We start from the raw sequence: 144,179 nt of genomic DNA, 5'->3' as shown, positions 1-144,179 counted from the left end.
GGAAAATGGCTTGCGGTCCCTAACTCTAGGAGGTATTTCCCTACCTCAACCAAAACTAAGAGTCTGTCCTGTGTCAAGATGTCCAAATCAAAATATCCTGTGTCTGACATCCTATCCTGTGTCAGACATCCTATCCTGTGTCAGACATCCTATCCTAGCCCGCGCATTCTAAAAGTAACTCTATGGTGTTAAGGGTATTGTTTTTGTCCTTCAAAGTGCACAAAAGTGCAAGTTCAAAAGAAAGGTATGAAGCCAACAAAAGTTCCAAAATAGGTAATGTTCACAGTTCCAGGGAATAGCTCCCTTCCCCAGGTTTCTCTCCACCAAAACAAATGTTCAAAAGAATAGCCCAGTTCATTTTGGTCCAAGAGGATAACTCCCTCCTCTCTGTGTTGTACTACTCCAGGGAAAACCTCTCCTTTCCCCAGGTATTTTCTCACATTCAATACAATTCGAAATCCTAAGGGCATAGGTCTTCCTTGGGATGTCTCTTTTCAAGATACCACAACGTGAACACCTGGTATATTCCCATTCCATGTTAAAACACCTGGTATACTCCCCTGCCAGGTTCTCTCATATATATATTCAATGGAACATCCTAAGGGCATGGTGTCTTCCTTGGGATGTCTCTTTCACAGTTTCTTATGGGTGCGATACCCAAATCTGCACTTCACCTGGTATACTCTCCTGCCAGGACTTTCACATACAGCTTCTTCAATTTGGGTGCGGGTGCAAGATTCACACAGTTGATCAGGCCTCAGTCTTTTTCATTTTCCTCCCATTTAATGGGTTCACAGCCCTCTGCATGTCAGTTTGTGGCTTTACTTCCCCTCGTGAAAGCCTCTCACTCTCTCAATCAACTCCTTTATTGCTTCCCAGGCTGTGCGGCATTCGCTATGGGGGGTCCTGTCTCCCTCCGCGGGGCTCACTGGTCTGCTGTGGTCACTTCAGCGTGCCTCGTGCTTCTGGGATGCTGATGTGGTTCGCTGACGGATTAATGGAGCACCCTGCTCTCTCTTCACCGTTCGTCTGCTTCCAGGTGTCCTCCGACAGACTTGCGCTGTCTCTGGTCTTGCGTTGTCTGACCTCAGGTTCTCCGGCATACATGGAACAACGACTTCCGTAGTCCTCCTCGTTCGGACAGCACATCTCTGGCTTCCCACTCTCCAACTGGTCTTGCATGCAGAAGAGCTCTTCTCGGGCCTTTGCACCTCCCGACGTGAGCCATCTGCTCCTGTCAGCTTCTCTTTCATTTCCTTCAGCTGTCAGGTTTTTAAACATCCCAGCACTGCTCGCTTCTTTACTACGACTAGAGCGCAGCGTTGGCTTCCGTGCTCTAGTGATCCTCATAACTCCATTCATCTTCCTCGTCCCAGTATTTTCAAAGGATTTACATACATGGCTGAGAGACAGGCATGGTATCAAGAGAGATACAGACTCAAAAGTAACCATTTGAAAACCTTTACTTAATAAAAGCTCAGGGGTTGGTGTAATACCTAACTGGCCCTAACTCCAATGGGATTGTTCCCTCAACTGATGTTTCTAAGGGCCATCAATGTCTACAAGGCCAAAACAAACATCCGCTTGTGTTTAAACCTATGCTTGCTCCCACTCCTTGACAAAATGTGGTGGAAGTCTTCTTAAAAGAAAATAGTGGTTCCAAAAAGAAATATAAACCAAGGCTGGTTTTAGGTGGTTTTCCTACCAGGTGTAGTCCTCCCAATGTCTGTGAAACCTTATCCACTGGGTCCTTGCAATATTTCCTACCAACTTTTAAGGTCTTGGGTTCCTTGGGATTCCCTTCTCCAAGCTTTAATTCTTTCAAGCTTCAAACAGAATACAACACAGTTCCTCATGGGCTTCTCAGGGTTCCCTTCCCCAAGATTATGGGCCTCATTACACGGTAGGCGGTAAGGGTTTACCGGTACCAGTATTTTACCGGTATCGGTAAATCCTTACCGCCTTACTACGAGGTCCCTTTGCGGGTTGGGGAATTTAACGCCTGCTTTTTGCAGGCGTTAAAAACCAACCCACAAAGGGACCAGTGGTACCGTAATTAGCGCCTTCCCCATTCCCATAGAGCCCTATGGGGCAAAAATGGGAATGGGGAAGGGCAATGGTGGAAGGGGGAATTACCGCCCCGCCAACCTTGGAATGGGGCGGTAATTCCGTTTTCCACCAAGGCGGTGCCGGTATTTTACCGGCATGAACCATGGCACTAATAGCGCCTTGGTTCACCGCCTTCCGTGTAATGAGGCCCTATGTCTCTTTGCTTCATCACACAAATGTTCAGCTTCCAATAACTCAGTAGGCCTCTCAGGGTTCGCTTCCCCAAGCTTAGGCCCTCTTTTATGTAACTTAAAAGTTCCATGTGTCAGGATAAAGTTTCATTAATCACAGTTCTTACGGGCAGTATCAAAGATTTTCAAGAACACCAGGCTCTTTGCTCCTCCTTAGTGCGACCACTCTGATGAATAAACCCTCTCCTTTTCTGTTACTTTCACAGGTATCTTAACTTTGTTGTGTTGGAGTTTCCTACCCTCCTTTTTACACCTGTCATATGTTCTTCCTGGTTTAATGTGCTACTTTGCACACTTACACCAATTTCTAGCTCCTTTTCACTTTACTGTGCCTCTTGCACACGCTTTCCTTTTTATCATGCTCACTCGCACCCTTTTCTTGCTTTCAGGTCACTTGCACCCTTTTCTTGCTTTTAGGTCGTTTGCCTCCTCTCTTGCTTTTGGGTCACTTGCACCCTTTCCTTGCTTTCGGTCAAACTCACGGTCTCTGTGTTTCTTTCGCTTTTCTGGTCTCCGCGCCTCTAGCGCCTTTCACTTTTTAAAGTTAATTTCACCTTTTAACTCTGCACATCTGGCACATTAAAACTTGCTTCCTTTCAGTTTTATTTCCTTTCGCAACACTTGCAATATCTTTGCTTTAAACTTACTTTACTTTCAAGCCGCTTGCAACGTTTCAATTCTACTCCAGCCACCTGCACGCTACTAGGTTTCTCTCTTCCTTTCTCATGAAACTCACTGGTAAGCGCGGCGCTGGCAAGCGGTCTTCCTCCAGTTGCTTGGGTTGAGGTCAGGGTCTCAACACCTGCCCCTCTCACACTCTTGGGACCGGCACACATCCCAAGGGAACGAGCAGTTCTTTAAACACAGGCAGCAGCTTGCAGTCAGGTACCTCGCTCCTGCTCCTTAGAGACACGGCTCCCTAGCCACGCTGCACCCCCTCTGGCATACCGGGTCAGCGACTCAGCACTCCATTATTTTCCAGGTTCTCCCAGTCTTCCTCACTGCTTCCTTCTGGTGCTTGGCTCCCGTGCTCATAACAGGCTCATTTTCCATGCGCCTGTAGTTTGGCGGTGGGGACCCATTATGTGTAGACCTACATGTAGGCGGGTTCCTGTCACCAAATTTTCGTCATTTACATGTAGGCGGGTTCCTTTTACCGAATGTTCGTCATTTACAAGTGTGTACGCCTTTTGCCCTCACCTTTTCCACTTCACTTGGCTACATGAAGTAAACGCTAGAAGCGGTGTTTACAACTGAGCCCTATGATGTCTGCCTGCTTTTTGGTGGTGCATAAACCCAATAGACTCTATAGGGATTCCCAGCATTTGCACCAACATGAAAATGCATGCCGGCGCAAGAGCTGGAGCATTTGTACAGCAGTGAGGAAGGTAGCAGTGGAAATGCAAGTTGTGTTCCGCCCCTCCTCTCTGCCATAGAAATGAAAGAAAATGAGCCTTGAGGTTAATGCATGCCATTTGGATTTTGAACTGTGTTGCATGAGGAGAAAAGTTGGGACAGGGAGTAATTTCCCCGCGAGTGAATTACAACACCAAGAGGAGAGAGTTACCCTCTTGAACTACAGGAACATGGTTATTTTTTTTGTATTTTTTACTTTGGTGAAGAGAAACTTGGGGAAGGGAGCCATCCCCTTTAACTGTGAACTCTATCCATTTGAGATTTCTGTTGAATTTTCATCTTTTGTTGAACATGTGTGCACTCTTTCAAGCCAAAGACATTAACCTTAGCACCATAACGTTATGTTTAATGTGAGAGGGCATGTGTAGGATTTCGGACACAGGACATTTTTGCTTTCGACATCTTGACAACCGACAAACCCTTAGTTTTTGGTTGAGGTAGGGAAATGCCTCCTAGATTAGGGAGAGTGAGGCTGTTCTCAAACCCCATTATTATTTCAATAAAGGTTTGTCGCCACAAACATGAGTGCCTTAATTCTGATCCTCATTCCTGGTGCCTCACACTACATATACCTGAGTGCAGGAAAAGAGCAGGAGAGGAGTTGAGACTGCAAGAACACAGTAACAGAATTTGAAAGTTGGTCTTTATATGATTAATTAGCAACATATGTGTGCTCATGTAACTGGAAAGACCCTCACAACAAGCAGGGGATGCAGGCTGCAGAGATGCGCCAAAAGAAAAAGGGGCATCATTGGTGAGGCACAAGGCAGAACGATAATCGACGCAGAAAGAAATTTGAAATAAGCGCCAGTTTAGAATTCAGTGCACATAGAGATTCCGGCTGTGCAGCTTCGAGGCAGTGCTGGAAGGGAGGAAGTCCTGGGTGGAGACCTATGATTCGGCTGCACGTAAGCATTCCCAGGTGCGCTCCCAATCTCTGGGAGCGGCGCCAGCGCTGACGAATTCTGGGCGTTTCTGGATGAACAAAATCCCAGTAGCTGCCATGGCATTCTGAGTGTGGGTGTCCTTTGAAAAGTCCTTGCCTTGTTTAATAAGATTTGGGTAGACAGCGCTCTAACAGCCATGAAAGCAGCTGGTACAGTAGTTTACATGCAAGGCGTGTGCATTCCACTGACCTTGGTTGGGGCGTGAATAAGACAGGCCTTGGCTGGGGCGTGGCTTTGGAAGTGTCGAGCCTGACGCTCATGGCTCTAGTGCCTACTTTTTTTGAGGGTTCTTCGTATATGCCTTTGTCACTTCAGTCGGAAGATTTTTAACCAGACCTGAATTTATCTGGCCATGTTGGGGACGTGTGGTCCTAGATTTATTATTGGGGAAAAGCAAAACTACAAGTCCCAGAATTCCAAGGGGGAAAATGGATTGGAGGAAGTTCTCTCAGACATGATAGAGCATGTCAGAATGCTTGGAGCCTTGCCCCCCTCTGCCACCCGGATGCATTTACGGATTGTGAGGAGAAAGTCGGGATGAGGCTAAGTGACACGCTTTGTGGTTTTTGCACTGGAAGCATGTTTGTCTTAAAAACAGGCACCTTTGTCTCCTTATCTTCTCTCCATGCTCTCCCACTCACCTAATTCGGAAGCCCTGATGTGCCACCCCCTCAGGTTTCACGAATAGGACATTGCCATGTGTAAAAGGCAGCAGCGATAAACACCTATAGCGGGGTTAAACAGGGTTGCCCACTGGCTGCTATAATATTCAACCTATTCTTATCGGACATTGGAGATGCAATTGACAGCGTGCGCTCCTTCTCTCCAAAAATACATGGAGCCCCGTTAAGCTGGATGCTTTACGCCGACGACCTAATATTGCTAGACGTAACACCCATAGGCCTACAGCGAAAGATTGACGCAGTAGACCTCTACGTGAGAGCTAATGACTTACAAATCAATAAAAAAAAGTGTGAGGTGTTAACATTGCAAAACTTGAAAACAACAAAGCATAAAAAACCTAAATGGCATTTGGGAAAAGAGTGGCTAAACAACACAACAAACACAAGATACCTAGGCATGCAAATTAACTCGAGCCTGAACGACAGTCAATGGGAACAGATAGCCAAATCCAGATGTCGGCAATTTGCATGCCAAGCCAGCGTCTTACATAAGAAATACGGCAAATTTTCAATAAAACCGGTAAGGAACTTTTACTCCCAAAAGGTAGTGCCGGCCCTGATTTTTGGTGCTGAAAATGCCCTTGGATGCTCCGCGGATGTCTGGCCTACCTTAGAAAACATCTTCTGGGTAAGAGTTCTGCAACTACCAAAGGGTACATCAACTGCTTGCATCAGATACGAGCTAAACCTAATATCAATTAATGCACGAGTCAGTTGGAATCTGCTGAGCCTCTTTAGAAAGATAACCATGAAGAAAGTGGCCCTACAATTCGAAATACTACAAAATCCCAGCAAAGGAAATCCCAACTGTCTGCTATCAATGTGGTATAAACGCTGCAAGGAAATTATGGCTTTTTATGACATCAACCTAAAAATCCTACACGACAATCCGAATGCTGCAAAAACTAAGGTCTGGCGATTAGATTGGATCGTGACTGGGAACTTAAGATCAGCCAACAACTTAATGAAGGAGGTGCCGAGCGAAGCAAGAAATCTAAACACCCTACAGCCTTATATCGAACTGTCCCCAGACAACGGCAGCAGAGCTTTGTTTCTACACTTCAGATTAAATGCATTTAAAACAAGAGAGTGGACTAGAGAGCAACGCAAAATAGAAGAACCCAATGCAGCCTGCAGATTCTGCAACAAGAAGGAAGAAACTCTAAAACATTTAACACTCGAATGCAAAAGCCTACACCGGGAGAGATCATTGACATTAGGGCCCCAATTAATGAAATTTCAAACGCCAAGTGCGGACGATTGGTGGCAAGCTCTGTTCGATAGCCGGGAAAAACACCTGCATTATGCGTTAATTCGCTTTTTGAGCCTGTTGAAAAAACTACTGATATAACACCTAAAACAAGGACAAAATTGTGAGAGTGAAGCAAAGGCGAAGGATCGAAAGCGACTTACAAACTCATGATGCTAAGGTGCCATCAGACGAGAGATATCCGAACACTCAAGGAGAGAAGAATGAACTAACTGTAGTGAAACATTCATCTCCTTTCTCTTTTTAAAGGCATTTTATGCCAACAAAAATAAAAAATAAAAAAAATAAAAAAAAATTTGTTTTATCCAGTACATTGGTTCTCAATGTATCCACCGTGCAAGGATGAATAGGTTCGTTGGAGCCCCTGCGAATTAGCGGGAGAAACAGGTTGGTCCCATTTCCCAGGCGAGCGTTTAACGTGTCATGAGGCCTTCTTAAAGGTCATTAACTAAAATACTTATTTGAACGGTTGAAACAGATTTTAAGCCCATGTCCTTACATCGAATGTATTCTTTCAGCTCGCGAAAATGTATTTAAAAAAAGGGCCGTTCAGGTAAATCTCTCTTCAGATTAATTATTGTTACACTCAATGGTTTGTGAACAGCACCGAGGACCGCGGCTGCGCGCGAATCCTGTGTTGCGCGTGCCCACCTCGCCCCTCATGAGATCAATGGGAGGATAGCTCAGGGGCAATGCGCTCGCCTTGGAGGCAAGGCGGCGCAGAGCAACACAGGTTTGATCTCTGGGTCCGCCCTTAGAAACCTCTGGGTATTGAGCGAGTTATAAATAACCTATTATAATAATGCGCATGCGCTACACCTCTGCACGGGGCAGCCAAGTAAGTCTAAAAGCAATTGGGATGTTTTGGTCAGTGCTAGAGTTAGAGGTAGAGTTAAAGTGAGGTTTCAGAGTAAAATCAGTGACCTTGGGCATAGTGTTAACAGGTGCCCGGACAGGTGAATGTGTAACACTGGATTGGGTAGGAGCATGGCGACGCTGTAATCCGAGTAGTGTGACTGCTGTGGCAGGGAAAGGTATCGAGGCGTTAGGCTTGAATGACCCAGAGGTGAGTACGTCAGTGAATACAGTGGCTCTGGAATGGGTGACACGAGAATGGAGTGACAATGTTGTGATGTGAGCAGAGTAAAGCTAGGGTGTGTACGTAGTAGAGCAGGAAATTGAGCAACACTGGTTTCAGTAAAAGGACCTGTGTGTTGTGGTTTGCTTAGCCCGGGGACTACTGCATGCAGGCCTTGCCTCTCCCGTCCCTGAAAGGAAACATGGACACAGATCCTGCAGTATTGGGCTCCCGGCACGCACTGCTGTGGTGCAGGACCGCCCCCTTTATTACCAACTGCGCATGATGACTTAACGTGGCCATCAGTTTATTCACCCATTATATAGTCTTTGAATCGTGTGGGGCACCTCCTATTTTCTCGCTGGGGTATCTCCATTCGCCTGATTCCTCTGCAGCATGATCTTAGACCAAGGCTGGCATCGGCATCTCGTTTTCCCACATGCCTCCTGTTCCTGGCTCCGCACCTGAGGTTCCGGTCAGGGGTACCGCTTCATCCTGTTCTCCTATTCCCTCCTTTTCACCAACCTTTCGGAAGAGACTGGAGTTTCGAGTTACTCTCCCCTTTTGATCTACTGCGGTCACCATTGAACCTCTGACTTGGACCACCCCCATGGGGCATGGCTCGTAGGTGAGGGAAAACTTGCCCTCTGGGCATCGATTACGTACCAATACCCTATCTCCTATGGCTGTCAGGTGGCTTGAGATGCCATCAGAGGTTTTCTTCTTCGTTGAGGATCCCCCGTTGCTCACTCATCGTGGGTAAGCCCTCTATCTCTGGGATGAGCCCCTTGGGGCATCTCCGGAATAGTGCCTCCGCTGGAGCCGCACCTGTGGACCGGTGAGGCATAGATCTGTATTCCCGCAGGAATTGGTACAAGGTCCTCTTCAGCTCATTGTCTTGGCCCTGCGCTATGCAGAATACCTTGTTCAATGTCCTCATAAAATGTTCAGCCTCCCCGTTGGCCCGGGGCCAACCTGGCGTGCCTTTCCGGTGAGTGATTCCACAGTCTGTCAGGAATTCCGTGAAGCTTTCCCCTTGAAATAGGGGCCTGTTGTCCGAGCATATAATCCTGGGGAAGCTGTGTGTTGCAAACATCTTCTCCATGATCTGCGCAACTTGGTCAAAAGATGTGGACTCAACTAGCTCAACCTCTGGATACCGAGACCACTGGTCTATCACTAGGAAGTGCATCCCACAGCCCGTGGACCCAAAGTCTGCGTGAACAATATCTCACGGCTGGTCGCTGTGCGGCATGGACTCTATCCTGGGCTCTTTGTTGACTGGGGCTGCTGCTTGACACCATATACAGTTTGCGATGAACTCATCCACTCGAGTCCCGGAAACCATACCTTCAAACATAGCCTTCACTTTGTTTTGGCTGTTCCCTGATGGCTATAGTGTCCTAGCTCAATTGCTCTTCCCACCAGCACCTGTGGGATCATCAACTTGCATCCTCCTAGGACAAGCCCTTCTTCGGTTGTTGATAGCTCGTGTTGCACCTTCCACAGCTGCTCTAGGTCTTCCTGCAGTCCTCAATTCTTTCGGTGTGGGCTGTAGAGGATGTTCTTCCAGTCTCCATTGCCATGGCCGCTTTGACCACTTCAAAACATCCGCCAGTGTGATGCGTCCTCCAACTCTTGAATGGAAAGTGATACAGGTTTGGCGGTCTCCACTACCATGCGCACGTGTTCTTCGACCACCATCTGTTCAGTATCTTTCGGTCCGCCCCCGCTCTTTGGGTGATCTAATGGTCCCTCCTATGCTCTGTCCTTTATCGTTAGCAGTCTGAGGGGCTCTGAGAGGGTTGCCAAGTTTTGGATGATGCAACCGCAGTACGTCACCATCCCTAGGAAGCTCCTAAACTCGCGATGGAGAGTGAGCCTGAGGAGCTGCATCCTCTCTAGTGACTTCTCAAGCCATGCCACATGTTCTGCATACAACGTGGCATACACCAAAATGTCATCACTGAGGTTGATGACACTATTGAGACCCGCCAAATCCACATGTATCATGTTCTGGAATACTTCAGTTGCGGAAGAAATCCCAAAGCTTAAGCCTTTGTATTGATAGAGGCCTTGGTGGGTTGTGGGTTGTGAAGGTGATGATGTGACACGAGACCGGGTGGAGTTCCAGCTAATGGTACCCGGACCGCAGATCCAGTTTCAAAAATACTTGCGCACCCTGTAGTTCCCCCACCATGTCGTCAAGAGTCGGGGTAATGTGCTGTTCCCGCTTGATGGCCTAATTCGGAAGTATCATGTCGACATAAATACGTACCGACCACAGTTCCTTCGGTTTGCTCACAATGACTATGGGGTGGGTCCTTCCATCCTTTCTATGATGTCCAGTCTCACGAGGTACTGCAGTTCCAACTCCAACTGCTTTCTGAGGTGGAAAGGAATCCGACAGTGTTTCAGTGAGTTTGGGTGTACTGTTTCATCGATGTGCAGCTTGATGGGTACACCCCGCATCTTGCCAGCGCCCTTGAACAATGTTTGAACTTTTCAAGTACTTCGTTGATATCTTCAGTGTATACGCTAAATACAAAATGAACAACCCCAAGGGCCTCTGCTTCCACACAGCTCAGTAATGAGTGAGTACCTATGTTGCTGACAAAGAATTTGGCTTTAATTTCCTTCCCTTCATGGGCCACTTTGGTGATGAACACACCTTTAAGAGGTATTGGTTGGGTGCCGCCAAATGTAAAAATCTTCGCCTGAGCTTTGGAAAGTGCTGGAGGCCCTGGGAGGGCTTTGTAGTGGCAGGTCGCCATCACGCACACCGACTCTCCCGTGTCTACAAGTTCTGGCGTTTTTGCTCCCTCCAGAGACACTGTGCACATGGGTTGTATCCTTTTTCTCTTCATGGAGTCTATGCTGGAGATGAAAAGATCTCTTCTTCTTCCTCCTCCTCTTCTTCTGACAGTTCTTGATTTTGTGCCTACTGTTCGACAACTGCCACTTGCCTTTGTAGCCTCGGAGTGTCACTGGGCATCCTGCTTGGTCCTATGGGGATAGTCAGAGGTGCAGGGGCTTTGCACATCCTTGCGAAGTGACCCGCTGTTCTGCATCGTCCGCATACTCTTTCCCTTGCTGGGCATTCCCCTGCTTGCGGAAGGACGTAGCCACACTTGGGGCAGGGCATAAGGGGTTTCAGCTCTTCTCTTGTTCCACCTAGATTTTGTCTGACCAGCGCCCTGTGGTTGCCCTATTGTGAAAGCATGCTCCACTTTGTGTGATCGAATTGCAGCGTCCATTTTGGCGGCACGGCTTTCCGTGAGTTCGTACGATCTGCCCATTTCCAGTATGCAGGCCAATGTCAGACCAGGCTCACGCAGCACTTGGCGGCACAGCCTCACTGAAGCGCACCCTTGTATCAGTTCAGTTGGTTTCTTACCATGCCCTCCTCATTCTCCCATGCACACGTGGTTGCCAGATGTCGGAGCCTGCCATAGAACTGGGATTCCTCCTCCTTCTGCTTGGCGCAGCACATAAACCTCTCATAGTCCTGGTTTACTAGCAGCAGGAAGTGTTCTTTGAGGCTGTCCTTTGCCTCCTGATGGGAGTTGTTGATGGGAGTGAGGGACTTGAAGATCTTGTGAACCTCCGATCAGCGAGTAGATGAGGGTTGCAATTTTGGCCTTGTCATCAGTCTCGCTGGTTGCTCTGAAATACATGTCAAACTTCTTTATCCAAAGCTCCCATTTCAGTCCCAAACTCGAGGGGTTGTCTGAGATGTCAAATTCTGGCATCGGGCCAGTGTGCCTTGTTGGCACAGTAGTCCTCTCCCCTGAGGGGGTCTCGCAATGCCCTGTCCAGCTGCCCATTGACCTTCCTCGTCACTCATGGTCGCAGGTCTCACAGGCACCTCCTACGTGAAAGAAGGCTGTGACTTGCACCTGTTCATGCACTTTGGGGGACACGTCAATCACTGTGGTGCATCAGCTCTGTATTCTTCTTGGCTACCATGCTGTAGTGTGGGGCGAGCCAGTACCTCAGATCTAGTACTGCTACCTCTCCTGTCGACCACTCAGTGGGACTGAGAAAAGGAGAATTCTTATTTCTTTTTTTATAGGGGCCCTTGCGGCCCTGCTGACAGTCTCTTGCCTTATAGGCCTGTATTGTGGGTTCCAAAAATGTCCCACATGGCGCACGACCACTCCACATGTGGATCCGCTGCCGTTGGGATCACAAAATGACGGTGTTTGCCTTACCGCAGTTGCGAATGCATTTGACAGGCATCGGATCAGGACACCAGAGATAATATCCGCGTTGGAGCACCTTCCCCCTGCCCAGCTGCATCCTCGTCACCAATGTTGTGGTTTGCTTAGCCCGGGGACTCCCGCATGCAGGCCTTGCCCCTCCCGTCCCAGAAAGAAACACACAGACACAGATCCTGCAATATCGGGCTCCCGGCGCGCACTGCTGTGGTGCGGGACTGCCCCCTTTATTACCAACTGCGCACAATGGCTTAATGTGGCCGTCGCGCGCCATATTACCATATCACACCGGGTTGGATTAATGACAACAGAGAGAGTAGGTTCCCACAGGAGGGGGAAGGACGACACTGGGTGTCAGTGGGGTGTGCAGAGTGGGTATGAGTGACAGGGTTCAATAAGAAGAGTACAGTGACAGTGGAGACAGCAGAGTGATAGTTTAGCAACTTTGGAGTGGCTGCTATGACATTGGCACCGGAGGGGATGTGTATACTGGAGTTAGCAGAATAGCCAGGTCCGGCTTTAGGCATGGGCGGCCTGGGCAGTTGCTGGGGCGACACATTAGCCTCGCTGCCATTGCAGCTCGGGGCGAGGGGTTGGGGTCTTTCAAGGGCTCCCACGAGCTGGTGTGGTGTACGTGCCCTATTGAAATGAAATGTGCACTGCTCTTGTGCCAGGTGCTCCAGCATGGGAGCGGGGTGCTTTTGATTTCAATAGGACGCTGCTGCTAAACCAGCATGGGCTACAATGGCATCGGCACTCTATTGAAGTGATTAACTCTGCGCGCCTGCACGGAGTCAGGGTGCTATTCATTTCAATAGAGCGCTGCTACACCAGAATGGGGCAGCCTCTGAAAGGCTGCCCCATGCTGGTTTGGCAGTGGCGCTCTATTTAGCAGAGCAACCACAAATTTGGCACCCCGTCTTGACTGAAGGCGGGGGGGGAGGGGGGGGCACCAAATTCTGTTTAGTTGCCCCGGGCGCTCCAGGAGGTAAGGCCGGCCCTGGGAATAGCAGTGTAGTGACACAAAAGGGTAGGGTGATGCTGGAGCAAGTAGCTTGACCATGAGGCGAGTAGAGCGTCAATTAATTGGCACCGCTGTGAACTTAAGAATGCCACCGGAATACTCCATGTCCTGCAGAGCAGAGAGTAAGTAACAAAGGGGTTAGGATAACATAAGATTGGGATCCACTGTGGCTACTTAAAGTATGTTTCTGTAATTGATTTATTAAGCACACAGGAACGGTAAAGTCTAGACAAAACTAATCAAAGATGCTAACAAGATGTTTCCTTTTTCTATGATTGCTGCCCCCCAGTTTTATGATAGGCTCTTATTCTTCCAAGCCCTTTTCCCTATTCTTACAAGCCCTAGTCTCTGTGTAACTCAAAGTTCCAAACCCCCCTTTTCTCAATAAGTCATCAGCCCAGCAGCTTCCCTGTTAATGAAGTAAAGTTGGCAAGTTTGCCTGAAATCAAAAGTCACAAATGCCTAGTCTTTTCCAGTCTGTCACTAAGCTGCAACAGGTTCTTTCTTGGCTATTCATAGCCTGGGTCTTCCTACCCCTCTCTGCGTTTGCCTGGAGTCGTCTCGCGTGGACACCTTGGTGATGCTCTGGTTGAGTGTTTGTCATCTCTTCTTGTGACAGCGGGTTCTTCGGGCCGATGCTCAGTCTGGTACCCTCCTTACCCTCTCTGCTTTTCCACGGAGTCTCCCTGCTTGGCCACCTTTGCAATACTCCGGTTGGTGCCATCACCCTCTCTGCTCACGTGGCAGGGGCTTCCTCTGTCCGTGTCTTTTCCGCTTCTATGGCAGACACACCACAGGTTGGCTCCGCGTCTTCCGTGGGCATGCGGGGGGCATTGGGGAGTGCAAGACCCTGACTTGGCAGTCTGAGTCATATAACGCATGCGCCTGACTTGAACTCTGAGAGATTTGGGAGTGTAAGGTGTGATGGGGGAATTAGTGAATGGGTGTTGGTGGGAGGTGTATGGTATGGGTAACTGGGCAATATATGTGAACAATTAGAAATGACAATGATGAATGCAATGAGGTAGGCATGTACTTCAAACACAAAAAGTAGAGCAAACCAAACACCGCCGTGTCAGGCCTGACTCATCCGGAACTCTTTCTATTGAGTGGATAGCAGAGGCAACATACAAAAGGTGCTCTCCTGCAGCTTCCCACACACTGCCTCTTCCTCGCAGCCTCCAGTTAATAGACATGTGCTGCAAAATGGCACAAGAAGAGATTTTTGCAGCTAATTTTCCTTTTTTAGGCCAGTAAATGTTTCATTTCATGCCACAATATCCTGGGGGATATGAAGGCTCTTCCAAGTGGCCAATTTGAGTTGGGAAATCACACCATCAACTTGCACTGCCTGAAATGTAACGTACTCGTCCCCAACCCTATTGACCAAGAAGAGGTAGCCTACATGTTGGGGTGCCTTCCCATTTCCAAACATTCTACCCTCCTATCAATTATAAGAACAGAACATAGCTATTAGACTATGACCCACACAAACAGAGTACTCAAACCCATCCATCTAACCTGCCTCAGGCAGGCAGCCCCACACAGGAACATGGGTGATTTCCCAACATGCAATGTTTCTGAAAGGCCTCTTAATCGCTCTGCATTTGTCAAGTTTCCCCACAGGCATCTGCCATAGCAGCAAACTAAACTCACCTCATACTCCTCACTCCTATTCTCCAATATGCCCACACGCCAATACATTGCTTGCACTGCCATTTGCCTCTGAGTTGTTTCGTCGCATTGCATTCAATTAAAAAGCCAAAGTACTTGGCTGGAGCCGAGTAAGAAGAATCTATTCAGCCAGAGACAAACAGCTGTTTTCCAGCTGGAATTTGGCAGAATAGTTCTTCAAAGACGAAGTTCAGTGCACCTCTAGTCCATAGTGAATGCCTGTGAATGAAGTAAATGAAATACCAACCTGTGTGAACTTCTGAGCCAGCACACTTTTGTAGTGAGTGTTGTAGAGGCTCTTGTGCCAGAATAGACACTCCTCGGGACCATCCCGCGCAACTCGGTCACTTGTTCTTTCCTCAAGTTCTGCCCTAACAGCTGCCTATCACGTCGCCCCTCGTGCCACCTGACTTGCTAAATGCTGGCCGACCCCTCCCCAACACCCGGTACAGCTGTGCCCCTCTGTATGCCAGCACACGCTGCATATCTGTTCCATTGTTATCTCTGCAAAGCACTCCACTATGCATCTCTTCTGTGAACTCTGTAAAGTGCTCCGTTATGCATCTGTACTGTTGTATACCTCTATAAAGTGCTCCGTTATGCATCTGTACTGTTGTATACCTCTGCAAAGCGCTCTGCTATGCATTTGTACTGATGTTACCTCTGAAAAGCGCTCCACTATGCATCTGTACTGTTGTATACATCTAAAGCGCTCTGTTATGCACCTGTAATATTGTACACCTTTGTAAAGCGCTCTGTTATGCATCTGTATTGGCGTATACCTCTGTAAAGCACTCTGTTATGCATCTGTATTGTTGTATACCTCGGTAAAGAGCTCCGTTATGCATCTGTACTGTTGTATACCTCTGTAAAGCGCTCCGTTATGCATCTGTATTGTTGTATACTTCTGTAAAGTGCGCGTTATGCATCTGTATTGTTGTATACCTCTGCAAAGCGCTCCATTATGGATCTGTACTGTTGTATACCTCTGTAAAGCGCTCTGTTATGCATCTGTATTGTTGTATACCTCTGTAAAGCGCTCCGTTATGGATCTGTACTGTTGTATACCTCTGTAAAGAGCTCCGTTATGCATCTGTACTGTTGTATACCTCTGTAAAGCGCTCCGTTATGGATCTGTACTGTTGTATACCTCTGTAAATTTCTCTGTTATGGATCTGTACTGTTGTATACCTCTGTAGGGCGCTCTGCTATACATATGTACTGTTCTATACCTCTGTAAAGCGCTCTGTTATGGATCTGTACTGTTGTATACCTCTATAAAGCACTCGGTTATGCATATGTACTGTTGTATACCTCTGTAAAGTGCTCCGCTATGCATCTGTATTGTTGTATACCTCTGTAAATTTCTCTGTTATGGATCTGTACTGTTGTATACCTCTGTAGGGCGCTCTGCTATACATCTGTACTGTTCTATACCTCTGTAAAGCGCTCTGTTATGCATCTGTATTGTTGTATACCTCTGTAAAGCGCTCCGTTATGGATCTGTACTGTTGTATACCTCTGTAAAGAGCACCGTTATGCATCTGTACTGTTGTATACCTCTGTAAAGCGCTCCGTTATGGATCTGTACTGTTGTATACCTCTGTAAAGCGCTCCGCTATGCATTTGTACTGTTGTATACCTCTGTAAAGTGCTCCGTTATGGATCTGTATTGTTGTATACCTCTGTAAAGCGCTCTGCTATGCATCTGTACTGTTGTATACCTCTGTAAAGCGCTCCATAATGCATCTGTACAACAATGCATCTGTACTGTTGTATACCTCTGTAAAGCGCTCCGCTATGCATCTGTACTGTATTCTGTACTGTTGTATACTTCTGTAAAGCGCTCTGCTATGCATCTTTACTGTTGTATACCTCTGTAAAGTGCTCTGTTATGGATCTGTACTGTTGTATACCTCTGTTAAGTGCTCCGCTATGCATCTGTACGGTTGTATACCTCTTTAAAGCGCTCCGCTATGCATCTGTACGGTTGTATACCTCTGTAAAGCGCTCCGTTATGCATCTGTATTGTTGTATACCTCTGTAAAGCGCTCCGTTATGGATCTGTAGTGTTGTATACCTCTGTAAAGCCCTCCGCTGCTTCTCAAAGCTAGGTCCATACTCAATAACTACCATCATAATAATAAGTTATCCACCTGGGGTCATTTTGCTGGCGTTGGAATGCCAGCGGCAACAATGCCTACACCGCCATACAGTGAGATGAAGGGAATGAGCTCAGATGATCGGGGAATGGATGGTAGAGGTGGAGCCCCTTGTAAAAGTACATTAAGTGAGTCCTTTCAAATCCAGCACTTTCACATAGAACCAACTTTCCATTTGGATTACTTGTGCAATGGCTGCAGGCATTCTGTAACCTTACAAGGCACTCCAAAAACTCCCCATATGTACAGCTCACTAATTGGCAGTGATTATAATAAAATATAATGTCAATCTATGTATTAAGGTGCAGCCCCTAAACCTACAGTAGTTTAATGTCCTGTTTTATTCAGCATTATACATTAAAGGATACCTATATCACTTATTTTTAAAATCAAGGAAACATTAGAGTAATAACCATGGAAACATGTAAAATAAGTTGCGCATTTACAATACTATATACTCCCCCTAGCGATAAGAAGTGGTGCTGTATCTGGAGTGAATGCACCTTGAGTGACTGGGCCTGAGAATGCACTGTGAGTGACTGGGCCTGAGAATGCACTGTGAGTGACTGGGCCTGGGAATGCACTGTGAGTTACTGGGCCTGAGAATGCACTGTGAGTTACTGGGCCTGAGAAGGCACTGTGAGTGACTGGGCATGGGAATGCACTGTGAGTTACTGGGCCTGAGAATGCACTGGGAGTTGCTGGGCCTGGGAATGCACTGTGAGTGACTGGGCATGGGAATGCACTGTGAGTTGCTGGGCATGGGAATGCACTGTGAGTTACTGGGCATGGGAATGCACTGTGAGTTACTGGGCATGGGAATGCACTGTGAGTTACTGGGCCTGGGAAGGCACTGTGAGTTACTGGGCATGGGAATGCACTGTGAGTTACTGGGCCTGAGAATGCACTGTGAGTTACTGGGCATGGGAATGCACTGTGAGTTACTGGGCCTGAGAATGCACTGTGAGTGACTGGGCATGATAATGCACTGTGAGTTACTGGGCATGGGAATGCACTGTGAGTGACTGGGCATGGGAATGCACTGTGAGTGACTGGGCATGGGAATGCACTGTGAGTGACTGGGCATGAGAATGCACTGTGAGTGACTGGGCATGGGAATGCACTGTGAGTGACTGGGCATGATAATGCACTGAGTTACTGGGCATGGGAATGCACTGTGAGTGACTGGGCCTGAGAATGCACTGTGAGTGACTGGGCATGAGAATGCAATGTGAGTTACTGGGCATGGGAATGCACTGTGAGTTACTGGGCCTGGGAATGCACTGTGAGTTACTGGGCATGAGAATGCACTGTGAGTGACTGGGCATGGGAATGCACTGTGAGTTAATGGGCCTGAGAATGCACTGTGAGTTACTGAGCATGGGAATGCACTGTGAGTGACTGGGCCTGAGAATGCACTGTGAGTTACTGGGCATGGGAATGCACTGTGAGTGACTGGGTCTGAGAATGCACTGTGAGTTACTGGGCCTGGGAATGCACTGTGAGTGACTGGGCCTGGGAATGCACTGTGAGTGACTGGGCATGGGAATGCACTGTGAGTGACTGGGCCTGGGAATGCACTGTGAGTTACTGGGAATGGGAATGCACTGTGAGTGACTGGGCCTGAGAATGCACTGTGAGTGACTGGGCATGGGAATGCACTGTGAGTTACTGGACCTGAGAATGCACTGTGAATGACTGGGCATGAGAATGCACTGTGAGTTAAAGGGCCTGAGAATGCACTGTGAGTGACTGGGCCTGAGAATGCACTGTGAATTAAAGGGCCTGAGAATGCACTGTGAGTTACTGGGCCTGGGAATGCACTGTGAGTGACTGGGCCGGCCTGGCAATGCACTGTGAGTGACTGGGCCTGGGAATGCACTGTGAGTGACTGGGCCTGGGAATGCACTGTGAGTTACTGGGCCTGGGAATGCACTGTGAGTTACTGGGCATGGGAATGCACTGTGAGTTACTGGGCCTGAGAATGCACTGTGAGTTACTGGGCCTGAGAAGGCACTGTGAGTGACTGGGCATGGGAATGCACTGTGAGTTGCTGGGCCTGGGAATGCACTGTGAGTGACTGGGCATGGGAATGCACTGTGAGTTGCTGGGCATGGGAATGCACTGTGAGTTGCTGGGCATGGGAATGCACTGTGAGTTACTGGGCATGGGAATGCACTGTGAGTTACTGGGCATGGGAATGCACTGTGAGTTACTGGGCCTGGGAAGGCACTGTGAGTTACTGGGCATGGGAATGCACTGTGAGTTACTGGGCCTGAGAATGCACTGTGAGTTACTGGGCATGGGAATGCACTGAGAGTTACTGGGCCTGAGAATGCACTGTGAGTGACTGGGCATGATAATGCACTGTGAGTTACTGGGCATGGGAATGCACTGTGAGTGACTGGGCATGGGAATGCACTGTGAGTGACTGGGCATGAGAATGCACTGTGAGTGACTGGGCATGGGAATGCACTGTGAGTGACTGGGCATGATAATGCACTGAGTTACTGGGCATGGGAATGCACTGTGAGTGACTGGGCCTGAGAATGCACTGTGAGTGACTGGGCATGAGAATGCACTGTGAGTTACTGGGCATGGGAATGCACTGTGAGTTACTGGGCCTGGGAATGCACTGTGAGTTACTGGGCATGAGAATGCACTGTGAGTGACTGGGCATGGGAATGCACTGTGAGTTAATGGGCCTGAGAATGCACTGTGAGTTACTGAGCATGGGAATGCACTGTGAGTGACTGGGCCTGAGAATGCACTGTGAGTTACTGGGCATGGGAATGCACTGTGAGTGACTGGGTCTGAGAATGCACTGTGAGTTACTGGGCCTGGGAATGCACTGTGAGTGACTGGGCCTGGGAATGCACTGTGAGTGACTGGGCATGGGAATGCACTGTGAGTGACTGGGCCTGGGAATGCACTGTGAGTTACTGGGAATGGGAATGCACTGTGAGTGACTGGGCCTGAGAATGCACTGTGAGTGACTGGGCATGGGAATGCACTGTGAGTTACTGGACCTGAGAATGCACTGTGAATGACTGGGCATGAGAATGCACTGTGAGTTAAAGGGCCTGAGAATGCACTGTGAGTGACTGGGCCTGAGAATGCACTGTGAATTAAAGGGCCTGAGAATGCACTGTGAGTTACTGGGCCTGGGAATGCACTGTGAGTGACTGGGCCGGCCTGGCAATGCACTGTGAGTGACTGGGCCTGGGAATGCACTGTGAGTGACTGGGCCTGGGAATGCACTGTGAGTTACTGGGCCTGGGAATGCACTGTGAGTTACTGGGCATGGGAATGCACTGTGAGTTACTGGGCCTGGGAATGCACTGCGAGTTACTGGGCATGGGAATGCACTGCGAGTGACTGGGCCGGCCTGGGAATGCACTGTGAGTGACTGGGCCTGGGAATGCACTGTGAGTTACTGGGCCTGAGAATGCACTGTGAGTTACTGGGCATGGGAATGCACTGTGAATTACTGGGCCTGAGAATGCACTGTGAGTTACTGGGCCTGGGAATGCACTGTGAGTGACTGGGCCTGAGAATGCACTGTGAGTTACTGGGCATGGGAATGCACTGTGAGTTACTGGGCATGGGAATGCACTGTGAGTTACTGGGCCTGAGAATGCACTGTGAGTTACTGGGCATGGGAATGCACTGTGAGTTACTGGGCCTGAGAATGCACTGTGAGTGACTGGGCCTGAGAATGCACTGTGAGTTACTGGGCATGGGAATGCACTGTGAGTTACTGGGCCTGAGAATGCACTGTGAGTTACTGGGCATGGGAATGCACTGTGAGTTACTGGGCCTGGGAATGCACTGTGAGTTACTGGGCCTGGGAATGCACTGTGAGTTACTGGGCATGGGAAGGCACTGTGAGTTACTGGGCCTGGGAAGGCACTGTGAGTTACTGGGCATGGGAAGGCACTGTGAGTGACTGGGCCTGAGAATGCACTGTGAGTTACTGGGCATGGGAATGCACTGTGAGTTACTGGGCCTGAGAATGCACTGTGAGTGACTGGGCCTGAGAATGCACTGTGAGTTACTGGGCCTGAGAATGCACTGTGAGTGACTGGGCCTGAGAATGCACTGTGAGTGACTGGGCCTGAGAATGCACTGTGAGTGACTGGGCCTGGGAATGCACTGTGAGTGACTGGGCATGGGAATGCACTGTGAGTTACTGGGCCTGGGAATGCACTGTGAGTGACTGGGCATGAGAATGCACTGTGAGTTACTGGGCATGGGAATGCACTGTGAGTGACTGGGCATGGGAATGCACTGTGAGTTACTGGGCCTGAGAATGCACTGTGAGTTACTGGGCATGGGAATGCACTGTGAGTTACTGGGCCTGAGAATGCACTGTGAGTTACTGGGCCTGGGAATGCACTGTGAGTTACTGGGCCTGGGAATGCACTGTGAGTGACTGGGCCTGAGAATGCACTGTGAGTGACTGGGCCTGAGAATGCACTGTGAGTGACTGGGCCTGGGAATGCACTGTGAGTTACTGGGCCTGAGAATGCACTGTGAGTTACTGGGCCTGGGAAGGCACTGTGAGTGACTGGGCATGGGAATGCACTGTGAGTTACTGGGCCTGAGAATGCACTGGGAGTTGCTGGGCCTGGGAATGCACTGTGAGTGACTGGGCATGGGAATGCACTGTGAGTTGCTGGGCCTGGGAATGCACTGTGAGTGACTGGGCCTGAGAATGCACTGTGAGTTACTGGGCCTGGGAATGCACTGTGAGTTACTGAGCATGAGTGGTAAGTGATGCTGCATTAAACCCTGGCCATGTCTGTGTGTTCTGAGAGCGTCGGGATCCTGTGAGTTGGGTGAGCTGATGCCCTTTGAGCCCTGAGGTGAACTGATGTCCAAGCTTGCAACGATGGAAAATTCCCAAAGCAAACTACAACTTGACTACTATCGGTGCTGGCTCCAGCCTGGTCTCTCCTGGGTGCAGCATATGTTACACATGTGCCAGTCACTTTCAATCCCAGGAATTTCTCAACACAAAATCCATGCTCTCAACAAAAAATGGACAACAGACAGGCATGAGCCCACTCCTTGCTTCCACCCACACAGCTTCACGGATATGTTTGGACAGGTGCGGCCAGCAGAGCAGTGACACAAGAAAGAGCTCTCCACTATTATCGACTGGTCTGAAGAGGAACTTTAAGGTAAAAAGGCATCTTTTATTTTTCCTGAATTTAGCTGTACGCGACGCAGTATGGAGCACTAAAATATCTGTTTCAGAATCAAAATATATTTTGACTCACCTCAAAACGTGCTCATTGGGAATTCATGTTAATAATAATCGTTGGATCCGAACTAAGGAACTGTCAATGATTATAAGAAGCGAGTGTCTTGATTGGGATGATGTGTCTGTTTGGTATTGATGTATTTGATCATTAATTTAGGTATTTTAATATGGTTTTATCTTGAGAATTCTTGTGAAATCAATTGTTTATTAAATGTTGCACAAGGTAACTTGTTTACTAATATTACAACAATAAAAAAAAGAATAATCATCGTTAATCTCAACTAGAGCCCTGCGGTATACAGAGAAGTGTGCGAGAACCATGAACATGACGACTTGTATTCTATGCTGCCAGCACTAGATGGCAGTGTATACTAAAGGGAAATGGATCTTTTAGAAATGTCCCCCAGCTTTCTGATGCTGAGCGGTGTAGTTTCACTGCACCTATGATGTGCTCCGGCGTCCACTGCACACTGCAAGTCGTTTTCAGGAGTGGACTGACCTATAGGGAACTCTGGAGATTTCCCGGTGGGCCTCTGCACCCTGGGCCTCTTTTGTGTGGTAGTTCCAAATTGTCTCACTGGAAAAGCATTTGGATTGTTGAAAATGTGTCACATGGGGCCACTTTGAACATTATTTCCAGGGGCTCTTTTGGTCCCCAGTGATTATTTCCAGGGCCTATTTTAGTGCCCAGTCCACCCCTGGTCGTTTTAATAATATCCATATACACGGCTATTGGTCTATGCACCATTTCTTGCCGGCGTTATTCATGATGTATTTTTATTAATTTTTAATGGAGGAAAAAAGACACATGGACACTTTTTCTCTTTTTCACACGAGCAGTCGTCTTGCGTGTTAGAACTTAAATGTTCCCCCATGTTATACGGTGAGTGGGAAATGACGTGCATATAGTGCCTCTTGCACCGAGATTTCTTCTAGATGCTGAACACTTAGCTCTCCCTCCCCCTCCTATGACTCCTGTTTAAGTATGTAGCCCGAGGCTAGGCATTTGGGGAGGTGGGGGGCACGGTGCTGGTGAACAAGAATGGCGCAAACTGTAAAATCAGGAGACTGGGCACACTTGGGTCCTCCCCTGAATTCGCTCCAGGCACTCACCAAAGGGCAATGGAGCTTGTAAATAGCTAATCACTTTTAATTCAATAGTGTTCCTGGGACTCTTTGGCCTCCACCTGAGGGATTGTGGCTCCTCCTGAACCCCTATTTAAGCAATAACATCCTTAGTGGCTCACTTTACTGGCCGCTAGTGGCCCAGGCTTCCTTCTTCCTCTCCCCTGCTTATCTGTCTGCTTTGGCACTGTGCACCTGGTTACCCTCTTGTTTCGGGCCCAGATCCCTGCCCACCCAGCCACACTCCTTCACTGCCTCCTGGCAACACTCGCACTTGGGTCTGTATCTGTAACCCTACGGTCCCTTTACCTGCACTTATCAGACACCACTTGTCTGCGCTTTAAACCTTGCACTTGCCACCCTGCTGGCTGCACTACCAGTTGTTGTTTTTATCTCTTGATCAGCACTTTCCACTTCTCCCCTCTCCCTTGCACTTCCCCCTTTCCCTCTCCCCTGCACTTGGGCGTTCTCAATGTCACTGGGCCTAGTAAGATCGTTGTTTTGTCCTCCCTTGCTCCCCTCCCTTGCCTCGTCACGCTCTGAAACACTTGTGTATGAGCGCGATACAAATAAAATATCATATGTCATATACAGACCTGAGCCAAGCAAGTGCCTTCACACAGTTACCAGGCTGTTACTTGTCGGTTAAGCACCCTGTCCAGGGTATTATTGCTATTAGCACCTTGGGGCTGAGCAGGTCTGGCTGAAGATGTGTGAGAGACCATTTCAACACAATGGTTGGGGGTCCCCCTGCGTAGAATGGAAAACAGTCTGAGGCCTCTTTCGGGTGTTTTAATTATAATAGAGTCAAAGAAATACAGCCGGGGGTTACTTGCCACCGATTATGATGAAACAGCCAGCCCGCAGGAAGCTGAAACACTAAATGCCCACTGAAAAGCTATAAATCCTTCCTTGTCAGCAAGTGGCTGATGTGGAGGAACCATTTCTAAAAGGCAACAAGGTGATAACACTTCTGTATACCCTGAGGGAAGCGCACGTTTAAAGGCCCAGAACAAAAGTATTGTAGAAAGGAATACATTGCCTGGTGTGAGACAGGCATGGTATCAAGAGAGACACAGACTCAAAGATGTTAGTTTCAAAACCTTTATTTACTAATGTTCCTGGGTTGGTGTAATGCCTAACTGCCCCTAACACTAAAGGAATGGTTCCCTTAACTGATGTTTCTAAGTAACAAATCTGTCTGTGGCTAAACCTATGCTTGCCATCACTCTTTGACGAAATGTGTTAGGAAGTCTCTTAAAAGAAAAAGATAGTGGTTCAACAGAAAATATGAAACCAAGATTGGTTTTAGGTGGTCTTCTCACCAGGTCTGTGTTGATCAATTTCACAAAAATTAGATCAATGGAAACAGGGTGCTCATAAGACTTTCTCCACAAAGCCCTTGCAATACTCTCAAATACCTTCAATGTCTTTGTGTTCCTTGAGGTTCCCCTCCCCAAGTTTCAACGTGTTCAAGTTCCAAACACCACAAAATAAATATACACAGTTCCTCTTCAAGCTTCTCTGGGGTCCCTTCCCCAAGCCGTAACCTTGCTGTGGATTCTAAACACCAGTTCAACTCCGGCCTCTCAGGGTTCCCTTCCTGAGTTTAGGCTCTTCTTAATTTCAAACATAAGCTCAGTTTGAGCTTCTTAGGGTTCCCTTCCCCAAGCTCAGGTCCCTTTTAGTTTCCAACACAAATTCAGTTTTGTCAGGATGCACTTGGATTTCTTCGTTAGGCCTCTGAGGGTTCCCTTCCCCAAGCTTAGGCCACTTATAGTTTCCAAAAAGCAAGGGGGGTCCTGGGAGTCTCTCTGCCAGATATTAGTCCTGGTTACGAGAGCCTTACCCAGTTTCTTTAGCTCACTATCTTTCACAGAGAAGAAATATCCCAAACATATCAGTCTTTGTCCTGCTCTTGGGCAGTCCAGCACTGAAATGCTAGGCAATTCTCCTCTGAACAAGAGTACCAACAGCAACCCCAGACACGTGTTTCGGGGTGGTTGGATCTGATCAGTAGGGTGGAGCTGTGCCTCTCTAAGAATAGTGAGCAAGGGGTCCATGTCTGGATTCCCCCAGTAACTTAGGGTGAGACCCAAAGCTACTTCTCCTATTATCCTGTTATGGGTTTTCTTTAGTCCACGGTCGTTCTTAAGGTGAGTCGGATGAGGTGGGCCCCACGGCGGGGGGTCGCTTATGTCCTGAATTCACTTGCATCCACTCCCATGGCTTCGGCCGTCGGGAGCTCCACAGCGATCTCCTTGTGTCTGAGGTGTCCTCGTCTAGATGGAGAATTTGAAGTCCCTCCTCTAGGGTGGTGACCCTATGTTGTTTGCCTTCCCATTGAAATAGGAGCCCGAAGGGGAATGTCCATCTGCATTTAATCTACTTGTCCTGCAAGAATGTCAGGAAGGGTCCCATTTCCTATCTTTTAAGGATGGTGGAGTTGGCTAGGACTTTTCTATCCAATTGTAGAGTATGAAATCTGCTGGTCGAGCAGCCTGACGAATCGCTTCCTTCTACGGGAGTGGTTTTGACCATGTTCCATGAATACACGCATATTTAATTAATATTCTTTTGCACATTACTAGGATATATACCTATTGGTATTTTACACCTGGACATATATGTATTTTTATCCCAGTTTGGCTATTTACTGCACTTCCTGAAAAAACACATTTATTATGCGGACACCTTTCTTGTATAAATATACTCTTCAAAGCCTACCACCACTGTGTCACTGCTGTGGTGAGTTGAAGAAACTTCCCATCCTTTTTACGAGCGGGCTAAGCCACAGGGAGCCGGGTGCTCCATCCGCAGCCCAATATACGTCCCAGAGGGTGGCAGCAGTGGGATTGCCTGGGCTCTGCCTCACATCAGAGACTGTTATTTACTTATTTCATAAGGAGTCCGCTTTACCTACCAAGATGATTCAGGACTACAAGGTCCAGCATGCCCCGTGAAGAGTCGGACTTTAACAAGTAAAAAAATGTCCTTGTCAAAGCTACTTCAATCATGATAAGACATTTTTAGTAGATATTGCAGTTATCTTACAGTATCGAGGCTATCAGGCATTCTGAAGTCTCTGCGTCATTATGCCTCTTCAATAGTGATAGCACGGAAGAAGAAAGAAGACTTGTGCCTATGCATAGACTAGTGCTAACTCAACAGTAACACTGTAACTGATCTGTACACCACTTCCCGGGTGGATGAAGCCTTGAACTGTCTTATAGGAAGCAACATTGTTCTTTGTACTTGATTTGTGAAGTGGATACAATCCATCTTGAAACTCAGGAGGAAACAGACTTTGTATCCACTGGGTCCCACTCATGACCCCCAATCATGATGTGGATCCCACTTCCGCCCGACCTATCCTCTGTGGTAAGGTGCGCAGTGACCTGGCTCAGAAATTCTGGCATTGCTGGCAAAATCGGTAATGATGCTGCGCTGGTGACACAGTTCAGGCTCCCAGGGAACTTGGCACATTGTCAGGACATACTCGTTTGAAGGTTGTCGCACACAGTCTCCCACTGAATATTCTGCAGAACACCAACCAGAAGAGGTGCTGAGATGGCCAAGAGGAGCAGATTACATAACAAGGGTAAACTTTAATCCTTCTGTAACCTCTGTGTCCACCAGACATCTATAAATCAATCCTTACACAAGGCACTTCATCCGAATGCTACTTAAACCTTTCCAACCTCTCACTCTCAACAGGGAGAGTACCACGAGCATTCAAATCTGCGTACATTGATATTGATATTTTATTTCTATCGTGCTCATACACAAGTGTTTCAGAGCGCGACAAGGCAATTAAGGGGAACAGGGGAGAACAAAACAGCGATTTTACTAGGCCCAGTGACATTGAGAACGCGCAAGTGCATGGGAGAGGGGGAGGGGAAAAGTGCATGGAAGGGGGGAGAAGTGGAAAGTGCGAAGCAGAGGAGAAACAGATAAACAACAATAAATAAATAATAAAAGCAACAAACAGTGGTAGTGCAGCCAGCAATTTGCAAGTGCTAGGTTTAAGGCAGCAGACAGGGTAGGTCTGATAAGTGCAGGAAGAAAAGGGGGGGCTGTATGGGTACAGATACAGACCCCAGTGCAAGGGGTGGCCCGGAGGCAGTGTGGTGGGGTGGCAGGGTGAGCAGGTACTTGGGCCCGGAGGACAGAGGGTGGCCAGGTGCACGGTGCCAAGAGAGAACAGATCAGCAGGGGAGAGGGGGCGCGAAGGCAGAAGAAAAGAGGAAGGTCTTGAGGTGCTTCCGGAACTGGAGATGGTTCTCCTCAAGTTTAAGAGTGGCAGGGAGGCTGTTAAAGAGGGAGGCCCCAGCCGAAAGACAGAGATCCACCCCCAGATCGTTTCTTTGAAAAACGACTGACCCTGAGGGAGTTGGAGGTAGAGGAGCGAAGAGCTCGAGAGGGGAGGTATTTGCGGAGGGATAGCTAAAGGTATTTTGGACCCAGGCCCCAGAAAGCCTTGTGGACAATGCAGAGGATTTTGAATTTAATCCTTGCCCCCACTGGGAGCCAATGGAGATATTTCAGAGCTGGAGAGATACAATCCTGGGGCTTGAGGCCAAGGACAAGTCTCGCAGTCCTGTTCTGGATTAGTTGCAGAAGGCGGAGAGTAGAGGCAGGTAGATTTAGAAAGAGGCTGTTAAAATAGTCCAAACTAGAGAGAACCAGAGCTTGGGATACCATGATCTCCTGAGGGAAGGAGAGGAAAGGCAGAATCCCTCTGAGGAGGTGCAGTAGGAAATTTGACTTTTTGGAGACCTCATAGATGTGAGCGGAGAAGGAAAGGGTGGAGTCAAAGATGACCCTGAGGTTCTTAGCCTCGCAGGTGGGGGTAGGAGGAGGGCCAAAGGAGGCCGGCCAGAGAGTGAGGGGAAAGGATGGTGAAGGTGTGCCAATGAGGAGGATCTCTGTCTTGCTGGCATTCAGACAAAGATCATTGGCAGCACACCAATCTTGAATGGCAATCAGAGATGAGAGAGGGAGAGGAGGTGGCAGAGGGCAGCCTGAAAATGAGTTGAGTGTCGTCAGCGTAGCACAGGAAATTTGAGCAGAAAGTGGCAATGCAGTGGGCGAGAGTTGCCAGGTATTGGTTGAAAAGCCAGGGTGAGAAGTTAGACCCCTGGGGAACACCACAGGTAGAGAGGAAGATAGATGAAAGGAAGGACCCAAGTTCGACCTGGGAGGGTCGATCTGAGAGGAAAGAGGTCAGCCAGGCCAGAGCCTGATCAGTGATACCCAGGTTTTCACAGAGATGGTTGAGCAGGATGGTATGGTTGACCATCTTGAAGGCAGAAGAAAGATTGAGGAGGATGAGGACAGAGGGAATGTTAGAGTCAAGGTTGGAGAGCAGATCTTCACGGATGTTCAGGAGAGCAGTTTCCGTGCTTCTGGCAGCTCTGAAGCCAGACTGGTGGTCATGGAGACAGCCAATGGAATTGGAATGAAGGTTTAGCTGCGAGATGGGCAACTTTTCCAGGAGTTTGCCCAGAAAAGGAGTAATGGAAATTGGGCAATAGTTAGCTGGACAAGAAGGATCCGCTGTGAGTTTCTTCAGAAGAGAATGCACAAAGGAGTGCTTCAGAGGAGAGAGGGAAGGATCCCGAGGCAAAGGAGTGGTTGTAAAAATCAGCAAGTGAGAATTGTATGACGACTTAAAAGCTTTTTTGACAAAACCTAGTGGTATCTGAGTAAAGTTCAATAAAAAAAATGTAAAAAAACAAATCAGCAAGGGCCAGAGCGAGGGTGTCAATGTGGTCCTTGATGGTTTTAGAGGAACAGGGATTAACCTGTTTTGACGAGGCTCTCATAGATCGGACTTGTCTAGCAACCTCGCCAGGGAGAAAAGAGGAAAGGACGAGAAGGATGGTGGGGGGGTGGGGGTCGAGAGGGTGCACAGGATGTCCTGTTTTTTTTTTAATGAAGTGAGAGGCAAGGGCATTGCAAAGAGCCTGAGAGGCAACAGGAGGGGTAGAGACTGCAGCAGGTTTGGCCAGCTCCTTGCAGATTTTAAAGAGTTTGGGCGAGTTGTTAGATGCTGCAGAGACACAAGCTTGAATGTGGACTCTCTTCTTGGTGAGGACAGAGAGTCGGTATTGCCTTTGTAGCAGGCGACAGGCCAGTTTGTCAGAGGATGAACAGGAAGTCCTCCATTTCCTCTCAGCCGCCCTACACTTACGTTTAAGTGTAGCTAGGTCAGAGTCATACCAGGAATTGCACTTGGCTTTGGACTTCAAATGGATCCTCGTGACAGGGGAAAGAGCATCAAGCGTATCAGAAATTGAAGAGTAGAGCAGAGACAGGGCTGTGTCAGGATGTGAGACAGCCAAAGGTGGAGGGGGGGGGAGAGAAAGTGGCGGCAAAAGCCTCAACTGACACACGCTTCATGGGCCGGATGTCCGAGAAGGTAGGTGGCAGTGTTGGGGTAGGCTTGGTTTGGGGGGAAGAGAGGAAGAGATGAGAGGAGGGAATGATCGCTCCAGGAGAGAGGAGTGGTCAGAGGGATGGAGTGGGGGAGGTCAGAGGAGATCAAGACATCGAGTGTGTGCCCTGCAGAGTGAGTCGGGCCAGAGGGGAGGATGGACAGGGAGAGGGAGTCGCAGAGGTCACGGAAGAGTACAGAGGAGGAGCAAGGAGAGTCTAAATGTATATTGAGGTCACCGAGGAGGAAGAGTTGAGTGGTAGAGGCCCGGAAGGGAGGAGGAGAGGTCTTCCCACTCAGAGAGAAATGTGGTGATTTGACCAGGAGACCGGAAGATGGTAACCACAGTAAGAGAATGGGTAGGCGAGAGAGAAAGCCTACAGACAAGGCATTCAAACCACTACTCAAGGACACAATGGTCGATGTGGATGACCTATCAAACTACAGACCGATCTCAAACATTCCCCATCCAGAAAACCTATTAGAGATCTATGTCTACGAATAAATGCTGGAACATGTGGAAAACCACCAACTACAGGACCAGGCACAAGTCGGCTTCAAACCTATGAGTGGGACGGAGACAGCACTACTCTCTATATGGGATGACCTAAAGACCAACGCAGACTCCAACACTAACTTGACCTCTCTGCAGAGACACTGTCAGCCATAACATCCTCATGAAGAGATTGGAACAAATAGGGATCACTGATACAGCGCTGCTCTGGATGAAATCTTTCTCGTCTAAAAGAAAAGAAACACTATAGATAAAACCATTCAAATTCACACCACGGGACCGTGGTGGGGTACCACAAGGATCCTCACTATCCCTGCTCCTCTTGAACAGCTACTTGACACCACTAATCAACCTCATCAAAAGACATGGCTTCACTTGCTACAACTATGTAGATGACACCCAAATCATCTACAAAATTGGCAATTAATAAGAGGAGAACATAACGATAATAGACTGTCACAAACAACGCTACCAATGGATGAACACTAACAACCTCAAAATCACCCCGGGCAAGATGGAAATACATCCAACAATCTAGGAAGCAACCAAAACATCCCATGGTCCACAGAACTGGGAACAGAACCTCCACCCTCCAAAGTTGTAAAAAACCTGAGAAACCTAATGGACGACGAGCTAACCCTACAACCGCAAGTTAATGTGATAATCAAGAAATGCTTCTTCCATCTACACACGATCAAAAAGATTCTACCATTCCTCTCCTTCACGCATAAAACACTGGCCATCATCTCCCTCATGTCAGGATAGATTACGGCAAGACCTTCGGAATGCTGGATTATTTACTGAAGAAACTGCAATGTATAAAGAACATAGTGGCCAGACTTCTCCTCAAACTCTCACGAAGGGACCACATCACTCCACATTGACTACCAGTCAAAAAACGAATCAACCTCAAAATTCACACAGAGCAGTCCACGACATAGGAGCGGAATTCATACAAAATAAATTCACCACCTACCAGCCGACTAGAACACTCAGATCAAAAACGAATGAACACCCACAACCCATGAAATGAACCCCCAACTGAAAAGGACTGGGGAGTAGGCCGGACCGGAGTGAAGTGCAGGGAAATAGAGAGGCGTCTGAACGGGAAGGAGGCCCCGGTATACCCGTCTACACAGAGGGCCATACGGGAAACAGGGGAGAGAAATGGGCCCAACTTAATTGAACATCAGATAGAGGAGGACTCTAGATTTAAAAAAAGGGGGAGAGAGAGGAGTCCTGAACTCAGAACCAATGGACCGCAGGGGATAGGGAGCATGAGGGCAGAAGCATACCGACTGCGAGACACAGGGAGCACCCCCCCTCATGGGAGACCGCATGCTGGTGGTGGTTGCCACGCATCAGAATGAGCTAAGAGGGAAGGAATATGGGCAGCACCCGGTCTGAACGCTGGGGATAGAAGGGTACTGCCACTGAATAGGCCTTTTAAGGACCAATTTATCTGCACACAACACAGGAGTGGGAAGTGTACCACACCAGATTACACGACAAGGGAAGAGACATGGGCCACAATCAAAACAGTAGGGGTAGGATATGGTACCGCCGCTAACCAACCATACTAAAAAACTCACCCTTCTGGATACACCTCTCAAACTATAAACTAAACACTACCACATCTGTACAGCACAACAAACTGTACGCACTTCACCACACCAAAACAAAACAAACGAAAAATAGCCTCGCACAACAGCAAATGACAGCTACCAACCGAAAAACACTTCCGCGTTCAGCGAACGGTGTAAACCGAACTGAAGCTGCCAACAGCACATCACAGCTGTCTTGGTCGTTCTGCCACTCAGCCCTACTAACTTACACCTACCACTTACCGTCATGCCTTACAGATCCGGCTGAGCCGCAAGGGACCACGCAGACTATTAAAATACCCTTATGGAAAATAACAGCACAATCAGTCTATGTAGGGTTGTGATAGAAGCAGTCCCATAATTGGTATCATTGTTCATGATCCAAAGAATTGAAAGCAAAGGTTCTACATAGCATTCACACCCGACACACACACCCAACCCCCCCCCCCCAAGAGATAAATCTGGGATCCCCAGTAGCTATCAGGACGATGGAGCCCAGAGCAGACTGCATGCAAAGTGAATGACAACATTAGCCCTGAAGAAGGGACTCTGATCCAAGCTATGGCTAGAAACATGCGTTGGGAAGGCGCTCAAGATAATGCGCCTGCATTTAAATAAGATACCTTGTTTGTTTGATATGTATTTAGTGTCTTTTTTTAAATATGGTAATTGGTGGGGGGAATTAAGATATATGAGAACAAATGTTTCACTTCTACTCTTAAGATAGTAAACCTTATTGTTGTAGATAAGTGTGGAACTCACACTTTTTATAATAGTTTTTACATTTGTATTGAATTTTGTTACATATATGATGATGTATGTTTTATGGGCTTTTGGCCTGAAATATTTTTTTTAGGGAGGTTTTGAAGTGGATACACAGGGTAATAGACCAGGTGTGTGGGCCATCTCTGGGTGCCATTCTCTCATGGCAACATACTGTAGGTAGACGGGTGCAATGTATTGACTGGGAGTGAAGTTCCTTCACAGTTCTGGGTTCCTGTATAGCGGGCTTCTTGTAGTACATGACTCACGACATAAGGCTATGACACGCGTGTGGCTTGCATGGTGCTTGATGACATAGTATGGCCACCGCACAGCATTGAGGGTGGGGGGGTCAAGGCTGCAATGTATGCACCAGTGTGCCCAAGGGGCTCCACCAGCAGGCCACACAATGCCAAATGGCGGGTTCTATAGTTGGGATAAGTGGGTGACTTCGTGTTAGGTGGGCCTTGAGCGTGCAGGTCCCCTGCTGGAATATAGCCCTATGGGCTTCTAATAGTAACATGATCAGCTCTTCCTGCATGACGACTCCCGCTTCTAAAGGCTGTAATCATTGCACTCATTGACTTCCAATGTATTGATACTCAGTGCATCGACCTCCGAAGGATAGGGGAGGATTCTGCCCCATGAAGGCGTCCGGGCCTTTCAACCTTTTCCAACTAAAGGGGCTTTGAGCCTTGGGAGAGGAAGCGGGCGCAGCAACTGCCCCATGTTGCCAGTCAGCAGTCTTACAACACAAATATATTCCTTTCTATATTACTGTTGCTCTGGGGCTTAAAATGTGCGCTTTGCAACACTCACCGTACAACCTGCGTTTGCTGGATCCCTTCCGGCAGTCATTTCCCTTGGGGTATACAGAGGTGTTATCACTTTGTTGCCTTTTAACACTGGTTCCTCCACATCCGCCATTAGCTGTAGTTCCAAAGAAGGAATTGCAGCTTTTTTCGGTTGGCATTTATTGTTTCAGCTCCCTGCTGGCTGGCCGTCTTGTGAAAATAGCGGCTATTGAACGTATCTTAGTCACCACTGTAATGTATGCACCCCACGAGTGCCTCAGATTCTATGCAAGGTGGGGGGAGGGGCAACCATCATGTTGAAATGGGCCACTACACATCTTCTGCAAGGCCTATTCGGCACTGCTGGTAGAGGTGTTTCTAGGGGTGGCCTGAGGGGGCTATAGCCCGGGGCTCTTGGTTGTAGCCCCAGACAGAAGCTGGGGGGTTACAACCAAAAAGGCTAGCTGGCCCCCATTCCCAACTGTCCCAAAATTAGCGTAGCCCTGGATCTCTTCCAGACCTAGCAACACCCCTGCCTGCAGGGAACCAAACATCAGAAATGAGGCCCCAGCCCCCCACACCAGCCCCCAATGTCAGAGTCGGTGGCTTCACACGTGAGATTTCTTCCCAGACCTAATTGATTAAAAAGACTGGTCGCATGGAAACCCTTTTCAAATAATGACATTTCGTCAACGTTAATAGAGTTTAAACATGTCTCGTACCAAGGAATACAGAATAGCCCATCTCACAGACATGTCCTTGAAAAACGGCTCTTCGAGTAAATGGTTATTCACAGATTATTTCTGACTGTAACTCGGATTATACTAAGTAGGTGAAAGAAACTAAGTGGGTGAAAGCCATCTGCAGCGTCACCCTTCGTTCTACACTTGCTGGCTTAGTGAAGCGTGGGGGAAAAGTAAAGGGATTTACGTTATTAAAAAAAAAAAAACTTTGTGCCGCCGAAGGACCCTTTGTGATGTGCTTACTGTCCCCATAGCACGCATCGCCGCAAATTGAGGGCTGCTTCAAGGTTATAACGCCATGCAAAGGTTAGAAGTACAACTTTTAAATAACGTGGCATTTCAGTCACTTGGAAATGTGCCACACCTGTTTGATTACCGTGTGTTCCGAGGAATCCAGTTTTGAAAGGGCGCTCCGTTTTATCTGCAAAAAGAAACTAAATCCGATTTCAGAGTTCACCCGATCCTTAAGCGGCGTCAGGAAACTCATTTTGAAACCCTTAACCCGCGTCTCCTTGGATCGATGGGGAATGCAACACAAAAGGGGGCGGCAAGCGGGCGCAGCCAGGTATCACAAACGTCCGCTTTTCCCCTGAGCGCCGGTGCGCCCTTCGTGCTGTTGTGGGCAGTGCACTGCTCCGATTGCGTTTGTGGAAGCAGGCAGCTTGGTGCGGCGCCGGCAGCATACCAACGAGGACGCCGCGCGGATCCCCAGTGCCGGAATTTGGAATTTGCATTGGAAGCGCGGTGTTTCCGCGCCTTTTTCGGCTTGCGCAGAAGTTGCGCCAGGTTTAGAGGCGAGCGCGCGCGGATCGGCTCTCTCGCGCCCTCTGAGTGTGCGCGGGAGGGAGCAGCGGCGGGGGACTCCTTCCAGACGGGACCCCGCCGGCGCCTCGGGCGCAGCCATCCATGAAGAGATTGGATGCCCAGCGCGGCGTCGCGAGACCCGGGCGCCCGTCCCGCCTTTTACTTGCTCTGCCGGGCTGCGCCTGCACGCGGGCGCAGACTGCGCATCCCCCGGTGGCGGCAGCATGAAGAAGAACGCCTCCTTTCCCGCGCGCGGGGGACCCGGCGGCAGCCTGAACTTGACGGCGGGCAGGGCGGAGCGGGACGAGCAGCTGGCCCGGGCCGAGGTGGCGGTGCTGACCGTCATCTTCCTGACGGCTGCGCTGGGAAACCTCGTGCTGATCCTGGTGCTGTGGCGCAGGCGCAAGAAGCTCTCGCGCATGTATGTCTTCATGCTGCACCTGAGCCTGGCTGACCTGGTGGTGGCCTTCTTCCAGGTGCTGCCCCAGCTCATCTGGGACGTCACGGACGTCTTCATCGGCCCTGACGCCGTGTGCAGAGCTGTCAAGTACCTGCAGCTGGTGGGCATGTTTGCCAGCACCTACATGATCGTGGTCATGACAGTGGACCGCTTCCAGGCCGTCTGCTACCCCATGGTCACCTTCCAGAAGAAGCGCGCCCTGTGGAACGCCGCCATCTGCGCCAGCTGGGGCAGCGCCCTGGTGCTCAGCCTGCCCCAGGTCTTCATCTTCTCCAAGACCGAGCTGGCCCCCGGAGTCTTCGAGTGCTGGGCCCAGTTCATCCAGCCCTGGGGCTCCAAGGCCTACGTGACCTGGATCTTCGTGGCCATCTTCTTCGTCCCCACGGTGGTCCTCACCGTCTGCCAGGTCAAGATCTGCAAGGTCATCAAGCTGAACATCTACGTGAAGAAGCACACCGAGCTCGAGATGAGGGACCAGAAGCAGGGCCTGCCCTCAAGGGCCAGCAGCATCAACTGCATCTCCAAGGCCATGATCAAGACGGTCAAGATGACCGTGGTCACCGTGGTCGCCTACGTGCTTTGCTGGGCGCCCTTCTTCGTTGTGCAGTTATGGACGGTGTGGCACCCCAGCAGCGTGACGGAAGGTAAGACAGTGCCATTATGCTTCGTCTTAAACGATTTGTTAAACCCACTTTACAAGTCATTGTTCTTTAGCATAGCAGACTTCTCCAGGCGGGTGCACAATTCTCGTAGCTCTCAACCTTTTGAGTCCCCAGGGTGAGTGAAAACAGAAGATAATGTTTTTGGTGGGTGAGAGCCAATGATTATGATTGGTTATTTATAACGCGCTTAATACCCAGACGTTTCTAAGTGCGGACCTGGGGATCGAACCTGTGTTGCTCTGTGTCTTCTTGCTTCCAAGGCAAGCGCTTTGCCCCTGAGCTATCCTCCCGAGACGCCATTTGATGTCTATGGCTGGTAAGGGGCTTGGCGGGTGAGTGAACTTATTCCACGGTGGGCGACATCCGCCAAAAGCATGTGAGTTGAGAGGTGTGCAATACTCCACGGGCAAGGATTGGCTCTTTCAAAACTACTATGGTGGTGATTCGGTGCAGTCCAAAAGAGTAGTAACATTACACATTAACATTTCATGTTGGCTATCTAAAGACTTGCTTTCTAATCCTGGCTGCGCCGCTATACAAAAAACAGTACGAAAGTCTGATAGGTGGGAAAATGTTGTGGTTGTCAGATGTGTTCTTTGTCTCCCTTCTCCCTTAATGATTCAACTTTGCAACCCACATAACTAGAGCTGGGCTATATGGACCAAAATATTTGATATTTTGGGCTGAATGGTGGTATACAATATATATCTCAATATTGTTTATGTGGGTTGAATGCTCAGTTGTAAGTGGCTAATTACATGCGAAATGTCACCAAAACCTTTATAAGACATTGATCAAAATCAAGTGCAAATACAGGGTTCCTCTTCCTGTTTGACAATACACAGAGCTGTGTAAATATCAAAATCTAAATAAAAAATGGTAGTATATGTAATATGTATACATCTCAATGGTAACGATATTGCCTCATCCTATATTGATTATGAATATATATCGATATATCACCAGAACTCGAAATATCGCCCGGCCCTACACACACCCTTCAACCTTCCTGCTCTTCTACCACATCGGCCCACCACCCCATGGGATATAGCTTGCTCGCCTCAACTTCAAAGCCAATTCTCACCCCCATCCAGCCAGCCCTGTTTCCCCACGACTCCCCAACACCTTGCACTCTGCAATCCCAACCCGCCATCAACCCCTCAATCCTACACACACACACCTAGTTCTTCCTCTACCGTGCGTTATTATAACATGCACGCCCATTTGACCTCCTTGCACCTTAGCAGTGGAACTTCCCACCCCCTGGTTTCAAGATTATGGGGGTCATTACAAGTTTCCTGGTATCCCGCCGGTAATTCCGGCGGGATACTGGGAAACTGACCCTACCGTCTCTGCCGCCAGATTACGGCAGCAAGCAGAGATGGCTGTACGTTTCCGTGCCATGGACTCCATGGGATGGGATTGCTGGAATGGACGGCACCGGTAGTGCCGGTGATTCCGGCATTTCTTTGCCGGTAGGGACCTGATCTACTGGCCGTTCAGGGCTGCCTGTAGATTAGAGCTCCCACCTGCACACTCTGGTTTCCCCAGTCCGGTTAAAAACGGCGGTATTACTAGGCAATTATTTTGGCATTTCTACCCGACCGGGGCCCTCGTAATAAGGCCCTATAACTTTGATTCCGACCATCAAACCTGTAATGATATGATAGGTTATTTATTACGCGCTTAATAGCCAGAGGTTTCTAAGCGCGGACCCAGGGATCGAACCTGTGTTACTCCGCGTCGTCTTGCTTCCAAGGCAAGCACGTTGCCCCTGAGCTATCCTCCCGAGATGTCTCATATCACTCTTACCACGGGATTTCCCCACTCTGTCTAGTGCTACTATTCTGATTGACGAGCTTTGATTTGGATTTTCTTAAGAATCTGAAAAAATACTATCACTTTGTCACTCAGCCTCAAATGCTAAATGCATTCAATGTCAATAGTCAAAACGCAGACAATGCAGTGTGCCGTCGAGTGATGTTCCTATTAGATGAGCACGCCTCATCAAATCTGGGTTTTGGAAACCGGTCACCACTGACGGCAAACTATTCCATGTATCTGAAAGGAGCATGGACACACTTCAAAACGCAGGGGTGTAGCTAGGTCTAGAAAAGATCTGGGGCTACGCTAATGCCGGGACTCGGGGCGAGCTAGCCTTATTGGTTGTAGCCCCTGAACTTCTATCTGGGGCTATACCCAAAACACCTGGGGCTATAGCCCCCCACCCTCTCAGATCACCCTAGCAACGCCTCGCCCAAAATGTAACCCTGCCCAAGAGGTCACCCCCCCTGTCACCACTGTACATTGAAATCTCTGTCAATTATTCTTCATTTACCGGGCCAAGAACCTGTGCTTTTTTGGGTGGCAGGGGGGCGGTCCCTATTCTATGTTTTCGATAAACCCCCATCATCAGCCGGTCACTCGGCCTCTGTTCACTGCTCAACACTCTAGAGTAAAGCACGCGCTTGCGGGACTGCCCGGCATACTGTATATTACTCTAATCGTTGCCATGCCCTCTATAAGTACAGTAAGCATATGGATTGCATTATAGACCTCTCGGCCAATTAGAATTCTCAGAAGGCAATCTCTGGTATAGACCTATTCCAAACAGTCTGGAGGATCTATGAACGTTTTTTTTTTCTTTAACTGGTCCAATCACAATTTGCCTACATTGTTAACTGATTTTGTTTCCTTTTTTTAATGTAAAATGCGAGGAGACCCACTGTACTCCGTTTCTATATACCTAACCAACCATATATCTTGTGTTTCCAGTGAAAAGGGTAATCAACAGCTTGTTAGTCGAACTAAGTGGACAATAGCATTCCGAATATAGCAGCAACCTGACAAGCAACAGAGTAACACTCCTCAGCTGTGTAATGACAGAGAGGAGGTGTGCAGTTCCGTTTCTCAAACTAACAAACCGCAATGAAGCCTAACATGTGTAATGTTTACTACTTCTGTGTGTTAATTTCCTCACAATGTTTCCTTTTTCATTACACTATACTCGGGGGCAACGGGCTCGCCTTGGAAGCAAGAGACACGGAGCAACACAGGTTTGATCCCCGGGCCAGCGCTTAGAAACCTCTGGGTATTAAGTGTATTATAAGTAACCTATAATATCATATCACTACCCCATGACCTCGGAACCTGACCTGACACCGTCCGCCCCTCTCCTCCCACATTCTGTACAGCTGTACCCCTCCTCTTTATTCTACAACTACCCCCAGCACCTCCGACCCGCGGTATATCGGTTCTGCTACCTCTGAAAAGCCCTCTGTTAAGCACAGAGGCGTTGCTAGGAGGGGCTTAGGGGTCTGTAGCCCCAGGTCTTTTGGTTGCAGCCCCAGATAGAAGCTCAGGAGCTACAACCAAAAGGCTAGCTCGCCCGAGTCTCGACAGTCCCGACATTAGTGTAGCCCAGGATCTTTTCCAGACCCAGCAACACCCCTGGCTTATGCATCTGTACTGTTGTAGACCTCTGTAAAGTCAAAGTGCTCCGTTGTGTATTGGTATTGTTGTATACCTCTGTAAAGTGCTCCATTGGTTCTCGAAGCTAGCTCCGTGCTCAATAAATACCACAATATTTTTTTTTTTAAAGGGGGTCGTTATCACCTGGGATAATGATTCTGCAACAACTTATAGTGCTTAGCTTTGCCTTGGACAATATCGTGTAGGGGCGGGTCATTATGCCCTGATAACGGCCCCCAATAAACGTACCGCACCTCATGTACATGGTGCTATTGCTTCACAGCATGTTGTATTACAGCCTTGGAACTTGGTCTGTGCTTTTATCAATTAAAATACCCTAGCAGTTCACGGTAATGCTTCACTGAGCACAGGATTTAATCAGCTCGAGACACGCCAGCGTGAGATTGGTTTACAGAGCAACGTTGAAGCACAGCGCCAAGCATGTCGCCAGAGCCCACTGTGCTGCTCCAAGGCGGATTAACTGCTGCCCCCCACACGGTTTGCAACTTTCATGGTGGCTTTCAGTCACGTGGGGTTTTTGGCGCGCGTATTGCGTTTGTGGTTCGACTGCAATTTCCTCGTGGGCTTTTGTTCAGTGTGTTTTTCGCCATTTAAAAAAAAAAATTATGTTGTGTATGTGAGGTTACAGGGGGATTAGAAGGTGGGGGACCGCAATCAATTTAATAAACAAAAAAATCGAGGCACAAGAAAAGTGCACAGGAGCAAACTGATCGAAAAACAAATGTAGAACTGTTTTTGGACAAAAATATTCAGCGGGAGCTAAGTACGTTCTGTTGATACCAGCTCGCCTCAATAAACAATCACAGACAAAGTCAATAGTTTGGACTCTTGTGTTGTGTGCGGGTCTAGTGGTCCCCACTGCGTGCGTGTCATGACTGCGTCATGGCGCTGTAACAATAAAAGGGGCTCTGCTGGCACCGCGAGGGCAGAGCAGCAGAGCCCCAGGAAGTGGCAACTCGTGTCTGAGTTATTGTGTCTGTGTGTCCGTGGAGTGCCACGTGGTCGTGGCCTTGTGTGCAGCACGGCCCGCGTGCCCTCGGAGCCGCGGCTGCTGGTGACCGGGGGTGACCCCCCTCCGTACTTGTGAGACCGCGCCAGGTGATCGGGCGCCGTAGGGTCAATCCCTACCCGCGACTCGCCGGTTGCCCACCGATGTATCTGTGTTGTCGGGTGATCCCGACTGTATCTGTGGGCTGCCCCGAGGACCGGGGACAGCCCACAACACTGGCGACGAGGAATTTGCACCGCCTGCTGACATTCGCAGCGGGCGGGCGGAAAAAGGACCTGCGCACGCGGTCTCAGTCGGCGGCCGTGTGGGGAGAAGCGCGTGGTGGCGGCAGCATTGCAGGGGCCCAGGGACCTGCAGGGATGTTACCACGCAGGTCGCTGGCCCTGCCTGGAAGAAGCGGTGCACTTTTCCGCGGGGCCGGAGAGGTCTGGCCTGCGGCGTGTGCCACGTGGAGGCCCAGGCCCCGTAACAAAGGAAGAAGGCGGGACCTAGAGATTCAGCCCGCGGCGGCACTCTCCATCAGGGCGGCGAGTGCATCCGCTGTGCCCCGGGCTGCCGTCAGTGAAAACGTTCATTTTTCCCAAAAAAAACCACAAAAAAAAAACAATATCTGACCGGACAGGAGAATCCCCGGGCGGAGAACACACCGGAGGTTGCCCCGAAAAAGGGGCGTGGCCCAGCGACGGCCAACAACAAGTAAGGGGAGGGGCTCCAGTGCTGGCCTAGCCCCGTGGACAAAGAAAAGGGGCGGAGCTCAATTGCCAGAGCTCGACACCAGCATCAGCAAGGAGTACATCCCGCGTGGTGCGAGTGAGAAGAGGACACTCCTCGTGCCCCGGGCCGCATCTGGGTGAAAGCAAAGGACTGGAAAAAAAAGAGAACTGCCGGGAAGAGGGGTGTCATCCAACCCCCACAGTAGTGCCCAACAGGGCCCTAGGGGTTGCGGCTCCACCTGGAGTGCTTGTGCGCCCTGGGCAGGAGAAACCAGTAGTCCCCGGTGAAATCAACCATGGGGCGGGGGAAAAGGGGTCAAGCTACCTGAGGCCCAGGACTGCGGGCATCCCTCAACGCCGGTGACTGCGGCTGGCATCCCCAACAATACTAAACATGTTGGACGACGAGGGGGTATGTCGGGGTCAGCTGGCACCAATACCCCATTTCGATGTCCTGGGTGCGCCTGCAAGTCTGGGGGCCCGGTGGGTGGCCTGGGTGGAGAACCTGAAGTTGTACTTCGCTGCAATGGAGATCAAAGATGCAGCCAAACGCCCGACACTCCTGTACTCTGCCGGGCTGGCCGTCCAGAGACTGTTCAAGACATTAAAGCCCCGAGATCAGTCGTAGACGCAGCCATCGCAGCCCTGAACAAGTATTTCAGACCCATGGTCAACAGGGACTATGAGAGGTTCAGGATGGGATGTGCGAGGCAGGAGGAAGGGGAAAGCCTCAATGCATTCCATGAGAAGCTGCGCGGCATTGCACTGTCCTGTGCCCTGGGGAATTTCGAGGAGGACGAGATCCAGGCACAAATCATCTATGGCTGCAGCTCCGCCAAACTGCGCGAGCAGGTTCTGAGGGATCCAGCGCTGACCCTCGATCGAATATTGGAGCTTGGCCGGGCCCAGGAACTTGCAGAGGTGCGGGCCTTGGTCATGGATTCCTCTAGACACCACCTCAAGATGGAGGTCCCCACGCAGCGAGTGAAGGTTGAGGAGGTGCCGCTGTCGGCAGGTGGCCAGGAGGAAGAGTGATAAGGAGGGAAGACCGGCCGAGGAGAGACCCCAATGCAACCGTATGTCATCGTGTGGGTGGCATCTGCCACACCCGCAGGACTGCCCGGCGATAGGACAAATCTGTGGAAGGTGCGGAAAAGGGGGTCACTTTGAAAGAGTGTGCCTCGCCCCAGCCCCAGCTGGCATGGTGGGGGCATCCGGGGGGAATGAGGCGAAGGCGAGAAAGACCCCCAAGGTGGCGGCGGTCCAGGTGGCAAAGGGTCCCCGAGAAGTACCATATGATGTGGGGGAGGAGGAATATGAAGAGAACATATTCTTCTTGTCCTGCAGCGGCACCGGTGGCCAGTTTGATCCGGGAATCTTCTGAACTTCCCCAGCCCGTGGTCGGGCCCCGTGGTGTGCAGACTAGAACACACCTGTTTGTTTGCAGTGGTCAACAGTTCAGGATTAGCGGCTGTTCAGAGGTGCTTGGACTAGAATGCACCCAATGTTTGATGTGATGATGTAGGGGCACAGTGGGTGCCCGGAATAGAATGCACCGTGTGGAACACAGTAGGAAGTTCTTGTTTGCAGTGTAGTTTTGTTTTATTTTGTTTATAATAAAGGAGGGATGTTGTGTGCGGGTCTAGTGGTCCCCGCTGCGTGCGTGTCATGACGCTGTAACAATAAAAGGGGCTCTGCTGGCACCGCGAGGGCAGAGCAGCAGAGCCCCAGGAAGTGGCAACTCGTGTCTGAGTTATTGTGTCTGTGTGTCCGTGGAGTGCCACGTGGTCGTGGCCTTGTGTGCAGTGCGGCCCGAGTGCCCTCAGAGCCGCAGCTGCTGGTGACCGGGGGTGACCCCCCTCCGTACTTGTGGGACCGCGCCCGGTGATCCGACTGTATCTGTGGGGTGCCCCGAGGACCGGGGACAGCCCACAACATCTTGTATAGACAAAAAGATTCCTTTTGTTAGGGGCTGAGGGAAGGGGTGCACGGGAAGGAACATAGCGAAAAAGGGGATGCACAATTGTGTGCTTTGAGGCCTAGGGGTTGAGGCCTTCGCCCTCTGGAACCCTTATGTACGAGCGCGATATAAATAAAATATCATATATCAGATACACACACTTGCACAATATTCACTCACTTATTTAAACATACCATTCGCTCTCACCCCTAATCACCGTACACTCGCTCATTCACACGCGCACCTAGTACCCATTCTTCATGCACTCCTTCACACATATATTACAAAATACATATAAAGTATGCATACGCAAAGTGTGCAGAGGTCTTCTTGGTGTTGATACTCTACCACCGTTTGGATGTGTCTGCTGACTCTGGACCCGCTGTTGCTTTAAATTGGACTACATATAAAAACCCAACGTGTCCGCCAATGCTAAGCAAAGAGTGCAGAAATGTTCTTGGTTTTGATACTCTGTCACCGTTTGGACGTGTCTGCTGACTGGAGCTGCCACCTGCTGTTGCTTCAAATCTGCCTGCATATAAAAACACTATGGGTGCGATTCATGGAATCGGGCTCAGAAAAGGCGCATGGTCTGCGTGCCGAGAAGGAGTCTGCGTCAGCCGTGGCGCAGAGAAATCTTTGCGTGGCACGCATATTCATGGATTTCCAGAGGCATCAGTAGCCGTCGCGCAAGTAACAGCAAGCTGCGCGAGTAACGCCCCCAACACGCCTCCACCCACAATAAAAAGCAAGTGAAATACCTAACACAGCGCAAGCCTCTGCGCCATCCCTGGGCCAGCATACAGCCCCCGCAGCTAAATCGTGCAGAAACCCCCTGCCATCCCTGGCCACACCCCAGCGTAATCGCGCGAAAACACCCCGCGATACCTGGCTGCACACCAGCGTAATCGCGCAAAAATACCCCGCGATCCCCAGCCGCACCGTGGCATAATCGCACGAAAACAGACCGCAATCCCTGGCCGCACCACAGCGTAATCTCGTGGAAACACCCTGTGATCCCCAGCTGCACCCCGACGTAATCGTGCGAAAACACCCCATGATCCCCAGCTGCACACCAGCGTAATCGCGCAAAAACACCCCGCGATCCCCGGCCTCACCCCAGCGAAATTGCGTGACCCCACCCTGCAGGGAGCCCCCTCCAGAAGGGACCCAGGCCCCCATCACTGTGACCCCACCCTGCAGGCAGCCCCCTCCAGAATGGATACCCCCACCCTAGCCCCCATCACCTGTGACCACACCCTGCAGGCAGCCCCCTTCAAAAGGAATACCCCAGCCCCAATCACCCGTGACCCAACCCTGCAGGCAGCCCCCTCCAGACGGGACACCCCAGCCCCATCACCCGTGCACCTACCCTGCAGGCAACCCCCTCCAGACGGGACATCCCAGCATCCATCACCCGTGACCCCTTCCTCTCGGCAGCCCCCCCAAAACGGGATACCCCAGCCCCCATCACACATGACCCCACCCTGCAGGCAACCCCCTCCACACGGGACACCCCAGCCCCCATCCCCTGTGACCTCAATCTGCAGGCAGCCCCCTCCAGAAGGGACATCACCTGCATGATGCACCCTGACATAGTGACACATCCTCACTCAATCGATTGTATGTCATGCACCTTGACTGCTGTGTTGTGACACCAGCCACAATATCCACCGGAACATGTAACCTGCAACAACAAAAAAAATGCACCCACCCGGGCCACATCCATGAGTGTGGCAGCTGATCAAACACAATTGCTGTCCGCAACCATCTCCCAACATACACTTTTAACAAGTTAACGTAAAAGTGAGGCCCTGCTGGCCATGTGACGATGTCATGGCATCAATTCCCAGGGACAAATAGGTCTACAATGACAGAATCAAAACCACCCTCAATGTGTGCCACATGTAAAAACACTGACCAGGTGTCTCACAGCCTGAGCCTCATTGAGCTGCTATTTCTAGAACAGAATTCCTAATAAACACATCACTGGTTCGCCCATGTGTGAAGAACATGGCAATCAGATAGTGCACCACGCACTGAGACAGCTGCATTGCACAGCCAATGTGCAAATACAAAGAAATGCCAATATTGTATCCCAGTGCAATAGTTCGACCAACACCAGAGATAATGAAAGTGAACACACACATGCTGGTGAAGGGGAAAGCAGTATATGTGTGTTACACAGCATCAAGCAAATCATGTGCCAATATCCAGAACATGTAACACTCCCACAGTCACCCCACCCACCTCCTTCACAAACACAGTGAGGGATAATACACAGTGAAGCTGCACATGTGAAAGGAAATGCCATTTCACCGTGCACACCCAAACTCCCACTTCACACACCACCACCGGTCAGCCACAGGTGTATACTCAGCCCAAAAATAAACCGTAAACATGACACATGCATTTAAGGAACCACACACATGACTAACAATGGTCAGAATCAGTCCAATAATGGACTACCAAACCGGCACACTGCAAAAATACCCGACAAACAATGACCGTGAGAGAAAAAAATAAAAAAATGTAACAGTTGTATTAATTTCATACAGACTGTAAATCAGTATCTCAAAAATGACCATGTAAAAATGTGAAATATAAAATGTACATGAGAATACAAATATTTACAATAAAATAAAAATAATAAATACCAAAAACGCATGATGAACAGGATCAATAAAACACACACTAAAAACTATGTAGAAAATAAACATGGAGTATAGTCCAGAGTCCACTCCAAATAAAAAATAAATAAAAGGAAACCTACACATAATGAACTATGTACAAAAAATGGAGTAATGTCCAAAATCCACGCTTCAAAGAATAAAAAAAACAACAGAAACTAACATCTAAAAAACTACATATACAGGCAGCAGACTAGTCCTCTTTGTCACCAATCTCCCTAAATATCTGGGCCAGGGCATCATCGAAAACTGCACCCACTTCCTCCAGGCGCGCCTCTCTCCTCAAGGGCTTGCAGGGACACCAGCATGGACCTCTCCATCCCGTCCCACTCCCTGCAAGTATCCTCGAGGATGGCAGCCCGCCTCCTTGCCCGGTGCAGTGCAATCTCCGCCCTGGCCATGGTGACTCTCGCCTCCCGAGCCTGCTGCCTCTCTGCCCTGATTCGCTGCCCATATCGCATGAACACGGAAGACATCCTCGATCTGAGGTCCACATTTGCGTCCTGCCTGATGCCGGATACCTGCCCCCTTGGGATGTTATGCCCTGAGTACATAAGCCTCCTCCTCAGAGCCTGCTGCTTCCAAAGTACCCGGTACCTGCTTTGTATGGACACCCTCTGGCCTGATGACAAAGACTCACAAGTTCATAGATTAAGGATTTGCCTTTCTTGACACTTCTTGGGCTATCTTTTCTATAATGTGCTGTGGCGGATTTTATTTACAGCCTTCACTCTGCTTATTCAACGTAGTTTTGCCCATTCAGCATTTTGCTCTCACTTCACTGGCTCCCCACGGCTGCTCATCCACAGCTCTCAACCTTTTTTTCACAGGATTCTCGTTTCGGTTTGCTTTATCAATATTCTTAATTGTCGTGATGCATACCCCCAGGCATCCAGACCACGTCCATCAGCCCCGGGAGCAGGCATCATGTCGCCTTGAGAAAACCCAGCAACCCCTGCTAGGGGCTGTCTGGGTCCAGTCCTGGTGCCTATGGCACCAGGCTCATATAGGACATCAGTCCTGGCGCCATAGTCGCCAGGTTCATAGGAAAACAGTTACCTGATGCAGACCATGCTGCAAGAAGATCCAAGCCCGTGTGAGGCCTGGAAGGGACTACTTTACCTTAGGGACTATTTTGTTACTCGGTTGTGGTCGGGGAGGATTACCTACCTGGGACTACTTTGGAGCCTATTTAAACCACGCCTGAAGAGCAGCACACGCTTCGCGTTATTCTGCATCCAGCAGCGTAACGCTCACCGTGCCAGCAGCAGCATCCAGTCTTCTCCCACGCACGCCTCTAACCTGGAGCACCTAGAAAGAAGGAAAGAAGCAAAGGTTAGAACAAGAGTATTACCTGATTTCTTACCTGATTCCGGATTCATCACAGCTTCAAACCAGAGGAAAGACTTTGTTTTAAATGCGTCGCATCGCCAGCAGCAGCGCCGCGCCAAACTCACCGTTCCACGCAGCATCTCTTCGATACGGCTCTGTCTCTATCTTTAAATCGCCGAATCCCGGCACCTAAGGGGGACAAGAAAAAACAAGGTGAGCAGAGAGAACAGACAGAGACAATCTCTTTAGCCGCCATATGCTTACCTGATTTTACCGCCGGAGGTATAATTCATCAGCACGCCACATCTTCTTATGCCGCACCTGTAAGATAAGGAGAAAGCAGCAAGTTTAACCCTTGGCATTATTCACCGGACAGTGTTGGGTAACACAGACTTTTACCGGAGCGCTTTCAGCTGTCAATCTTCTTATTGGGTCAAGGCTGCAAGATAAAAGAGGAATTGGACAAGAGATAATTCCAGACATTTTGAACTCTTACGAACTATATACTTACGGCTCTTCGCCAGGATCTTTTGGAGTCAGGATTCGTCTACAACTCTTCCAATATCTTCAAGCCAGTGAAGTAACTGGTCATCAACGCGCCCCTGCGTGCTTCGCAGGATGGAGGGCTCATCCTTCAAGAATATAAGGTGAGATTGCTGAGAGGGTGCTTCAGAGGTGATTAGTGGGGAGGACAGTGGGGGTGCTATCACGTGAATCCACAAGTGGCTAAACCCATCTCTCCACTTGTAGGAGAATATTTCTACGAGCCAAGCAGAGAAGATTCTGAGGGCAGATGCAGTCAGTCATCGCTGCACTACGCTTCACGTGGGTGGAGGCCGCAGCAGTCCGGGTCCGACCGACGCCCCTGTGGGAGCCAGGTGAGCGTAACAGAACGTGAAGCCTATCTACAAATCCCCACCCGGGCGTTATGGAAACCTCAGAAACTGACCAACTGGCCCAACTATTGGGGGAACTTAGGGCGGAAGTGCACTCCGCTCGCCAAGAGACTAATGCCCTCAGAAGAGAACTAATTGTATCGAAGGAGCGCACAGATTATCTCGCTAGACAACTGCTGCAAACTCAAGCTGGACAAGCACCCCTACCTGGTTCCGGGGGGAACCCAGCTCCTTGTCAGAACACCATCTTCTCCTGCAAGTTCCCGCTTACCAGGCGGACTTTCGAGAGTCAAAATAGCTAGGAGCAGCAGCAATCGCTTCCATTCCTTTACAGGTTTGTTTCAAAGGCATTGGAGGTTGCCATGGCGACGTTGGCCGCGAGTACGTCTGCAGTCACGTGTTGCTCCGGCTTCCCGGTCACGTGACTCTCGCGTTGTAGCCACGCATATTTAAGTCCGCCCCGTTTGCCGTTCGGTGCTTCTGATTGTTTTCCTCGGAATTCTACAGTGGCGTTTGTTATTTGGATCTTGTCCTTTCTCGACCTCTTGCCTGTTTATTGGAATTGCTTCTGTCTTGCCCACGGTACTTCTGATCTGGCTACTTCTCGACCTCTTGCCTGTCCATTGGATTCCTCTTGTCTTGCCCACGGTACTGCTTCGACCTGGACTTCTTTTGACTTCGATTCTAGTCTCTTGTTTCAATTTGTCTGCTTACCTGGTTTGAACCGGAACACTTGGATTGTTCTACTACATCACTCCGAAGAAGGATTTCTACCCTTAGGCGTACGCGTGCCGGCATGAATAGGAATTAAGTGCTGGACTAGAGACTGCCTGTAGCACTTTTGGGACCTCGCTGAACCTCTTAGGCGTACTCGTGCCGGCGGGAATAGGGTTGCACCGGACTCAAGAAACCTTCAGCATCTGTGAGACTGTGTTCTTCTCGGACATTCCTTTTGGAGCCGTTTGGAGCTTCAACACATCTTCCTCGTTGCAGTCCTTCATACGGATATACACGTAAGAAATTTCATTTAGTGTTCATTGTTCAGTTATTGGCTCTTACGTTTTTCTTTTCCTTATGTACGTTCTTGTAGCATTACAGAAACTGTTTAGTTCCATTCTACTGTCGTTTTCCTGTCGGATATGTACTGCATCTTATCCTACTGACGACCAGAGAGCTATCAGTGTGTCCTGTACAAATTGCCATATATCCGGAAGAAACTTGCAGTCACCCGGAGTTCCAGAGTGTCCTGCTCCTTCTTCAAAACATCTTTCAACCAATTGAGCGCTCAGACTGTTTTTATGCACAACTGAGTGTTACATTGGTGGGAAGAACATATTACTGCACTACGGGTTCAACAGCTCCTCTTCGATCACCAGGCGCTTAATCCTGTTAAGGTTCACTGATCTGACAGAATCAGAAGCCTTAAAATGGACACAGTCACTGATCCTTTGGCTACTTTGGTTCAATTAGTGGCTGATTTACGTGCGGATATGCAAACTGCCCATGATGCTACCCATCGCCGTATTGATGATATTCAAGCGGGATTAAGGGTTAGCACCATTGAACCTCCATCAATCGCAGTGGCTTCCGGGTCTGGTACGGCCGGTGCTCAAGCCAGGGCAGACCCGGTTCCGGTAGTTATGGCTGCACAGTTTCCGTTGGCTCCTCCTGAACGTTTTTTGGGTGATCCAAAAGCCTTTAGAACGTTTATCAATCAATGCAGACTGCATTTTCTCTGTAGGCCAACATCGTTTCCCGATTCAACCACTAAGGCCGCTTTTATATTGTCTAATCTAGGGGGTACTGCCGCAGTCTGGGCTAATCCTCTTTTAGAGCAAGGAAGTCGTTTATTATTTGACTGTGACGCTCTCATAGAGGCGCTTACCAGAGTTTTTGACACCCGATACAAATCTCAGGCCACTGATTTGGAGTTGTTAAATTTACAGCAAGGCGATTCTTCTCTATTGACGTATCTGGCTAAGTTTAACCAATTGGTTGCTGAAACCAACTGGCCAGACGAAAAGAAGGCAGCCTTGTTTTACAAGGGTTTGTCAGACTCCCTCAAGGATGTCATTGCTACGGTACCTGTGGTCCCCGTCTCCTTTCCTGACTTTTTGGATCTAGTTCTTCAGATCGATGCCCGTAAAGCAGAAAGGAAGGGGGAGAAAAGGATTATACCCCCGGTCCCTGTCAGCCTGATGAGTTCAATTTCAGGTAATGGGGAACCCATGCAAATAGGGGCGATAAGAGGACCACTGTCTAGCGAAGAAAGAGAGAAGCGTAAAAGGAACAAATTATGCTTTTATTGTGGTTCTTCTGGTCATTTCTTGAGTTTATGTCCCAAGAAACCCGCGAAGTCGGGAAACTCCAAAGCCCGACAATAGAGGGAGCCCCTATGTCGAGCATTGATCTTCCGGGCTCCAAAGTTTCAGTTCCTTTCACCATTCGGGTCAAAGTTTCATCTCCGGACGGAGAGACATGGTCCTCGGTAGCGGTTTTGGACTCTGGGGCTACTGGAAACTATGTTGATCTCCAGTATGTGAAAGACTGGAACATTCCACTGATACCAAAGGAACAACCTGAAGTGGTCAATGCAGTTGATGGTACCACACTGCTCTCAGGGTTGGTAACGGAGTCTACAGTGCCCCTGAACTTACTTATAGACGACTGTCATAGCGAAGTCATTTCATTTGATGTCATCACTGCACCCCAATTTCGATTAATTCTGGGTCTACCATGGCTTAGGGTCCATAATCCCTTGGTGGATTGGGTTACTGGATCTGTCTCGTTTACCTCGACTTATTGTTCAGGACATTGTGGCCCATTGTGGCCCATTGACCCAAGTGAAAAACAACCCATGTCAAGCCTTATTGGAATCTGTTTCGATGGTGGGTGGTATTGTCAATACTATTCTACCCCCGGAATACAAGGCTTTCGCAGATGTTTTTGACAAGGGTGAGGCAGAAAAGTTACCGCCTCATCGCATATATGACTGTCCCATAGATCTAAAGGAGGGAGCTAGAATCCCCTCTGGGAGGATATACTCTCTTACTGTGAAGGAGGATGCAGTGTTAAAGGAATATTTGGACAAGGCATTGGCTTCTGGGTTCATTCGCACCTCTCGTTCTCCTGCTGCATCTCCCCTGTTCTTTGTTCCGAAGAAAGAGGGGGACCTGAGACCATGTATAGATTATCGGGACCTGAACGCAGTCACGATACGGAATCAGTACCCCATACCACTGATTTCTGTACTTTTGGACCAGCTAGGCTCTTCAGTAATATACACCAAACTGGACCTCAGAGGTGCGTATAATCTGGTGAGGATAAGAGAAGGAGATGAATGGAAAACGGCATTCAAAACCAGATACGGCCTCTTTGAATACTTGGTCATGCCGTTTGGGCTATGTAATGCCCCTGCCACGTTTCAACATTTTATCAATGACGTTTTTCAGGACATGATTGATAGGTTCGTGATCGTCTATTTAGACGATATCTTGATCTATTCACCTTCTCTTGAACTACACATTCAACATGTCACTGAAGTACTACAACGTTTGCGTAAAAATAAACTATACGCAAAACTAGAGAAGTGCATTTTCCATACTACTTCAGTCGAATTCCTGGGTTATGACATCACTAACCAGGGTGTTCAAATGAGCCAAACCAAGGTCAAGGCAGTACTGGAATGGCCAGTCCCAGGCACACTAAAAGCTTTGCAGTCCTTTTTGGGGTTTGCGAACTTCTATCGGCGATTTATCAGGCACTTCTCTAGCATTGTGGCTCCGCTTACTGCTTTAACGAGTAATAAGCATCCGTTTCAATGGAATCCCGAGGCACAAAAATCATTTGAGACACTCAAAGAGGCCTTTACTTCAGCTCCGGTACTTCAGCATCCTGATGTCAAACAACCGTTTGTTGTAGAGGCTGATGCGTCAGATGTGGCAGTAGGGGCAGTCCTCTCCCAGTTATGTCCCGACACAGGGGTCCGCCATCCTGTTGCTTATCATTCACGTAAGCTTACTCCATATGAGGTAAACTACACCATCACTGAACGTGAATTGTTGTCTGTCCGGGAGGCTTTTACTGTTTGGAGGCATCATCTCTTGGGAGCAGAGACCCCAATTCAAGTATTCACGGATCATAGAAACCTACTGTTCCTTCAGTCATTAAAGTGCACTACAGCACGCCATGCACGTTGGCATGAGTTCTTCTCTATGTACAACTTTGTACTGACCTACCGTCCGGGGATGTTACACTCCAAGGCAGACGCCTTATCAAGACTCTATGAAGACCCGGTACCTCGGCCACAGGAAGGTCGACTACTTTTGCCCAACCAGGTTGTTTGTGGCTGCACATTGCAACCATCTTTGAAAACTGCCATTCAGCAGTGGGTCTCAGAAAGACATCCTGAGCTGGAAGATCTTAACCTGGACGTCGTTCAATCCTTACCCTACGTTCAAGGTAAGATCTATATACCAGACTCTCATACCCGCAGAATTGCCATGTCTTGGTGTCATGACTCCATGTTGGCTGCACACCCCGGTCCTCGTAAGACGTTGGAGTTCCTCAAACGTTGGTGCTGGTGGCCTTGTATGTCAAAAGACATTGCGTTATACATTGCAAACTGCGCAGTTTGCGCTCAGTGTAAAACCGCCCCGGCTAAACCAATGGGTCTTCTACAACCCCTGCCAGTACCTGCTAAACCCTGGGTTATGCTTTCTATGGACTTCGTAGTGGAACTACCTTCGATTGGTGGATTTGACACGATCTGGGTAGTAGTTGATAGTTTTACTAAGTTGGCCCTTTTTGTGCCTTATCGGGGTCTTCCATCCGCTACTATCCTGGCAGACCTGTTTTTACGTAATGTCTTCCGGTTCTTTGGTCTTCCGGAGATCATAATATCTGACAGGGGTGCTCAATTCACCTCTCGTTTTTGGAAACATCTTACACAGTCTATGGGCATTGACGACAGATATTCTACGGCCTACCATCCACAAACCGATGGCCAAACCGAGCGACTCAATGCTACCATGGAACAGTACTTGAGATGCCTTATTCTACAACATCAAGAAACCTGGCTCTCCGTACTGCCCATGGCAGAGTTCGCTTACAATAATTCTGCGCATTCTTCTACGGGGGCTTCTCCATTCTATGCCATGTATGGACAACACCCTCGCTCTCTGCCTTTGGATTTATTTACATCCTCGGATTGTCCGGCGGTCCAATCTTGTCTTAGGGACCTGACGTCATTACGTAAGAGCGTCATGGAACACTTGACACACGCGCAAGAACAGGCAAAAAAGTATGCCGATCGCCATCGCCAGCCAGCACCGCAGTACACTGCAGGGATGCGTGTTTGGCTCTCTACCAAAAATCTTAGTATTCCAGGTCGCAAGACCCTGTTACCTCGCTTTGTGGGTCCTTATGTTGTCAAGGAGGTAATAAGTCCCCTTGTGGTCAAACTGGAACTGCCCTCTGCCTGGAAAACACATCCCGTGTTCCACGTGTCTTTGGTCAAGCCGTGTCCTGAGCAGATGAGGCTGCCTGCACGTCCCCCCCCTCTGTTGGTGCAAGGGGTGGAGGAGTACGAGGTTAATGCTATATTGGATACCAAGCTGTCTCGTGGTGTGCGTTTGTTTTTGGTGGATTGGAAGGGGTACGGTCCGGAGGATCGCACCTGGGAACCTGAATCCAACATCCATGCCCCCATGCTGTTATCCCGGTTTCTAGCATCTCCGGGTCTGGGGGGACCTTTGGGGGAGGATACTGTCAGAACACCATCTTCTCCTGCAAGTTCCCGCTTACCAGGCGGACTTTCGAGAGTCAAAATAGCTAGGAGCAGCAGCAATCGCTTCCATTCCTTTACAGGTTTGTTTCAAAGGCATTGGAGGTTGCCATGGCGACGTTGGCCGCGAGTACGTCTGCAGTCACGTGTTGCTCCGGCTTCCCGGTCACGTGACTCTCGCGTTGTAGCCACGCATATTTAAGTCCGCCCCGTTTGCCGTTCGGTGCTTCTGATTGTTTTCCTCGGAATTCTACAGTGGCGTTTGTTATTTGGATCTTGTCCTTTCTCGACCTCTTGCCTGTTTATTGGAATTGCTTCTGTCTTGCCCACGGTACTTCTGATCTGGCTACTTCTCGACCTCTTGCCTGTCCATTGGATTCCTCTTGTCTTGCCCACGGTACTGCTTCGACCTGGACTTCTTTTGACTTTGATTCTAGTCTCTTGTTTCAATTTGTCTGCTTACCTGGTTTGAACCGGAACACTTGGATTGTTCTACTACATCACTCCGAAGAAGGATTTCTACCCTTAGGCGTACGCGTGCCGGCGTGAATAGGAATTAAGTGCTGGACTAGAGACTGCCTGTAGCACTTTTGGGACCTCGCTGAACCTCTTAGGCGTACTCGTGCCGGCGGGAATAGGGTTGCACCGGACTCAAGAAACCTTCAGCATCTGTGAGACTGTGTTCTTCTCGGACATTCCTTTTGGAGCCGTTTGGAGCTTCAACACATCTTCCTCGTTGCAGTCCTTCATACGGATATACACGTAAGAAATTTCATTTAGTGTTCATTGTTCAGTTATTGGCTCTTACGTTTTTCTTTTCCTTATGTACGTTCTTGTATCATTACAGAAACTGTTTAGTTCCATTCTACTGTCGTTTTCCTGTCGGATATGTACTGCATCTTATCCTACTGACGACCAGAGAGCTATCAGTGTGTCCTGTACAAATTGCCATATATCCGGAAGAAACTTGCAGTCACCCGGAGTTCCAGAGTGTCCTGCTCCTTCTTCAAAACATCTTTCAACCAATTGAGCGCTCAGACTGTTTTTATGCACAACTGAGTGTTACATTGGTGGGAAGAACATATTACTGCACTACGGGTTCAACAGCTCCTCTTCGATCCCCAGGCGCTTAATCCTGTTAAGGTTCACTGATCTGACACTCCTGTGTTATCGAGTAACTCTGGGCAAATAAACCTACCAGGAAATATTCCATTAGCTCCACCCGAACGCTTTGCCGGAGATCCCAAGAGCTTCGCCGTGTTTATGAACCAATGCCGCTTGCACTTTTTATGCAGACCAGGGGCCTTCCCAAACGATCAAGCCAAGGTAGCCTTTGTATTATCATATCTCAGCGGCAGTGCAGCTGATTGGTCAATTCCACTAGTTACTCAGGATGACCCAATTCTTCGGGATTTTCAGGGCTTTCAAACGAGCATGGAAAGAATATTTGCCCGGCACTCCCAAGGACAGGCCCTGGATAACGAACTTTTGTCCCTACGACAGGGTAGACAGGATCTGCTAACCTATATCGCAACCTTCAATAGATTGATAGTTGAAACCGGATGGCCTGAGGAAAAACGAATTACATTGTTTCATCGTGGACTTCGGGGAGAACTTAAATACGTCTTGACTCAAGTTGGGAACCCACCTCAGGATTGCGCAGAATTTATAGACTTAGTGGTCCAGCTGGATCATCGACTCCAGAATAGAAAGGCTGATCAAGCTAAGTTCGAAAATCGGGTATTGGTTAAATCCAACGTTGCCCCCAAAGGAACAGACGCATCAGAACCTATGCAAATCGGGGGGAGGGGGGTCAAAGGACCCTTAACTCAAAAGGAAAGGGAAAGAAGAAGACTGATGCAATTGTGTCTGTACTGTGGAACCTCAGGACATTTTCTACGGGTTTGCCCTATAAAACCACCCAAGAAGGTGGTAGGAGTTGCTGATAAAAGTCCAAAAGAGCCTGATTCGGAAAACGACCATGCCCGACAAGCGTAGAGGTCCGCTTGCCGAGCTTAAAGAAGGACACTCAGACCTCGCATCTGATCATACCAATGGTCCTAATTGATCCTAGACAACCCTCACGTATGCACGCAGTAAGGGCATACATTGATAGAGGGGCTGTAGGGAACTATATGGACCACGAATTGGCTTCCAGGATGAATCTACCTCTCTGCCGAAAAACCACCTCAGATGTCATCACCACAGTCGATGGAAATGAAATAGCCTCTGGGCATGTAACTCATTCCACCACAGAGATGACACTATTGGGTCAGGATGGGGATCGAGAGACTATTGTGTTTGACCTAATCAAAGCCCCACAGTTCCAAATAATACTGGGGATACCTTGGTTGGAAACACATAATCCTTGTATTGATTGGCGAGAGAAGAGAATAACCTTCCCGGATTGTGAACAAACCTGTTACCCAAAGAAAAATCAGAACGCAGGCCTGGCCACAGTAACCACAGCAGTCTTGCAACTACCTCCAGAATACCAAGAATTCCAGGATGTCTTCCAAAAGGAACAGGCAAACACCTTACCTCCTCACAGATCGTACGATTGTGAAATCAATCTCATACCCGGTGCACAACCCCCTTGTAGCAGGATCTATGCCCTTACGGAACCCGAGAACCTTCACCTACGACAATACTTAGACCAGTACCTTGCCAATGGCTGTATTCGCCCTTCCAAGTCTCCAGTATCCTCAGCTTTGTTCTTCGTGCCAAAAAAGGAAGGCGACCTTAGAACGTGCATAGACTACCGCGCACTAAATCAGATTACGGTAAAAAAACGGTACCCATTGCCTCTGATCCCCGAATTACTTGACCAAGTAAAGGATGCTTGTATCTACACTAAGTTAGATCTCCGAGGGGCATATCATCTGGTACGTGTAAAGAAAGGTGACGAATGGAAGACAGACTTTCGCACCAAGTACGGTTTATTCGAGTATCAGGTGATGCCCTTCGGGTTGTGCAATGCACCAGCAGCCTTCCAGTATTTTATGAACGATTTCTTTCGTGAACTCATTGACGTCTGTGTTGTCGTATACATAGACGATATCCTTGTGTACTCCTCCTCAGAATCAGACCATGTTAAGCACGTACGTGCAGTCCTTGAGAAACTACACCAGCACAAGTTATATTCAAAATTGGAAAAATGTGTTTTTCATGTTACGGAAGTTGAATTCCTTGGATTTATCTTGACTCCAAAAGGAGTCCGAAAGGACTCACGAAAGGTGGACGCAATTCTCAAGTGGCCATCACCTAGTTCAGTTAAAGGGGTGCAAAGCATGCTCGGATTTGCCATTTCTACCGCAGACTCATTCCGGACTTCTCACATGTTGTACATCCCATCACAGCACTTTTGCGAAAGAACAAACGTTTCTTGTGGACCGAAGAGGCTGAAAAGGCCTTCCCAGAGCTGAAAGCGAAATTCACGTCTGCGCCTGTCTTAAAGCATCCACGCCCAGAGCTTCCATACATAGTGGAAACTGATGCATCCAGTTTAGCCATGAGAGCTGTCCTGTCCCAGAAGGATCCTGAAACTGGTCAACTTCACCCAGTGGCATTTTGGTCCAGAAAGTTCTCGGCACCCAAGTTAAACTATGCGGTTACCGATAAAGAGTTATTAGCCATCAAATATGCCTTTAAAAACCGAAGCCAAAATTAAGAGACAATTCTGGTGGCCCACCTGGCGAAAAGATATAAAGTCATTTGTGATGTCTTGCGGCATTTGCGCCCAAAACAAGAGTCAGAAGAAAAAACCAGCTGGCCTTTTACAACCTTTAGATATTCCACCTACACCACGGCACACCTTATCTTTAGACTTTATTACTGATCTACCTCCATGTAATGGATTTAACACCATTCTAGTTATCGTGGATCTTTTTTTCAAGATGGCCCACTTTATTCCTTTGAAGGGATTACCTTCTGCTTCAGTCCTGGCCAAGGAGTTCCTCGAAAACATTGTTCGAATACACGGGTTTCCTTCTGTATTGGTCTCTGACTGAGGTAGTCAATTCATTTCACATTTCTGGAAGAAATGTTGCCAATTGGCGCAAATCGACGTAAGGTTATCAACCAGTCACCATCCCCAGACCGATGGTCAGAAGGAGAGGACCAACCAGACCCTTGAACAGTACCTTCGTTGCATGCTTCACCAGACCGAAAGTAATTGGAAAGATATTTTATGGATTTACGAATATGCATACAATATCTCTGTACATTCAGGAACCGACAAAGCCCCTTTTATACCATATATGGACACCACCCTCGAACCTCAGAACTCGATTTGCCTCAGCACTTAGAAATGCCTGCAGTTAGTCATTTACATTCTACTATTACACAAGCCTTCAAGGAAGCGACAGAACATTTGAAGCAAGCAAAAGAGAAATACAAGAAAAATGCTGATCTACATAGAAGTGAAACTCGACAGTACCAAATTGGAGATCAGGTTTGGCTAGCTACAAAACACATACCTCTGAAAGGAACTCAGACTTTTAATCCTAGATATTTGGGACCTTACACCATTAAGGCCATTATGAACCCGGTGGCCGTCAAACTGGTATTACCCTCCAATATGCAAATTCATCCTGTCTTTCATGTTTCACTTTTAAAACCAGTTCAACCAGGAACAAGATTAACCAAACCACCAGATCCTTTCTTGATAGATGGAGAACCTGAATTCGAGGTGAAAAAAATCCTGGACTCCAAGGTGGTTAAATCAAAACTTTTTTACTTAATCGAATGGAAAGGTTACGGGCCACAGGAAAGGTCATGGGAGCCTGGTAACCATGTTCATGCACCACGATTAGTGAAGAGATTCCATCGGGACTTCCCAGGCAAACCAGGACCAAGGGGAGGAACGACTTTAGGAGGGGCCTTGAGGGGTAGTGCTGTCATGATGCATACCCCCAGGCATCCAGACCACATCCATCAGCTCCGGGAGCAGGCATCATGTTGCCTTGAGAAAACCCAGCAACCCCTGCTAGGGGCTGTCTGGGTTCAGTCCTGGCGCCTATGGCACCAGGCTCATATGGGACATCAGTCCTGGCGCCATAGGCGCCAGGCTCATAGGTGCACACTTACCTGATGCAGGCCATGCTGCAAGAAGATCCAAGCCCGTGTGAGGCCTGGAAGGGACTACTTTACCTTAGGGACTATTTTGTTACTCTGGTGTGGTCGGGGAGGAATACCTACCTGGGTCTACTTTGGAGGCTATTTAAACCACGCCCGAAGAGCAGCAAACGCTTCGCGTTATTCTGCATCCAGCAGCGTAACGCTCACCGTGCCAGAAGCAGCATCCAGCCTTCTGCCACGCCCGCCTCTAACCTGGAGCACCTAGAACGAAGGAAACAAGCAAACGTTAGAACAAGAGTATTACCTGATTTCTTACCTGATTCCGGATTCATCGCACCTTCAAACCAGAGGAAAGACTTTGTTTTAAATGCGTTGCATCGCCAGCAGCAGCGACGCGCCAAACTCACCGTTCCACGCAGCATCTCTTCGATTCGGCGCTGTCTCTATCTTTACATCGCCGAATCCCGGCACCTAAGGGGGACAAGAAACAACAAGGTGAGCAGAGAGAACAGAGAGAGACGATCTCTTTAGCCACCATATGCTTACCTGATTTTACCGCCGAAGGTATAATTCATCAGCACGCCACATCTTCTTATGCCGCACCTGTAAAATAAGGAGAAAGCAGCAAGTTTAACCCTTGGCATTATTCACCGGACAGTGTTGGGTAACACAGACTTTTACCGCAGCGCTTTCAGCTGTCAATCTTCTTATTGGGTCAAGTCTGCAAGATAAAAGAGGAATTGGACAGGAGTGAATTCCAGACATTTTGAACTCTTACGAACTATATACTTACGGCTCTTCGCTAGGATCTTTTGGAGTCAGGATTCGTCTACAACTCTTCCAATATCTTCAAGCCAGTGAAGTGACTGGTCATCAACGCGCCCCTGCGTGCTTCGCAGGATGGAGGGCTCATCCTTCAAGAATATAAGGTGAGATTGCTGAGAGGGCGCGTCAGAGGTGATTAGTGGGGAGGACAGTGGGGGCGCTATCACGTGAATCCACAAGTGGCTAAACCCATCTCTCCACTTGTAGGAGAATATTTCTACGAGCTAAGCAGAGAAGATTAGGAGGGCAGATCCAGTCAGTCATCGCTGCACTACGCATCACGTGGGTGGAGGCCGCAGCAGTCTGTGTCTGACTGACGCCCCTGTGGGAGCCAGGTGAGCGTAACATTAATTCATCAGAGACCTTTGAACATGTGTCACTCCAGCATGACCACTGATATAGTATTTACACAAAAATACTTTCCAAACCTTGCATTTGTGTTATTTCATTCTTCCGCTTCACTCAGAGGCTGTCGATAATGTGTCGATTGCATGTGACCACTCTGTTATAATGTACTTCATTCAATTACATACGTGCACCAGGTTTCTTTACATCCCTTTGAAACTCACCAATCGCAGTGTTTCTTTCTTCATTTCAATGTTTTCTGGGATTTGTGGTCAGGGTCTCATCGCATGCCCCTCAGACACCGCTCGATGGCTCTTCCATTCAGGCAAACAAGCATTTCCCGGGCCACAGCAAAGGGGCCGACAAACCTCCATGGCTACCTTCTTCCGCCTTCTCCGGCTCCCTGGACACACGACTCCATCGCCACACAGTGTTACTCGGGTTCGCCATGCAGTCCTTCAGCGTCTCAGCATCCCGTTCTCCTCTGGCTTCGAGCGGGCTGTGTTTGCCTTCCTCCTGCACCTCTTCTGCTTTCTCTGCTCCAACTTTTATACACCTGGGCCCCCTCAAGGGGTTTCAGGTTTGAGTCACTTGCCAGGTTTGCCTGACTCCAGTTAAGCCAATCATTGGGGCATGCCTCGCATTTAGCTCGGTATTCATCAGGATTCCTCTTCTTCATCCCAGTACTATAGTGGTGTTTCCTGTAGGTAATCTGCATTGCTCTTTGGGGCATCTTCCTCTTCTCAGTACTTTGGGAAATTTATGGGGGAAGATGAGGATATGCACAACAATATCCTACAAAGGCTGAGGGTAGGTAGGTAATGTCAGGAAAGGGGAGTGTGAGAAACCTAAGGGTGTTCGCACAAGTAGTCTCCAGGGATCTATTGCTCAGGTGGCCAGGGAAGGGCCATCGCTCTTGGATTTCAACCTCGGGGGCAGACCAGCGAGGGAGGATCACCTGAGCAGGGGGTCCTTGGGGATTGCAGGGAGGGTGTCAGAAGGCGAGACATGGTATCCTCTGTTCCTTGCCCCAATCCATCCTACCCACCCTCGTTGTTGGGATATTGGCACCTGAGTCCCATCCTGCCCCTCAACCTTCCCTCACAAAAAGGGAAGATAAAATATCCTGGACGGCTAGGGAGAACAAACCATTTTACAACTCTTGAACCTAACCGTGTCTCTCCTTCCTCAAATCCATTATTCATGGTCCAAGTAAGAGGAGGAAAATAGTTCAATACATGAGATCGGGTGAGAAGAAAGATCAAGCACAACAGAGAAAGGACTGTGACATTAATATCCATTCATCTGTTACCCACCTAGACCACAGGGAATACTATCAAGGCCCATGCTTGTATAATAAAACATTAGAGAGATGGAATACTCTGCCACAAGGGGAATCTATCTCATTAAATAAAAAGAAGGCTAGAGGATGGTTCCATCTCTGCTGTCGATCTCCCAAAAGTATTCTTGTAAGTATTCTTAACCGTCAATCTAATCTCCAATCCCATTTCACTTTACAGCCCTCTCCCTCAGCTTCCATAGGATATTTCCAACCCCATTCCATCTCCCCCGCCCCCATTTCCAACCAGTACTGGGACGAGGAAGAGGCAACCGGGAGTAATGAAGAATTCTCATAGGAACAAAATGGGGAGTGCAAGGGAAATCGACTATAGAAAGAACGTAAACTGTCCCACTGATAGAGTCAGGCAGAGTCAGACATTTACTAATTATCATTCACACCTGACTCCACTTGACCATTTTCACAACTATTAAAGGTGTGGTCTTTTTCAAAAAGGTGAGCGAGCAGGGGATGCTGTCTGGACCAGAGAAGTCAAGGAGCAGAGACTGACAGGAGCGGAGTGCTGGAGGAGAACGCTGTGCAGATACACTGGCCCGGGGTCTGTGGCGGCTGCAGCGTGGCGAGGGAACCTTGTCTCCAAGGAGCTAGAGTGAGGCTGCCTGCATCCTGCTGGCCGGGTCCAGGAAAATGCTTGTTCCTGGCCCCAAAGGTGTCTGAGGGACTGGTGCTGAGGCCCTGACCTCAACCCTGTGTATCCTGAAGGGACCGCCGGTCAACACGATGCTGTTGGGTAGAACCCCCAGGTATGCTATAGAGATAAGAAACCCTCTGCTGATCCCTCCAATCCAGCAAACTACCTCCCTTTCTCTATCCCCCCTTTGCTGGGCAAAACGCCTGGAGAAGTTGGCTATCTCTCAGCTCACCCTCTACACTGAATCTGCTGGTTGCCTCCACGACCATCAGTCTGGCTTTAGAGCGTCCAGAGGCACGGAAACAGATCTTCTGAACACCAGTGAAGACCTGCTCTCAAATCTTGACACTAACACCCCCTCTGTCCTCATTCTTATTTACCTCTCCTCTGCCTTTGACATGGTAAACCACAACATCCTGAACGCACGTCTCCATGACAACCTAGGAATCACTGGTCAGGCTCTGGCGTAGTTAACTTTCTTCCTATCTGACCGCCCATCCCAGGTAGTAATTGGGCCCTTTCTCTCCACTATCACTCTGTCAACATGTGGAGTCCCCCAGGGCTCTATCCTTTCCCCCTGGTTCTTCAGTGTCTTCATGGCTGCCCTGGCACGTGTGATTGCCAGTTTCACCTCTAATTTCCAGTGCTATGCGGATGATACGAAACTCTCGTTCATTCCATCCTCAGCCACATCCTCTACCTTGTTCATATCAGACTGTCTGACCGCAATTCAGTCATGGTGTGCTGCAAACGACCTCTGCCTCAACACCAGTAAGACTGAGATTGTTTGCATTGGGACTTCTGCTTCCGCTTTCCCACTTCACTCTTGGCCCTCCGCCCGTACCCACATGTGAGGCAAAAAACCTTGGGGTCATCTTCGAATCCATTCTCTCCTTCTACACTCACATTTCGGACATCTCTAAAAAGTCCAACTACCAGCTGCACCTCCTCAGAGGTACTCTTCCTTTTCTCACCTACCCCAGTCGCTCACTGTCTCCAGAGCGCTGGTTCTCTCAAGGCTTGACTACTGCAACAGCCTCTTTCTCAACCTCCCTGCCTCAGCACTGCGCCCTCTGCAGCTCATCCAGAGCAGAACTGCAAGACTTGTCCTTGGCCTCAAGCCCAGGGACCGCATCTCTCTGGTGCTGAAATCCCTCCACTGGCTACCCGTGGCTGCGAGGATCAAGTTCAAGACCCTTTGCATTGTCCACAAGGCTTTCTGGGGCCAGGGAACCATCTATCTTCTCTGATGCCATCCTAAATACTGACCCTCCTGAGCCTTCCGCTCATCTACCTCCAACCTTCTGTGAGTGAGCGGTTCTCTAAGCAGAGATTTGGTGGGAGATCCTTATCCTTAGCAGGGCCTCCCTCTGAATTAGCCTTCCTGCTGCCCTCCGTCTTGAGCCTGACCTCCTTAAGTTCTGGAAACTCCTTAAGACATTCCTCTTCTCATCTTCCTTCTCTCTCCCCCTACCGTGCTAACCTCTCTCTCCGCTCTATTCCCTATCTTGCTCCTTTTCCACACAGCATGCAAACTGGCCGCCGGGAGTACCTCTGAGTCTCACAGGTCCCCGGCACCCTCGCTAGTTCTCCAGCACTTGCCTCAGGGCCTGCACTTGCCTCATTCTACTTCACTCGTACTATTACCCATCGAGAATGGCATCTCTCAGCACTTACCCAGTTTTTGACCAACTGGTCACATCCAGCTTCCCCCTTGCACTTGTTCTCCTCCCACTCCTCTCTCTTGTACCGTCTGTGCACTTGCACGATCTGAACGTACCACGCCGCGCAGATCATCTATACTTTCCTCTCTGTCTCCCCTCCCGCATGGTGGCACCTCATTGCTCTTGGAAAAACATCAGAATTGTTGTCAGACCTATTTGTTGTTATCTACACTGTTAATTGTATTATATGCACTTGCTCTGTCTGGCAGACTGGTTATCTTCCAGAAACTCAAGGGCCCTGAACGACTGTTGTTTTTCTCCCCTTTTCCCTCCCTGCTTGAGCGCATTGAAACACTTGCCTTGTGTATAGGCGCTTTACAAATAAACATTACCCACCAGAAGTCAGCGGACTTGTATGGCCCAACACCCTCCCACAGGATATACAGAGGACTCAGTCAACGGCAAGTTCAAAATGTAGTTTATTACAGACAGAACTAACGGGGATGAGCACAGGAACAGAGAATATTCATGCACATCTCGCTCTTCCTCGGCTCCCAGGCCAGTTGTACTCCCAAATGGCGTCAGCACTTCGTCACACCCTGGGCTGTTCTCCAGAAAACCTATTGGGTGGGTGATTGGGTATTGAGTATGTTATAACCTATACAGGACACTATAGATGTTATTCTACTGGCCCTTGCATGTCAGGTGGCTGGCCGGTTCCATCCCCAATTCACTAACTATAACATTGTTGCAGTGTGGTGGACTTCCTGTTGGTTCTTGCCTGTTGCCTCCCACCCCTAGAGTACTAAACTGCGATTGGCTAGAGCTGACGTCCCCATGCCTGGGACCCAAAAAGGTTCTCAGCTCACTGTGTACCTCTTCAAGGTGATGAGAACGCTTATGTGTCTGTATTGTAACTTGTGTCTACCACCTTGCCTTATGAGAGTGCTTTCCAGTCCAGCGCAACACATGTTATTTATTGTTGCTTACTTGTTGCAGTCTGTTTCTGGCTGCTTTGGACCAGCTCTCCTTTCCCACCTCTGATCACTGTCCATTGTCTGCTTCGGTCGCGTCACATGTTCAGAGACCACGAATTTGAGCTACGCAGCTCTGAATTATGAGGATGTATTAATATTTTCTGCAGCTGGTCCCTTTGTCGTCTGGGGATTGGAATGTCATCCATATCCCTTGACCTTGGCTGCGGGTCCTGCTCACACGTCTTGCTCCTTGTCCAGGCGGAATCTGCTCAGCTTGTCTCTTGCCCAGGGGCCTGATGTATGCTGTAGTTTTCCCAAGCCTTATAATGCGGTTTTGACAGTGCCCATATTATACAACATCTCCATAGGTTAGACACACTTAGCTCTGTCAGGTCCCATAGGTGCTCCTGCAGTTCCATAGGGTTAACTGCATGTAAGCATCTGCAAGCTTTGTTCTGGATCTCTTGCTCTTGTGGTTTCTGCGTTACTGTATTTGGCTAATGGCAAAAATAATAAAAACGATGACAGTATCTGTCCTGTAATTATAGAACTGTATGCTCGTTTTCTTCATCGTTTTGAGTGTGTGCTTGTGTCCCCAAGTGCGGATGGCACGTGTGATTCATGTCTAACGCTGCTATGTCGTGGTGTCTCTAACAACGTCTATACACAGAAACTAGTACTGCTACTTGGAAGGCTTCTTCTTGATTGTGTGTCATTGAGTAAAGCAAGACTTAATTTATAAAATCAAGGGACCTTCACTGGTTTTTTTTTACTAATGGAATGTATCATAAATTAAATATTTGACCCAAACAAAGAATAGGTCCAGAAGAAAAAACACCACATACTCACTAGGGGTTTATGCAAATATATAGCTTGTATTAAACACAAGTATTTACAGTTTTGTGTGAAACATAAAACATAAATTGTAAAGAAAACTAAACCATAATGTTTTCAAATGAGGAAAGAAATATATACACCGTGAACATAGTTTGGTAAAGAAAAGAAAATTAATAAATTGTAGGACATAGAACAGAAAGATTATTGCTTAATCAACAGTTCAAACTTTTCATTAGTTTACACATTGAAACAAATTCATAGGTTGATCCAGTGGTCTAAACGTTGTCCATATGGGGAGATTGCGTCTAACTCACAATGATTGAATATCTATTTAGAGAAAGTTATATTGGGACCAAAATGTCCCAAGTGGTTAAATGCCAGATAATTCCAACTGGATGTGTGCCAACGTCGCAGGGGGTAGTGTAAGTGGGGATCCCACTTCCAAAAGTGTAGCAATCTGTATATAGTATTGTATCACTTGACCAAATGAAGTTGGTACAAAGGTCCCCCTTGCTTGCAAAATGACGTTTTGGCAGTCTTGGCGTCCATCATGTATCAAAAATTAGAGGGACGTGGAAGCTGCCTTCTTCAGGGCTGTTGAGTGACCCCTGTGGAGAAGAGACCAAGAGAGAAAAAACATTGCTCAATTCTTCTCATGGTACAGTGGTGTTTCCCTGCTGGACTTTCAAGGGTGGATTAGTAAAAAGTTGGCTGAATCAGAACTGGTTGGGAAATAATCTCCAAAAATAGCACATGTTAAAAGTTAAAGGAAAGAAGGAACCTTAAATGGGAGATAGAGTGAACTTGGTGTGGACTCTTATCTCTATAGGGCTGTGGTGGGCTTGAAAAATAGAAATCTCACCACAGAAACCTTGTGGATACTCTCTTATTGTTGCAGACTCTCCGGACTGGGCGTAGCAGGATGGAGGGAAAGTTGCAGTCGTCGTGCATGGGGGGGCGGGTTGGAAGAAAATGTATTTCCGTGGCTGCCTCACTGGGCTGCTCAGTGCAGCTTGCACCCTCGGGATAATGCTCTGTAAGGTGGTTACCGAGAGAAAAATTAAATCATGAAATGGAGGGGTGGCATGAATTTCCTAACGTATTGGCCTGTGCGCATTTAGTGGATGAGAGAAAATGTGAAGCACAGTACCTGGATATGAAAAATCATTGGATAATCCAGGTTTTTCTTCGTATACAGAAGGACTCCCAAAGTGGGGGAGGATCAAACTGTGTATGGCCGTCTGTTTTCTTTCTTTCTGTAGCAAGAGGGGAGAAAAGAAAAGAAAGGGCTGGTTGGGAAAGTTGAAAACTGGCCGGATTTCATTTTGAAGTGAAATGGAATACACGTCCCCAAACGCTGCTTGTGTGTCCTGGGAGGCACAGAGCCCGGGGGAAGCTTACCTGTGTCTGAATGTTGCTGTGCGTTGGGTCAAGACTCGAAGGACAGCCTGCTGCCGAAAGGCGTGCGTTCGGCAAGTGCAGGGCTGCTGAAATGAAGGGAGGCACGGGCTGGGGGTGGGCTGAGGGTGTGTGGGTCTCTGGACCAATCAGGATGCTGAAAAATTCCTGATTGGCCCGAGCCGAAGCAATGCGGAAATGGAAGCTGACGGGATGTTGCTCGTCTCTGCGCTCGGCTGCGGTGGCACAAGTGTTGCAGAGATGCCCGCTGAGGCGGAAGGCATAGGAGTCTTTGCAGTAGAGCCCTGCAGATGTAGACCGCGATGCGCATGCTGAAGGTGAGTACAGCCAGAGATGTGTCGCGCGAGCTGGAGTGGCTTGGTGGGTTGAGTGGGAAGGAGGCTCGAATCTCGAGTCCTGGAATATCCCTGGCCAAAGTGGAAAATAAATGGAGATGTCACTCGATCCGATTTGACGGTGACACCGTGCAGATCCGATGCCCTGAGAAGCTCCAGAGTGGCAGGGAGATTGACCGACCCATTGCGTGTACGTGACTGTGTATGAGCAGTCCAAGGCCGTTGGGTGTGTATTATTTGGACCGATCCGGAGACGGATGGAATGAAGAAAGTCTCCGTGTGTGAGGGAACAGAAGGATAAATATTAAGAAAGACACTGGAAGGTCGTGGCAAGAAACTTCTGGTGCATACAGGCCAGAGTGGTTGGGGACAAAAAATCCCACTCCCAGCAGTAATGAATGATCTTTGTGGGAAGAGTTGTTGTTCATTAAGGCCATGTGTAACAGAATCCATTCTATGTATCCAACGACATTCAAGATCTAGCAGGCGACCCTGGATGTTGGGTCCGTTGCGAACCCGTTCAATGACCCACCATTTTATGTCCTGGGTATTGTGTTTCTTCTCCATGTAGTGCTGTACTAGTGGAGATGTCATATTTTTGCAGCGGATTCTTGAACGGTGTTCAGATATCCGTATGCCGACATTGCGCATGGTCTGTCCAATATAACGTAAATGGCATGGGCATTCTATGCAGTATACCACTTGATTTGTTTTACAGTTCGAAACATCATTGAGGGTCTATGTTTTAGTTCCGATCTGAAATTGTTGAATTTTCATAGTGAATTGGCATACTGAGCAGGTACCACATGCCCTTGATTTGATAGTTGTGAAGTCAAGTTTAGACCTTCCAAATGATACGACTCTCTGACTGATGAAACAGGCAGAGAGATGGATCACTGGAAAGGGCGTGGGTAAAGTATAGGAAGTCAGCCTAGAACAAAATAAAGTATCATAAGAAACTGCCCCAAATCGACTCTCTATGTTAGAACAGTATTTGGCATTGATTCACACACTGACCTTATGACTGGTGTAGAAGAATCCAGCAGAAGTCTCTTGAGGAAAATCCGGAATTGGAACAAACGACAAGGAAGGGAAGATTAGTAAGGGAGACTTATCCCGAACGGCACGAGGCTCACGCTAGATACCGGGTTGCTGCACCACAGGATAGCGTCCAAAGTACTATTCACTGTCACCTTCCAACAGTCCTTGAAAAGCTTCCTTCCCATGTAGAGAAAAGTATAGAAATGAATAAATCCACCTGTTAGTATCACAGATGCGCACACCCTTTTGTGGGATAAACAAAGTACACGCGGTTCTGAACAGCCGCGAAGAAAATAGTGTGCGCGTGTGGAATTGCACGCAAACAGGATTCACGCAGTCCAGGCCAGCCGCGCTTGAAGACAACGTGTGCGTGTGGAATTACACGCGAACAGGATTCATGTAGTCCAGGCCAGCCGCGCTTGAAGACAGCGTGCGCTTGTGGAATTGCACGCAAACAGGATTCACGCAGCCCAGGCCAGCCGCGCTTGAAGACAATGTGTGCGTGTGGAATTACACGCGAACAGGATTCACGCAGTCCAGGCCAGCTGCGCTTGAAGACAGCGTGCGCTTGTAGATTTGCAGGCGAACAAGATTCACGCAGTCCAGGCCAGCCGCGCTTGAAGACAGCGTGCGCTTGTGGAATTGCACGCGAACAGGATTCATGTAGTCCAGGCCAGCCGCGCTTGAAGACAGCGTGCGCGTGTGGAATTGCACACGAACAGGATTCACGCAGTCCAGGCCAGGCGTGCGTGAAGACAACGTGTGCGTGTGGAATTACACGCGAACAGGATTCATGTAGTCCAGGCCAGCCGCGCTTGAAGACAGCGTGCGCTTGTGGAATTGCACGTGAACAGGATTCACGCAGCCCAGGCCAGCCGCGCTTGAAGACAGCGTGCGCTTGTAGATTTGCACGCGAACAAGATTCACGCAGTCCAGGCCAGCCGTGCTTGAAGACAGCGTGCGCTTGTGGAATTGCACGCGAACAGGATTCACGCAGCCCAGGCCAGCCGCGCTTGAAGACAGCGTGCGCTTGTAGATTTGCACGCGAACAAGATTCACGCAGTCCAGGCCAGCCGTGCTTGAAGACAGCGTGCGCTTGTGGAATTGCACGCGAACAGGATTCACGCAGCCCAGGCCAGCCGCGCTTGAAGACAGCGTGCGCTTGTAGATTTGCACGTGAACAAGATTCACGCAGTCCAGGCCAGCCGCGCTTGAAGACAGCGTGCGCTTGTGGAATTGCTCGCGAACAGGATTCACGCAGCCCAGGCCAGCCGCGCTTGAAGACAACGTGTGCATGTGGAATTACACGCTGACAGGATACACGCAGCCCAGGAGAGCCGCGTTTGAAGACAATGTGCGCGTGTGGAAATACACGCGAACAAACAGCTCCAGGAATCAGCGTGTGGAGGAAACCACGCTATAGAAGGCCCAAGAAGCAGCTGAGGAAAACTGCAAGGATGCAGATCGGAGGTTCAGCTACACAACGCCAAATGATTCGATCAGAAGCAGCGAGTGAAGTTTCCACGCTACTTATATACGTAATGCCGTAGATCACATGACGAAGCAGAATTCACGTGAATTTAGCAACGTGAAAAGTGCATACGTCGCTTTCCCGGCAATGAATCGAACAACCGCCATTTGGAATAGAACGGTCTAGCTGTTCTATGAGCGTAAGAGGTAGAACCACGTCCAGCATGCATGACAGAATGTACCAGGTTTTCTTTCAAATTGCGTCCCCTCTAACTATGGGCCAATACTTGTAAACGATTTTTTTGATTTGAAAAGCATGTTGTCCGTGGGTAATGGCACATGTGATTTTATCATTCTCTGCATCTCGGGTTTTGGGTGTGAGAAGTGAATCACGACATGTGAAGCGGGCTCTTTTAAGAGATCTTGACACCAGTTTTTTGGGGTAGCCGCGTTGTTTGAGTCTGTCACTTAGAAGGTTGGCATCTTGATAAAAGTTGTCTAAAGAGGTACAATTCCTGCGAAGTCTTAGGAATTGCCCATACGGTAAGTTTTCCTTGATATGTTGAGGATGATCGCGTTGGAAATGTAACAAAGTATTGCGATCGATGGGTTTGCGAAAAGTAGTGCATGTTAATTTGCCTTGGTCGTGTTGGATTCTCAAATCTAGGAAATGGATAGAGGAATTACTGTATTCAAATGTAAATTGGATGTCTTGGCTGCATGTGTTGAGCCAGGAGCAAAATTCTAGTAGGGCCTCTTCTGTGCCTTCCCATAGGCATATGATGTTGTCTATATATCGACGCCATTGTTTGATATGCTCTCTCCATCTGTTAAGATGACTGAGAACAAATGTGGCCTCAAAGTTTGCCATGAATCAAATGGCCAAACTTGGGGCAAATGCTGCCCCCATGGCGGTACCTTTTGTTTGTAGGTAGAATTGTTGATTAAATTCAAAAAAGTTTTTGCAAAGGGCCAATGTCATAATTTCAATGATAAATTCTGGGGGAGTTTTCATGTCGATATTGGTAGCAGTCAGGTATTCGTACACACAGTCAATGTCTGCTTGTTGGGGTATGCTGGTGTATAGTGCTTTGATATCTAGAGTGACTAGTAACTGTTTGTGTTGGTCGAAGTCTAAGTTTTCAAATAACTGGATGGTGTGCATGGTGTCTCTAATGTATGTGTCCGTTTTGGTACTTATGGGTTTTAAGAAATGGTCAACAAATTTACATAAAGGTTCAAGTATGGACCCGCAACCCAACACAATAGGTCTCCCCGGAGGATTGGTTGGATTTTTATGGATTTTGGGGAGGGCATATAGGCAGGGTGTTCTGCCTTGGGATGTCTGCAGAAATTCAGATTATTTTTCCGATATCCAGTCTCTTTCTAATGCAAATGCTACCATTGGTGAAATTTCTGTTTTCAAATCTTTGGTAGGGTCTTTCTTAAGTAATTTATAGCTTTCTGAGTCATTCAGGAGTTCCATGATCATGTGATGGAATTGATCTGATTTCATGATCACGATCCCGCCCCCTTTATCCGCGGGTTTGATGATAAGCTCTGGTTGTTTGGATAATGCAGAGAGAGCTTCTCTTTCTTGTCTAGTGATATTTTGTTGTTTGATTGCGCAATTCCTCTTACTTAGTGCTCTATGGTCCCGCAGGACGCATCTTTCAAACATAAGGAGATCATCTGGGACCTGATTGTCAGAGGGTGTGAATGTGGATTTGGGATGTAAGCCTGTGTCTAGATTTGTTTCGGTGTTTTCATGCTCATGAAAAAATGAGTGTAATCTCACGGTGCGGAGGAACCTTCGGATCTCCATCTCACTGTTGTACCAATCTGTATTACTGGTAGGTACAAATGATAGGTCTTTGGAAAGTACTGAGATCTGTGAGGTTGTGAGTGGAGCCTTTGCTAGGTTAAATATGGGTAGTTCTAGATCTGGCTCTAAATTTGTCTCCTCCTGCGTCTCGGTCGTCTGCGTTGGCCTTGGAATGCAGGGTTCCATGGTGGTGGGATTTGTAGCGTCAGAAATTAGTGTGTTGTTCATGAATATCCTCTCTTCATCTTCCAGAGATTTTTGAAGTTCCGAACTAATTCTCTGTGCAGTTGTTACTGTAAGGACCATAAGGTCCTTGCTGCATTTTGTAGCAATGTAACTGAAATTGGTTGTATATTCTTTGTCTTCTAGAAAGAGGCAAGGTTCATTTCTGACTATCAAGCCTGAGGGAATGATACTCGCTCTTAGGTATTCTTTCAAGAAGTGTCCATGTAATTCTGTTCTGAAAACCTTTTTCTTAGGTTTTAGGATATCTTCTCCCGTGTTGGCAGAGGATACTGGGATGTTGGGACCGAGGGGGTCAAAGAATGAGGGTCCTGAAAGTAAGTCAGATGTCTGTTCTTCCGTGTAACTTAAGGTGGCATTTTCAGCCATAATTTGTGTGCAACCTGGTCTCAATCTCGCAGGTCGTGTGGGAGAGTCTGCCTTCTTAAGAGAAAATGTGTCGGTTTATACACTAAGGTTCATAAAGGTTCCTTCATTGAAACACTAGACACGGTTACTACTTCTCTAGTGTATCGGAGGATGGGAAAATTTTGACAACGCATAAAAAAGGGGGGGTTTGCCCTAATCTCTCCGCTCACCTTGCCGAAAGGACAACCATTGGTTGTCTAAAAATCGAAAACTATACCAAAATGTTCGGTGTACCCGTGGTGAGGGGTAGCAGACTCGGGTACGAAGTACATGTATACACAGAAACTAGCCGGCAACATGGCTTCTTGGTCTTTTATTCCAAGCAGTGCTACAGGTGTCTCTGATCATGGCCTGCGGCTCTTCATTCACACATGGTTAGATCTGTATGTCCCCTGGTCGGTATGGCTGGCTGAGGGGATACCTCTCAACTTACTTATCAATCATAGACCCATTAGGAATTTGTCCAAAATAGAATGGGTGATTGCGGGTTTTCCTGGCCTTCTGCCATGAATTTAGTGGGCGCGGGGGGGCTAGGATTCTGAACCCCTCTTCAATGCTGCCCAGTAAGTTTGGTGAAAGTAGTGAGAACGAAATTTGCAACTGTGCGTGTAACTGCAGTGGAGCGTGAGAAAAGCACAGAATATAAAGCGGCACAGAGTGAAAACAAAGCAACAGAAGGTAAAAAGGTTTTGAAGCTGAACGCGATTGGAAGAGTGTGAAAGACACAAGTGAAAGTGGAAAATAGGAGAAAAGCAGAAAGTGTATAAAGAAGCACTGAGAGTGGAAAGAAAAGTAAATGTGCAAATGAGCACCAAGAGGACAGAAAGGTGTGGAAAAAGGGTGCAAGTAACCTGCAAAGAAAAGAAGGGTGCAAGTGAGCACCAGAAGGACAAGAGAAGCGTGCAAGAGGCATAGGAAGGAAAAGGAAGGTGCCAGAGGCACAGAAAAGGTGAAAGCAAGTGAACAACAGTGCAAGTGTGCATGGCAAAGCAAGAAGGGTACATGTGTGTACAAGAAAGTAAGGAAGGTATAAGTGTGCACCAGAAAGAAAGCAAAAGAAATAAAGGAGAAGAAGAAAGAGTGCAGGAAGCACCTGAAGGTGAAAGGTTAAAAGGAAGAGCAAGGAATAAAGAGAGGGGTTACAGATTAAAGTGGTCACACCTAGAAGGAGCAAAGAACAGGCGATTTCGAAAGTCTCTGATTGTGCACTACAAGTGAAGTGTCTATGAAAGAACTGTGTTTAAAAGGAAAGGTACATTCTGACACATTGAACTTGTATTTGAAACCAAACCTCGGGGAAGGGAACCCTGAGAGGCATGAAAAGCAAAGTGCATCCTGACAAAACTGAATTTGTGTTGGAAACTGAAAGGGGCCTTAGCTTGGGGAAAGGAACCATGAGAGGCCTAACCAAGTTGAAGATTTATTGTTTTGGAGAGTTCAAAGGATTGAAGCTTGGGGAACGGAACTCCAAGGAGCTTTGAAAATGAACTGTGTTATATTTCTTTTGTGGTGTTTGGAAATTGAACAAGTTAAAGCTTGGGGAAGGGAACCCCAAGGAATTCAAAGACACTGAAGGTATTTTAGAATATTCCAAGGGCTCTGTGGAGAAGGTCTTATGAACAGCCCTTTTTGATTGAACTCATTTTTGTGACATTGACTAAACTACACCTTGTGAGAAGACCACTTGAAACCAACCTTGGTTTCCTATTTTCTGCTCACCACTATTTCCCTTTTTAAAGACTTCCTATCACACTTTTATAAAGAGTTTAGACACAAACAGACTTTTATTTTGGACAATGGGACATCAACAGCCTTTAGAAACATCAGTTAAGGGAACCATCTATACACAGTTGGGGCCAGTCAGGCATTACGCCAGCCCAGGAACCTTAGTAAATAAATGTTTTGAAACAAACACTATTGAGTCTGCATCTGTCTTCATACCATGCTTGTCTCACAGGGGATACCGTATCTCACCCTCTGTAACGCTCACCTGGTATCCACGGGGACGTCACTCAGCCTGTTCTGACCTCTTACGACCTCAAACCCTTCCGTGGAGTCTACTCGACTGAAGACTGGGCCTGAAACACAGGATTGGTAGAGTTTAACTCCCTATTGTCTCTGTGTGCTTGAACCCCTTCTTCCCCGGGGCCCAACCCTTCCCTTTGATCCACAGCTCACCTTGTTTTCTTGGAAAGTGTGCTCTTCGTCCTGCTTTCAGCGCAGGGGCGCGTTCATTGATGCAGGCTCGTTGCTGCCTAGTTACTTCACTGGCAAGAGTCCGACAGGTAAGTATAATGAGTCTTTTGAACAGTTCTCTAACTTCGTTCCTTTCCTTCCTTAGATGATTGCCGGCATCTGGGGATGGCGACGTGCTGCTGAGATGAGTAGCGCTGAAGGTGAGTGAGAGCGCGATGCGCGATGCGACCCTTTTGTATTTGTATTGAAATGAGTTATTTTTCTGTGTCTTTTAGGTACCGTAATGTTTTCAGCATGGATGCCGGTTGTGAAGAAGAAATGTGGTGAGTAAGCGCGGTATGCGGTGCCTCTAGATGTTTCCACGCTAACCTGGAGTGTCTTTTCCCTCTTGCAGATGGATGAGAAGTTCCGGAAACAGAGTTCCCCCAGAGCGGCTGGGATTCAGGTAAGCGTTTGAAGCTCGTACAGTCTTTAAAAATAAGCAAAGATTTGCTGAATGCTTACTAATGCCTTTTTTCTGTTCTTTTCCCTTTCCCTTAGGAAGCGGCGTGCCGGGATGGGAATGACACCGCCGAAGATGCCCACAGAACAGAAGAAGTGATGAATGATGGGCAGAAGCGCTGCAAGGTAAGGCTGTTCCTAACAGTGTTCTTGTTCTTGCAGGAGCAGAGCGCAGAAGAAAGGTGCTGGCCTACTGGAGACCGATCTGAACACTGTGAGTGTCACGCTGCAGGTGCAGAAAACACAAAGCATGTTTCTCAGCCTGGACGTGGCTTAAATAGTCTCTGGGTATCCCATGTGTCTCTGGGCTGAACCACACCCAAAAGACTAGACTGCACATGCAGTTCTGGGAATCGAAATATGTGGGGGCATCCATCTTGGCCCCATCAATGCACTACAAGTCCAATCCCCAATGTTATCCTATGAGAGTGAGTGAGTCCGGTGCCACAACCGCCATGTCTGACTCCACGTGGGTCTTTGGAGGGATGGAGAGGCTCTTGAGGGCCATGTAGATGATCGTGGCCTGGCTCCAGCCTGACATCTTGGAGGGCTGGGGACATGAGGGGCAGGAATCATGACACCCTCTGGGACCCTCTCCCCAATCCCCAATGACCATCCACCCAGGTGATCCTCCCTTGCTAGTCCACCCCACCGTCGAGATCCAAAAGAGATGGCCCTTCCCTGGCCATCTGAACAGAAGATCCCCTGGGAGTAGATGCGAGAGTGCCTTCAGGTTTCTAACATAACTCACTGGAGGTCCTTTAGCAGCTTTCCGACACTAGAGCGTCCCTCCAACACTCACCATTCTCCTTTGTGTTCATCTGATGGTTCGAGCGGCTTCCCTTCAGCTGGTGCGAGCTTCACTCGGTTGGCGCATCATTTCTCCTTCACGTCGGCACCTCTGACGCTTGTTGTCAGACGCAGACTATGTCCTCAGGGTTCCTCGCTCCCCAGTAGCTCCTGCTGTGTGTGCCAAGCTTTCGGAGGCTCCCAGGCTTGGGGAAATTGCAACGCCCATTCACCTCAGGTCCCACAAGTCCTCTGTGTCTTTTGCCGGCATCTTGGTTCAACTTCCTGGACCACCACGGCTGCCTCCTCATATGGGTCTCCTGCTGCTCCTCTGCACTCAGATCTCCCTGTAGCTCCCGCGCCTTCTCAGTTAGTCTCCCTTTATACACCTGCAGCCCCTTGACAGGCTGCAGGCGTGAAAACCTAATTGGCCCTGCCTGACCATGATTAGACGGACATGCCTGGCCCTCACAGTTCCATGCATGCATCTTTTTCATCCCAGTACCACAGTGGTGAAAAGAGGTAAGCTCCATTCACTCCAAAACATTTGGGATATAACCCTCAGTGGGTCTTAATGCTTTTTCTGAAGCATTGGCCACTCCTAGCATTTTAAATGTAGCCCTTACTTGGATTTTAGACTTCCTTCTCAATCTCAGGAGAGCTCCCAGCATTTTAAAGATAGCCTTCAGCCGGCTCTAAGACTTCTTTCTCAAGCTGTGCTCACTTCTAGCGTTTAGAGATAGCCCTTAGTGGTCTCTCAAAGACTTCTTTCTCAAACTCTGGATACTCACAGTGCTTGGGATGTAGCAGGCTTGTAGACTTCTTCACCGGTCACTCCGGTATTACCCAAATTGACCTTTTACAATTGACCTTTTGTCCTAATTGGCCTAATTATAGAGGTCCTAACTGACCTTCGCCACAATTGACCTTTATATGATTTTAGTAATTTTATATATGTATTGGGTTGGTTTTGGATTATAGATATTATAAGGGGATTGGGTGGGGAGTTGCGAGGGGTTTTGGATTGGGCAGGGGGTGTCCCCCGCATATATGTCCTAAATGATCTATTAAATTAGGTCAATTCTCCCGAGGTCAATTCTCCCAAGGTCAATTGTGAAAAGATCAATTAGTATACAGCCGTCACTGCCAGTGTGTTTTATGGGTGGCAATGTAGATATTGTTGGTTTGTTTCTTTTCATTTTATTGCTGTATTTGTATCATCTGTGTTATTTATATTCTGTGTATTTTAATTGCTGTTTGATGGATTTCGTTTTAATCTGAATAAACATAGAATCAAATGTCAAATACTAATCTAAAATACCTCTCCCTCACCTAGGTTCAGTCCAGTTTTCCTCTTCATATACATCCAGGTTGTAGTGCCTTTATCCCTCCCCTGCTTTATCTCTCTGCTGCAAATCACCCACTATGCCTACGTATGATATGATATGATAGGTTATTTATAACGTGCTTAATACCCAGAGGTTTCTAAGCACGGATCTGGGGATCGAACCTGTGCGGCTCTGTGTTGTCTTGCTTCCAAGACGAGCATGTTGCCCCTAAGCTATCCTCCGAAGTGTGTTTGTGTGTGTGCGTGTACACACAGAAAACCTTTTCACTATGCCAAAGCCACAGTGGTTGCCTTTTGCCAATGCTGGTTTCTTTTCTCTCCCTCACAGGTGCAGTGTTCACCATCTTCATGCTGCTGGGCAACCTGAACAGCTGCACCAACCCCTGGATCTACATGTACTTCTGCGGCCACATCCCGTACTGCGTGAGGCCGCCCGAACACTTCTCAACTCGGGAAGAGTCGGCCATCACAGCCAGCATTAATTTGGGAGATCGTGAGGCCGACGATGTCACTCCGGTGTGAAAAGACGACTATTTGCATTGCTATGGTACCCTTGCTTCTCGGTTGTAAGGTTATCTGTTGGGGAAAAAGCAAACATTGAGCCTCGTTCCAAGTGTGCCAGTATACCGCCAAACGCACCTGCCGTTTCCGTGGCCTGATTTCCTGGCACTACTGGAATATTACAGGTGGCAGAAATACCAATACCGGCTGTTTAATGCCGGTGCGGGCCTGAGTCACCTCCATCTCTGGGCTGGAGGTCAGTGAGGTTACCCCCACCGGCATGTTTGTACTCTGCCAGTCCGGTAAAGTGTTGGTATATGTAAATACTGACACCTTTTTACCAGACCAGTAGGGTCATAATGAGGCCCATAGTACTGGACTGGGGCAACTGTGGTCAAGAGCAATTCTTTAAAGCTTTACCCTATAGATTTGCGTATGTTCACAACATTGATGCTAAAATTTAAAATGTTTTTCGCAAGTCGTGCTTTTGAACCAATAATGTATTCATCTTTAGGGGTTGGTAGAGCGAGCACCTCTGTTGTGGTTCCCATATTTTCAATGTTTTCCAAACTGCCCTTCTTCAAACCTTCTGCCTTTTTGTGTGTGTTGAGATTTTCTGCGGCCAGTGTCAGATTAGGTCCCTCTGAGGACTGTAGGCACTGACCGTTTGGGGGACTTTGCTAAGAATTTGTATGGAAAAAAACTGCTATCATCAATTAAGTTTCAAATCAGTATGGCACAAATACTTTCCGAGCCCGAAGATGGTTTTGGGGGGAATTCTCTCCCCAAGAAACAATTTCAAATAATGCGTGTAAATGTTGCATTTTACTGCTCCAATGTTATTACCCGCAGTCCAGTCTACCGTAGAACACAAGCACTGGCATGAGTAGGTCCCGGTCTTACTTAATCCTGTGCTGTGTTCAGAACCGTGGCGGAAACATATGCACTACATACATAGAGTTGTGGTATAAATGAATCCCAGAATCCCCTGCATGAACAGACTCTGTGCATACCATTTCCAGAACCCCTGAAATTGTAGGTGCTCCTGCAGAAACAGAGACCTTGTATAGTTGAAGTCCTGGTGTAACAGGAATCCTGGCATAGGTGGAACCCTGGTCAGAACCTTGGCTTCATCTAAGTTCCGAGATGGCAAGGCAAAGCAATAGTTAGCAGCGTGGCATATTAAGTGCACATGTTGCCACGGCTGCAGGATCAGCAGACGGGTTCCAGAGAATTATTTCACAACCACACGAAGGGATTAGGGTTACCTGAAGCCCTTGAATGAGGATTCAACAGAGCTAAACCAATGATGCTTTTCTTTAGGACCATGGTCTGAAATCCTTTCCTTTCTCCCTTGCACTCTGCCTCCTGGTGGGAAACAAAACAATGGTATTCAGTCTTTGGGGGTTTTAAGTGCCTGCACATTGTTCATGGCAGTTGCAGTAGCTTGCTGGTCTTGTGTAGCTGTCAGGATGTCTCATTTCACCGTCAAGTTCTGCCACACATGGTGCCCCTGAACATGTAGACGGGGCAAGATGTCAGACACTGTGAGAGCCTTTGGAGTATCATTGTGGGCCCTGAGTCTTTAGGTTTAAGCCCTTAACAGGCAGTCAGAGGCCTCTGTGTGTGCCACTCATTCACCAGGCTAGAAGCTTCACTAGGGATTTGGGTCTTGACCAGCCCTTTCTGCACTTGTCCCGATCTTTCATGGCCTCCGCCTTCTTACTTTCTGTGTTCTCCTCTTTATCTCTCGCCAGCTCTTCCTCTCTCCCTCTTGTCTTTTCGTCCTTGTTCTTTTCTCCTTCTCTAGCCCTTTCCTCCTCTCTTGGGATAGTGTGCAGCACCTCCTTTCTCTTCTTGTGGCTGCTTCACATCTTCCTCTTTTTCCTCCTCCGCTTCTACTCTTTAAGGTTTGCACCCTCCTCCTCTCCTTTTTCCTACTGGTTGCTCCTAATGCACCTTCAAGTCCACTCCTGCTCGCTCCAGTCTTCTCCCCGCCTCTTGACTGCTCCTTGTTCCTTCTGACCCTTCCTCCCCTCAGATTTGATCTCCTTCTACTCATTGCTCCACCTTCACTCTGTCATCCCTTCTCACTCCTGCTAATCCCGCCACCTTTAATGTTTGCCATATGGTTCCCATATGTGAGCAGGCCTCCGGCCATTTATTTTCCCTGGGTCAGTCTGTGCCTTTATCAGTCTCTTTTCTGTAGGAAGCTTGCTCTTGGAAGTGGCTGCCCCCATTTTCACACATATCAGTCAACCTCCAGCCAAGCGGTAACCTTTCTTGAAGTCCATGCTTTCAGCTCAGTGGGTTGGGTGCCTGGTGCTGAGATATGTGGCCACAATTTTAAATCCTGCCAAGTCAGCAAAGCTATGTTTTGGTGCTTTTATTAATTAATGTTAATATTGACCAATAACATTAGCACCTTTCACACAATGGCCCTCATTACAACACCGGCGCTAAACCATGGCGCTATTAGCACCATGGTTGGTGCCGGTGTTGTAACGAGTCCGCCATGGTGAAATGAGGAAATACTGCCCTGTTCCAAGGTTGGCGGGGCGGTATTTCCCCATTTCACCATGGCCTTTCCTCATTCCCATTTTTGCCCCATAGGGCTCAACGGGAATGGGGAAGGCGGCAATTACGGTACCGCAAATTGCGATACCGTAATTGCCTGCAAGGTCCCTCTGCGGGTCCCCAATTTAACGGCTGGTCCAGACCAGCCGTTCAGGTCGCGTCCCGCAAAGTGACCTCGTAGTAAGGCGCTAAGTGGTTAACGGCGCCGCAGCCTTTTACGGCGCCTGGGTCGTAATGAGGCCCAATGTCATAACCTGTGACCCGCAGGTTACCCAGAAGCCTCTATGCCATCATCACATTTACGCACCAAGTTATCTGACCAAAAGGAAGTCAAACGAAGCAGAGGGGAGAGTGATATTTTCACTTTTCATGAATGCACATCACAAATCGCATTGTCTTTAGGTGCTTTTAACACCCGTTAATGAGATTTTCAAACAGAATGGTAATATTTTTTCACCCACATGATGTTGAAAAGCTGAGTCATGTACATCCATCATGGCTGACTTTGTCAAAGCCCCGCAGACCGATCTGATGTATTTTGATTTGAAACTCGTCCTTTTTAATATGATGTATTTCAGTTCCACTCATTGTATCTTCCAAAATAAAGTTTAGTCCAGGGTCGGGCGCATGGGACATATCACTGCACCAGCACCAGAGTCCTTTCAGAGGTTCCAACATTTCATTAAATCTATCCATTGAATACAGTCCAGTTCAGTGTTACTCGTGTGATTTCTCTCCGAAATGTGCCATAGGCCTGGGTCCGGCATATCTAAAATACCATCAGTTCTGACCAGCTCTGCAAGTCCTTTTGGAGGTACGCAGGAGTGTGTAACCTTTGGCTCTCCAGTTGATTTGAACTACAACTCCCATTAGCCCTAGCCAGCATGGTCAATGTTAAGGGTTGATGGGCATTGTTGTCCAAAACCCCAGGAGAGCAACAGGTTCCAGACCCCCAAACTAGGCTAGGCAGTCAAGATACTCCCAAATGTCAAATACTAATCTTTACGTGGATGCGTGCATGCGAGTGAGTGTGTGTACATGCATGCATACACAGAAAACGTTTTCACTATGCCAAAGCCAAACCCCGTTTCTTGGGGCGTGCAAATTGGGCGACTGCCTGGGTGCAGAACTAAATATCCCGAGGGGGCAGGTAGCAGCCCACCCAGACAGCTGCCTCTGAGCTCGACAGAGAAACACATAAGCATATTCCAAACCAGCCTTTGGATGCTCTGGAGGCACACACGCCGTGCCCATCACTCTTTGTGCTGACAGACTTTTCAAGTGGGGGCAGTTTCATTTATATAAGTGATGGATCATTTAACAAACCATTGTTTTTACACAGTTTGTGCTCAACGTTTCAGTGTTAAGAACTGAACATGGGGCATTTTTATTCTGAAGCCCAGCATAAAGCAGCAGTTAGCTGACCAAACCTACGCATTCTTCCAAGAGAATTAGAGTGCTACATAGAAAAAGTTTTAAACTATGTTCTTTATTCCATGCCTTTTTTTTGACACACCAAAACTTTATTTTGGTATATTTTTGTTACATATGGCGCATGCCTGGGAAGGTTAAATGTCACTTTCTTGCTTAAGTATTCCGGTGGCTGCTTTGGGACATGGTCTAAATGCATCCGCTCAGCCTCAAAGGTCTTTTAATTTTCTTAACCAACCAGCCACTGCCTAGCGCACACCAGATGGCTCCTCAATTTGACTTGCCACCTTGATTAGGAAAGCAGAGTTCATTGTGTGTCACCATGCAGACAGTAGTCCATTGCAAATCAATGCAGTGATATGTTTGCAGCAACGATTTGGGCGCCGCACAAGTCACCAACCTGTTGGTTTATGGCATCTATCTGGTGCTCCGCTATGTAACAGCATATATGCCTGTTTTTGTCTGATGTGTAATAATTCACTGTACCCACACTTAAACACATAAAACAATCAAAGCAGTTGCCTCAAATTGTACATCCACTAGGCCAAACTCCCTTTGTACACTGCCACACCATGATTTTCACTAGCTGCAGGCCAGCACTAATAAGAGATGCTAAATCCAGCTCTATTACATAAAGCATGGGCCTGCTCTTTATTTACAGAAATAACCCCCAAGGCCTGCGTAGTGGTAAGGAGGTAGTGGCTGAGGTACTGTGGACCCTTTACCATGCATTAGAAACCGGTTTTAAAACGCTTGATCAGCTTATTGCTAGTCAGACTGAAGTTTTTAAGAGAAACAATCCTTTCTGTGTATCCCTTTTGAGCATTGTTTATTGAGTGTCCCTTGTAGGGTATCCTTTCCTCTCTATAGATATAATTCCCTAAAGATGTTTCTGTATTGGGGGTTGGGCATGCTCACACTGAGACCCAGCCCCTCCTCATATAGAATTCTCCAGAAACAAGAAGCAAAAGAGCCCTTGTAGCCCATTTGAGTGGCTGATGTTGCAGCCATTTTATACTCACATCCAAAAACATAAGCTGTTTGAATGAGTATGCATGGTTCGTGGTTACAAACATTTCAATGTTGGGGTGAGTGTTGTGAACAGTGATGTGAGCACCAAGCCATGTGTCTGTTGCGCATTTAGAGATTCACACATACAACCCTTTTATCATAGACTTGTTTATCAAATATAGAGATCTCTAATCACTATTATTTTTCTGAAATGCTCTGTGATTTAATGCAAAGCAGACAGGAAAACTCACTGGTGCTATTTGACCCCTTTCCCACTCACTCATAAAGGTATTCTGAAAGCGTACCAGGCTGTCTATCTTGGAATGATAACCTTCTATCAGAACATTATTCATTTAATTAGTCTAGTATTGCCCCTTGCGAAATATAAGTGAGGTGGTACGAACAGACCACCTGCAACACAGCGCCAGTGGTCAGTGGGCCCTCAGACCCCAGCAGGCTGGTCACACTGCAGTGTGCTAGTACGGACAGTTTGAAACTGCATTGAGTCAAGGCCTTCCTTAAGAGCAGGTGACAGAAGAACCATTTACTTGGGCAGCAACAGCTGTGTTTTCACATTAGATTTCTTCTGTATAGCACTTAAATTACAATGTAATGAAACCAGCTTCATTTGAATAACAATGATTTATTGATACTGAGGGGGGGTTTATTGTGTGGCACGGAGGTGTAGTCGGGGATAAGGGGGGTGCATTCTAGTGTTTTGCCCTGGGCACCAAGGTGGCTATTAACTGCCCACATCAGAGCCACAGCGGTTGCCTTTTGCCAATGCTGGTTTGGTTTGTCTCCCTCACAGGTGCGGTGTTCACCATCTTCATGCTGCTGCGCAACCTGAACAGCTGCACCAACCCCTGGATCTACATGCACTTCTGCGGCCACATCCCGAGCCCGCCCAAACAATTCTCCACTCGGGAAGAGTCAGCCATCGCAACCAGCATTCATTTGCTAGATCGCGAGCCCGGCGATGTCAGACGACTATTGGCGTTGCTTTGGTATCCTCGCTTCTCGGTTCTAACGAAGGTTCTCTGTTGGGAAAAAGTGAACATACTACCAGACTGGTGCAACTGTGGTCATGCGCCAGGCTTTTTTTAGCTTAACCATATAAGATATGTGCACATGGACAACATTGATGCGAGAACTTGAAATGTCTTTGACATGTCATGCGTGTGAACTAAGAATGTATTAATCTTTAGGTGTGGGTAGAGTCAACTCTACCTTTGGGGTTCCCATAGTTTCAATATTTACAGAATTGCCTTTCTTGAGACCATCCACCTTTCTGTGTGTGTCGACATTGTCTGCAGCCATTGTCCGATTGGAAACATCTGACCAGTCTTTGAGGGCTCTTCCAGAGACTTTGTAGACGAAAAAACTAGCATCATCAATTAAGTTTGCAATCCTTATGGCACAAATACTTCCCGGGAATATAAGCAAAGAACGACAGCCCAATGATGGTTTGGGGAGCAGAGGGGGGGGGACTCTTCCAAGAAATACTTTCAAATAATGTGTCGATATGTTGGATTTTGCTGTTCCCATTCCCACAGTCCAGTCTAAAATAGTTCGCAAGAAAATATCAATGCTGCAAATCATTCAGGCACCCATCGGAACAGCGTATGTCCTCTGCGCAATCACAAGGGGTGCATTTGTGCCACATCACTGAAGGCGTGCATGATAGTGTGCCTCTGCCACACTGGAAAAAATGGTGATCAACAGTCAACGCCGGTGGCTATTAGACATTTTCAATCTTATATCAAGGCATATCACTTGACCAGTTTTGAATGCAGCATCAGGGCAAATAACACCTCGTGTGTAGAAATAAACACAAGGACCACAATTCTAAGAATAACACAAGAGCTCAATGAGATGTATGCATGCATGCAATTGGACAACTTGAGAACTCTGCTCTTCCCTGCACTATTCTCTGCCCTAGGGTTAAGCTAATGTCCACGGTGGAAGGCAATGTGTGCCCTGCATCAACCATCTCACCACTGTGGGTCAAAATCCAGCATGGAGGACTGGATAAAAAATATGCCCGCTTAGGTTGAAATCCACATGGAAATTCTGCCCTTAAAGAGTAAAATTTCCTCGATTGACTGGATTTCCGTCAGGCGGTGTGCCCTGCACCCTTTGGCACCAGACAGTCTGAAAGCTTCACTCGCTGGTGGACTTTTTGCACAACACAGCAGATTCTACTGATTTACAAATATTTTTTAAAAGCAGATGGTGGCACACCCGCCAACTCCACTATCTGCCACCACAGGAACATTTTAAGCACTTTTGCTCATTGCTACTTTGCTCCCCGTTGCTCTAGACCCCCACTCCGCACCCCTAGTCTAAGGGATTGAGGTAAAGCGAAGTCGTGGTAAGAGTTTGTGAAAGGAGGGAGCTTACCATTCACCAAATGCACCCCTCACATACTCCAGTTGTGTTGTAGACTTTCTAGTCTAGGACTGTCCAAACTCTTCAAAGAAGACACTTGTGATCTGAGCCATTTGGAGCACACAAGAGTAGTCCACGGCTTGATCCATAAACTTTCAGTTGGCAGCTCCTCCCGTTTGGATCACATTCATCCAGTACTGCTTTGTATCCACTAGTGGGTTGCATGCTGAAACTTCCAGTTTAGCTCTCTTCCCTTTTGTGAATTAGACCACAGGTTCTAGCATGTAGATTGGCATCGAGGAAGGCGGACTGGAGAAAGTTACTCCTGTGAACATTGTAGTCTGTTGGGTTTCATTTTTCTGCAATATATCAGCAAGGTGTTCAGATATTTTTGGGTGTAAGGTGTGAAACATATGCCCAAAAGTTTACAGGATTTGACTGATGGACCAAAACAAATTCCCAAGTAAACTGGGAGGGCTTTGAAAACAACCGTGTCATGAAGGAGTGGCAGGACAGAAATGTAAAGGAGTGTGAGCACTGTTATCGTTCAAGCTTTAAGGCACGGGTCTGCCACCTGTGGCTCTCCACATGTCTTGGACTTTGACTCCCATGATCCATCACCATTGACTATGGTGGCTAGACGTGATGGGAATTGTAGTCCAAAACGTCTGGAGAGCCAAAGGTTGCAGACCCATGCCTTAAGGGTAATCTATCATTCTGTGTGGTTTGAAAATAAAACCGGAATAAGCACCAAAGTGACGGATTATTTTGCCAAAACCATGTCTGGTAAAAATTAAATGCAACGCCTCAAATTGAAATGCTCTCTCTTTTCTGCTCATGTTTTCAGACCGGGCGCAGGCCAATGTCATGTATGTGTTTTTCCATGCTTTTTTGAAAAGCACTTAGAACACCTAGTCTGATTTTAGCATTACTGAACGGGCGGAGCAGAAAACCCCCTGAAACCCACCCTATATCTTTATGAATTACTGGTAATTTCTTCACTGCATTGCACTTCACAGTATTGGACATAGCCAAGGAGGAATGGGAAGAAGAAGAAGAAGAGACAACCACTCTCACAGAGTATGTAATATAGCTACGATCCAGTCTCTTCAAACTACGTGAATTGGCAAGAGAAAATTTTGGCAGATCACAAATGGCGCAAGAAAAATTCTATAACAGGAAAACCAGAGTACGCACTTTTAAGGTTGGCAGCAAGGTTTTGGTGTTGTTACCTACCAGTCAAAACAATATGTTGGCCCAATGGAGAGGTCCTTATAAGAGAACGGCAATTCTAGGACCAGTAAAGTATATGGTGGAACAACCAGACAGGCGAGAGAAGAACCAAAATTACCACATAAATCTACTTAAGGAGTGGAAAGAATCTGAGGAAAAGTACAAAAACATCAGTGTAGGCTCAATAGAAGAGAAGGAAACCGCATTCAGCACAGTCCAGTGGGGCACTCAGCTCAAGCCGGAAGAAAGGAAGGAACTGGAGGATCCTTTGCTTCCCCTGAGAGATGTGTTTTCTTTCTATCCTGGAAAGACCTCCCTGATAGAACACAGAATAGAAACGGAACCAGGACAAACAGTAAGAATCTGACCTTACCGCCTTCCAGAGTCCAAACGGACAGCCGTGCAGGCCAAAGTAGAGAAAATGCTAAGGCTAGGTGTAATTGAACCCTCCAGTAGCCACTGGTCCTCTCCGCTCGTGCTTGTACCAAAACCGGATGGTAGTATCCGGTTTTGTATGGACTACCAGAAATTGAATTCCATCTCCACGTACCACGCATACCCCATGCCTCGTATAGACAAACTCCTCGAACAATTGGACTCAGCTAGATACATCAGCACCATCGATCTGACGAAAGGATACTGGCAGATTCCCTTGAGACCAGAGGATAAAATAAAAACAGCCTTCCCTACTCCTTCTGGATTGTATCAATTTAAGGTGTGACCATTTGGTTTGCATGGGTCCCGGCTACCTTTCAATCATTGATGAACCAAGTACTAAGACCACACCACCATTATAGTTCTGCTTATCTGGATGATATAATTGTGTACAGCAACTCTTGGGTGGAACATTTGGAACATCTTAAGAAAGTAATAACATCCTTAAAAATAGCAGGGCTTAACATAAACCCCCAAAAAAACATACTGGCTGCTAAACAAACAAGATACCTTGGCTACTTAGTAGGGAATGGTGTTATTAGACCACCAGTGGACAAAATAGGGGCATTTGTAAAGTTACCTATGCCAAGCAACAAAAAACAAATAAGATCTTTTCTGGGGTTCATCAGATACTACCGTAGATTCATTCCTCTCTTTTCAACAATTGCAAGCCCTTTGACAGAAGCTCTCAAATCCAGTTATAACGGTGATGTATTACAAGACGAAAAAGCCTTGAACGCTTTTTTGGAATTGAAGAGAATTATACCAGCACATCCTGTTCTACGATGTCCCGATTTTGGGGAACCATTCTATTTACAAACCGATGCCTCAGGATCAGGATTGGGTGCTGTAATTTTGCAAGGCAGTGAAACTGAATTACAACCAGTGGCTTTCATTAGTCGTAAGTTATTGCCACACAAAGAGGGTTACTCTACCATCGAAAAAGAATGTCTAGCGATAAAAGGGGCAATTGAAACTCTCTGGTACTACTTTGCGGGACGTCGGTTCACTGTATTCACGGATTATGCCCCACTTCAATGGCTATCTACACACAAAGATTCCATTCAGAGAGTGCTGAGGTGGTTCCTTACCTTACAAGAGTTTTGTTTTCAAACCATCCATAAGCCTGCGGCATTTCAAATTATCCCGGACTATTTATCTAGAAGTGTGGATCGACCCGACCGGCTCGATGCCTGGGGGGTATGTGTAAGGACCTAGGGGATTGTATCATGCTTGCGGGGAAAACGCTTGTGGGGAAAACAAACTCCGAATCCACGATGGCAGAGGCAGACAACACTGCAGAAAACGTAGGAGCGGAGCCTTATAACACTGGGGTTTGGTGGGGTCGGGATAAGGGCCGTAATAAACACCAAACTATCCGAGCGTTTGGAAATCCACTGCCCGCCAAGGAAATGATCTATAGCAGCCTGCGGCAGACGGGAGCCGCGAATGGCGAGAGGCACGAGGCGTGGGCTGACAGCAGCTCTCTAATGGAAAACAGCCACGCCACGCCAAGTTGTAGTGGGCGGAAATAAACAAGGCCTTTAAAACATGAAATAGGCATGGTAAACACACAGACAAATGTTCCAAGTAATCAGTAGCAACGGGGTTTACCCTCCTGGGGAATATACAACTTACTTGGGAGATGGGCTACCAGCAGGCTGGACACACTGTGAGGACGTTGGGGAAGGAAGCAGGGGGAAATCTTCCCAGGCTCACTCTCCGAGAGAAGGGGGTGGAGCTTGGGAAGGTTTTTATAAGCTATCCAGTCAAAAGAATGCTGATTGGGCCATTAACACTTGCCTATATAAACAGGTAGACAAGAAAAGACTGGCGGATCATTCTCGCTTCTGTTGCAGAGCCAGGCAGACGTGGAGGCAGGAGCTGCAGGAAGCCTGTGGGTTTATGAGGACTAGAAGGTGGAGAAGTCAACTTAGTCCTTATTGCCTTCCCAGGGCCAGCAACAAGAGAGAATCTGGAAGAAGCTAGAGGAAAAACAGAAGAGGAATTCTGTAAGACTCCCAACCATATAAAATTTCGGACAATATCCTTAAATTTCTTTTTTCTGTAAGTCAGTAAAGACTGAATTTATTTTGGAAAATCCAGCCTGTCTGTCTCTGTGTCACATACATATTCTTTCAAATTCACATTTTGCATCACATTTTACCAAAAAACTCCCCCTTGGGTATTACTCAAACAGTCTGCACAAAAGGAATGAATTGCCATTTGCAACTGTGTGCCACTTTTTCATTGGTGCCCGAGATAATTGTATGCCCCAGTCAGACCCAGGTATCAATTCCTGGTATGACGTCAGAGAGCGGAGAGAAAGCCTGGGGTGGTGCTGATAGCAGAGGGTGCAAGGGCAGAGCGTGGCAGAGCAACTTGTGAGAGCAAAGGAAGGAAGTTGAAGTGGTAAAGGAGTTGAGAATGGTAAACACTTTGCAGAGTGAGCGCGCACTGCAAAACGTTTTTAAAATGTGTTTTATTGGCACAGAGGAAACTCAAGTGCTGTTAATCAAGCAACGCTTTTGGAATCGTTATCCCATCGAGTGCTGAGTAACTGTAAGCTAGTGTGCTGACTGGTCCAGGGCCAGAGAACGAACACACACACACACACAATTTTGTGCTGCAAAACGTGCATTTGTGTTTGCCACAAAAAATGTCATGTCGCAATATCCTGGAGGGTCTGAATAGTAGTTGATATGTAATGGGCAAAAAGTTATAGATGGTATCTCTTCTGGAAAATAGATTTGCAGCACCCTAGGTCCGAGACACTCATTCTCCACAGGTAGCTCCTCATTACTGGGCGATGTCTGATACCCAGGAGCTCCTTTAAGTTCCTTGTTCCCCACCGGTAGCTCCTGTCTACGGGGCAATGCCCGATACCCACAAGCTCCTTTAAGGTCCTTGTTCCCCACCGGTAGCTCATGTCTGCTGGGCAATAACTGATACACAGGAGCTCCTTTATGTTCCTTGTTCCCCACCGGTAGCTCCTGTCTACGGGGCAATGCCCGATACCCACAAGCTCCTTTAAGGTCCTTGTTCCCCACCGGTAGCTCATGTCTGCTGGGCAATAACTGATACCCAGGAGCTCCTTTATGTTCCTTGTTCCCCACCAGTAGCTCCTGTCTACTGGACGATGTCTGATACCCAGGAGCTCCTTTAAGGTCCTTGTTCCCCACCGGTAGCTCATGTCTGCTGGGCAATAACTGATACACAGGAGCTCCTTTATGTTCCTTGTTCCCCACCGGTAGCTCCTGTCTACTGGACGATGTCTGATACCCAGGAGCTCCTTTAAGGTCCTTGTTCCCCACCGGTAGCTCCTGTCTGCTGGGCAATGCCCGATACCCAGGAGCTCTTTTAAGTTCCTTGTTCCCCACCGGTAGCTCCTGTCTGCTGGGCAATGCCCGATACCCAGGAGCTCTTTTAAGTTCCTTGTTCCCCACCGTTGGTCCTGTCTGCTGGGCAATGCCCAATACCCAGGCGCTCCTTTAAGTTCCGTGTTCCCCACCGGTAGCTCCTGCCCACTGGACGATGCCCGATACCCAGCGGCCGCTTTCAGCTCCTTTTTCTCCACAGCTATTTCCTGCTTACTGGATGATGCCTGATACCAAGGAGCTCCTTTAAGGTCCTTGTTCCCCACCGGTAGCTCCTGTCTGCTGGACGATGTCTGATACCCAGGAGCTCCTTTAAGGTCCTTGTTCCCCACCGGTAGCTCCTGTCTGCTGGGCGATGCCTGATACCCAGGAGCTCCTTTAAGGTCCTTGTTCCCCACCGGTAGCTCCTGTCTACTGGACGATGTCTGATACCCAGGAGCTCCTTTAAGGTCCTTGTTCCCCACCGGTAGCTCCTGTCTGCTGGGCGATGCCTGATACCCAGGAGCTCCTTTAAGTTCCTTGTTCCCCACCGGTAGCTCCTGTCTGCTGGGCAATGCCGATACCCAGGAGCTCCTTTAAGTTCCTTGTTCCCCACCGGTAGCTCCTGTCTGCTGGGCAATGCCCAATACCCAGGCGCTCCTTTAAGTTCTGTGTTCCCCACCGGTAGCTCCTGCCCACTGGACGATGCCCGATACCCAGCGGCCGCTTTCAGCTCCTTTATTTCCACAGCTATTTCCTGCTTACTGGGTGATGCCTGATACCAAGGAGCTGCTTTTAGCTCCCGATCATCATTTCCTTTTTTCAGTCCATGTACGGTCCACGAGGAACAAGCGAGTTTAAATAAGCCCACTGGATAAATACCGGAAGTTCCTTTTGAGCATCAGATGAAGGGCAATGGCGTTTTAGTTACAAAATGCATCATTCAACAGAGCTATGGTGGGAACTGCAAAGTGAGGCGACCTGGGTATGCCCTAATTGCATGTACAGCAGTAAGATGTTCTTAACTGGCAGCAAAACACTGCAAAGCCATAGAAGAAAAGCAGCGTGTGCCTCCCCTTTAGTGGTGCAATTTACATACGCGTAAAATGAATCCGAGTCACACATGGAACTAGAAGCATACATTACACAAACCCTTGAACCTGTGGGGCCTCATAATGCAGACACTTCAGTCTTCTTTTGTAAATCAGATCCCATGTATTCATGTGTACATAGACAATATAAAGTGGGTGTAGCTGTTTTTCTTTTCTTTTTGTGAACCAACCCCATTAATGTTAGGTTTTCATTGTAATTTGCCAATTCACCTCAAGTTGATAAGTTTGTGCCAAATATTTCACAATGTGCTTTCAAAATAGTTTTTGTGAACTTACTAATGCTGCAATGATGTTTATTACACTGCAATCATGTGCTATATTGAGTGTGTCTTATTTGTAAATAATGAACTTTGAAGCATGTTCTTTTCTTATGTGCATTTCAATGGGGAAAGCCTGTGTCTATACATCTTTAATAGTCTTACTTGTCATGTGCAAAATGGGAAACCTTTTTTTTTTAATGAAAATAAAATCAGTTTGTTTAAAACCATGTCTCTGTATAAATAGGCAGCTAGCAAGGTCTATCCCTTTGGTGGTTCTGGCTTTTTGACTTTTACTTTTTGTAAACCTGCCACTGTCCAATCAAAGGCCACTTTGTCAGGATGCTTGTCTTAATTGTGGTATAGCATGACTCAGCATTCATCATACACCGACACGTTTCCTTTTAAAATAAGCAACCATGTTTACTCAATACCAATTTACTATTAGCAGGGGTACAAATGTCAAGTTGCATGCTATTAGCCAGCCATAAAAATCCACTCGCCAACTGAATTATACACACACACACGTTTTGCCCCTTGTCAAAAGTCGATTATCACTAGCCAATGTTTGAGCTCTACACTGGAGTGAGCATTCCCTCCTCTCATCTCTCCCTCTCTTCCCCCCAGGCCAACCCTGCACCAACATTGCCATCTACCTTCTCAGGCATCCGGCCCATGAAGCGTGTTTCACAGACACCTTCTCCCCCCTCCACCTCTGGCTGACTCACACCCTGACACAGCCCTGTCTCTGCTCTACTCTTCAATTTCTGATACTCTTGATGCTCTTGCCCCTGCCATGAGGATCCACTTGAAGTCTAAAGCCAAGTGCCATTCCTGGTATGACTCCGACATAGCTACATTTAAACATAAGGTTGGGGCGGCTGAGAGGAAATGGAGGGCTTCTTGTTCATCCTCTGACAAACTGGCCTGTCGCCTGCTCCAAAGGCAATACCAACTCTCTGTCCTCACCAAGAAGAGAGTCCACATTCAAGCCTGTGTCTCTGCAGCATCTAACAACTCTGCCAAACTCTTTAAAATCTGCAAAGAGTTGGCCAACCATGCTGCAGTTCCTACACCTCCTGGTGCCTCCCAGGCTCTTTACAATGCCCTTGCCTCTCACTTTATCTCAAAAACCCAGGACATCCTGTCCACCCTCTCCTCACCTACCCCTCCTCTCCCCTCTCCGTCTGTGCATGCTGACCTCCCTCAGCCACCCTCTCACCCTCTTTCTCATCCTTTTCTCCCCCTGATGAGGTCGCTAGACAAGTCCGATCTATGAAAGTCTTGTCAAAACAAGTTCATCCCAGTTCCTCTAAAACCATCAAGGACCATGTTGATACTCTCGCTCCGGCCCTTGCCGATTTCAGCAACCACTCTTTTGTCTCAGGATCCTTCCCCTCCCCTCCCCTCTGAAGCACTCCCTTGTGCATCCTCTTCTCAAGAAACCCACAGCTGATCCTTCTTGTTCGGATAACTATCGCCCAATTTCCATTACCTTCACCCTCCTTTCCTTTTCGCTCTCTGGCCGGCCTCCCTCCTACCCCCACCTGTGAGGCTAAGAACCTCAGGGTCATCTTTGACTCTACACTTTCCTTCTCCGCCCACATCTCTGATGTTTCTAAAAAGTCACATTTCCTACTGCACCCCCTCAGAGGTACTCTGCCTTTCCTCTCCTTCCCCCAGAAGCTCACTGTCTCCCACGCTCTGGTTCTCTCCAGGTTGGACTATGGTAACAGCCTCTTTCTAAATCAACCCGCCTCTACTCTCCGCCCTCTGCAACTAATCTAGAACAGGACTGCAAGACTTGTGCCCATTGGTCCAGGTTGCCTGTAGACTACAATGAGGAGTACTTAGCTGGTGTGGGTCGTGATGAGTTTAGTGGATCGCATTTTGCAGTTGCCTTGCATATTAGTGGAGCACTGTCTGATATTGAGGGAGTCTTTGTGGATAAGGGCGACTCTGCCTCCTCTGGCATTCAGACTATCTGGTCTTAGAATGGAGAACCTAGGTGGGATAGCTAGGGACGGCCGTTCCCGAGGCTGCATGAAGCCACGATTTGCTAAGGGCCAGGATGTCCAGAATGAGATTGTTAATGAGGTAATTGGTGTCAAGGGCATTAGCAGGGAGAGATCTAGCATTGATAAGGGTGCCCTTAATGTCTGGTGGGGTGGGTTGACTGCCAATGGGGGCCTTTACTAAAGGCTTTGGTAAGTTGGTAGTAGAGGTTGGTGGGGTGTGTGGCGATGTGAGGTGTAGCAGAGTAGGAGGGATATTCTGGGGCATTAGGTGGTAGGAGGGCCTCATGGCTCTGTAAGCAGTCCGGTCTGCCAGTCTAGAGTTCCTCATTGCCACAGGTTGAACGTAGGTAGAGGTTAGTAGGTGTGCTGTTCTTAGGTGTGGAAGTTTATTTCTAAGGGCAGTGGAGGCAGGGTAGCTGTGCCAGGTGCCTGTGGGCTTTGTCGGAGGTGAGTCATGACCCTTATAGCAGTGGCATGTGTCGTGAATCCCCACAAGGTGCTTACCTATAGTGGGAGGCAAGGACAGGTCTGGCCTAGCTCTAGCAGAGCAGGGGTTGCCTGCAGGATTTGCAGTCCTAATAGAGAGGGGGCCCAGAGCTGCCCAAGTCATATGCTGGGTGCCAGAGGGATTGGGGTTGCAGGCGGACCTCGTAGCCTTCATACGGATGTGGAGCAGGCAGCAGGCATATCAGGACTGGCTCCCATAGGGATGGGTCTAACATCAGGCTTTGGTCCTCATAGAGTGGGGGGGGGGGCAGAGCTGGCAGAATCATATGCTGGGTGCCACCAGGGCTGCGGTTGCAGGAGGACATTGGCGTCTTGTGGCTGTAGTCAGGCTGGCCACGAGGGGGTTCATAGGCGGCCCTAGTGGCGCCGATGATTGTGGAGGTGCCAGCTGTGGGCAAATCATGGGTGGAAAGTCGCAATGGGGAACAGGGCGAACATTGCATAAAATTAGACTGATTATCAGCAATTAATGCAGGTACTGTGAATCGGGAGGCATCATTGGATATAGCAGCATTGGTTTACAGCTGAGAGGCAACGTTGAATCATGGTCGCAGGCTGCTTCTCGATCGAGGTGAGGTGTCGACAACCGGCATCGTGCGGCGGAGAGCAGCTGAGAGCATTCAATGCCTTATATGGGTGCCTTGGGTGAGGGCCAGCTGCGCCATCCGGCTAGGTGGTGCTTCTTCCTTAATCACAAGCACAATCATCTTTGCAGCTCAATAGAGCCTTCTAGCTGTAGTCTGCCTTAAACTCTATCGCAGCGGCCATATTATCATGCACAGCATTGATTGTTTGTTCACTTGCAAGTCAGGGGGCTGCTGGGGGATCGTGAAGGGGTTGGCCGAGCGAGTTATGGAGCAAGTTAGCTTGTCTGGTTGTGTGAATGGGTTACTGCGTGGATATATGGGGGAGTTTATCCCGATTTGTTTGTGGGTGAATTAATATGTAAATGGGTAGATTTTTGTGTGGTTATGGGTTGAAATATTGTTGTTTAATGTTAAATAAGAAGGCACCTCTCACCACTTTAACAGTTGATTAAAATTGCAAAACAAGAACATACAGTAAGAAAGAAAACCTATATGAACGCCGTCTGGGTGGGAGAAAGGGTTACAATGAGAGGTAGACGGGCATGCCACTTAAACAGGTTGGCAAAGGCTATTGCTGGGTAGAGGGCAACATGTATCAAGAAATAAAATGTCGTTGAGTTTGCATATGAGGTTAATGTGCTAGTGGGTGAGGAGATGGTAGGTGGGTTTGGTTTTGGTGGTTAGTGGGCGGTGTGAATAAGTAGGTAGAACTCCCCATACTTTGTGAGAGGAGGTGAGCCACAGAAGACTGGGTTGGTCTGGCCACTACAAGATATGCCTCCCAGACTGTGAATAGAGTGGGATCACATAGGCTTGATACCTCTCTATGGTTTGGTATTTTCCCCATGGGGTATGCATGGTCCCAAACACCAACTGGGACTAAGTCTGTAACATACCTTCAAGCCAAGCAGAACTGGGTTGCAAAATAGACAACGGACTGTAGTAGTAAATAATTATAATACTGGTCCAGGTCCCAGGAAGCCTGCTAATTATCAGGCATGGAAACACATCTGAAACTTGCCAGCAGAGATGATGTAGAAATCAGAGAAACCATGTACCGAATGGTCTCGCATTAAGGATGCTCAAAGGCTCTTTCTGTACCCGAGAAGACTCGGAACAAGGAGTTGCTAAGTGTCTGAATCCAAGATGGTGCACCCCAGTTTTAGAGCTCTGGGTTCACCTGGTGAAATGTGTCCTATAATTAACCAATGTGGAGAGAGTATTGATAACAACTTTCAGAGGCAATTAATGGGAACCAAGGGAAAAGCGCAATCCCAATACATCACACAATCCACTAGCAACCCCAGTCAATCATGAAGAGCAATACGCATAGAGTGACCAGTAAGTCAATATAAAAGGGTCTGGGTTATTGCAGCACAAGGAGCAGCAGGCCAGGAGCAGAAGGTCATGGGTTGCAAAATATGCCAAATCTGGATTTCCTGTTCAGTGACTGGAAGAGGGAACAGTTCCCCGATTCCTTCCTTACTGAATTTCTCTTTGGACTCACCAATGGTCCTGCCTGATGTGGGCATTCACCGGCTCTTGCTTATTGTCTTTATTTTTATTCTTCTGACATATCCTTTGTGTGTTCTTGCACGGTCCTAAAATTGGTCCAGAGATAAGGAGACTGCTCTCAGCAATCATTGAGCAGATTTTGCAACTACCGGAGCACTTGAAGAATTTGCCTGATTAAAACGTGTTTGGTTCCTTAAAAAATAGAACACTGGCATTATGTGGGATCCTGAAAATTATGCAGTAGTGGGAAACGAGCAAGCTCAGCGACGTGTAAGGAATCACCGTTGTTGGGGACTAATGTATTGGTGCCTGATATATGTCTGCACAGCATCTATTATTGTTTTCCTGTTCCTGCTAATGCATGTTGCTTATCTTGCCGGTCCAAAGCAAGCAGCAATCCCTTTGATCCCACACCATTGACCCTTACAGACATATCTGTTGCACGAAGGCCAAGACCATATGTGATTATCCCTACACTAGTGGTCCGTAACGTGTACCTCAGGAGCAACATGTTGCTTGCGGAACCCTAAATTGTTGCTCGCCAGTTGCTCTGGGCTATGGTGCGGAGGGCTACAAGGAAATGCTGAAGGGGTGAGACCTCAGTAGCAGTATAGCCAGGACAGAGTCCTGACTGTGCGAGAATGTTGGCCAATGAGCCTACTGTGGTTCCACTTGGCTTTTGTTTGCACATGCAAGACTTGAGTTTGTTGGCACTGCAAATTATTTTTCAGAATATTTCCTTTCTTATTATAGCAGTGTCATTGTTCAAACCATGTCATCTTCAGATACTTTAATCAGCTGACAAATGTATTAATGAGCAAGATAATTGAACCATGTGTGTGTCCTGTATAAAATGGTCATGTTCCGTTCCTTTGTACAGCTAGTAGGAGCATAATGGACGAATAAGTGGTATGCATACCCAGGGCTTCCTTTATTCATTAATTTGCATGGACTTGTTTTTGTACAAGTAAGGTTTGTGTTTGATGCCACCATGCCTTACATTTATCAGAAATATTGCTTTAAGAGTCACCTATATTTATTATTACAGTGTCCTAGTGGAAATATGAAATGCTCGTAAAATGCTCAAATTTTCGACCAATGTTTGCCACTATGTTTTGTGTAACATCCCTTTTGGGCAACAAAAAAGAGGCTCCAAATCCTTCAGAAAAGTCTTTTTTGTAATATTCCTAACCACTTGTTCACCAATGCATCAGACCCCAGGTGCTTTAAAATGCAGTATTGGCCATTAGATGCCAAAATAATTCTTAGGAGGTGACCTCCAAAGCCCCAGTGAAGTGACCTTTAAAGCGTACCATGTGATGACAGTTGTTACTCAATCAATATTTATTTAATCATATTTCTCCATTAAGTTCGCAACATTTACAAACATGTACCATCTTCATATATAAAGCTGAATGTATGTATCTGTGTATTTTTGTCCGGCTGTACAAATCCACACTGTTGAACCCACTTCGAACAAGTTTTGCATGGATTCCTCAATTGTCTGGGGCAAGATTGTAGTCTATGTTTGGATGCAAAAAAGTCACTCCGTAGACACCCTCATTTACTGATGCACACCCCGATTCACTACAGTAGGAGGCAAAATGTGGAAAAGTGTCCAAAGAAAATGTTCGATGTGTTGGTTATTCCTTTGAAATGTATTACTACTGTATACAGTTCGAAAGTGTTTATTAAAGCATTTTTGTAGGGAATTTAAAAAAAATCTTTTTATCATGCGACTCGAAATATGGAAAATGTCAAGGTTACAGTTTACTAAAGTTCATTCACGAGAAGAGAGCAGAGTCAATCAATCTTTCTTGGACATTTTCTCAAATGTGCTGAAGCCATTGAGTGACTGAAACATGCCGCACAAAAAACAAACATCACTTGGAAAAGTTCCATCTGATGCAAAGCGAAAATCAATATCAAGAGTTTCTGAAGCACAACAACAAAGTATCACAACTTGCCGACCAGAGGACAAGAGCAACCTTCTCCAGGGCAAATGAGATGCCAGAGCAAAATGAAGCAAGACTTGCTGACATGAGGATAAGAGCAACATCCTCCAGGGCACATGAGACACCACTCGATCAGGACACCGACAACGCCGGGTACCCCAGCGAGTATTTCATAAAATTCAAATAGAACAAGTCCAAAATAATAAAGCAGCTTTAACATATTCAAACAAGCTATATATAAAAAAAGATCATTACAATTAATTATATAAAACATAGCTTCCATGCATGTCCACACTTATGCAAAACAAGAAACAATGTTAAATTAACAGAAAATGAACCAAATCTTCGTTGACTCTCATTGACTCCCATTTTGCACACCTCCTTCATTTATTGAAGGGTGAGTACATTCAAACGTACCATTAGCATCAGCCTCCTGCATTCTGGGGATCTTATTTCACAGAGTTCTCGTTGCCATCTTGTGTGTACGTAAGTCTGCATATAAAGCGAAAGAGGGCAGCTTATGAATATTTTGGACATCTGCCCCTTTCCGGATCAGACAAGCTCTTGCTTTAAGAGCTATTTTGACTTAACTTGATGTGCCAAATTTAGTTCTATCCCAACGCCCACCCAATCCAAATGGACAGTGCCCTATAACCCCCTGTACCACAAGTATATTTCTTTACCAGGGGAGGCTGCAATCACACTAACACTGAACTTCACTTCATGATTAGCAGAACATTCCAGATGTCCTTTTAAAAAATAAGTTACAAATCTTAATTGGTCCGACAACTTAAAACTGAACACCACCAATTCAGCTCATAAGGTGCTACCAGGTTTACCTGGAGGGTGTGAGAAACCTGAGGGTGTTCTGCCAAGCATACCTCTGGAAACCCTTATTCAGGTGGCCATGGGAGGGCTGGCACTCTCAGATGCCAACCCTGGGGGTGGACGAGCGAGGGAGGATCACTTGGATCGGGGTACCCGGTGAATACCCCAGGTGAGACGCAGTATTATACTGTCGAGAGGGATGAGGAAGATGAGGTCTATGGAGCCTTTATAGGCTGTACCAAATCAACCTCCCTTCAATACAATAACCGTCCTCTTCTGAAAGCCAACAACCCTCCCGTAGATAACCAATCCCCTAGGATCCCAACTTCCATTGCTCCCAAAACGCCTAACTCACAGAATCCTTCTTTCACAGGTCTCCATTCAAATACTCCCCATCCTATTTCTTCCCGTCCCTTTGCTTATTATTTTCTGCATTCCCAACCTAACCAGACAAAACACTACGATTCCCACAATATGTATATTTCAGAAATCTGGCTATTCCCGTTTACTCCGCAAACCCTACCAATCCCATCCCTCTGACTGTCACTTTCTGAACTCTCAGTCGAAAGTGACCGACAATTAAAATTCCCACCATCCACTATGCTCTGTTCTTCATCCCGGTCATTCTCGTACATTTCTCGAACCTTCCCTGTCCTCTACTATGGAATACCCTGACATTCCAAACTCCCCCCTTTCCGATACAAACACCTTCCCACATCCAAGACAACGGACTAATGTAAAACCCATCTATTTCACATGTCCCAACCCTGGCGGCAGGCAAAGTCAGGCAATTAACCTCTATCGCTCGCACCTGACAGCCCTTTCCTTTCCCCACAGGGATAATAGGTGGAGCAAGCAAGCGCAGTTACAGCACAGTGAGTACAGCAGACAGCATGATGAGACAGCTACCGCACGGGTGTTCAATATAAGAAGAAAGGTGGCAGGAATCGAGAGGGTGGCGAGGAGAGAAGTGACCTTTCCGTTTTCGTCCCAGGCCCGCGTAACCTTTGTGGAAGAGAGCCTAAGACCACGAACCATAGCACAAGTGTCTTCCAGCAGATGTCAATGGTACACGGGGCTATTCCGATAACCAGGAGCAAGAGAAGCTCCCACGCCTGTGGTACTGGCCTTGACTCCAGAAAAGCCAAGCGGTTCAACACATATCCGGTGAGTCGAGGGCAGAACCGATAAGAACCGGGCTGTGATGAGTGAGAATCGCAAAGTGGCAAGTTTTGAACCAAAGCTGATGAACTTTGAATGAATTGTTAAAGTGTGAAGGGGAGATCAACTGCAGAGGAAGAGCAGCGCCACGTGGGTGCTAACTCGAGAGACTGCGGTCGAGCCCCATATGAGAGAAACTACAAGTACCAGAGGGCCATAGAAGAGCCAGCGAAATAGGTCAAAGTGGTCATACAGAGGGTGAAGCAAAATCCCTGATCAATCAAAAGACTTTGATCTACAAGCGCTGCGAAAGAAAGTGAAGTGAAGGGAGATCCAGGCGTGAAGCCATTACCCAAGAATATAAAAAGGCAAGAGGGGTTTGAGCCCAACCGAGTGAGATCCAGGGGTGAAGCCATCACCCAAGAACCGTATAAAGAGAAGAAGTGTTTGAGCCCGACCGAGGGAGATCCAGGGGTGAAGCCATCACCCAAGAACGGTATAAAGAGAAGACGGGTTTGAGCCCGACCGAGGGAGATCCAGAGGTGAAGCTATCACCCACAGTTGATTGATAAAGGAACTGTGATATATTTTGGAATACTATACGTGAAGTGTCAGCGCCCAGAAGAGGGGGACCCAGGGGTGAAGTGATCACTCTAGGTGAAACTTTGAGGGATTCAGGGGTGACCCCGTCACCCAGCGAACTTTGGAAGCGAACTTTCATTTGTTAAAGGAACTTTTGTTTTTGTTATTTGAACACATCAGGCGCGCAAGGCAAGAGACTTTCTAAAGAAACAAGACTTGGCCATCGACAGTCCTAAGAACGGCCATTGGAACTGTCATCTCGTTCTAGAGAAACCCGAGACTGTACTGTGCTCCAAGCTCCCATCTTATCCCACGTCCAAAAGGTGGGCAATGGAGATCCAGGCTACTGTATTCTGACATATTATTTTAGAACACTTCTTTCTTTTCTTGAGAATTATCCCACACCCCTTTTTGTATTAGTTATGAGGTTTGGCAATAGGTTTCTTAGTATAGGCCCTTTTGTTTGGACACGATGCACCTAGGACTGCTTTATTTTTCATTTGATGGTTGACTCTTGCTCCAATCGTAGATAAAGGTTTAGGTTAGGCATTTTTTCAAACTGCATACACCATTCATTGTTCAATAAACACCCTTGAACTGTGATCACTTGTGTCTGTCTTACTTACTGTCACCATGAGTTCCTCACAAGGGACACCTGCTATTTGGCACGGGAATTTAATTTATAACCCCTCCAGGATTTGACAGTTCGAACCACCCAAGATTAGTCTGCATTAAAAATCATGTAACAGACCTTTGCCTTATATACCTCCATGCACTTGTCCAATCTGAATAACCCAAGCTTGAAGTAAAAATTTAAAAACCATGTATTCCTTAATGGTGCCCTTTCAGCTGTCTTCTCAAAATTATTGACCCAAGCACCGCTATTTGAGAAGAGTAGGCTCAAATACAAATGAGACTACCTCCTCATATGAACATTCATGTAAAAACTCACTACAGGGTTTCACTCTTTTCCCGAACACCATCATTTTAGTTTTCATCATATTTAATTTCGAACTAGTCATTTGTGTATAGCAGACCCTGTTGGAGACCTGCCTTGGTTAAGTCCAAAATTGCTGTGTGATAGGCTTAAAGAAGCATGCTATTAAAATTACCCTTCAGAGAGGGTGGACTAACTTTCCTAAGAGAAGTACTAGAGCCAAAGTCTCACAGGAATACATTGGGGCCAACTGACATCCTTGCTTTTCACCTTTTATTGGTGGGGAAAACAATGTATAATTCCCTGATCTTGTACATCGGAAAGACGCTGAGATGTCTGCGTATCACAGTTGAATACGTTCTAATAAACCATTAGAGACCCCAATAACATTTAAATTATGTCAACATATGTTTCTATCAATCAAATGCTGTCTGCAAATCTGAAAAAAGACACAAATAATCTTCTTCCTTAACCTTACCGTATTTCTCCACGATGGTGCTCAGAGTGAAGCTGTGGTCCGCTGTACTAAGCCCTCCCCTGAAACCCATTTGGGAGGGTTTCAAGATATTGCTACATTGAGCCCACTCCTCCAGTGGTCCAAGGACTACTTGTCCAATGAGATGGAATAATGCATTTTAGCTATTTTTATAAGCTCTTTTGAAACTATAAATCTGACCAGCCGTGTACACTCCACTCATTAAATCATGGTTCAATGTTCTTTTTGAGATTCTGCATTCTGCATGGAACCATGGGGCATAACTTTCTATGACCTTGAGCTCCTAAACCTGGGGACACTCTTTGCCAATAGCTCTGTCCCGGATTGTTGCAACCAAAAACTCAAAATGACACTTTCCTTTGTGGCCTCTAAACTGTTTTAACAGTTTTAAGAGAATATCATACTTCTTAGGAATTAGTAATTCTTTCCAATGCCTCCTTGTCGAGCGTAGGCATAGCTAACCAGCACCTCTGGCTGTCAGACATTTTATTTTTGATGCCTACCCCGACCATTGGAAAGTGAACTCAAAAGGATAGTGATCACTCTCTGTTCAATCAGAAATACAAACATGTATAACATTCCTGAAGAAAAAACAGTCCACAATAGAGTAATCAATGACTGAGGAACAGTAATGCTGGTCTTGTATGATTATCTTTAGTGGCACAATTTGCCACTAAAGATCCCAGAAAATCCCCAGGCAGAATCCCAAAGTACACCTGAAAATCAGTGTTCCATTTGTGATCCAAACATTTGCACTACATTTCTAATATTTAGCATGAGAACCTAAAGCCCCATATAATGTGTATTTAGTCCTACTATACTTCTGAACAACTTGACTGGTCCTATCTGTCTCAAAATGCCCTACTGACCACTCCATTTCCTCAACATTTCCTGTAAACAACCACTTAATGTCAAATGAAGTTAAAGGCCCTGCAAATATCCTTTATTAGAATTGTACAGTGTCCGGATAACTATTGGGTACTGCAAATTAAAATGTTCTAGTAGCAGTCTTAAGTTTATTGCATTTCTAATTTGTGTTGCAATCATTTTTCCACTTACTGAGCGCTCATATGTTACGTCGGAAAATGGATGCTGCTCACCATTTCATTTGATATGCACATTTTGCTCATTGCACACAAAAGTTGGGGACCCCTGCCCTACACCAATGACACGTGCAAAGTCATCTATTTCACTGACAAATGTCCCTATGATTCCCCATAGGATGGATGTATATTAATGTATTTCATGAGTTGCTTAGAAAAGACCACTTGGTAAGAAAGAAACCTAAGAGAAGTGCAGGAAAAGATGATTATGAATTAAATAATTATCTAGACAGTACAGCACATTTGGGGAACAACATGTGGTATCAGCACATGAAAGAAGTAGGAAAAAGCACCTCTCAGGAGAGCTGCTATGTTTGTGCTCTCCTACCCTACACACCTTGCCATACGAGATGTCAAATCCAGGGTCGAACAGCATCCTTGGTATGGGTGACAGAATGGACAGCACCAGAAGAAGATGATTATGTTCAAGATTTGAAAACAAGAGCAAGGCCACACACAAAGGATCGTGTGATAAGATACAAACAGCCTGGAATGAAGGGAACAGGAATCAGATGGGAGATAAATAAAAAGCTCAATTGCCAAAGGGAAAATGGAAGAAGAGGTACAAAGATGCAAGGAGAGAGGCCAAATGCAGATCTGGGGAACAGTACTTTCACCAGATGGATGGGAAGCAGGCATAGTCGTATGCAGAGCAGTGTGTAGTGATTTAGGTTTCCATGTTGTCTTTGCAGAATGAGTAGAATGCTGAGTGAGTGACATGGAATCTTGCTGGTGAGAATGTTGTTGTATGGTTGAGAGTTCTGAGTGAGTGAGTTGGTGAGATGTAGCCTACCTGGGAGGATGCCGGTGCATGTTTGCCTTGAGCTCTGATGAACTTGACATAAGAAACATAAAAGATGTACTGGAAACTCATTAAAGGAACAACTAGAACATCAAGAGATGTCAGAGTCATCATTGGGAACCCAGAGCTTTACATTGGCGACGAGGATGTTGGCTGTGCTGTGGGGACAGCACTGAGGATGGCACATGCATCGCCCCCCAAAACCAAGAAGAAGACCCTCAAAGGTAGGGAGAGCGCTGATTGGGTTTAGGCGCGGTAGGGCCCAGCGCTGGGGCCGCTGGTGCAGGTCATAGTGATCTGCACCATGCAAGAGCCATCTGGGTTGGCCTGTCTAACCGGAAGTTGGACAGGTTAAACTCAGAGGGCCAAGAGACTGGCAGAGCAACAGTGGCAGGGCTGAGGGCCCATTGACTGTCTTGATGGGGTTTGGGAACCCAAAGCTGCGACATGGAGGGCTGGAAGCCCATGGCAGTAGCAAGTGAAGAGGCTTGGAGTCTGAGCTACGCCTGGAAAACTGGGAAGCCATGTTGCGCAGTTGAGGGTCTTGGAGCCCATGGCAGCGGCAATAGGAGAGGCTTGAAGCCTAAGCGGCGCCTGGGGATTGAAGAATCCGGAGGTCATATTGTGCAGCTGAGGGGCTTGGAGCCCTGGGCAGCAGCAATAGGAGAGACTTGGAGCCTAAGCTGCACCTGGGGATTGAAGAATCCAGAGGTCATGCTGTGCAACCGAGGGGTTTGGAGCCAAAGACAGCACCATTGGGAGAGGCTTTGAGCCTGAGCTGCGACTAGGAGTGACTAGGGGGCCACTGCTCTCTGGCAGAGGGGCTAGGTGCCCACAATGAGAACTGTGTTTCTATGAAAATCAAAAGTGACTTTGGTGGCGTTTAGAGCCCATTGCAAATTGGAGCTGTATCCTATAAGGTACTTTTTCCTATGGATGGAGATGGCAGGAGAAGGAACATGGCTACAGAATTATTTTGCAGGAGAAGGAACATGGCTACAGAATTACCTTTGGTTATATGGGTGCATTCGATAGCATGCAGCAGAGTTTAAGTTAACATGTTGTGTTTTAATTGTCATGTTAGGCCTGTGATAGTGGTGATATTTTGACACTATAATTGCAACATGAGCATTTATGAGAGAATGTACACTGGATGGGAGAGTGTGGTGTTGTGGCCTTTGTTTAGAGACATATATTTGATGGGAGCAATGTTAGTGTTTTGAAGCAGTTGTGTTTAACGCATGATCTTTCCACAGATGGACTTTTCAATGCAATAAGCAAAGTGGACTGATATAGTTATAGTAATGGCACGGAAAATGTGATAAATGGAACATGCTTACTAATTATTTCCTTTGCAGGTGGGACTATACGTTTGATGAGAGCTAAGAAGCTTAGTTATAGCTTAAAGATTTGTTAGAGTTTTGCAGAAAAGTTATTAATTTTAAGCAGTGTTAGCTTGTTGCAGTGTGGTGATCTGCATGTGGGAGTCTTTGTGGTGTGCTAGAGTTTTAGCATTTTGGTGATTTTTGTAGTTGTGCGCTTGGTGGGCTAGTGCATGGTGTGTTCTAAGTGGTTCTTCGCAGCAGTGGTGTTGGTTTTGTTTGTTTTAAGTGTTAGGAAAGATTTCTTACTTGTGGGTAATTTTCCTTCCATGTGGCAACCCCTAAACTTTTTGATGTTGTTTTCACCATGATCTAGACTTTGCCAGAGAAGTGCAGCCTTCTGCCGCACTCCTCTGGGCTTTCGCTCCATTCTTACGGGGAAACTGACATGCCCTTAAAACAGTCAGTACCGGTAAACGTTGTTTTCCGTAGTTCTTTTATCATGTTGCAGCTTTCGCGCAACATGGCACAAGAGGGCACTGTAAGCTAAATTACTGCTCTCTTGGGTCTTTAGTCTTCTACAGGCCCTAGACACTGTCTTTGGATTGTTAACAAACGGTGCAAGTGAATCACGGACGGGACTGGTGGCAGCGATCGTTTCTTTGTGTTTTGAGCTTCTTTTGGCTGTTTAAGCGCGTTTCTCGCGCTTAGCCCAAAATGATGGCATGGCTTCCAAAATGACCAGACCATAAGGCTCTTTGTCCTGTCCGCTGACCGTCTTGCCCCCTTCACCTCCCCCAGGTCGAGCCGACCCAGGGCCTTCCTTATTTGGGCATGTACTTTCCTGCGAAACACAGATGCTTTCACAGGCTTCTACAGGCATTGTGTGTGCCTCCAGGATGTGGGCTGGGATGTCTGGTCCCAATACACATCCTGGGTGCCAGAGAGTCTAGTGTGTCGTGAATGCCTGGGACCTCCGTGGTCCGTGATAGGTCCACATATGGTGCAAGTGTTTTGTGAGCAGATCTCCCGTTGGGTCCCCTCCGTTTTGGCGCGAAGGGAACCGTGGATAAGAGGAGGCTGGAAACACCACTACCAGGTCGATCTCCTGAGTTCTCACGAACAAAGGGATACAGGAGCCAAGTATCCTGCAACTATGAGGCTGAACCGAGGAATCGCTGGTGACCCGCTGAAGGAATGCTCCTCTGCACTGCTGTCGCTTTGTGAAAACCTTTCTACCTCTGATCGAACGAGAAGGCCTGTACTGGTACTTCGACCCTTTGGAATAGTGGGAACAACTATTCTCGGCATCTTCACCATCTCCTGCACGTAAACCTTCGGAAGTGTCTCTGGGCCATCCAATGGACTGACCAGCCTAGCCAGGAGTCTTGCTCTGTAACCGTCGTCAGGTTGCTGCTGTATTACAAGTCCTTGCCACTCTCACACGATTCATACGCTTGGAATTCCCAGGTCTGAAGTGAGAAGTGTACATTGGGCTGAAATACACACGGCCGCTCCGTTGCCCTGCTGTGGTAACAAACTGTGCGGGTTCACTGCGTTTGGGACATCCTCAACTCTAACTTCTGCTGCTGCGGAATCTACACGACGCCGAGACGTCCCCTGCTCATATCTGAACCTGCCAGCACTGAAACTAACGCGGAGAAGCCTGGGTCTGCCTGCATCGGGGACCGGTGAGTAGCATCGCTAGGAACTGGTCGCCCTCTTGAGTAGCCCATAGCTTTTCCCCGCTGTGTCAAACAGCACGCCTTTTCGTACTCGCACTCTGCTTCTGCCCACAGTGGAGGCTGCGCTTGAGACACGGAGCTCTGTTCATCTTCATTTGTTCACCGAACTGAACTGCCTGATTCCCTCGAGGAGACTCTCTTTGCCCATTGGCACCCGCGTGTGCAGGTACCTTTGAGCACAAGGCTCCACTCTTCGTAGGGCTCGGACTTCCTTCTAGTTAGGTGCCTCTGAAGGCGGACTGGGTCTAACTATTATTCGCACTGCCTGTTTTCCTCCCCATCTAGGTGGTCTGCACATTTCGTGCGTCTAACTCGTTAGACTCGTTGGTAATTGTATATATATTGTATTTGATTGTGATGTGTTGGTTTACTTGAGTTTTATTGTGATTTCTCGCTACGGTCAATGTTACAAAGGCCTTGTGATAAATGTGTCTATATTTTTAATATAACACCTGCTTTGAGTAATTTGTAAGTGTCCTTGCTTTGTGTGCTCATTGCGGGCTTTCAGTCACCCTCACCCCTCTTGAGACCTAGTCTTGACCGCCGCGATCGCTACCTTGATTGGTCTGGCTTGTCCAGAGGTTACCCTGTTCCAAGAAACTAGGCTGGCCTTCTGAACCTCTGCCCCTCCAGGACAGAGTTCAGAAATCCATCTTAACATTAAGGAACACAGGTGACGGATAAGGGGTGGCAATATCGCACTGTTTGTGCTGTTTGGATGTTGGTTCACTCGATCGTTTGGAACACCCAACCTGGTTCTTTGAGTGTGAGGTGCACATCATAGTGGTGTGTATTTATTTGGCTGTGAAGTTATGGGTGGCTGAGTGTAACAAGAGTACTGTTGTTCTGTGAAAGTGATGCATTTATTTATTTATTTTTATATTGTGTGACGATGCTTTCTCATAGTTGTGTTTGGTCTTTAGGTGGATCTTTAGGACACAGGCGACGAAGTGGGGGTGGCGGCATAGGTACCTTAGTGTGCAATGTGTTATTGTGTTGTTTCACTCGGGTGTTGGGAATGCCCAGTCTTGTTCTTTGGTGTGTGTGGTGCACAGTTCAGAGTTGTGTGTGTGGTGTGGCTATGAGATTAGTATTGGTTATAGTTTGTGTGTGGTAGAGGAGGAGAGAGGTTAGAGAGATACCTGAGCTGTTGAAGATTGATTGCTAGTGGTACAATTTTCATTGGTAGGTGTCCTTCCTTTACTGTGTAGAAAAGGGGAGGGGCATCGCTAGTATTGTGTTATGGTACCATTTGAACTGGTGACGCGTTCAGGATGTACGGGTGTGGTGATAGTTCATGTAGTTGAGATGCACGTGCATGTGTTGGAGTGTGTGTGTGTACTGTGTGTTGTGAGTATGACTGGTTTTGGTAGGCGCTGTTGTTGTTGTGTAAGGAAGGGAGATATGTAGTGATTTAGGTTTCCATGTTGTCTTTGTAGAATGAGTAGAATGCTGAGTGAGTGACATGGAATCTTGCTGGTGAGAATGTTGTTGTATGGTTGAGAGTTCTGAGTGAGAGAGTTGGTGAGATGTAGCCTACCTGGGAGGATACCGGTGCATGCTTGCCTTGAGCTCTGATGAACTTGACATAATAAACATAAAAGATGTAATGGAAACTCATTAAAGGAACAACTAGAACATCAAGAGATGTCAGAGTCATCATTGGGAACCCAGAGTTTACACAGTGGCAGTAACTGGACATCGCAAACCAGTTATAGAACGTGTGGAGACAGGATGCAAACCTCTTTGGCCGAAGCTTGCCAAACTACTGACCTGGGTTGAAGATAAAGGAGGCCAAGTGCAGATAGTGCATCTAGCCAGAGCAGAACTATGCTTCAGAAACAATGGCACAAGAAAAGTTGAAGAAAATCAAAATTGTGGTCGAATCTTTGATGTACCAGGAATGAAGGTTGGGACAGTAGTAATAATGGACCATTACTAGGCCTGTGGATCCAGAGCTTATATGAAGCTACCCAGAGATTGGGGAGGACTGTGTTCCATTGTGATTATTTATGTTCCAGCATTAGTGATCCCAAGAAGTGACTTGAACATTGGAGAATTTCCAAAAGCTGATGCTCATCTGAGGAAGAAGAGGTCACTTGGGTTTCTCAATCAAACAAAGAGGGAGAACTACTTCTCAACGAAATCAATCGATTCTTTCAATGCTATTCCGTATGAGCACAGGTTGTTCAGCAAGACTGTATCAGTTTTCACAGCTATCTTCATGCCAAGGATCCAGACGATAGTGAATGCCAAATGGTTACAGATAACCAGATGGGAGCTCCTGGAGACGATCAACACCACCATAAAGTGATTCAACACAATTAAAGACAAGCTGAGAGCCATAAAACTGATGACTCTCCAGAATAGATATGTCCTAGAAATGATGACAGCTATAGATGGAGGTGTTTGTGCCAAAATCGGGGAATCGTGCTGCACATTCGCACCTTCTCATGATGACGAAAATGGGACCTTGACAGAGGCCATAACGTTGTTCACAAACTTGCATACCAAGATGGAAGATGAAGTGAAGATACAGCAGATGACAGCTGGTTTGCAGCAATCTTCTCATGGGTACCACAGTGGATGGTGAATATCTTCAAGTTCATAGGAGCATTAATACTGATGATAATGTTATGATTTTGTGTTATCAATCACACAATGCAAGAAGACAGCAAAGAAGGCAGTAGGAATGAAGATCTTAATCGATGTTGAATCTGGATTTGAACCCAAAGAGCTGATTTATGAAGAAATCAGAGACTGTATAAAGGCCAGCATTAGTACCCGGCCCGCGCTGCGCACCAGAAATACAATGGCCCTCATTACGACCCTGGCGGAGATCGTGGTGCAATATGCACCATGGAGCACGGCGGAAAGCTGCCGATACCGCCATGGGGGTTGGCGGATTTACCGCCCCATTCCGACCTTGGCGGGGCGGTAAATCCCCATTCCCCATTTTACCCTTCCCCATTCCCATTTTTGCCCCATAGGGTATAATGGGAGTGGGGAAGGCGTTAATTACGCCACCGTAAAATACGGTGGCGTAATTAACAACAAGGTCCCGTAGCGCCATGGATTTCTCCGCCCGGAAAAACCAGGCGGAAACCGCTCCATGGCGCTACGGGAACTCGTAGTAGGGCGGAAGGGTCCGCCGCGAATACCGCTGGCGTAAACCCACTCCGCCAGGGTCGTAATGACGGCCAATGTGTGGATTGGCTCTTTCCCGAGCTATACCACACAGTATTCCCATGTACGCCACTGTGTTCCCAGCGAGGGGTGTGGCAGCCCCTTAGCCAATGAGGAGGCTCGAAACAGGGCATTCTCCGCTCCGAGCCTCCCCATGGCTGGAGTCTGCCTTCGTCCCCCACCGGGGACTCAGGTAAGTTTATTTTTTCCTCCACCCCCGTCCCCCGCAAACTATTCCCTCCCCGCCCTCCCAACCCCACTTACCTTATTTTTTCTTCTTTTCTTGGGAGTGAACGCGCTGGAAACACTTCTGTTCCAAGTGCGTCTGCTCCCGATGGGCGCCATGGAAAGGGAAAATGGACCATGTTTTCCCTTTCCTGGTGGCCATTTATTTTCACTTTTTTTTTCTGTTTCGAAATGCAGCAGCGTTTCGAAACAGAAAAAAATGCCATTAGTACCCCGGTCTAACGGGCCGGGGTACTAATGGCTATAAGACCCTCGGCGGCGGGCCAAGTACTTTGCAACACTTGTTGTATTTTCTTTACAGAAGCCTTATTCTTTAGCAGTCCTTCCCTTATCTATGGCATGAGTGTTCTCAGAGGCAGAAAGGGGACACTGGTGGCCCAGTGGCCAACTGTAGGCAGGTCAAGATGAGGCACAAACTGTAAGAAAGTCAGAGTTCCAGGGGAATTCTCAGCTAACAAATAAGTGACAGACTTTAGAGTTGGTAGAAGTGATCAGAGACTTTGTAGAAGGCTCTCTAGATGCGCTCCAGCATTAGGCCTGGGCGAAGTCCCAGCTTCATGAGTTACCACCCTAGCCACCTAGGAGCAACATAAAGGCTTTAGGTAATTATTACCTCAAGCCACACAGTATCTCATCAGTGACCCGGCTTCTGAATTCTTGGTTGAGGTGACGAAAGAAAGGACACTGGATGGGAAATTGCACCAGCATTTGTGAGGAAAGGCTCCCAGCAGAGGAGTCTCCATGCATCTCACGGCTCCGTGAATTTGGTGCCCTTTCCAAGGTACCAGATGAAGAACGCTTGTCGTCTGATTGATTTGTCTCACTCTCTCAGTCCAGCCCCCTGGTGAGGGGAATTCAAGGAGTGGAATCTTGCTTCTGGAGGTCCAACAGGAGTCCACCGAAGTTTCAGCGCGATTCATTCATGGGAAGACATTTTACAGCACTCAGCCTCGAGGCCCCAGGGTACTGGCAGATTGCAGCCCAGGAAGGTCACAGCTCGTTGTAGGGTGACTCGAAATGCAGGCCTTCTTAAGATTAATTAGTTCCACCAGTCTAAGGGTCGGAGTCACTGTCTCTGGGACTCCTCTGTCACATGGAAAAGGGGGTCAGCACAGGCAGCAGTTACACAACAGGCCTCTCTGCTTGCTGGAATTGGCTACAGCCGTCTTCTCTTCTTCCTCATCGGATTCAGCTCCACTGGTCGACTTAACTTCAACTTCCAGATCCTGGCCATTTATCCAGGAACCTTTCCTTTCAGGACAGCCAGCCTCCCAGTTAGAAATGGTTCCAGGCAGGCATGTCAGAAGACAAAGAGCAGCAGAGTGTCAGACTCCTCCTTTGTTTCCTGTCTTCACAGACACTCTGGAGCGTGGAGCCTTGGCGAGCTACCCAAAGGGTTCTTGCCAAACACAAAAATCAAACCAGGACCTCCCCCTCCCAGGGCGGCAGAAGAAGGACCAAGAAAGGACAAGCACATGAAAAGTGTCAAAAAAAAGAATACAGCCACCATTGTACATGAATGGTGGCCCTTCAGTGCATCACCGCGGCTAGGTTGACAGCCTGCGAATAAAAAACACACAAAAATCGGTAGAACATATCCACTGCCTCCAGCCCTGGCTTCCTTGGTATAGCATTGTTTTCTTGAGCAGTTTCGTTTTGCTCTCAAAAATTCACCATAGCGAATATTACTAATCAGGGGTCTAGGAAGATGGCTTCTTGCATGAAGTAATGAATTGGAAGCTGTTGGCTTTCTATACAGGGTGTTTCTATGACTTCAAATTTAACATCCAGAAAAATCAATTCATTTTGCCTTATTACGAGTTTGGTGCAATCCTGCAGGTAAATCTGGTGGGATACCACCAAACATAATTATAGTTATCGGCACTCGGTCCGGCGGAATTACTGCTGTGTTTCGGATGCCGGCAACAGTGGTTAATCCCTATTCCATGGAGTCCCATAGGAATCCAGGGGGGGATTGCCGGTATTACCAGGATCAGTAATACCAGTGGCGGTAATACCGGCTTTTTTTTGCTGGTATGGTGGTGGAATGACCTCCAGCTTTTAGCTGGAGGTCATTCCGTCCACCCCACGTTCAAACTTTTAGTTTGGCAGTCCGGATATGTGCCGGTAATCGGAATTACCGGCATGTTAATTCCAGACTGGCATACTTGTACTGAGTCCCATTATAGCTGCTGGTAATGTTTAGTTTTAAATTCATCCGATTATCATTTAAGCAAGCAACATACGTCTGTCATTTTTCAGCTGAGCCATTCCAGATTAAAAATAGGTCATCCGCAGGGTTAAATGTTGTGTGGAATTATTTCATGTGATGTCATCAAGGTCAAAGGTCATATGACATCACTTCCTGTGATGTCATCGGGTGGGCTATCACATCTGCCACGCCTGGCATTTTGGTGAATTTACATCCCTGCTCCCTCCCCATCACCGAAACTGCATGTCAAACCAAATCTCCTATTTGGGATTCTGCAGACTCTCAAGTGCTCCTGAAACATGTACAAACTCTCTTCCTTAGTCGCAATATAAATACTTAGGTTTTGGACACTCTTTTCAAGCCACAGAATGTAACATCCTGCATCTATCCAACTCTGGGATATTCTCCTCCTTAGTAGTCACTGACAAAAAATGTCACGTGCATGCATATCTCGTGCAAGGCGGTTACTGCGATTCTCGCCTCCCTACTAATCCTGAAGATTGTTTGTTTGTTTTATTATTTGTAATGCGCACCAGACCCAAGGGTATCAGGGCGCAACAGATACAAGAATATGCGAAGCTTAGTTACAGTGAGTCATGCAATGTAATACATTAGTATACATCATTATACAAAGCACGATTTACAGATATCTACAGATATGACAGGTATTGTACATAGACGTGAAGTTACCGACATGGGATTAGCAGGTAGGAGTTACGAGTTGCATTTCGGTTACACAGCCGTGCAGTTAGTTGTTAGTATATATGGAATACATAGATCAGACCCTGAATGATTATCTCCTGCCTCTCTCAAATTCTATGATGAAAACAATCCTAATCTTATGTTCTGCCTCACCTTCAACTAAATCATATTTCAATATTGACCTCTGCCTACAAGACTGATCCTCTATTCCAAACATGTGTGGCTTGTATAACGCCAGGAGGTCAAACCTGCCAGAACCACTATGAACCTTGAAGAAAGTTTGAAAAGGTTTGGTCTGGCTGAAATGGTGGAGACTTTAACAGGACTGGAATGGAGTCAGGGGTACTAGAAAGCAGTGTACCCCTCATCTCTTGAGGGAGTATCATTGTTTGATAAGAATGTTTTTTTCTGGCAGCCAACAGCATTGTATGCATCAGCCTAACCACATTCCGGTCATCACGCCAATACTGCACCCCTCCCCCAAAAAGGATAACCCTCGGCTCCAACACTAGTGTCATACCTGGGATTTTACCCACCTCCCGCTGAACCATTCCCTGAAATCTGTGCCACTGGGCAGGACCAGAACACATGCCCCAGCATCCCTGGCCGCCCACACCCCCCGACAGCAAACAGTGGATGTCACCAGCTTCATGGCAGCCATCTTGGCCGGTGTGTAGTCAAATCTTTGGATGATTGTACACTGAATTTCTTTATTTCCCATATTATAGGATACCTCACTGGTTGAGCCACACTTTTGAAATATTTGCAGTGTTGAGATAACTCCGAGGAAAAACTTGGGTAGCCCTGGATGAGGTTCCAATTGCTGTGTCAGCTGCTCAAACCATCAGTGTACTGAGCAAAGATCCAAGCTTTCCTTATGCCGCAATAGGGAATAACAGCAAATACGTCTGGCAGATATTACAGTGCACACTATAGGCTTCCAATAAAAGGTATCGCGCACTTTAATTGTAAAGGCTAGTTTATCGAATACGTCTGTCACGAGATAGGTGTGCGGGCATGTGTGCGCTCAAGGGGCTCTTCCTAAATAAGGTTTCCATTTGATGAACAGTTGGAATAAGAACCCTTATTAAACAGGGCCTAAAGGCGCGCAAACAGAATGAGCGCCTTATGTTCCATTCCTCCTGATAATTCAACTTGATGATTCGTTGGAAAACACAATTGTTGGCTTCAGGCGGATCTGAAAGACGACTATACTGTATTTACTCTGCTCAAAACACCATTGAGCTTGATATTAGTCTGTAAACACCATTTTGTGGCCAACTGGCGCCAGCCTAGTAATATGTATAGGTCATGTTACTAGGTAAGGAATCACGCTCAAACCTGAAGGTGCTTTCTATCTTAAAGTCCTTAAAATAGTTTTGAAAAAATTAAAAACAGAATTTCTTAATTTTTTGCATTCATTCGGGGGAGCGTATAACCCCCTCCCTCCCCCCACATTAACCAAGCTCTCCCGCATCCCAGCCCTCCCCTCTACCCTGACCCCTTTACTGCGTCTGTTTTTTCCCCCGCTATTTTGTTTTTCAACCTTAAATACGTTTTTAGCTTTCAGGATGTTTTGCTCAATTTTGTTTTGCTATTCCCAGCACACCTGTGTACTAATGACTAAAACTGACATAGCTTGTACTCTCTCTCTGATTACCCGCAATGTCTCCCACCCGGCAAGTTAATGCCCAATTCAATTCCTATTTCTTGTGCTATTGCAGTTCCTCCTACATTTTCTTTCCAGTGGGCGTTCTTTCTTTTGACTGTGTGGTGTCTGATTATACGGCCAAGTCTCAGAACATTTTTCACAACTTGTGTGTGCCCAGTGAATAGGAAAGGGAGAACACCTCTGTGTTCTGCCCGTGTACTGGCACAGCTTCTCCCTTCCCTGTATTTAGGAGAGGAGGAAGACAGACCTACAGCCAGGCCAGGGGTCTGCAAACCTTGGCTCTACAGATGTTTGGGGCTACAACTTCCATCAGCCCAAGCCAGCATAATGAATGGACGAAGAATCATGAGACGTAGTCCAAAATAGTTGCAGATCCCTATGCTACGTAAAAGGCTGTCGCATGAGCGTTCTGTGAGGCAGGCATGGTATCACAAGTTAAATACAAACACAAAGGGGGTCATTTCGAGGTTGGTGCTAAAGGAAAAACAATGCCGGTAAAGGATTACCCGCATCGCTTACCGCTACGGCCTATTCTGACCAGCCAGACCGCTATTAGCGGCATCGTAAAGTACGGAGCCGCTAATAGCGGCATGGGCGCGGGCACGCGAGCCATCATGCCGGCAATAGTGGCATGCGTAAACTGGAGGAGATCACAAGTGAAGCGGACATGCAAATAACGGCATCATGAAGGCTTTAAAAGTGGTTACCGGCATGCCGTAAATACCTGCATCTCTGACCTTCCGTAAAATGCCTTGAGCAGTGTTCCCAACTGCCACCGGTGCACACAATCAGCACAGGTGGAGGCAATGCAGTCTGGCCCAGTACAAAAGGAGCACACCCACACACCACACCCCCTCCCACACCAATATGATTCCAATAGTAGTAGCATTACTGGAGCTGGAGGACATGCTTGCATTGCCACAACATCAACAACAACAACAGCCGGCACCACAGAGGAGATGCAGGAGGAGAAGGAGGGTGAGACAGGCGCAGCCCCTGAGCAGATCCACACCCTGTGCAGTCTGGACCGGGACACCATCACCACCATTGTGGACCTGATACATGACGACATTGTCAGCCTCATTGAAATACGCACTGCCATCCCCCCTCTACTGAAGGTAGTGTCTGTGCTCCACTTCCTTGCCACTGGCCCCTATCAGCACACAGTGGGGCACATGCATGGCATATCACAACCCTTATTCTCTCGGATTCTGAACCAAGTGCTGGATGCCCTCCTCAAGCACACAAGGGACTACATATCCATACCACGGACTCCCCAGGAGATATTTGATACAAAAGTTGGCTTCCATGCACTGGCAGGCATGCCAAATTGTGTAGGTGCCCTCGACTGCACCCATGTGGAGTTGGTGGTCCCGCATGCCATGGATGTGGTGTACCGCAATCGTAAGCAATACCACTCCATCAATGTGCAGGTGGTATGCGACGCCAGCAAGATCATCACACATTGTTGTGCCCGATATCCCGGATCAACTCATGACTCTATGGTCCTGCGGAACTCCACGCTACCACGCTTCATGGAGCGACATGCTGGACGACGTGCCTGGCTGCTTAGTAAGTTGCAGGACAGGCACATGGCATTGAAATGGGAGGAGAGATGCACACACCACCATGCTGCCAATGTTGATGTGACTGCAAGATGTGCACATCACCGAACAATGTGCCCCAAAGCATCAGAAACGGTACATTAAACCCAAATCCAATAGGAATGATGTAAGGTCGACACCTATCACTACATGACTAACAGGAAACCACCCCACATCCCACAACATGTGCACCACTGATCTGCGGCCCTCATCCTCCGTAACGCCATCCAGCACCATGCAGTGCACATTCACTATGTTGCTGTCTCCAGCAAATACCACACAGGACAAGCATCCCTGGGAGTGCATCGAACTGAACCAACTAGGGAATCCACTGTCTGTCACAGGGCCGCCACACCCACAGGAGTGCTGCATTTCACCATGGGAATGAACAGCGCTGATTGGCCAATATTGCAAAGACTAATGCCAACGCTCCCTCTAAGTAAATCTCACAGAACACAACACATCACAAATTTGACACCAACACAGCTGTATGCGTACACGATGCATGTGCAACAAGACGTCAGTGCACACCATGTATCATCTTGAAGATGCAACCCACACCATTATCCCATGGCAGAGGACACATTGAGGGACTGGAGATGGCGTAAAGACATCCAGGGACATATGCATGTGGCCAACGATAATCTGCAGGCATGTGTGACCAGTACAGCTGTCCATCATGAATCGCCTAACATTTACCTTTCATTGCCTCTCATGCAAGTGATAGTGGCTATCCCTTGAAGCCGTGGCTCCTCACCCCTGCCCGAAACCCACAGAACCAGCACGAGGAGGACTACAATCGTTCCCATACCCGTACCCGTTTGGTCATCGAGCAGACCTTTGGCCTGTTGAAGGCACGATTTTGCTGCCTCAGCCGGTCGGGTGGGGCACTCATCTACATGCATGAGAAGGTGGCCAAGATCATCATGACATGTGCCATGCTGCACAATATGTGTATCTGCAGGAACGTGGCCCTGCCCCCTGGCACTGAACTGCTACCACCTGATGATGATAAAGGGGATGAAGACAATGTGGCTGGGCATCATCTTGGTGCCGATGCACAGGAGGGACGTGCTTTGCGCCAGTCAGTGATAGCACAATATTTCTGACTCACATGTCAGCAGAGGGTGACATGATAGTTCTACAGAGGGCACTGGGTGTGGGGGTACATGTACACTATGCACTGTATATGAATAAATTACACATATAACAATGATAACGAAAGTGCAAAAAGCCTCCACCACACTCACCCCCTTCCTATCCCCCCACAACTCCCCCACATACCCTCACCCCCCTCCCCCCACAACTCCCCCACATACCCTCCCCCCTCCGTCTCCCCCCACAACTCCCCCACACACCCTCACCCCCTCCCTCTCCCCCCACAACTCCCCCACACATGTCCCATTGAGTCACCATTGCCTACATGAGGATGCCCTGATGATCAATTGGCACTCCCTGGTCCAGGTGGCGGCATGTCTTGCCGGTGCAGGGTATGTGCCGACCTGCGGAGCAGGCTCATTTGGGTCCAACTGGATGCTGACGGTGTGGCTGCCTGCTGGGATTGGGTAACCGGATGCCCTGCCTCCATGGCATCCGCTATGCGGCCTAAGACCTGGCGGAGGGCCGAGACCTCCTCGCAGAGTCGGCTGGTGTTATCTGCAATGGATTTGGCCATGTAGGCGGTGCTCTCCGTGATGGACCTGCCTAGAGAGGCGAAGTTCTCACGCCACTCCTGTCTGGCTAGTCTGTTGTCCTCGACAAACTGCTTCACAAGGGCACCGCTGCGGCCCTGCGGAGGTTGATGCTCCTTGGCTGTCCTGCTCAGCCTCCACACTTGTCAAAATGGGACTGATGTTCCCTTCCATCTGCTCCTGACCAGACTGCTCCGGGGTGGTGGCATGGTCACTTTCGAAGGACGATATTTGGGGGGATGCCGGTGGACTGGGCGTACGGACCACTTCCGATACATCGTCCTCAACGGGACCCATATGTCGTCCTGTGGTACTGTGGCTGCCACCTCCCCAGCCAAACTGGACTCCTCTGAATGTGGTGCCTCACCTGATTCCTCAGGATGGCCAATGGGTGGTGGTGGTAGTGGTGCTTCGCCCTCTACAGGCCTTGGCGGCACCGGTGTGATGGCTACCTGGTGTGTCTTGCCTGTTGGTGCACGGCGGCCCCTGGGTTGTCCCCTCGAGGTCGAAGGGCGGTGGCGTCATCCCGGGACCTCTTCCGGGTGTGGTCTGTGCAGGGGTTGCGTCCTGCCCATCGCTTTCATGGTCAGAGCCTGTGGGGGTTGAAGAGAAGGACGGCATGAGTGATGTTTTGATAGGCATCATACATACATTTGGACAATTGATCATCCACACAATTGGGGGGTAATAGGCATTTGTGTTTGGATAAGCATGTTGTTTGATACATGGGTGGGTTATGCAGGCATACATCGGTGTCACTCATGTTGGCCAAGAGCAATGCTATCTGACATGCATAGTATATTGGGCCTGCATGCTGTGTGACTCATGGCATTTACATCTTTGTGTGGTATGTGTCAGGTACGGCATTGCCTTGCAGCAGGCATCTGCATGTGTCTGTGATGCATCTGCCTACGTTGCTGGGAGTGTGTGTGTGTTGGACCATGGCTTGACTCTTTGGACTGACATATTGGTTGACTTTCATCAGACTTGGCATTACAATGTTTTCTTAGGACACTCACCTCATCGCCCGATGTTGTGGCGCCACACTCCATCTCGCCAACACCTTCTATCCCCTCCATTCCTATCATGCTGGCGCAGATGTCCTCCCATGGGGTGAGCTTGATCGGTGAGCTGGGACCTCCTCCTGTTCCCATTGCCCGGCTCCGGTTCAGTGAGAGAATATTTCGAACTCTCAGTCGCATGTTGTCCCAACGCTTGCAACAATCTTTGATGGTACGTGGGGTGTTCCAAATAACACTGACCTTCTGAGCAACAAGTGCCCAGATCTCCTTTTTCTTCAGTATTGCCTCCCTCTTCATGTTATTGGAGAAACCTATGGCAGCATGCTCCTGCAGTGTCAACCAGCATCTGCAGCTCATCCTCATTAAATCTTTCTTTCCGCTGGCGGGCAGCTCCCTTCTTCAGGGCCTTGGGCATAGTGGTGTAATAGGAGGATGTTTTCACGACAACAGCAGAGTCCAACGGGTCCTATGTGGTGAGTATGGCAATGGATTGTGTTTTTAAAGATGGCCACCGTGCTCCTTCCCGTTCCTGTGCGATGACGCTACTCCCGGTTCCGCTTATTAGCGGTGACCGTTATTAGCGGTGACCGTTATCAGTGGTCATCGCTAATAACGGTCACCGCTAATGCCGCATTAAACCTTATCGGTAGTGCTATCTGCGCTATGCTTGATGCCGCTAAGGGCATTTAAGGTGCCTTTAACGGCATGGCGGTAATGACCTTACCGGCATGGCGTAAAGCTTGTGCCCGCGAAGTCGTAATAGTCCACTATTAGCAGACTGATGGCTGTCCGGACACGCTATTTACGCCATGCCGGTAAGGACCGTTACTTACCTCCAAATTCAGAATGACGGCCAAAGATACAAGTTTCAACACCTTCATTAAGTTGAGAATTGGGGGTGGAGACTCCCTAGCTGGCCCTAATTCTTTAATGGGAGTTGTCTCAACCATCAAAGTAAAATAGCGTGAAACATGTCAGTCAGTCAAACAAAGAAAAAGTCCATGTCATAAACCTATACCAGCCCTCATGCTTTACAATAACTAAGGGCCTCATTACACGGTAGGCAGTAACCATGGCGCTATTAGCGCCATGGTTGCCGCCGGTACCATACCGAGTCCGCCATGGTGAATGGCGGAATTACCGCCACATTCCAAGGTGTGTGGGGGCGGTAATTCCCCATTCACCATGGCACTTCCCCATTCCCGTTTGAGCCCCCATAGGGCTCAATGGGAATGGGGAAGGCGGCAATTGCGGTACCGTAATTGCCTCCAAGGTCCCTTTGCGGGCCCGTTCCTTAACGGCTGGTAAAACCAGCCATTGAGGTCGGGTCCCGTAAAGGGACCTCGTAGTAAGGCGGTAACAGTTTACCGGTACCGGTACCCTTACCGGTAACGGTAAAGCCTTACCGCATTCCATGTAATGAGGCCCTAAGTGTGGGAAAATGTATGAAAAATGAAAGAGTGTATCAAAAGAAAGTCAGAATGGCAACAGAGTTGGTTCTCAACTCCCTTCCCTAAATTGTAGTCAAGTGGGTTCTTTAAGAGTTCTTTCAAGGTGGGTAATGAGCACAGTTCAAAGAATTCACATACGTCTTTCAGGCTTCCCTCGCCTGACTAAACATTAGTTCAATAGGTATCACAGTTCTCTTCAGGCTTCCCTTGCTGTTTCACATAACAGTTCTCCATGGCGTCTCTCGCCTGTTTCACATAACACAGTTCTCTCTGGCTTCCCTCACCTTTTTTCACATTATGTAGTTCTCTATGGCTTCTCTCGCCTGTTTCAGATTACACAGTTCTCCTAGACTTCCCTCGCCTGTTTCACATAACACAGTTCTCTCAGGCTTCCCTCGCCTGTTTCACATTACACAGTTCTCTCAGGCTTCCCTCGCCTGTTTCACATTACACAGTTCTCTCTGGCTTCCCTCACCTTTTTTCACATTATGTAGTTCTCTATGGCTTCTCTCGCCTGTTTCAGATTACACAGTTCTCCTAGACTTCCCTCGCCTGTTTCACATAACACAGTTCTCTCTGGCTTCCCTCGCCTGTTTCACATTACACAGTTCTCTCAGGCTTCCCTCGCCTGTTACACATAACACAGTTCTCTCTTGCTTCCCTCGCCTTTTTCACATTACGCAGTTCTCTATGGCTTCTCTCGCCTGTTTCACATTACACAGTTCTCTCTGGCTTCCCTCGCCTGTTTCATATTACACAGTTCTCTCAGGCTTACCTCGCCTGTTTCACATTACACAGTTCTCTCAGGCTTCCCTCGCCTTTTTCACATTACGCAGTTCTCTATGGCTTCTCTCGCCTGTTTCGCATTACACAGTTCTCCTAGACTTCCCTCGCCTGTTTCACATAACACAGTTCTCTCAGGCTTCCCTCGCCTGTTTTACATTACACAGTTCTCTCAGGCTTCCCTCGCCTGTTACACATCACAGTTCTCTCTGGCTTCCCTCGCCTTTTTCACATTACGCAGTTCTCTATGGCTTCTCTCGCCTGTTTCACATTACACAGTTCTCTCTGGCTTCCCTCGCCTGTTTCATATTACACAGTTCTCTCAGGCTTCCCTCGCCTGTTTCACATTACACAGTTCTTTCAGGCTTCCCTCGCCTGTTACACATAACACAGTTCTCTCTGGCCTCCCTCGCCTTTTTCACATTACGCAGTTCTCTATGGCTTCTCTCGCCTGTTTCACATTACACAGTTCTCTCTGGCTTCCCTCGCCTGTTTCATATTACACAGTTCTCTCAGGCTTCCCTTGCCTGTTTCACATTGCACAGTTCTCTCAGGCTTCCCTCGCCTGTTTCACATAACACAGTTCTCCTAGACTTCCCTCGCCTGTTTCACATAACACAGTTCTCTCAGGCTTCCCTCGCCTGTTTAATCATCATCAATACAACAGAGTTCTGATATATAACGATATTCCTGGTGAATCTTTCACCATAGGCCCATCGGGTTTCCCTCACCCGAGTCTAGTCCTCTCCAGACTTTAACTTCTTTCAATTTGTTGTGGGACTCCCTTCCCCAACCTTCTTATTTATTTATATATTTGTATTGCACCGGAGCCCGCTGGCATCAGGGGGTAGAAGAAAGGCGGCTTAGACACTGAGAAAACGAAGACTACAGATGAATTTATTCAAATAAGACAGTATTCAGATATTTTCTGAATGTTTGAGGGTCTTCAATGGTGTGTAAAGTACTCAGAGGTTTTTTCCATGCCAGGTCAGCTTGTACTGGAAAAGAGCGACCATTTCTCCAACTTGCTTGCTCCTCGGGCATCTCAGATGCATGGTATCTGCAGACCGTGTAAGTCTGGCTAGATTTTGAATAGTGATATATTCCTTGATGTATTGTGGTGCTTGTCCATAAAGACACTTATGGAGGATGGTGAGTGTTTTAAAGCAGATTCTAGCTTTCACTGCCATCCAGTGCAGATCTGTTCTGTGGCTGAAATAAACTTGTGCCTGGGGCCACTTTTCACAACCCTTACTGCATCATTCTGAAGAATTTGAATTCGTCCCACATATCCTTTATTAGCGCCAGCCAATAAGTCAGTCCTTGGCATAATTATAGCACAGACCAGTTTACGAGACGTATGGTTTGACAAGTCTCAACAATCGAAGATGGTGTTGGGTTCTACTTACAACACCATTTACGTGAGCATCCGAGCTCATAAGAGGTTTTTAGAGTTAACCCAAGGGTTTTGACCTTGGCAACTACTTTGATAAGATGATTTTCAATGTTAAAGCCAATGTATTGTATATTGAGCTTCACCCGAGCTTGAGCTGAGCCAAAAATCAATAACTCTGTTTTATTTCCATTTAGGAACATTCTATTGCTTGCCATCCAGCTTTGTATAGTGCTGTAAATTAAAGAGACTCTCTCTGAATCCTTTTCATACTCCCCACTCAGCTCCATAACGAGCAGAGTGCCATCAGCATAATTGTTGAATTGGACTCCCAGTTTGTCCAAAAAGGTCACACAGTGGTGTACAATAAATGTTGAATAAAGATGGAGATATACAAGCACCCTGGGGACCTCACATTCAAGCAGTTCTAATCCGGATAAGGCCTCTTCCCCAGACAATTCTTGACCTCCTGTTGTTCGAAAATGAGCTGATACAGCCCGCCGCCTCTTCCCAGCAATTAGGCTTTTTAGCCTTTGGATTAGTTTACCATGGTCCACCAAATCGAAGGCTGCTGTCAAGTCAAGCAATATCAGCAGCCCCGATTTGCTTTCTTCCATAATTTTAAGCATTTCAGTCTGAAGATCTAGTAAAGCACTTTCAGTACCATGGAAATATCTGAAGCCCAATTGTTTGGGATGTAGTAAGTTGGCAAGTTCCAAATGCTGCTACTTAGTGGCTACTTTGACCACTATGTTCAGTAAGAAGGGGATATTAGTTATAGGCCTATAATTTGTATACAATGTGTGATCCAATCCCACCTTTTGGATCAGTGGATTCACTTTAGTATGCCAGGTACTTCATTCCTCTCAAATGTCGCATTGCCGAAACAAACTAGGAAAGGGATAAAATGCTCCCTAGTATCCAATATAATTTGGGAAGGGAGAACTTTGCCAAAGCATGTGGTGGGGCGCATTTTCTTTAAAATATCTGCTAAATTTTCATTGGAGATCTGTTCATACGAAAACGCAGGGTTAGTATGTTGGACTGATTCATCCACAATATGTGTAGCAACAGCATGATATGGGTTTACCAAATTATTCCTAATTCTTTCATGAGCATCTCTTGGTTGTCAATTCACTTTCATGTCGAAGACTTTTGAAACTGCATAGCTTCACTCAGGCCTATGCATGACCAGTTTGACGCAATGCATCTAGGTTATTGTACTTCCTTATATTTACACATGCTATTCTAAGCACCTTGGTTTCATATCCACCCTCTTGGCACTTTCTGGAAGTCACACTTACTTCACACCTTAAACATTCACTTTATTCATCAACCAGCCCTTTTGGCATCACTGCTTATTTCCTTGTCAACCTCCCTGTTCGACTTGCTACAAACCTCAATTTTTCACACAGTTAGTTTTCCGCTCCCTTTTCTGAGGGAGATTACAGTTCACACAGACTTTAGATTATGTGTCTTTCTTTCTTCGCAGGACCACTATGCTACATTGTATTTCCAAAAACAACAATCGTATCTTTCTCTTCTCGCGTCTGCCATCAGACATGTTTGCTTGCTCGCAACATTGTTAATATTTGCGTTTTCACAAACCGGGCTCTCCCTTCATTCAGGAACTCACCGGCTGTGATAGACTGTATCTGGCTCTTCTTTGCTATCGCATCTGAGGTCAGGGTCTCTCTCATCTACACCCAGGTCTCTTCCTACACGGCCTACCACACGTAAGAGGATAATTTCGCACCCTCTGAGGCATGCCTTGCCTAATAAAGCACACAGGTTTTCCCAAAGAGATTCGCTGCACCGTCGGAGAGCACCAGTCATCGTGCAGTGGGGGTTGCCTTGGAGATGATGGAAGCCACTCCACAGGCAAAGTCACACATCTCGAGCTAGGAAGCACGACTCCCCTGGTCCCCAGGTCATGTGACCTTTAGATCTTAAGACCACCTTTGCCAATGGCCGGGCGCTTCCAAATGCAGTTTGCTCTTTGTTTCACGGTTTGCATTTTCAGTGTTAAGACCCATAGTTCTGACCTCTGCTTACGTCCCACGGACCTCGCTTTCCCTTATCCCTGAACTGTTTCTGCTCATATGGTTTACGAAACTGCCTGCTCTACTGGACTTCTCTGCCTTCTGTTTTGGAACCTCCACTACCCGTTCAACACCGACTACTCACATGCCTCCCGGACTGCTTTGTCTCAGATTGAAACCTGGACGCGCCTGCACGTTAACGGACTTCTCTTTGCCTCTTGGACGTCGTCACCGCTTCGCGGCCACCTTCCCTGGTGTACCTCAAGGACTTGGATCATCTAGGCGTCCTCGTGCTGTCGGGATAGGTGTTCCCTGTTGTGCACAGACTAGAGCCATTACCTGGAAGTGCACAGACTCAGACTTTACGCGTCTTGGTGCCGTCGGGTTTGGTGGATTTTCTCCTGCTCCTGACACTGGTTCAATTCTATGCTAGGAACAGTGCTCAGCCCACTCTGCCAAAGGGGTAAGACCATCTCCTCTGTCCTTGCTTCTTACTTATTCCTGTTATACACCGCTTATCAGGCTTTCTCTGTTCCAGGCTTGTTTCTCCTTGGGATTCTACAAGAGGCTCCTGCTGCTTTTACCCGCACCCACCAGAGTTCTCCACCCACTCCAGTAGTAATTAGGATTCAGCTTCTTGTGTGGAGGTTAGCCTGACCTGATTTCTTGTGTATAGTTTTTGATTCTGTTGACTGTACCCTAATCACAGTCTTCTATACTTACAGCCGGTGGTGCCCTGTGGGGTGGCCCGTTATCTTCAAATTAATAGAAACCTCCGATTGTTAACATTCAAATAACAGAGGGGTACATTAGTGGGAAGAACTTGTCGTCAAATTTCGAGTTCCGCTGTCAACTCTGTGTGTCATTGGTTTCCGGACTACTCCAATCTTGCTGTGAGGCAGCAAGGGTAGTGAGTCCTAACACCATCAATGAGTTTCAGGTGTGTGTGATTGTTACTGAGTGCCTGACCCTGCCTGGCCGCATTAGGTGACTAGTGGTAATATTCCTAGTCTCAGTCTTCCTTTTCCTCGTCTCAGTAGTTGGGCTGACAAAAAAAGGAGGGGAATTATGGGAGTTGTAGTATCCCATAAAGGTAGAGGAAATGTGGTGGGGTCAATGATTATTCTGATGACTGAAATTGGTCAATATGTTTAATTCTCTTTTCCTTACCCCGTACCTGCAATGTGGGTTTTCCTCATTATCATTTCCCCGTCCTTTTTTGTAAGTAACAGGGCTTTCATGGCTGTAGAGGGTGATGACTGATAGTCTTCTTTGAAAGTTAAGGGAGAGCGGGGTAATTTGGTTTTCTGGCATAAGGGATACTGTGCTTATGTTGGCCCTTTCACCCTCCTTTAGATTGTGAGGATTTTGGGATGTCTCTGTAGTTAATGGGAGATGAGTCATAATATCCCATAAACGTCTTGGGGATTTTAGATATTCCCTGAGAAGACACTTAGTCATATTGCGTCTCACCCAAGGATTTTACCCTTGCTTCCCCACTCCCAGGATTGGACCCCAAAAGCGATGACCCTCCCCAGGCCACCTGAGCAAGTGATTCCCGGGATTTACAAGTGGAAACCCATCCCCCCAGGTTTTTCACAGTACTCTGGCTCATCTAGTAGTTGGTGTCACTGAGTAGCCAATGCCAATTCTTAGAATGGCAGTGGGGGGGGGGGCTAAGTTACAGTGTAATACACATATTATATTTAAAAAGAGAGATTGCTATGGCGGACCAACAAGAACCACATGACACCAATTTATAGGTCACTTTGGGTTGATTTTTATCACACAGGAAAAGATAGCGGTTAAGGCCCAAAGTAGCTAATGATTAGCACATAACAGAACCATAATACCCATCTAGGATGTTTTCTAAGCAAACGGTACCATAATGGTAAAATTCAGAAAGTGGCAGGGTTCCCCTTTTGTGGACATAATGGTCCTCCCCTGCAGTTTGTAAGGAAGGCATGGTATCACACAGTAAAGGCAGACACAAGTGATCACAGTTCAAGGGTGTTTATTGAACTTCAATGGGTTGGTTGAAAGCCTTTCGAAATCTAAAGATGGGAGCAAGCTACGACCATCAAATTATAACGCAGTTATAGTCAAGTCTGTCAAAACTAAAGGGCCTATACTAACAAACCTATTGCCACTCCTTACGTCTAAATACAAAATGGTGTGGGATAATGGTGTATGCAAAAAGAAAAGTGTTCAAGAAATAATATTTCAGGAGAGTTGAGCAGGTGCTTCTCTTCCCCACGTTTTCAGCATTGGGCAAGGCGTTATGTTCGAGCTTCACACACACTCTGGCTTCCCTGCCACGAGGAGACAGTTCAAAGCAGAGGTCCCAGTGCTGTTTGCCAAAGCCTCTTTTCCAATAACAGTCTCTTACTGCAGAGAGCCTGTCACAACAAATAAGCACCAAAGTTCCTATCAGGGCTTTCATATGTACACGTTCTTGTTTTCAAGATTCATCATGGATCTCTCTCCTTCATGCTTGGACCCCTTTTTACCACAATGTTCACAACTGGTCTCCCCCGTTCGGCCACAGACCATGGATCTCCCTCATTCGGTCTCGGATCCCTTTAGCACAATATTCTCATTTGGCCTCCCTCGTTTGGGCTCGGACCATGCAATCTCACTTTCTACGGTTTACTCTTGATATCAAAAATGGAAGACTTCTGAATGTGCGGTGGGTTTTCCTTAATTGTCACAGGACCACTTCGATTCACTTCACACAACGTTATTATTTTAGTTTCTGCCACCTCTTGGCGGGATACGTTTACAGAGACCTTTGATTGAGCAACCACATGGCACAAGACCACTCTGTCACTGGTATTGTATCTTTCCTTCTCAACGATCAAACATTTATCAGCAATTTAGCTTTACTCACCTCTTTCATCATACACGTTCATCAATGTTCATTCATGCGCTCGTTATACAATGCAACCTTGACTTTAACACAGAGCGGTCTTGCATCGGTCTCCCCAACTCACCAGCTGTGTTGATCTCTCTGGCGCTACTTTGCTCTTGGTGCCAAGGACAATAGCCTGGCGGCTGCTGCTCCTCCCAGGTTAGCTATGCAGGAGGGCCTCCGGAATCTCTATCACACAATGCAGGATTCTTTAGCCTGGTTTCCTGGCCTTACGTTTTCTGATCTGCAAGGTTCTTGAAAGTAACAGTTTCCAGTTGGAAAGGTCAAGGGTATTTCTCTCCTTGTGAACCCTTCTTGGTTTGCCATCTTTCTCCCCTCGTTCAGCTGCCTTCTCAAAACTTCTGTTCCTTTGTGTGCTTTGCCTCGCTCAGAGTGTGCTCTTGTGCTCCGCCTTCTATCCATGCGGGCGTGTGGGGAAGTGAAATGGAAGTCAGGTGTGAGTGATTGTCAGTAATTGCCTGACTTCGCCTGACCATAGTAGCGGAACATATCAGGTACACTGCTTTGGTGCGAGTCTGTTTTCTCCCAGAGCGGACTGTCTGTGTGGAAGCGTTTGTGAAGGGAAAAAAGGGGTGGGGGGGTTGTAAAGTTCCCATGTATCCTACCTGGTAGGATGGGGTAAAGGTTTTACAGGGCGAGGGATACCGCGTTTTGCCATCCGGTGTCCCACTCCCTGAAGAACCCTCATCCAGATGATCCTCCTGCACTGGTCCACATCCAGGGTCTGGAGCCAAAGGTGATGGCTATGCCCTGGCAACCTGAGAGAGAGATCCCCGGGGACTGGCGGGTGAGACACCTTCTGGTTTCTCACAAGGGGCAGCTCGTCCATTAAAGGCAAATGGTTAACGACCTGCCAACCATTATGGATGAGCCCTAGCCCATCCAGTGACGGCCTGAGCGCTCCCATAGCTGCAGCGTGCAGCTGAAGCAGCTCACCTGGGCCACCTGTGGTATTGGGGGCACAAACTTTACTTTTTGTCTAAAGTACCCCAGCTCTGCATGCCCAATGGCCCGTTCAAGGCCGAGGACATTTTCATTCCCCGGCCTTCCATGGCCCATTGGCCATTAGACAATGTTTGTTTGGGTAATTTGTAACTACTGCCTCTTCCTCTTTTTGGTTCCATGTGTTGATTCCGCCGCAAAAATATCGCGATGCAAAAATATTGCCATATTTTTGCGGCGAAATTCACACATGGACCCTGCAAGGGACACCCCCGCAACCCCAGCATCATTTTTTAATGTGCAGGGGACACCCCCGCAACCCCCACTCCCACATAATATTATCCCCCCCCAAAATATCGCCTATGGCGAACCAATCAGCCATATCTATGGTGATATTTTTGTTGGGGATATTATGTAGTGATACCCTCTTTTTAAGTGAATAGGGTTTAAAATCAACTTGCTCATCAATTCCCCTCTATTGACTTTGTCAATATGAGTTTTTATTAACTTCTGGAAAATATTGCCCTCTCTTCGTTTTGGCAATTAGTTATCCTTTATAAGTATAATTACACCTTTCTTGTCTGTTTCCACATTTCTTATATTGGCACTTTAGCTTGTTTGTATCACCTCAGTATTGAAAGTTATTGTTATTCTGCCACTTTAATTCCGTTACATCAGTTCTGTATTCAAAACAATTAGATACGGGAAGTGGGCGATCACGGAGCGTTCCTGGGTCACAAAATGCTAGTGATGTTCCGGAACTGTCATCCTCAGGAACGGCAGCTTAGGTGCTGAGCTCCCCTGCCTGTTGTATACTTATCCTAATGATGGCTGAGAATCCTGATCCTATTGAAACTATTCAGCCTGCTAAGAGGCAGAAGGGAGATGATAAGATACTGGATCTGCTCACAAAAGTAACACTGGATATTGCAGACATCAGATCAAGGCTGATAAAAGCGGAGGAGAAGTTTATGGACCTCACTGCCAAGGTGTCTGCTGTTGAAGATCAACTTAGTCTGGTGGATGACAAGACAGTGCGGTTGGCAGATCAAGTGAGGCAATTGGAGATTAATAATGAAATGTTGTTACTCAAATTGTCGGAGCAGGAACATTTCTCTAGGAGAAATAATATACGGATAGCAGGAGTTCCTGAAAATGCAGAGAGTGGGAATCCAATCTCCTTCTTGGAAAAGGTACTGGTCTCCATGCTACATTTGGACCCCAAAATACCACTGAATATTGAAAGAGCACATAGGTCTCTTGGCCAAAAACCTGCTTTGGGTCAGCGCCCTAGACATTTTATTGTTACATTTTTGAGGTTCCCGACAAAAGAACTAATGTTGAGGAAGTCTCGTGAAATTGGTGACTTGGCATGGGGAGGGAACAGAATTATGATATTTGCTGACCTAAGTAGAGATCTCATGGAAAAAAGAAAGTGTTTTGGAGTGGCAAAAGAAAAGGCACGGCTCAAGAAACTAAAATACTATATGATTTACCCGGCAATTTTCCGTGTGATTGTGGATGGTCAACTGCATTCTTTTACTGATCATAGAGGTGATGAGACTTTTTTGTCTGATTTGTCTGATTTGGATGGCGAGCCTATGGAGGCTACATCCACTACACCAAAACTAACAAAAAAGAAAAGATTTGTTTTTTCTCTTCAGCCTAGTGTGGCTTTGTTTATTTACCTTTATTATTTGGATTGCTGTTTTTAAGGATTTTACAGTTTAAAACGGTTGAAGTGAGCGGGGCTTCATTTTATGAATTCCTGAGGCAAGAACCTTCCATGCGTGTCCTAAGGATGCCGAACTGAGACTGACATGCTTCCTTTCGCCTACGGACCTTCCGGGGGGCCAAGCGAGCATGCTTGTTTGCCTAGTAAGGCCAGGAGACACAGAAATGCCGCTCGCCTTGGCCAGCCATAGCAGTTGGGTTTACTCGGACTACCGAAAAGTGGATAATACATAATACATATAAGGCTAGGTGGTGAGGTGAGGTGGCTGAGGAGGATTGTGAGTAGATGACAAGCGCGCAAGGCATTTTTGTCTCAAAGTTCAACTGCATGCTTTACGATGGCAGCTCCGACAAGCGTGGCGCCTCACTGGACGCTTGTGTAATGACAATCACAATGGTTAGCAGGCATTTAGAGGTTCGGGTCGAGAGTCCTGCTAATATTACGTTTTGAAGTAGCCTCAATTTTTTGCTGGACTCTCGGCTCCTGTATTTGTTTTCTAGGTGGCCTCTGATCACTCATGGCTTCATCTGTAACATCGGTGCACGATGACATACAAAAAGAAGAATTGAATGGGTGCGAGACTATCAGTTGGAATTACGCACATTCCTTATATGGTAACTGTGGATTACTGGACGGATGCATGTTGGTGTTGGCGAGGATATTGGAAGTAGCGCAAATTTTGTGTGTACGTGCAGGGTCTGTGATACGGTTACGCTAATACTAGCTGGATGTTACTCACTGCGGTTCATCATTATTAGCAGTGCGCTCCTGGAACTTCTTCAGTGCGAGGCGCTCTGCCAGAGAATGCAATGCCTATAGTGTTCATTATCTTTGGTGTTGCTCCTTTTGTTCGCCTTGCTGAGTGTGGGAGGGGTTATTGATGGGGTGGTGGATTGGGAATGTTTTTCACAATACCAGCAATTATTTTTTCTCTATGGCAGTGGTATTCAAACTGTGGGTCGCGACCCCCTAGGGGTCCGCGGGTGCATCCCAGGGGGGCCCTGAGAGCTCAGCATGAAAAAAGGTTTTTTTTTTTTTTTTTTTTTTTTTTAGATTGGAAGAAATGGGCAGGGGTGGCCCACATGGGCGGGCTGAAGCATGAAACTGTCTCAGGCAACAATGAAAAAGTGGCCCACAGTTGTAAATGGATATTCATCCCTTTAGTCACAGACTGGGCCTCATTACTACTATGGCGGACCAGTAACAACGGTGCTGGTAAGCTACCGGCACCGTTGCTACCGTTCCGCCATAGTAAGAGTTGTGCTCGTGGGTGCTTGACAGCCCCCGCCAGGTCTGACCTCAGCTCGTCGGATGCACCAGCACCGTTATTAACGGTGCCGGTGCATCCGAGCTCCCCCTTCCCATTTGAGCCATATGGGGCTCAAATGGGAATGGGGATCTACCGGCACCTTCGAAAGGGCAATTATCATGTCCGCCTTACTCGGCATGACCTAGTAATTGCCCATTCGCGGGTGCCAGACCCGGATGCAACTCCAGTGGCAGCCGTGCCGGTTTTACCGGCACAGCTACCGCCAGAGTAGTTATGAAGCCCACTGTTTCAATAGTACCCAAAGGGGTGCTTTGTGTTAAAATGTAAGTAAATTGTGATATATTCAGCAACAATGGTCAACATTACTAACTGCATAGTGGCCCCTCACCCATTATGGAGGAGCTAAGGAGCCAGCCCAGTGAAACAGTGAGCACTCCCTCAGCTGCTTTATCCAGCTAATGGAGTGCTCCTGGGCTGGCTGAACTGTCAAAGGGAAACACTGTTTCCCTTTGACAGTTCAGTTTAGTTCCCCAGCCGCACATGCTCACTGAGCCATGCAAGTGCTGGGGCGTTTTGCTTCGCCAGCATTGCATAGCTCATTGGAAATGCTGGCTGGGGCACTGCATGTCTGTATGTCCGAGGGGGAGCTCCTGCGCCTCCTCGCACATACGGACAGAGCAGCTGGAGCAGCACCCACACACAGGCCAATGCAGAAGGTACGTTTATGTTCATTGTTTTTATTTAAACATGTGTATGGATGCGTTATGAGTGAGTGTATGGTGATGGATGCTCATGTGAATGATAGAGTGATTGCTGTATGAATGTGCAGCGCCTTGCATATACACATAATCATGTTCATTGTGTTAGGACCAGTGGGGCCCAGGGGACAGGGATGGTATCTTTTTACCGGACATCTATCATTCAAAACCCTCTGCCTTGTCCACAAGGCTTTCTGGGGCCTCGGTCCAAAATACCTTCAGCTATTCCTCCGCAAATACCTCCCCTCTCGAGCTCTTCACTCCTCTACCTCCAACTCCCTCAGGGTCAGTCGTTTATCAAAGAAACGAGCTGGGGGTAGATCTCCGTCTTCGGCTGGGGCCTCCCTCTGGAACAGCGCCCTGCCACTCTAAAACTTGAGGAGAACCATCTTTCTTCCTGCACTTATCAGACCTACCCTGTCTGCTGCCTTAAATGTAGCACTTGCAAATTGCTGGCTGCACTACCACTGTTTGTTGCCTTTATTATTTATTTATTGTTATTTATCTGTTTCTCCTCTGCTTCGCACTTTCCACTTCTCCCCCCTTCCATGCACTTTTCCCCTCACACTTGCGCGTTCTCAATGTCACTGGGCCTAGTAAGATCGCTGTTTTATTCTCCTCTGTTCCCCTCCCTTGCCTTGTCACGCTCTGAAACCCTTGTGTACGAGCGCGATAGAAATAAAATATCAATGCCTGCCCCCTGGACTCCCAGCAACAATTGCAAACTGTTTGGCTATTTACCCATTTTTTGTTAAAAGTATGCTCTACAATGCAACATTTTAACCTATTATTTAAAAAAAAATTCACAGGGGGAAACCCCCCCGAACCTCCCCTTAATGCCCCTCCACTTAAAAAAGATTCACCAGCCGCCACTGGCCCTCAGACTGTGTTGGGAACGGGATGGGGGAACCGAGGGACTATGGTGGGAGCACAATGGGCGGGAACCATGGGATAGTGATGGGAGCAGAGTGGGGAGAGCCCTGGGTGTGTGATGGGGTGGGGAGAGACCAGCGACTGGGTAGGAGTGGGATGAGGGAGCCCAGCGACTTTGATGGGAGCAGGTGACGGCGCGCAATATATACTGTCCATTTGGCATTTCTGGGGGGTCCCGACCTGCCCAAATTTTGCTCAGGGGGGCCCTGGCCAAAAAAGTTTGAAGACCACTGCTCTATGGCATCGCTTATTTGTATATTCACCGGCTCCAGATGTGACTGATGTGCATACAGCATCCCTTTACGACCCAGTTTTTTCTCATTGATCCTGCTTTGGAATGTCATACGTTGGAAGGACAACTACAGAAACTGCATGTGATGTTGTTTTACAGGGCTGCCTAGGATGCGACAGGTGACAAGTGTGAGAAATTTACTGGGAATTTGTTTTTTGGGGGGGGGCTGGTGGTTTGAGGGGGAGAGGCATGAGTTTAAAATGCTGCTCTATACTGTCCCCTGCATATACCTTCAAGTTCTGAGAGTGCATGCCTGTATTCACGAGCCTACTTAGATCTCTTTTTGGCTGATTTGGAATTAGTAGGGGATGATAATTTGGTTTGTGAAGGTTAACATGGGTGGGGAGCTTGATATATTAAATTAAATTGGGTATTTATGTTCAATGTCTCAGGAGATTTTTGGATTATACTGATTCTGGTTCATTGTGAAGGGCCTTGAAGCAGGGGGTTGTTAGGGTTTGGTGAGGGCTCTGTGACTCATTAATTGAGGGTAGGTGAGGAAGATATTAAGTAAAATGTTAGGCACAGGAATCTGGGGGAGCTAGTTGGGATTAGTTTCATTCATGTATATAATGGTGTTTTGTTGAAACCCAGGAAATATTGGGTTTTCTTTCAATCAATACTGTTTTTATATGTGTAAGTTTTGTCTTTTGTTGTCTGTGTGGTGTGGGGCGGGATGTGCACATATATTGCTCGACTTAGTAAGATGGGTTCAGCATTTCTCTTGATGTTCGAGAGGAGGATTGTGGATGATTGATGGTCCATGAGTGCATGTGGGAGTATGGAATGTATTTGTGAGTTATGAATAGGCCTGTTTCAGTGTGTACTTGGAATGTGAAAGGGTTGAATTGCATGCGTAAGAGGACGAAGGATCTGACTAAACTTTGGCGGGAAACAATTGATGTGGCTGTTTTGCAGGAAACGCATTTAGTAGATGGTACTGGTGCTTCTCTGACTAATGCAAGATATACGAACATATTCTTGAATTGCTACTCCTCCAACTCCCGGGGTGTTGGAATTTTGTTGAGGAAGGCTATGGATGCCTGTGTTGAAAAAGTAAGTATGGATGATGAGGGGCGTATTATACTGATTGACCTTAAATATGAGGGAATATTGTTAACAGTTGGATCTATATATGGCCCATGTACGGGAGGAGGGAACATTTTTGAATCACTGAAGAAAATGCTGGGTGATATGGGAGGTGAAATGGTATTTTTGGGGGGGACTTTAATTGTGTAATTGATTCTTTTTTTAAAAAACTTTATTTTTGGTATTTGAATCTCGATACAACTTCACACCCACATTAGGGTGGACTTAAACTTTGCGCCTTGACCCGGAACCCTCCCACTGCCCCACCCCCCCACCCCTTCACAGCTCCGTCCCCCTGAAACAGCGTCCTCCTTAATTGAGATAGTGCCCCCTCCAGCAATCCCTTCGAGGATGTGGAAATAACCTGGACCAGACCTCACCGGGGGGTGTCCTCTGAGTCTGAAGATGCAGATGTGTGCTTAGCCGCTTCGCCCATCAAGAACAGGGTCAATGGCCCCCAGATGTCTGGAGGACGGGCGTGCAGAGGGAGTAATTTAATGTAGTCCGTTTCCACATCTTGGTAGTATAGCAAGTCTTTGCGCCAGGCGAGGACCGACGGTGGGGGCCTCTGCCCCATGCCATGGCAACCCTCCTACGGGCCAGAGTCAACATTACCCCCGCCAGTTTCCTTATTGGAGCGGAGAGCAGCCTGGTCATGCCCAACAGAGCCGCTGTATGGCTTGGTTGAATTGGTTCTCCCAGAACAGCCGCTGTCGTCTTCAGAACTTGATTCCAGAAAGGCGAGAGCTCGGGGCACTCCCAAGCTAGGTGCGTAAAGTTTGCAGAGATTAACCCGCATCTGATGCATTTCGCTTCTGTGTCCGGGTGATGCTTGTTTGTTTTCGCTGGTGTGTGATATGTTTGATGGAGAAAGTTGAAGTGGATAAGTTTAAGGCGTGAGTTTAGCGCCACTTTTTGAGTTTTTTTCAGGCTATAGAACCAGTCTTCGTCCGAAATCTTAACCTGTAATGAATTCTCCCATCTAGCCTTTGCACCTGGGTTGGCAAGGGATGTGCAGGGAGTGAGGGCCTTGTAGATCTGTGACACCAGCCTGCCCTCGCCCTGCGCTTGGATGACGTTATGTAGTAGTTGCCACGTTGGTGGCTGACGAGGGAAGTCTGGCAGTAGAGTCTGCATGGTGTAGCGAGTTCGGATCGCCGGGGAGGCGTACCAATGGCTGAGGAACTGTGCTTGGGCCGCCCAATAGTATCTTTCCAGGTCCGGCAGAGCCAATCCCCCCTTGGTGACTGGGAGTGTTAGCGTGGTGTATGCCACTCTCGCTGGCTTACCCGCCCAGAGTAATTCAAGGACCAAGCTTTTCAATTTTTTCCAGAAGGATTGTTGCAGCGACATTGGGATATTGTTGAAGAGATATAATAGTTTGGGTAAAATCACCATCTTCACCAGGGAGATCCTGCCCCAGAGGGTTAGTGGAAGAGACTTCCAACGAGAGATCTTGTCCTGAAGTGATTTGACCACCACTTCGTAGTTATCCCGGAACACCTCCTGACGTTTTAGAGACAGCTGTATCCCGAGGTACCTAACTCCGGAGCACTTCCATGTGAGGTTGAAGTCGTCTGGGAACTGTTTTGTGGCTGGTGTTAGCGGGAATACAATGGATTTTGAGTGGTTGATTTTTAATCCTGACGCTGCTCCGAACTTGATGACTTCCTTCATGACTGGGTTGAGATTTTCTTCCGGGTTTCGGATGAATAGTGCTACATCATCGGCGTAGAGCAAGATGATGAGCTTGTGAGGGCCTATAGTGAGTCCCCTCTGCTGTCTCTGTTCCCGCAGATTGGAGGCTAGAGGTTCCATCACCAGGGCGAATATCAAGGCCGATAGTGGGCAGCCTTGTCTCGTGCCTCGTTGCAGAACTATTGGGGCCGACCTGGCTGTGCCAACAATAATGTTGGCACGAGGCTTGGTATACAGGAGAGAGACCAGGTTAATAAATCGGGCACCTAGGCCCATTCTAGTGAGCACCGTGAACAGAAAAGGCCACTCGACCGAGTCAAATGCCTTTTCAGCGTCGAGAAGCACCGCCACAGCCTGCAATGAGGGGTCCAGTGCGGCCATGACACCGAACATTCTCCTAAGACCAAACGTCGTGTTGCGGCCTGGAATGAAACCGGCTTGGTCCGCCAGAACAAGGGCAGGCATCAATGGCATCAACCTCCTGGCCAGCACCTTAGCAAGTATTTTATTGTCTAGATTGAGGAGAGATATTGGTTGGTATGATGAGCAATCTTCTGGAGGTTTGCCAGGTTTGTGTAGTAGAATAACATTTGCTTCACAGGTGGTAGGTGGCAGATGCCCTCTTTCTAGTGCTTCCGCATATACTGCCTCTAGGAGGGGGGCCAGGGTGCCCGCGAAGGACTTGTAGAATTCTCCCGTCAGCCCGTCGGGGCCTGGCGCTTTAGAGCTGGGGAGGGACTTTATGGCTTCCAAAATCTCATCTTGCGTGACCATTTCGTTTAAAGGTTCTCAGAGAGACTGTTCGACCCAGTAGAGTTCCGTGTCCTCCAGGTACTCCAGTGGCACAGTCGACGACTTGTTGAGTTTAGCACTATATAGTTCTTGATAGAAGACCCTGAACTCCTCCGCTATCCTTTCATCGGTATAGACTGTCTCTCCCTCAGCGGTCCGAATCGACTCAATATGTGTAAGTCTGTTGTCGGCTCTGATTAAGTTTGCCAGAAGGGCCCCGGGTTTTTGGCCTTCTCCGTACTGACGAGCTTGGCTGTTACGATTCAGGAATTTGACCTCACAGTCTGCTGCGAGATTGAAATTCGTCAATTCTTCCTTCAGGGCTGTGATATTTTGGGATCCGCCCCATTAATGACTTGACGCTCGAGGTTCTTTAGTTTCCCTTCGCTGTTTGTGAGCTTGCGCTTGATGAGCTTGTGGATGCCATTTTCCTTGGCGTGGCAGACTCCTCTAATAAAGCATTTTAGTGACTCCCAAATTGTGCTTGCGGATGGGACTGAACCAGCGTTGGCATCGAGAAACACCCTGATCTCGTCTCTTAGTTCGGAAGCGAACACTTCATCCCTTAACGAGCCGTTCTTGAAGCGCCATCGCTGTAGCGGTGGTGTCGGGGTGGATGGCTTTAAATTGAGGAAGATAGGGGAATGATCGGAGAGAGTTCTTGGGTGTATGCAGCATCGACCACCTGTCAGAGGACCGCTTGCAGAGACGAAGAGATAGTCGATACGTGAGCTCGAGTTGTGTACAGGTGAATGAAACGTGAATTCTCGTGACTCGCCATTGGAGACCCTCCAAATGTCTATCAGGCTGAAGGCATTGCAGATTTCTTTTATTTGGAGGCCAGCTTTGGTGGGGGGCAGTGGAGAAGCTTTTGATCTGTCCTTTAGTGGATCAAGTATGGTGTTCATGTCTCCCCCCCAGATTATGGTCGCCGGATCCTGTTTGGAAAGCTGGGTGAGTACCCATCCAAAATTGTCAGGGCCGTCTGTATTCGGAGCGTAGGAGTTGACAAAGGTCACCTTCTGTCCGGTTACGATACCGCTCACTATGATGGCTATCCCCTCCGCGTCTTTCGCCATGCGTATCAGGCGGATGCTCACCCTTCTGTGTATGAGTATGGCGACTCCTCGAGAGTAGGTAGAGTAAGAGGAGTAGTATCTATGACAGCCCCAGCTCTTGGCCCACTGGTGCTCATTCCCTGGTAGAAGGTGGGTCTCTTGAATCATAGCCACGTCAATTTCGTGCCGCTTGAGGTATTGGAGAATTTTCCTTGTTTTGGCTGGGATATTGCCGCCTCTAATGTTCCATGTTAATACGTTGAATGGTTTGGATAAGGCATTCTAATTGTCCGTTTTTCGATTATTGCAGCTGGTCGTGGAGAGGCACCAAGAAGAGACTTGTTGGCTTTGTTGCTGGTAGCTTGTAACTTGCTTGAATAGACGACATTGGAATCTGCCCAGGAGACGGAGAGCGAGGGGGGGGGGGTGAGAACTGGTGGCGCTGAACTTTCCTTATGAACCTTGAAGGCACCGTCCCTGGACAACCTCCACAAACCCGTGGTGTTTCCCTCTTTCAGGTGGACAACCCCCAACTGGCCCACAGAGAGATCCCATCTAAACCCTTTAAAACAAACAGCGTAACAATTGGAAACCATGTCGCTGTGTAAACTGTACCCCCGAGGGACTCAGCTTAGAGACCTACTGGTAGCCGAGTGCACCCTGGGGAGTAAACTGGAGCTGTGCTAGGGGCGCCTGGGGCCCTCCAAGCTTCCCTGCCCCGCGTTGATATCGCTATGTATTGAGCCTGTTTCCGTCGTATCTTCTTGCAAGTTTTCACTTCGCCCCTGGTCACTCCGGATTATGGCGGATTCCTGTTGTTTCTGTCTCTTTGGGGCCTGGGACGGTTGGGATTCGGGTCTGGACAGCCCATCTGGTCCAGAAACATGCGTGCATCCTCGGGTGATTGAAAAAAGTGGACCCTCTCACCGTGCTGCACTCTGAGCCTTGCAGGGAAGAGCATCGAGTATGGTAATTGACTGGCACGGAGCCTTTGTTTGATGGCGGTGAAAGATTTCCTCTGGGTTTGTACCGTGGGAGAGAAGTCTGGATAGACATGAATTTTGTCCCCATCATGAAGTAACTCTCCTTTTTCTCTTGCCAGGCGAAGGATAGTGTCTCGGTCTTTGTAGTTGAGCAGCCTGGCAATAATTGGTCTAGGCGGTGCGCCGGGGACCGGGGGGTCGATGGAATCCTGTGGGCTCTCTCCACTATGAACATTGGAGACAATGCTTCTCTACTGTAGAGTGATGTGCACAGCGACTCCACAAACTCCTCCATTCTGCCTTGCGGTTGTTGTTCCCTCACCCCGACGAGTCTTATGTTATTCCTTCTTGAACGACCTTCGAGGTCCTCGCATTTAGCTATTGTTGCCTTCATTTGGGCTTCGAGTTGCGAAACTTTGGTTGAGAGGGATGATGTGCCATCATCTAGATTTGACACTCTTTGCTCGACCTCGTTTAGACGTTCTGCGTGAGTGTCGATGCGGTGTTGAAGGAGGTCTACCTTGGAGGCGAGGCCGTCCATTTTGTTGTTCAGATTACCGATGCCTGCCTTCAGGTCTAAAAGGAGTTCTTTTATTTCAAATGTATTACCCTCTGGCTCTGTCGGGGGCGAGCCATTGGGAGCGGGCGTTTGGTCTTCCCGCTGGACGTGGGCTCTTGGAGTCGCACCGCCCTCAAAAGTTAATTTCCTCTGAGACTTGTCGTTTTTCCCCATTTCAGCTGTGGAGCCGGCGCACTTTGAGCGAGAGCCGCTGTATTTGTAATGCCTGGGGTGGGTAGGAGTTATCCGGCTGCTCGGTTCTGGGCGGATTATAGTTCAAAAACAAAATGGAGCTCCGCTTTTTGGGTTGCGTTCTGCGCGACCTAGGGGGCTGATATGGTTTGGTTTGGGTGAGGGGTTGGCGACTAGCTGTGGTGGCGAGGTGCTTTGTCAGGCTTGTTGCTGTAGCCTCAGTAGGTGAATGAAGTGAGATGTTGCCTTGTATTGGTGACTCTCCCAACTGGCAATCTGGTGGTTGTCAGGGTGCCGGGGGGATGCAGGGAAATACCGCCACCGGAGTGTTAGATAGTCTGTCAGAACCGAAATCTCAGTCCAAAGTGGAGGGGAGCGAGGAGGGCCCCCCTGTTCCGGATCATCCAGGGGTATTCGCCCGTGACTCCCTCCTCCCCCGACCCGAACCGGGCCCCCGGCTCCTCTCGAGGCCCACGCTTCAGCGCGCCGGCAGAGATCCTTCTCGCCTAACAGCCCCCGATCGTGGCCACCTGCGGCCGGAGCCAACTGGGCAGGGGGGGGTGGGCGGGGGGTGGGTCGGGCCGGCTCGGTGCCAACTCCAGCACGGCGCGCGATCCCCCCCGTACCTGGTGTCTCTGCTGGTCTTCCGGCCTCTCTGCTCCGAACTCCGGTGGGACGTTGGGGGGCCCCGCTGGGTGGCGGGCGGGTGCCGATATAGGCCGCGCGCCTGGAAGGCGTATGTTGGACCCGCACCGCTGAACCCCTGTCGCTCGCCCACGCCCGCACTCCGGATCCGGCCCTCCCGCAGGGCTCGGTCCGCGCTGAGTGGGGCAGGACCCTCGGCGGCGCGGCGCAGGCACCCGCGGTCTGCCGGCTGGATGTGGACTGCAGCGTCCTTTGCTCCGGCGGGCAAGCAGTGTAGGGCTCAGACCCAAGGCCTCAGGGGTCCCGAGCAGGCATGGAGAGGCTGATTCTCGTCGGAAAAACACTGGCAGGCAGCTGGGCAGATCAGGGAGACAGGAGGCGAGGGATTGGGGCTGTGCAGTGCGGAAAACAGCAGGATTATTAAGGATTGATGCGGGGCAATTGCGGGAGCTCAAGCCAAGGCGGCCATCTTGGATGGCCCTCTAGCGCCCTCTCTGTGTAATTGATTCTAAAATGGATAGGTCCTCGACGTGTAAATTTACTGGGCAGAAGTCAAGCAAAGAGTTTCAGGATTTCTTGGAAGTGTATGATTTGGTTGATGTATGGAGGAACTTTCATTGGGGGGATAGGGAGTTCTCGTTTTACTCACCGGTGCATGATTCTTATTCTAGGCTTGACTACATATTAGTGTTGGATAGGCTAATTGAAAAGGTGAAGGAGGTGACTATGGGAGAACGACACATTTCAGACCACTCAATGGTAATGGCTAGGTTGATTTTATCTGCAGAGCGGCCAGGATGTAACAGATGGAGGTTGAAATCTTTTGTACTAAAAAATAAAGATGCCTCTGAGGTATTAATGAGGTTTATTCCGGATTTCTTTGAGGTGAATGATGGTACGGCAGATGATTTGGTGGTATGGGATGCGTTCAAGGCTTCTGTTAGAGGGGAACTGATCAATTGGACTGTAAGGATGCGAAGGGTGGGGGAAGCCAGGTTGGAAGAGCTTGAAAAGGAACAGGGAAATTTACAAAGAAATTATGCTTTGTCAAGGGAGAATAGTATAAGACTCAAGATATTAGATGTTAAGGAGATTTTGAAAAGTGAGTTGAATTCACAAATTGAGAGAGAATTGTATTACATGAAGCAGAAATACTGGGAGCAAGGGGATAAAGTAGGTAAGTTGTTGGCAAATAGAGTGAAGACTTATTCAGAGAGGGTGTATGTTCAAAAAATTGTTAATGAATTTGGAAATATGGAGATTAAGAAAGGTAAAATAGGTGAATGTTTTCGTTTGTTTTATGCTAAATTGTATACAGAAGATATTGCCCCACAAATGGATGATTTTGATAGTTTCTTTAGGAAAATTGCTCTCCCAACACTTTCTGAAGAAGGTAGATTTTTTATGTAGGCCCCCATTACCATCCTAGAGGTTTTGTCGGTAATCGGGGAAATGAAAAAAGGTAAATCTCCTAGAATGGACGGTTTGATCGTGGAATTTTATCAAACATATGGCGAAGTGTTGGCACTGATTTTATGTAGGTTGTATAATTGTTTATTTAGGGAGGGGCGGTTATGTGATTCAATGAAGGAGGCAATCATCACAGTGATCCCGAAACCTGGAAAGGATGTAACTAAGTGCAGTAGTTATCGGCCTATTTCTTTACTTAATGTTCACTTAAAAATCTTTACCAAGATACTGACGGTGAGGCTCAAAAAACATATGGGTGAGTTAATAGAGAGATCTCAGGCAGGATTCATGGAGCGAAGGTATGGATATGACAATATTCGGACACGGTTAGATATATTAAGTTTGCCAGACTCGGAGATAAAGTATAAATTGTTGGTCTTTTTAGACGCTGAGAAGGCCTTCGATAGGGTGAATTGGGGCTTTCTGAATTATACACTGTCGAAAATTAAGTTTTGGTCCTTTATTTATTAAAGCTATTCAATGACTGCAGAATGGCATATCGACAAGGGTGTGGGTGGTGAATGAGGGATTTTCTATGCCATTTTCATTGTACAGAGGCACACGCCAGGGTTGCCCTTTGTTGCCATTGTTATATAATTTGGTGTTGGAGCCCTTGTTAGCGTATATTTTTTATTTTTTATTTACTTGATTCAATTTTATAAACATTTTTACAAGAAAACAAAAAATTCCCATCCTTTCCAATTTTGTTATGTCCATTCCAACTTAAGGAAAGAGAAAGATGAGGATGAGGATGAAGAGCATAGGAAAGAAAGAAGGAATATACCTTGGCACTAAACTGATTGTAGACTTCGGAACTGTCTCCCTTCCAGTCTGGCAAAGAGAAATAAGGACTCTCGATCAGGTCTCATTCAAGATCTTCAAGTTTCAAGTTCACAAAGAATTGCGAAACTGCAATCACGTAAGAAGTATTGTCTCCCTCTATTAATCTATTCCACCAGTCCTCTTCTCCACATATAGACGACTCTGTGAATATGTGTGCTAGATGTCTGCTTCTCAGATTCGTCAAGTTTGTGCATGTCAGTAACAAATGTTGCAGTGACCCAATTTGATCCTTCTTTTTGCAGAAACGGCAGCTGTTTTCCATCGAAATGTTCCTTATTGCTCTTATTTCATTTGTTAGCAGGAGATTTATTCAGAATCGCATAAACACATTTCTCAGACGTCTGTTCGGGAACTTTTTTAGATAATTCGACATTTTGTTTATCTTCCTTGTTGTTGGTGGCTGGTGTTCTATTAGTTTGCTTCTATTTTCTAGAGATGTCGTCTGGATCCAGTCTCGTTCCCACAGTTTTTGTTTGACTTTGTCTGGATTTTGTATCAGTTCTTCCTCAGAGCTTTCTATCTCCTCTAGGATTTTTAGATTTTCTTTCACCCAGATCGTCAACAGGTTGCTTCTTTGATCTTCAAGTTCAGTGCGGATAATAGTCGCTACATTTGGGCATTTGTTAATTATAATCTTTCTATGTAGCATTATTGTGTTTCTTACCACCATCGACTCTAATTATTATAAGCCCAGTTCTTGACGTATCGTTGAAACGGGCGTTGACGCTGGTATGTTCAATGTACTTCGCCAGAAGAGCCCTTCAATGCGCTTCCAGAATTTTCGCGGGATCATCAACATAGCGTCTGCGCCATAGATTAAGGAAGGTGTCAGTCTAGAAATACGGATACCTCTACTTTGAGACCGCAAACACATTTTGGTGGCCGTGGGCCAACCGTCTCATGCACGATATGACAAAATATAGGTTTTCGAGTTTGCCAATGAACGGACATTTTGATGTAACAAGAATCGCCATTTTGTTTTCTAAACCATTGCTCATTGCT

General features: G+C 47.7%; 1 protein-coding gene across 2 annotated transcripts; it reads left to right on the top strand.

Moving 5' to 3' along the window:
• The first annotated feature begins 34,430 nt into the window (after positions 1-34,430).
• On the top strand, positions 34,431-91,634 carry LOC138513267 (oxytocin receptor-like). 2 transcript variants are annotated; one of them, XM_069627955.1, is made up of 3 exons: positions 34,431-35,932; positions 77,449-77,636; positions 83,452-91,634. In XM_069627955.1, exons 1-3 carry the CDS (start codon positions 35,053-35,055, stop codon positions 83,488-83,490), a joined length of 1,107 nt encoding a protein of 368 aa, XP_069484056.1. In that variant the 5' UTR covers positions 34,431-35,052; the 3' UTR covers positions 83,491-91,634. The 2 variants fall into 2 exon arrangements, with proteins under 2 accessions (XP_069484056.1, XP_069484057.1); XM_069627956.1 differs by having other exon boundaries at positions 34,433-35,932; positions 77,449-77,667.
• The last annotated feature ends 52,545 nt before the right edge of the window (positions 91,635-144,179 follow it).

The sequence above is a fragment of the Ambystoma mexicanum genome, chromosome 12 (genome assembly GCF_040938575.1).
Source record: "Ambystoma mexicanum isolate Mex_15411 chromosome 12, UKY_AmexF1_1, whole genome shotgun sequence".
NCBI classification, from domain to species: domain Eukaryota; kingdom Metazoa; phylum Chordata; class Amphibia; order Caudata; family Ambystomatidae; genus Ambystoma; species Ambystoma mexicanum.
Note: the sequence above shows the minus strand (reverse complement) of the source record. Positions and strands in the feature narration are given on the sequence as shown.

Excerpts from the sequence above, each read along its gene's own strand:
- LOC138513267 (XM_069627955.1), top strand. The coding sequence starts at position 35,053 with ATGAAGAAGAACGCCTCCTTTCCCGCGCGCGGGGGACCCGGCGGCAGC. Across the intron at positions 35,933-77,448 it reads CCCCAGCAGCGTGACGGAAG|GTGCAGTGTTCACCATCTTC; the intron begins GTAAGACAGTGC and ends TCTCCCTCACAG. Across the intron at positions 77,637-83,451 it reads AGGCCGACGATGTCACTCCG|GTGCGGTGTTCACCATCTTC; the intron begins GTGTGAAAAGAC and ends TCTCCCTCACAG.